General features: G+C 40.9%; 3 protein-coding genes across 9 annotated transcripts; 1 reads left to right on the forward strand and 2 right to left on the reverse strand.

Annotated features, from left to right (window-relative positions):
- Nucleotides 1-44,088: 44,088 nt before the first annotated feature.
- Nucleotides 44,089-72,779, reverse strand: LOC144726000 (PTB domain-containing engulfment adapter protein 1-like). 5 transcript variants are annotated; one of them, XM_078604682.1, is made up of 11 exons: nucleotides 72,414-72,779; nucleotides 64,591-64,689; nucleotides 63,437-63,498; nucleotides 62,184-62,255; nucleotides 57,575-57,673; nucleotides 55,529-55,666; nucleotides 55,208-55,324; nucleotides 54,843-54,941; nucleotides 51,867-51,993; nucleotides 50,433-50,525; nucleotides 44,089-46,025 (listed from the first exon to the last, which is right to left on the reverse strand). In XM_078604682.1, exons 2-11 carry the CDS (start codon nucleotides 64,616-64,618, stop codon nucleotides 46,006-46,008), a joined length of 855 nt encoding a protein of 284 aa, XP_078460808.1. In that variant the 5' UTR covers nucleotides 64,619-64,689; nucleotides 72,414-72,779; the 3' UTR covers nucleotides 44,089-46,005. The 5 variants fall into 5 exon arrangements, with proteins under 5 accessions (XP_078460808.1, XP_078460809.1, XP_078460810.1 ...); XM_078604683.1 differs by lacking the exon at nucleotides 72,414-72,779 and adding an exon at nucleotides 72,158-72,259; XM_078604684.1 differs by lacking the exon at nucleotides 72,414-72,779 and adding an exon at nucleotides 69,685-70,109.
- A 4,099-nt stretch (nucleotides 72,780-76,878) lies between these two features.
- Nucleotides 76,879-80,747, reverse strand: LOC144726056 (guanine nucleotide-binding protein G(I)/G(S)/G(O) subunit gamma-T2-like). Of its 2 annotated transcripts, XM_078604689.1 has the most exons (3): nucleotides 78,561-80,747; nucleotides 78,292-78,410; nucleotides 76,879-78,194 (listed from the first exon to the last, which is right to left on the reverse strand). In XM_078604689.1, exons 2-3 carry the CDS (start codon nucleotides 78,370-78,372, stop codon nucleotides 78,069-78,071), a joined length of 207 nt encoding a protein of 68 aa, XP_078460815.1. In that variant the 5' UTR covers nucleotides 78,373-78,410; nucleotides 78,561-80,747; the 3' UTR covers nucleotides 76,879-78,068. The 2 variants fall into 2 exon arrangements, with proteins under 2 accessions (XP_078460815.1, XP_078460814.1); XM_078604688.1 differs by having other exon boundaries at nucleotides 78,292-80,747.
- Nucleotides 80,748-83,057: 2,310 nt separating this feature from the next.
- On the forward strand, nucleotides 83,058-108,669 carry LOC144726082 (electrogenic aspartate/glutamate antiporter SLC25A12, mitochondrial-like). Of its 2 annotated transcripts, none has more exons than XM_078604691.1 (18): nucleotides 83,058-85,030; nucleotides 85,807-85,860; nucleotides 86,743-86,885; nucleotides 89,351-89,466; nucleotides 91,148-91,287; nucleotides 91,673-91,819; nucleotides 93,429-93,567; nucleotides 94,951-95,044; nucleotides 95,623-95,707; nucleotides 96,797-96,881; nucleotides 98,137-98,289; nucleotides 98,967-99,019; nucleotides 99,247-99,327; nucleotides 99,749-99,889; nucleotides 101,754-101,892; nucleotides 102,978-103,136; nucleotides 105,166-105,256; nucleotides 105,618-108,669. In XM_078604691.1, the coding sequence occupies exons 1-18, from the start codon at nucleotides 84,962-84,964 to the stop codon at nucleotides 105,808-105,810; spliced, it is 2,082 nt and encodes a 693-aa protein (XP_078460817.1). In that variant the 5' UTR covers nucleotides 83,058-84,961; the 3' UTR covers nucleotides 105,811-108,669. The 2 variants fall into 2 exon arrangements, with proteins under 2 accessions (XP_078460817.1, XP_078460816.1); XM_078604690.1 differs by having other exon boundaries at nucleotides 83,059-83,571.
- Nucleotides 108,670-109,023: the final 354 nt, after the last annotated feature.

A 109,023-nucleotide genomic window follows, 5' to 3' on the forward strand; every position in this document is an offset into this window, starting at 1 on the left:
CCGAGCCAATGGTGAACATTCATATGATGGGGGTGAGTCTGTCCATAGGACTACCACTGTTATGGATGACTACAATGTTGACACTTGGAACATTTTCATTGTAATGGTAAAGAATGTAAATTGTATATAAATAGACAAATTAATTCTGAGATGCCCAAATGTGCACATGCGTGCTTTGATTTGGAAGCAGAGTAAGGGGTTATTAAGATTAGTCTGGTTGTTGTCATATTTTAAGTCATCTCGAACAATACCAGACAAAACCCTAGCAATACTTTCCCTCAGAAGTTGCATCAAAGTTCAACCCACAGAACAGAGGCATGTCACATTGAAATCCAGATGCTATGCGGTTAAATTACTACAATGGACATTTTTACACGATTTAATCGCAAACAAATTTGCAATTTACTTCCAATTGCAATTACAATTATTTTTTTTATGTTTACTGGCATATATACCATAACGTGGAAAAGTAATGTGCGCATCACCAGTATTAAAAAAGCAAGCCATCATTTATTATGTTTAAATTAGCGCACATTTTGTGGCTAAAATCTAATGGGCTGAACAAATGCTTGGCATGAAATCTTTCCTGTTGGCTCTGCCAAGCCATTCATCACGAGTGAACCACCATAAGGGAGAGTAGTTCTCATGTGCAAGACTCTCCATGTTGAATGCATTAGTATCATCCCTTGTAGAGGCCTCTGCAACGCAGACGTATTCGAAATATATGTCCTTGAGCATTTTAGGTGTAAAATCAAGTTGTCTTTGTGCTCGATTGGGTTAATGGGGCAGTACTGGTTTTGGTGGCCCAACAATGAAGCCCCCATTGCTATCCTTCACTGGTGGATCTGACCCAGCAGTACAAATTCCACAACCCATTGGTGGGGACAGTCTCTCCATAGGACAAGCGCTGCCGACTTCCATTGACGTGATACAGTACTTATACCATGGACTCTGTAAGGATGATCCCCCATATCAACCCAAGATCGGGATTTAATCTTGCAACCTTTTGATTGTGAGTCTATTGCTTTAACTGCAACTCCATTCAGAGAGATTTATTTGAGGTGTTATATGTGAATAAATTAATTATTTAATGGAATTTTTTTTAAAGGAATGAGTGTAATTACCCACCATCTCCAGGATATTATATTAAACTAAACACTATTAGACTATTTTCATGTTACCAGGTAAGGCCCATTAGGCTATTTAGCTCTTTTTCAGAAGTGACCTGGCCACAAATAATATCTCAATAAAGTGGCTTATCATGTGGAAATGTATAGCAGCCAAATACTCTAAACATTACACTTTCCTAGTCCATGCATTATAAGCACACTCTCAGTGCCTTATGTTGTGCTTTATAACACACATTATTGTATCTTATGAAGGATGTTCAAATGTTGGGTTTCATCATACTTCCCTACGTTTTCCTTTGCTGTGGTTGTGGAAAAGATAACTGTATGATCACCAGAACGCTAAAAAATCCACACCTATGTTTGGATAAAAAAAGAACAAACGCTTGATCAGTTGATATGATTGACATGGAATGGTAACTACATATCCTTCAGTGTTACAAGGTTACTTTCACTAAAAAATATGTGCGTTTTTGAAGGAATGTAGCAATTCCACGGGCCGCCACTGCCTCTGGGTTTAGAGCAATGACTATAATACAATTTAAATGGCACGCCTAACGCATAGCAATCGTATTATGAGCAATGTAAGATAAATATGATGCCATAAATGTAATAAGTATGCTCACATATGCATTCTCGTTTAAGTAAAAAACACACGCAAAAATAAGCACATGCAATTATTAATCAATTACAATTTTAAGTAGTTGTGGGGAATGCATATATGTCAACTGTTACGCCGACTAGTTACATATAGAAGCAGGTGCAGTCATGTGTATGACACGGACTTGATGTTTGCAGTCCAAAATTCTAACCTCAATCTCGTTTTCATTTTTCCACAGATAACACGAGCCCGTGGTATCCTAGAGCATGCACACACATGCCCCACCTTGGTAAAAGCCCTGCTGACAGTCAAAGCAGAAATATCTGCAGTTCTGCCCAGGGCCCTCGTCCAAATGTCAGCCGGGCGTGGTAGCACATGCCTGCAATCTAGGGACTTGGGAGGTGCGCTTGGTGGATTATGGAGAGATACCTACCCACCCTGCACTGACAATGAGTGAAATGTATAAACGTCACGGACGAACAACGCCATGTTCTAACAATGTAGAAAATGATGATTACCGATTATAAACAACACATAAGTGGACAATATGTCTCCTTCACATATGTCTCTCAACGTAAAATATAGAAACAAATGTACACATCCCATCAGCAACACGGCATTTTTTGGGGTGCATGATTTCAGTAACTTTGGTTCAATACAAGCAAACTCTCGACTGGTTTCGACATTTTGAGTCTCATCAGTAGTCAGGCTTACTTGAAACAATGCCGTCTCTTTTAGATGTCGGCACTAGTTCAATGAAAAACTATATTATAACCCAAATTATCATTTGCGTCATTGTATATAGAATGTGACAAAATAAATTAGCAAAGAATATGCCTCCTTCACATATCTGACCCTCCCCGCAATGTTTAAAGGTAGCTTTAGTGGAGTTTAATGGAAGTATTTTTGGGACGGAAAGTCTGGCTGTGTTTCATAGTCTGTAACAGATGGAAAATATACTCTGCTTCTCATGGGATTTTTAAAATGACTCACAAAGGAATGCTGACTCGGAGCAAGTTTCCAAAGAAAATAAAACGAGCTGCTGCCGGTGGTGAGACCTCGAACTGACCATCTTGCAACCACAATATGAACATCACCTCGAGCATACAGGGAGTGCGCACACACACACACTTTCACACCCGTCAGATGCACATGCACGCACGCATTCTAGACGCCACAGCTTGAACCCAAGCGGCCGGCTTGACTAAAGGCACCAACTCAGAAAGGTCACCAAAATTCGCCATCGTACCGCGGCGAAAGGAGCATGCACGTAGCCACTGGATGTGCGGCGGCGATTCGTCCTCACGGCGCGAACAAATAAATCGCGCCCCAATCTGGGGGCCAGAAACACAAAATCCCTCGACGCCTGTGGTACGGTTGCCCACGGTCGGCATAAAACATCCCCAGAACTGCAAAGTTATTTTTCAACTAGCCATCGTCCGCACAAACAGCACCACTTGCATCCAACCAACAACGCAACCGCACGCACAGAGCTGCGAATAATACAACCACTGGATCACCCCAACATGTATTTGGCACCGCGGTTTTTAACGCGTTACATTTTGTGTTTCTCCACAGCAAAATAGAAATGTCGATTTTTGTTCACTCTTCTTGCTTAGGGCAATATGTCCAGGAGTCACATTCCAATGTCGAGGCCTGCACGCCACGAGAGGGCTTCAGACAGGGGGTTCGTGAAGTTTTACTATTCCCCTCCATAGCAATTTGGAATGAACGATGCCCGCGGAGGCTTGGGTGTGCGTTAGGTTCATCCGGTTGTCCTGGGGGGTACTGCCTCGGCTAGAAGATGCCCTGTGCAGCGATGGTTGTTGCTCACATATGGTACAGTTTAAGACAAGGACTCCAGGCACTGTACCGATGGGGGAAGGGCCGAGTGGGGAGAGGGTTGAATAACAGGGGGCACGCAAGGGGGCACCACTCCGTTTAGGGGTGGCCTCAGCATATTTCTCCTGAAACACCATCTTCGGCACCACCCCCTGGCCTGTCTTGTGTGTGTGTGACACAAAGGAGCGTGGCACAATGCATGGCACTGAGAAGGCATCTCACTGCACACACAGTAATACAGATCTCAATGGCTTGCATTTACATCTTTTCGAGGCATACACACCAGAATGTGCATTTGACATTTGTTTTTTTATATCAAAACTCCAAGCAGATTTATGATTATATCAGTGCCCACACTTCATTTTTGAGTCATTTTATAGAGATATTTTCCGTGCGCTAAGTCCCAACAGTAAGATATAATTACGAGTTATTAATATTATTTGAAAATAATTCTTATAAAATAGATGGGTTTCATAAATATACATTTCTCAACACAGCTGAACTGGATTTAAAAGCAAAACTACACTGGTAACAAAAATGTATGACTACCGCAAAAAATGGCAAAACAGTAAGAGAAAGCGTCAAATGTGTTTCAGACGCGTTTGTTTTACCGTTGGGTCTCACAAATAAGAGACGATGAGGCTGGATGCAGATGAGGCAAGCAATCGGAAGACCTCAGTCATACCAACCTACAGACGATATCTGGGAGACATTCCATCCCACCAGTCACCACAACCATCCACAGTAACACATATGATATGAGCAACACTGGCAGCTAAGCTAAAATACTGCATACAAATACAAACTCAAGAAAATTTAGTTGTGCCCCACAATCCTCGATTACCTTGAGAAAGCATTTGGCTTGGTCATGAGATGTTTATGGATGGCTATGAAGAGCAACAATCCTCTAGCAGCAATAGCACATTTTCTTGGTTCTTTTGGTAAAGTCACGTAGAAGGGAAATAATAAAATAATAAAAATAAACATAATAAAAAAATTCTCACGACGTTTCGGCCACAACGCAAGCAGCCGTCCTCAGGTGAAGAACAGGTTTGTCGGGAAGACAGCGTCTGAATGAAACACCCCAGGCTGGGAGCGTATATTTAAGCTCGGTTGGAGGGGGAAGAGCGCCTTGACAAAATAATTTGCATATCAATAGGAATTTAGCATATTTATGGGAAATGCAGATATGGGATTAGTACTACTTGTGAAATGCGTAGGAGGTAGGCGGGGGGTTTCAAAGTCATATTATGCCCGTGCATTATGCAGGATTAGCAGCATCAAAGGGAGGGGATAGGTGTAGCATTAATAAAGGGAAGGAATGTTAATAGTATGTAGCTACAGTAACTAAACTAGCACATTTTGCAAGCAATTAGGCAGTCATGAATTATGGCTCACTGGCTGTTCACTTTAACAATGTATTTACCAATGAAGGAGTGACCATACTAAATGTTAAACAACATGCTTCCAAAACATCAACTGGAACTGTACATACAGCACCACTCTTTTTGTGATTATACCACAAGAATATATCTAAAATCTCACAAGTACGGTAGTTATATAGTTGCAAGTGCATGAAAAACCAATAAAACCATGACATTTTCCAATTATGATATGATTACGGGACATCCTTGAGAGAGTAATTTAGGTGAAGGAAGTAATTATGGGCATTAGGTGTAATTTGTCCAGAAATCTGGACTGCAACAGTGAAGTATCTTTCCATTTACAGTTGCAGGCCTTTGGATGGGGCTTTAATCTCAGCCCTGACTTTATTTTGCTCCAGTTTCACATGTAAAGTCTAACATTGCTTTAATCCAGTGCTACTGAAACTTCAAAACCATAAGCAAGAGGAGCTTTTTATCTACTCTAAAATATATATTTAATCAGGAATTGTCAGTGAATTCCAATTGCTGTTCAGCACATTGTAAATGTAATTTATCACGATCTTTACATCAGGCGACGGTGGCATTTCAGATTGCATTTCGGATTTTTAGAGCATCTACAAACAAACCTATCTTAAGATGCCACACAATACATCGGGAAATAAGTAGCAATCGTGCTGAAGGAGGTACTGGGGTGTTTGGTACAACATGGCCATCTTGGTATTTTCCACAGCACGGGAGGGGAGAGAAGCAAATGCACAACACATAATATGAAATCTCATGGCAACAGGGTGGTGGAGAAGTCATGCTTGTGCCTCACATCAGGAAGGTCCTGGATTAGATCCCTGGCTCGGGCGTCTTTCTGTATGTATGTTGAACTTCTTTCGCACCATACGTAGCCAACCATGTTCTCCTTCTGTTCTACATGGTTTTCTTCTCGGTCCTCCAGTGTTCCCTCATATATAAAAAAAAAGTAACTGGTATTGGCCAAACATCACAATGCAAAAAAAATACCTGCAAATTACTCAATTGGGCTTAGGCATAGCTACATAGTCCCCGACTGTAAAAATCTGGTATGAGCGTCCTGAAAAAAGTCTTGATATTTAGCGAGGCTTTCCTGGGTAAATAAGCATCGTAATAAAAACATACAATACCAATTGGTAGAGTAAAACAAGAAAGGCTCTATTCAGGACGTGAACAAGAGTGAGCTGTATTAACAATTGGAGGGAAGGAATTCCAAATATTGGGAAGCAGAAGAGGAGTAACCTCGCATCAGATGGAGGTTGATAGGAATAATTTAGTGGATGACAGATGTGTGCTTGCTGGAGTGGATAGCAGGGGTAAGAAAGAAGATTAAGACAAAATTGAAAAGGCACAATGGGGGCAAACCTATTGAGTACAATTAAGACAGTGAGAATAATCTTGAAATTTAAGATAAGATGACGGATCTGATTTTTTTTAAATATGCTCACGGAAGGGGTGAGAATCATGAGAGTAGCATTCTGGAGCGTCTGCAGTTTGGCGCTGAAAAATATTGGGAGGCCCTGGAAAATGGAATTGTGGCAGTGACAGTAAAAAAGTAATGGAATCAATGCCATTGGTTGTTCTACATCATACAAAGCCTTGCTATAAACTCCTACCCTCAGCATATTGAGGTAACAGAACTCTAGGTTTTGAGCACATAGACCAGCTTATCATAGTCACTTTGGCATACATACGGAAATATCGGAGCTGTTACAATGAGTATCTTTAGTCATATAAAATAAATGTTTGATGGTGTTTTTGGCCTTTATCACAATAATATTCCATTTGTGCTATGGACACCATGTAAAGGAAATTTGTCATTTATAGTCACAACTTTGCAGCGAGTGGTTCATCAACTTGTGGCAGAGAATGGCCGCAGAAGATGACATCGCAGGAACTACTTCTGAAGAAGTCCTTATCAGTAGACATTTCAATCCACACAAGGCACACATATGTAACTTCCTGTAAAACTGTTTATTACATCAAACCAAACATTTTTAATCTCAGTGTGTAATAATAAGCCCAATTAAGTGAAGGAAAAAAACTAATTTATAGTGATGGATTTTTTTTTTGGTCCAGTCATCAGTGACCAGGCTGAGACCATGAACTCACTCCACTGGAGAAGCTGCTTTAATCATTGGCCGTAGCCTGGACTTCATCACAGGAAGAAAGCAATGATAACTTAGTATGGCTGACTCCCTGAGCCACCTGACCAGCTGTGAAATAAATGTCAAAAGATGTACATATGTAATGTTTATTTAAACGAACTCCATACAGAATTCTAAAGTTTTATATCTATACATATGGCATATGCCACGTTTTTCCTAAATTCGCGTGTAAAGGACTCAAAGAAACATGGAGAGGTACTTGTTTGGAGAACAAAACGAGGAAACATTAGTCAGGGAACAAACTCAACTTTTTTTATTTTACCAGGTAAGACCCACTGAACTATGTAGTTCTTTTTCAGAAGCGATCTGGCCACAAATAATATCTCAGTGATCACGTGGAAATGTATAGCAGCCAAATAATCTAAACGCATGTTTCTATCATGTGGAGGGCCCGGATAAAAATCCACACGACCACGTGGAGAACATGCAAATTTCAAATATAGTGACGTCAGGGATCGGATTGAATCCACAACCTCCTGTATACCAGGCGAGGTAGTTAACATCTCGCCACCGTGGCACCCCAAACACAAATTAGAGACATCATATTGACTTTTCGAATTAAAGCTTTCGTGACTGCAGGGATTCATCTTCTTGGTTCTTTCGGTAAAGTCACGTAGAAGGGAAGTAATAAAATAATAAAAATAAAACATAATAAAATAAAATAATTCTCACGACGTTTCGGCTACAACGCAAGCAGCCGTCTTCAACGCAAGCAGCCGTCTTCAGGTGAAGACGGCTGCTTGCGTTGTAGCCGAAACGTCGTGAGAATTATTTTATTTTATTATGTTTTATTTTTATTATTTTATTGCTTCCCTTCTACGTGACTTTACCGAAAGAACCAAGAAGATCATATTGACTGTTAAGGAAAGTAAATGGGCTGGGGCAGGACGCATAGCGAATGGACGAGACTGGTAAACACACCCAAAGGGACAACCTATTGTGAAGGTGGAGTGATCAGATCAGCTCACATGCTGGAGTGAGATGGATTGTGTGGCATCGTGGGACTGTTTTCAAGAGTGGCCCTGTGGGGAGACCTGATGATGACGATGATCACACACATATAGATTGCAAAACCATAAAACGTGCATTTATGATACAGAATTATCTTGGTGTTGATAAGTTTAACTTACATTTACAACACTTACTATTTTTTAGGTATGTGAAATGACGGCCAATTAAAGCAGTGCTGCATTCAACCGAAGGTGGTGACTCAATGAATGTGGTGGTTTGTCAGACAGTATGATCACCAGAGGTGTGGACTCGAGTCATGTGACTTGGACTCGAGTCAGACTCGAGTCATGAATTTGATGACTTGCGACTCGACTTGGACTTGCATAACAATGACTTTGTCCCACCTATGAGATGTGGACTCGAGTCATGTGACTTGGACTCGAGTCAGACTCGAGTCATGAATTTGATGACTTGCGACTCGACTTGGACTTGCATAACAATGACTTTGTCCCACCTCTGATGATCACTAACTTTGGCAAATATTCTCTTACAAAACGCATTTGTAGGTGTTTGGCTCACTGCAGACTCTGTGGGCACAAAGCGTACTTACCACTCACATTAGCACTGTTTGGAACCATCCATCAGACAATCAAAATTATTCTAGAAATAATAATCATTAACACATTTCCCCTTGACCAATACTACTTGGTCAGTTGATAGATTTTTATGGATGATATGCAATGGCGTATTTACTTTTACACTGAATATGAGTCATGGGTATACTACAACACTGAAAACAGACAGCTATTTCTATTGTGCCATATATAATCAGAACAAAGTGATACATTTGCCTTGAATTCATTGAATATATGTCAGCACAAGTTATATTCTAGTGTCCATAAACATTAAATATATATATTAATGCCATAACTGCGCGTAATTAATAGTTCTTCACATTTGTATTTTGTGGCTATGTTGGGGGATAACTGAAGTAAATAATTGTTATTCTTTGGGTCTTTCGGTAAAGCCACGTAGATAGAACAAATAAGAAAATTAATAACAATATCATGACGTTTCGATCGCAACACAAGCAATCGTCATCAGGTGAACAATATAGCGGGAGAGCTGCTGAGAATTAATTCCATGCAGTCACGAAAGCTTTAAGTCATAAATAATTATTGTGAAACATTGTGTATAAAATGTTGATTATATCCATATTTTTTTGTGATCATCAGTATCGTGGCTATTGTAAATTGTTACGTGTATGCCATACAGAAATGCCAAAGGATCATGCCTGTTTAGATAACCACCAGCAACCTAGGAACTGGGCCATTAAGTAAAGCAGCTTTAGTGGCTATAGCTTCCCTAGAGTGCCGACATTTCCGGACTTGCCCTGTGTATATCACATGATCAGTAATCAGTTAAACAGGAACATCTACAGTATTTGTTACTATTAGCATGGCCTCCATTTTAGCAGTCCTTTCGAAAAACCGTTTCTAATTTCTGATTTTAAAAAATCGTAACGTTCAAAAGTCACCGTTCAACGTAAAAATGTATGTCTGCAATTTGGGTTTCACTGAAAATTGACTTTGCTCGAACAAAACACATTTCGGGGGGGGAAAAAACAGTAGCAACAACAAGAACTTTGGACTGTGATGGCAAAGGAAGTGGGAATGTATCTTCAAGAGGAAATCGCCTTTCCTTGCCTCCAGTTTATCAGAAAAAGTGGCCTTTTGAATTAAAACAAAACAGAGGTCGTTTGAAAATAATATTGGTGCATCAATTATTACCACTTTTTAGAACAAACATTATATATTTTTTGCGTATCATTAAAGCTCTCTTAATTACCAACCTTTTGCTTATTAATGTATTTCCAGCTGTGTTTGTTGTTACGTCTTTGAATAAACCTCTTGCCTGGTCCCCAAGTGCATACAATTAGTGGGGCACTAAACAAGCTTTTGGATAAACAAACCAACTCCCTGGAGGTAAATATCAGGGAACAGGAAGAGACTGCAGTGGCATTTCTGGAACAACTACTCGAGAATACATTCACATTTGAGTCACAATGCACATTACAACTCTCCGTATTAAAATATTGCACGATTATGAAAGGCATCAACATAGAAAGTATGCATTGTATTCACATAGAATTTATACAATTTTCAGACGATAACATTGTCGAAAATATTAAGATCACGAACATAAACCAATTTCAAAGTCAATGATAAGACACACTTGTAAGATTATAGATGCATTAGCCTCATATCACATGCACATACATTGTTTTTAAAGATAATTGGCAACCACCAGACACATGAGCAAGATGGGTTTAGAAATGTTTCTCTACCATCCACATATCATGAAATTCTGGAAAACATTCATTCATACCATTATGCCTAGTCTTTATAGGCTATGAACATGCATGTGCATCAGTGGTAATTAACGTGGTTAGCCAGGGCATAAATAACATAAACGTAGAAAAAAGAATTGCATTTACAAGGATGGACAGCGACACTGAGATTGCATGAAGTACCAAAATGTATATCAAATGAGAAGAGTCGATCAAAGAGATACACTTTTACCAAGGTTAATGACAACTATTTCCGAATATATTATTCAAAAATGTGATTGGAGAAATAAATGCACAAGCATAGATGGAGAAAGGATTTATCATCTGAGATTTTGCTGACATAAAATCAATGTGAAATGAATTACAGACCATTGGAACCTCCTTTGCCAGTAGCAAAATATGATAATTGTTTTTTTACCCTTTTATCTAGCAACAAAACTGACACTTTTACAAGGAGTCATGTTTGCATTGACCACAATACCTGCGGTCGGAATGCAAAAAAAACACAACTCTGATCATGTATGCACTGTCCTTGAAATTGATTGGTCCACACCCGAGACAGCTTTTCTTATAGCCTAGTCTCACATGGTGTTGGACCAGATGACGCCATCTGATCCAACACCATGTGAGGACAGTGCATACATTATCAGAGTTGTGTTTTTTGTTTGCATTCCGACCGCAGGTATTGTGGTCAATGCAAACATGACTCCTTGTAAAAAAGGTGTCAGTTTTGTTGCCAGAAAAAAGGGTAAAAAAACTATTATCATGAATTACAGAGCTTAATGAAACGAAAGGTTGCAACGTGGACTCAAGATAAATATGAGCAAAACATATCAGAGTTTCATATACCAAGGGCAATTATTTAAGTTGGAGTGCTTTGGAAGACTGAACTTAATAATCAAAAGCAACATACCGTTGTGTCTAAGTAAGAAAGTTGTATGCAGTGCATTGTAGATGTTTGGATTTACTCTCCAACATACCGGTGGGCTGAAAGTAGTAACTAATTGGCACGTTTTGTTTAGGTGACAAACATTATTGGCATTGTCGGATGGTGGAGGGTTATGACACATTTATACTTACACGATCTAACCCAAAACACTTTATTATGAATAATATTGTTCGCGAAAGCCGACGTGTTAAATTGCAACGACGTATAGGTCAGAAACATAGACATTGGCAAGATGTTGATAGAAGAGATCATGTCCGGTGATGAAGACTAATGAAGGAGTGACAACCAAAAGAGTGACAACCTTGACTGCTGTTTAAACAAAGATCTATTTGAACTACATATACACATATATAATAGCCCAGATCTGCCCTTCTGTGACTGTGATTAACGCCCCCGGATTGGTTGAAGTGCATCACGTGACCGCGAGCTGCCCACTTCGTGTTGTGGTGTGCCCTGCACCTCGGAGGCCCAAGATGCAGCAACATCACGGCCACAGCGCCAGAGACGCAGCCATGGAAAGCTGACGGTCGATCCAGTCACACACGGCTCACTCATACACACAGCTCACTCACTCGCACACAATCGCATGCAGCTCAGAGGAGACGGGTGAGTCAGAGTGAGGCAGAGCCGTGCTCCGTCCACTGCTGCCCTGAGGGACCCCCGTGCTCTCCACTGTTGGCTTGAGGGAGAGCCGCGCTCTCTCCACTGCTGCCCTGGGCAGAGCCGTGCTTGCTCCGCTGCTGCCCTGAGGGAGAGCCGTGCTCCGTCCACTGCTGCCTTGAGGGAGAGCAGCGCTCTCTCCACTGATGCCCTGAGGGAGAGCCGTGCTCTGTCCATGGCTGCCCTGAGGGACAGCCGTGCTCTCCACTGCTGGCTTGAGGGAGAGCCGTGCTCTGTCCATTACATTAGTACTCGAGTTTGGTGCTTAAATCCACTGCTGGATGAAGGCCCACCACACGCTGTGCGATTGGATCGTAATGATTTACTTGACCAGTCTGTTGTGGGCCGCCGCAGGTTGTGGTTGTTGGGGGGTGCCGCAGGTTGTGGTTGTTGGGGGGTGCCGCAGGTTGTGGTTGTTGGGGGGTGCCGCAGGTTGTGGTTGTTCGGGGCCGCTGCAGGCTGTGGTTGTTCGGGGGCACCATAGGCGCCATAGGCGCTCCCGCACAACCTAGTTTTAAATATTGTGCGATGAGACCAGTGCCGGATTATCCTCGTAGCAAAAGTAGCTACATATGCTATGGATCCGCACTTCAAGGACCCCGTGCTAAATGCTTTCAAGCTATCAATTCTAGTTCAGTAATTCTGCACTTGCTTTATTACTATAGTAATATACTGCCTTCAACTTTTATGAACGACTGGGTGTTTAAGGTTAGCGATTTTTCGTATTATCTGGCTGTATAGCTAAATTTTTAAATACAATTACTTTACTATGCAAGTTACAAAAAATTGTGTTTTAATATTAGTGTTTTTTTATTTATTTATGGCCCCTTTCTAACATATGCTACAGGCCCCGCACTAGCTTCATCCGACACTGGATGAGACACGGTTTTAAAAACAAACTGAAAATGCCAGGTCGATTTAAAAAAATCTGTAAAATACGGCCGGCTGTCTCGAGTGGAACAAGCATCAATTACTCTTTGCAATGAGTAATGGTTAGCCTGGAGTCCGAGGCCACACTTTACAACATGTATATCCAAAAGGCACGTTTACTATACAGTGCTCATATCGAGATGCCAGAATTCTCAACGTGCTTATAATTCATACAAAAACTTGACCGACTCTACGTGATATGGACACATTGATGCATAACAACAGTGTGGGTTTTCAGGATCAATAATATCGTTACATATGCTCGACTGGATAAATGTTGATAATGAGCTATAATATACCTGAGTGATAGCACGGAATGGGATGTAAAGGCAGAAGGCAAGTGGAGAGGAAGACGATGCAATAACTTTTGTTGTGGTAACTCAACAGTATCTAAACAGACCAGTAAAAACCAGTAACAATTACATGTTTTAGATTACATTTTTACGAGTTGCTTCTTTAACCTTTCATATTACTTAATACATAGTTTATAAGCACAAAAACACGTTTCCCCATACAGTATATTGCATGACATTTGTAGTACGTACAGGTATCTCGTCCAGAAGGTGTAGCTCATTGCACTGAAAACTTCAAGTCTATTTTTTTCATTGGTTACCTGAGTGTCAAAAAAGCGGATACAAGAATAAGTGTACACAACAATACAAGTGTCATAGATAAATCACTTATGATTAAAGCAAATCATAGCAATGAAGGCTGGAGTGGATAAAAAATAAAAAACCAGATCATAAATAAGTTGTTTGGTGATGATACTGCATTGCCAGTGTTGGACAAAGTACAGATGTCTTGTGACCCCTCAATTAATTGACCCCTAAAAAAATATTCCCTTTGCATATTCATTTCCGTTTCAAATAAACCTTACTTTAAACATATGAAGTTTTAGATAATTAAATGGGGGGGGGCGGGTCACAGGACATCTGGACCAGCCTGGAGGGTGACTGTCTCTCTGGCCTACGTGCCGTGTTGAAGGGCCATTGCCCGAAACGTCACCTATTGTTTAATTGGTTTGTTTTTTAAGGTGACGTCATGAGCTTTGTTTCGTTTCAGGACTTAATGCTGTCGACCGCCTTAAGGGATAGATGTGCTGAACAAAATATTATTTCTGTAATAGCACATTACCTCTAACAACTATGACACAATTGCATGCCTGTTACAGATGGATGCATGCATACATTACTCACGTACAATCCTGTGCTCTAGTCATTAGTAGAAGTGCCGGTAAATTGTAGACGTTGCCTGTGACATTCCAATGAGTGAGAGCAATTTAACTCCGAAACAATTTGCATAATGTGGCCATGTGTTAAAGATAAACATTGCACTCCGTGATACGTCCTCCACACGCAATCTGTTTCCAGCATGTACGTTTTTGCAGGATACATTCAGCATGACCACTCAACACTTGAGACGTTTACTTGGCATGTATATTCCAAAGCGCAAAAGCTTCATATCTAAATCATGCGACAGTCAAACGACAGTGTCACTGTTTCAAAGCATTAGGTCCTATTGCAACTGGTATGCTACTCATAGCGGTGGTGAGACGTTAACTACATCGCCTGGTATACAGGAGGTTGTGGATTCAACCCCGATCCTTGACGCCAAAATATTTGTAATTTACACATTCTCCCCGTGTTCGCGTGAATTTTTCTCCGGGTACTCCAGATTTTCCCGTCCACATTTAGAAACATGGATTTAGAGTATTCGGCTGCTACAGAGTTCCACGCGATAAGCCGCTTCGTTGAGCTATCATTTGTGGCCAGGTCGCTTCGAAAAAAAAGCGCTGTATAGCTCAGTGGCAGAGGTCGCAACCGGGTACCCGATACCCGTACCCTACCCGATACCCGGCTACCCGTACCCGGCCAGGTACGGGTACGGGTAGCCGTTTGCGACCCTGGTGCGGCCGGGTACGGGTACAGGTAGGCCGTGAGTCACTGGTGAGTCACCGTTTGTCACTCATTTCGGGTAGGGTACGGGTACGGGTAGAGAACGGGTACCCGTACCCGGCCCATTTGCGACCCTGGTACGACCGGGTACGGGTAAGGAATCAAAACTCGTTTGCGACCTCTGCTCAGTGGGCTTTACCTGGTAAAATAAAATAAAATAGTTTTAGTTTACTTTTGCAAACACATAAGTGAGGTTTCGAAAACGAAGCGTCGCTGCCACATCGTGCACATGCATGCTGGGAGGAATGCGAGTAAAACTGGGGAAATGAACGAAGACTCCGGGGGAAATCTAAACTGCTCTCTTGAGCGTACCACGTCTTTGAAGCAAGTTCTGCCAAACTGCTGGGGCTCCTCGGCGGCCATGCGCATCTCATACCGGAAAGGATCAAATGAGGATGGTTTTTTTCGTCTCTTATTTACTGCTCAAATCGTATCGTACTATCTTAGAAGAAAAACAAGTTTCGCCGCCTGGCTGGCTGGCTGGCATGCGGGCAAGTCCACGACAAACGCGCACCTCTACGTGCAGACGTCACGCATCACGCCCACCCACCTATTAAGGTTAATGAGAATAATACTAAATAAGCAAGAAAATGTCATACTATATGAAACAAGTTTTGCTGGCTGGCATGACGTGATGTCTGGAGGCATAATGAGAGACGTGACATTCTTTATCCATTGTATTAGAAAATGTGCAATGGACGTAATGTTAATGGAGTAGGCAAGCAACTTTAGATTAGCGCAGACTCTGTGTAATGGAAATATGGGTACCCATTAAATGTTTGAAATGTTTTGTTCATGGAACTCAGACTTGAACCAAATGTGTATTTTCCTATAGTGCTAAATATTTTTTGGGGAAATAACTTCCAGATTTGTGTTAATACTTAGTCCAAAGCAGCCTCTTACACAGACATTCACAAGCTCCACTGTACAAAGTAAATTCACATCCCCTTAATATGGGGTGCTGGTAGAGACCAAGCTCAATTCCATGTTAAATTCATGCAAATAATCCGGTCTGCCTAGCTTTAAGGTCAAATATACACCGTATATACCAAATCGTTGAAATATCTAATCCTCTATATCGTGGTTCATGGGTGTGGTCGTGTACATCTACATTGCAGTGACTTGGAGATGTTCTAAGATATTTAAAATAAACGTCTGACCCTATGAAAACCTCACCCACAGCCTTCAAGAAACATGTGTTCACAATCATGAAATGCTTATATGTAGACAACTTGGCTGGGTGGAAAAGATCTTCTAATATCTTCTTGGTTCTTTCGGTAAAGTCACGTAGAAGGGAAGTAATAAAATAATACTTCCCTTCTACGTGACTTTACCGAAAGAACCAAGAAGATGAATCCCTGCAGTCACGAAAGCTTTAAATCGAAATCTTCTAATGTGTCCATGTCGTGTGCCTCATTGGCTTTTAGAAGATGGCGAATAGAGAATAAAATTCAATAATCCACGATCCAATAATCCGCTAACCCTTATAAACTCACGGATTATTGGTGGTTTGTCACTGCACCCATAATCCGCGGTACACCGTCACGGACGGGAAGTGCTGCGCGTACCCCAAACGGCGATCCACAGAAATGGGTGCGACTACTGAGAGAGCATTTTGTAAATTAAAAGACACCGTACATATTCTTGGTTCTTTCGGTAAAGTCACGTAGAAGGGAAATAATAAACAATTAAATTTAATTCTCACGAAGTTGTCTTTCCGACAGCTCTGTTTCTTCACCTGAGGACGGCTGCTTGCGTTGTGGCCGAAACGTCGTGAGAATTTTATTTTATTATGTTTTTATTTGATTTTATTATTTCCCTTCTATGTGACTTAACCGAAAGAACCAAGAATATGAATTCCTGCAGTCACGAAAGCTTTAAATCGAAATTTACACCGTACATACTTTTTGGGGGGTTTAAGTAACCCAAACTAGGAGTACTAAAGTGATTTGTTTAGTCTATAAATATACTTTTGCAACTTTCGCTTGCATATAAAGTCCCAAAAACCGCAAAAAAAATTTTACATGGACGCTTTTGACAGATTTTTGGGGGGAAATGTTTTAGCCGTAAGTCACGTGCCACGTTTCCTCTTTAATCTGCAGATTTTTTTTGCAGTTGAATGGAACCGCACGAATAATTCCTCCCATAATCCGCAGCACATTGCATTGTCGCAAATATTTTTCATGGATTATATATCTAACCTCTGCGGTGCGTGACGGATTACAGGATTGCCGCACGAGCTTCAACCGAGTAAAACTAGCAATTCTTTTTTTTTCCGCCTCAGAAGGTGAAGGATGACATATTTCCCTTTAAGCCATTGGTCTGTGTTCTTGGCATGTCTAAACTACATACCTCACCCCCCCCCTCATTTGCAGGTAACACGATTAAATAAAGAATTGAGCGCTGGCTAAGCTTGATTTTGGCAATGTTCCGGCGAGAGCAATCCACTGGCAAAAAAAAACGTTATATGAGTGAGCGCGATGAGCTGTGGGGTGGGTGCATGTCGCAGGAACTTTGTTCAGAGCAGCTGGCAATGCAATCATGTTCTTTCCTGTACACGAGCACCCACCCCCACCACATAGTGTTGGAAGTACAGTGCTACTGGCAGCACAAAAGCCGTCTCTGTGCATGAGCTGCGCTTCCTAAATGCAGCAGCGGCAGCAGCACACCGCAGGCAACAGGGATGTCAAAGCGAGCACAAAGGAGGGACAATGTTCAGTCTGTTTTTCCTCCATCTTATCATTGAATCCTCTTTTCCGTGCAGGTGGAATGCAATTACATTTCGTACAAACTTTCTTCGTACATATGAACACTTTCTTGTGGGAATAGGACAATTAGTTAGTGGTGGTTCAGCATGGTAGCAGAATTTCAACGGCAGTTTTACAGGGTTTTGTGGGTCTTTGTCAGAGGTGGGACAAAGTCATTGTTATGCAAGTCCAAGTCGAGTCGCAAGTCATCAAATTCATGACTCGAGTCTGACTCGAGTCCAAGTCACATGACTCGAGTCCACATCTCATAGGTGGGACAAAGTCATTGTTATGCAAGTCCAAGTCGAGTCGCAAGTCATCAAATTCATGACTCGAGTCTGACTCGAGTCCAAGTCACATGACTCGAGTCCACACCTCTGGTCTTTGTAAACCCTCTTGCTTTCTATACTGTGCTACATTATGTTTCCAGACATGAATAACGCAAAAAATGTTTTCCCCCATCAGCATAATGGCTTTCCAGACCCAAGATTGTCAAGCACCGTTCGTTTAAGGAAGCAACCCCTGGATTGGTTTCAGCCTTCAGGGTCTCACCAACAGAGTCAATATTGTTAAACAAATGCCGCTAGTTCTTCTTGGTTCTTTAGGTAAAGTCACGTAGAAGGGAAGTAATAAAATAATAAAAATAAAACATAACAAAATAATTCTCACGACGTTTCGGCCACAACGCAAGCAGCCGTCATCAGGTGAAAACCAGGTCTGTCGAGGCGACAGCGTCTTGACAGCGCTTCGACAGACCTGGTTTTCACCTGAGGACGGCTGCTTGCGTTGTGGCCGAAACGTCGTGAGAATTATTTTGTTATGTTTTATTTTTATTATTGTATTACTTCCCTTCTACGCGACTTTACCGAAAGAACCAAGAAGATGAATCCCTGCAGTCACGAAAGCTTTAAATCGAAAAAAAATGCCGCTAGATTACCAGATGTCATCAGCAAGAGTACTTCATTCAAATTATGGGGCCCTGTTTTACGCAAAATTAAAGACCATACACTAAACTCGTTGCGCGTTGCTGTGGAGCATTATGGGTAAAAGCCATAGAGAGTATGAAGCAGAGCTCCATTTTCCTCTTGGCCATATTTCACCACACTGGTCAGTGCGGATATGTGATGTTGCTGTACAACCCTCTGCCACCTAGCATAGATCTCTGCAACCCTATGGCAACCTATTCATGCCTAGAGGTCAATGCAAACACCTATCCAGGGTCAATTTTGCTTAACTTTTGGTAGGATCAGGGTTATTCTGTGTCATTTTGGTAATAGGCATACAGTATCTGGTTGACTTAGCATATTTTGTCCTTTTATACACATCTTTTCAAAAACGTAGCCATCAATTGTTATCAATAAAAATCCATATTTTAAATAAAACCTAGATTTGTTCCAGTTGTACATTATGTTATGCCGAATTTAAAGAGCTAGAAATTATATATGACCCTGAATCGAGCTATCAATTTTCCAAGGACAATTCAGTCCTATAGTTTTCAGAGTCTTGCGTGCTAACCACTGGTTAGTTAAGAGCACTTTGATCTGAGCAACCAGAGTTCAAATCCTAACCATGTCCAACAGCAGTAGCAAGTGATGTAGGAACTGTTGCTGAGCTTTCGATTTAAAGCTTTCGTGACTGCAGGAATTCATCTTCTTGGTTCTTTCGGTAAAGTCACGTAGAAGGGAAATAATAAAATAATACAAATAAAACAATTAAATAAAAACATTCTCACGACGTTTCGGCCACAATACAAGCAGCCGTCCTCAGGTGAAGAAACAGAGCTGTCGGCAAGACAGCATCCCAAACAGTTCTGTTTCTTCACCTGATGACGGCTGCTTGTGTTGTGGCCGAAACGTCGTGAGAATTTGTATTTTATGGTGTTTTTTTTTAATTATTTTATTATTTCCCTTCTACGTGACTTTACCGAAAAAACCAAGAAGATGTTGCTGAGTTCCTCTTCATAGACCTGCACTGACCATCATGAAGTGGCGGTCAAATAACCCCCTTAGCACATTCTTTGATTTACATTAGAAAAGTTATCGTATAGCCAACATTTTCGCAATTTATGTGGTGATCTTTTTCAAGAAATATTTGCATATATAGTTTTTTTTTATCTCGAAATATACTCACCAGTAGGCTTTAAGATCCACCATTCACATGCATACGTGTAACCTCTTGGCTGTGAGCCTATCAACCAACGTGGCACACTTTTTACTGATGCTTGGCTAAAGTATAGCAGTATATTAAACATTAAAATAGTGTATATATTTGTTTCTCTCATGAGAGTGTGATACACCAAACTTATGCACCGAAGTCCTCAATGCAAAAACACCAACTCCCTGTATTTTGCTTGTAGTCTCTTGCTGTGTGTGGCGATGTATTCCAGTGACTCTGAGAATGTAGAAAATACCGATATGGAGCCATGGTCCACTTGTGATACCCACCGACTTTGCAATGATGTACCCACAGATGACAGTACAGTAAGTCAGTTATGACATATCAGTGCGGCGTGTGAGTATGCTCTCCCTATTCGTATGCATCTTCTCCAAGCTGTGGAGGTTTTTTTTTCACGTGTGCAAAGTTACTAAAAGCGAATGGAAAAGTTTAAGCGGAGCACCTCTTGAAAACAAACTTTTTATAGAGTCAGTGGGAGTTTCTTGGGTACAGGCTCAGGGACGATGGATGTACCTGTGCTCATGTGACCTGTCATCTTATGACAAATATGATGACTACAGCGAATCAAAGTGTTGAATATAATTTATTTTTTAAAATGTCATCCAAAATAAATAAATATCTTTACAATACATCATGAAACTATATCCCAGTACATAATTTCAAACCTAAAATTTGTTTAGCCGGAGACTGCCCAGTAATGTACAAGTGCCTGCCAATACAGCTGAACAGTATTTACTTTTGAATTTTTTCCAACTTTGGTTGTCGACGCGGCAGTTTGCTTCTAACCATCTCTAGTTCTATAGTTTAACCGTGGCCCAGTTTTTTTTTTAAATCCTTTATTAAGAATTTTACTATAAAGAAGGTCATAGGTCAAATAATGCTTCGTGAAGCGATTTGGTACAGATCACTTTGATCTCTTACCTTCCCATTGAGTGAAAATTCGATACAGAGAATCCATCTGAGGGGCTCGGCAGAGGGACCCTGCCCTGTGGGGCACACGTGGCATGCAGGCTGCAATAAACCTGGCTCGCTGTTTGGCCTGGCTTGATTAATGTCTTTGTTACACGTTGAAATCATTTGGATAGCTTAAGGTTGAAATGGTCTGCAAGCCCTCAGTGTCTCATCAAAGATGGGCCAAATGATCTACCTTAAAAGTCAAACCAGATGACGAAACAGAATGCGAGGTTGCTTATCCTTATCTCTTACATTGTTTTTGTGTGACGGAAGACTATGCTTGATCTAGTTTGCCCATATAAACCAGCCATGGTGTGGGTATGAACATGAACGATCCTCTTCCGCCACGTTTTAAGTTAACCCAGGGTAAATGGTCGGGCTAGAGTAGGCCAACGCTTTCAAGAAATTCAAGATCTATGTTTCCGCAAAGTGAAAGTGGGAGCTTCGCGAGCGGGGATTGAGTGCTCTGTGGCATGGTTGTGGTAGTGGGGGCATGCAGGGCCTTTCCTGTGAAGTTTCTTACGAGCTATTTCACCACATACATTATACAGGGGGTGTTTTTATGTTTTCAATACCTGAAAACTACTGTGACTCAAAGCTATATACAAATATATACAGTATGCTTCTGAACCATCTATATTTTATGTGTTGTCAAAATGTGTAGGAATACAAATGTTATATTCACACGGAAGTGATCTAAAAATGAAAACATCCTACTTTTCAATCAATTGGGCAATGCTCACTGTTAGTGACTGAGCTGGAGGTGGAGATTCCACATTACCATGGCAGTAACAAGTATGTATAGGTTAGATGAACATCGTTGACTTGACCAAAATGGTACCCATTTGGCAATTATTTCATGGCCTTCAGAGGAAAGATTCACTTCGTATTGATGTCGTATTACCTACACACATGCATGCACACACCAAGTACCCTATATTTCACACCGACACTGAACGTATCTTAAGAGAGACCAGGGTAATAAAACATTATAGCATACGAATGAAATATATTTTTTGATGAAACTGCGTTGGCAGTGGTACACAAGTACAAAGAACAGGAAACTGAACACATTTGCCAATGACAGTGTGGCATTAAATTGTTAAATGTATAATCAGCGACGTTTTTGACAATGTGGCATAAAGAATGGCCAAATGTTGCCGATGATATATCTTTCATTTCGATGCAGTGTTTATTGACAAATGTGTTGTGTTTTTGGCTGAACGAAATGAAAGGCCTAACTAATGAAATAAAATATTAGATCACAATGCTGCATTGTCAATCAAATATTGCGAGATCTTAATCGAGGTAACAAACTAAGATTTAAGTATATTTGAAAATGATGTCCTGTATAGCTCAAAAACACTTGTATTCATATTGACAAAGCAGTGAATGTAGTAGTCAACAAGAAATTGGGAATGAATGTTAAGACAAGTTGCAACATTATTCTATATGTGGGGAGCATCATAGTTGAAAACACATTCCTGCGGAGTGAGCTGGTAGGAACGTTGGGTTGCTCGGTCAATGGCCAGGGTCAACGGCAGCGTGTTGTATTCCGCAAATATGCCCGACTGTGAGGGCGGGCACAAGCCGGCGTGAGTAGGTTAAACGTTGAGTTTTATAAGGGCACCACGGGGTGACCAGCCCCTCCCCACCCAGCCCCACTCCTCCCACCCCCCACTCAGCCCCACCCTCCCCACCCAGCCCCTCCCCACCTTCCCCACCCAGCCCCTCCCCACCCTCCCCACCCAGCCCCTCCCCACCCTCCCCACCCAGCCCCTCCCTCCCCGCCCAGCCCCTCCCTCCCCGCCCAGCCCCTCCCTGCACGACGGACGGACGGACACAATAATCCCGTGGGCTGGTGTAACCAGGAGGTTCCTACCAGTATAAACATTGTCATACTTCGTATTTTTTTAAACAATGTCACGTCTTAGGTTGCAGGGTTTTGCTTATACGGTTAATAGATACTCTTCACAGCAATTTATATGTAAATGCTTTAAAGATAAACTTAGATTAATTCAGACTTCCCATTATTGACAAGGGAAGGCAACCAGTCTTATTATCGAGAGATCGCATTGATGGCCAAAGTAATTTTCATGCAGGATTAAATCTTCATTCCGTATGGAACAATCAGAGGCCAGACTATATAGGCCTCTGATTTGTGCCAACATTTGACACATCACAGTTACTGATAATTGGCAGTAAAGTTAAGGTGTAACTCGGTAAGGTGTTGTTGAAACGCAAAACATCACTTCCGTATAAGAATGCAGACATAATTCGTTGCCAGTGCACACATGCAAACGCGTGCGAGAGTATTGTGGTTAATGCAGACATGATTCCTCGTAAAATGTTTTAGTTTGGTGTTTTAACATCTTAACACCTGTTTTGTTGCCAGAAAAAAGGGGAAAACTATTCTCATATTTTGGGTACTGGCAAAGGAGGACCCACGATGTAGCTGCTCACCCCGAGCTCTCATTACTCTGACAGTGCCATTGTCTTTGTGCTGTACGCCTTTTGGCGTCCTCTGGTCTAACACCGTTTGAGACGAGGCTCGAAAGAAAGCTGTCTCTGGTGTGGACCAATCAGCTTCAAGGACAATGCACATACTGTCAGAGCATGTTTTTTGTTTGCATTCTGACCACAAGCATGGTGGTTAATGCAGACATGATTCCTCGTTAAAGGTTTCAGTTTGGTGTTTTAACATCTCAACACCTGTTTTGTTGCCAGAAAAAAGGGGAAAACCTATTATCAACATAATTTTTGTCTATGTGTTTGTGTTTCTCCTTTGTGATGGGACTTTGTAGGATGAACGTTGGGATTTATAATGGCCACGGGGTGACCAATAAGATCTGAATTGGTCTGCAGTAAGGTAGGAACTGATAAAGGGTTAACAGGTATGACATGATACTACCAGATGATAAGGAACATACCTATTCTTTGGGTCTTTCGGTAAAGTCACGTAGATAGGTTCAAATTAATAAAAATAAACAAAAAAACTACGACAAGCGATCGTTAAGAAACATACCTTTTTTTAAACAAGCATATGAACGTTGTTTGAATATATACAAGCCGCCACAGTATTACGATCAATGCGTGTCAATTTTTTTCTGGGGATGAACATGAGCACGCTTTACTGTCTGCTCCAGAGTATAAGCGCATGAAAAGGAGGTAAGCACACAAACCACTTTCACACAAAGGGTTACTCATTACCCAGCGCGCGTGAATGACTGGAATTCCAACATCTTAGCAACTGAGACACGCATCTGGTTTGGATCCAGAAGCAGCTTTTGACTCGTGGGCCGTTAATTAAAACGACAACAGCTTCTCATCTATAATAGTTTTTCACTTATCAATTATTTTTGAAAGATAATTAACATCAATATGAGACACAATGTGCCTGACCAGTTTCAGCCTTGTGTTTTAGGAAATGACAGTTGCTATTAAACCCACTAAATACCGAACTATTCCAAAGGTTAGCTTAACTTTTGTGAGGTTTTATATGTTGATTTGAAGCTTTCGTGACTGCAGGAATCCATACTCTTTGGTTCGTTCGGTAAAGTCACAGTCTGCATCAGCAGCAGGCTATGCTAAATGACGGACGCTTGTGTTGCGCCCGAAACGTCGTGATTAATTTTATTTTATCTTTATACCTACGTGACTTTACCGAAAGAACCAAAGAGTATAGGTTTTATATGACACAATATGATTCTGGAGCTCCCGTTGCTTCAATACACCACCTTGGCTGATGGCAACTGTGGGCATGGCTCCAATTGACCATACATAACAAACACATTTGAAAATGAATAAAAACAGATTGTAATTAGCAGTACCATTAATGTTTAAACTAACATATATTTGAAATTGTCTACTTTCGTAAAAGTTTCACTCGAGAACTTCATTGTCTTGAGAAGCAGCAATGTCTGCTGTTTTCGCTCTGCCGCAGGCAGCCAAATGCATGAAGGAGCCAAAGCCGTAAAACCGCCATGACAATTTTTTTTTTAGCAGTCAAAGACAAAGTCTGGACGAAATGCTTTGCCAACATTACCTCAGAATGTTTTCCTAAGGGTGAGTCAAGATGGGAAGGATATTGAAGATTTGAGGGAAAATGACCAGCACCAGACCACAGTTTGGGTTCTGTGGCTGTTAAACAGTTTATATAAAAAATGCTTTGCATAGCCGTGCTAATTGTCCTGTATATAAAAAGAGTTTGGCGCTTTCAACAACATTTCTGGTGCATGTGCTTCACATGTGTTGTAACAAAGGACAAAGAATCGTGTGGAATCTATTTTACTGGTCCAAAATGCTGGAGAAGCAATACATTGTCATTTTATATTAGACAATACAACAGAGGATAACTAACGTTTAAATAGACACCTCTAAGTTGTTGATGTAACGGTTATTTTAGATGCTTACAGTAGCTATACATTGATGCAATTATCATCAGCCATGGTCAATCCACTGCTGGATGAAGGCCTCCGAAAGCAACTGCAATGTAATAATCCACCCAACACATCCACACGGGTTGATTTCATCACTCCATCTCCTTAGTATACGATCTTTCAGACACATTCCATCCCCTCACTGCCGCTTTATTATGATTCTTTATCGTTGGCCATCATCCCCTCTGAAGATGTGTCCTGCCCAAGCCGACTTACTTTTCTGAACAGTTTGAATTATGTCTTTAACATACGTATGTTCTCTAATCCATGTTTGCCGCTGTCTGTTTGTTAAGGTAAATGCAAGCATGTAACTCCTCATGCTTCTTTGGTCACTTTTTAGTTTTTGCTTAAAAAAAGACTTGGTTAATGACGATGATCTTGAACCATATATAAAAGCAGGTTGTACACGCCGATTAAAATATTCTTCTTTGGGAACATACATGTGTTACTTTTAAATACCAAGTTACAATTTCCAAAAGCACTCCAACCTGATCTCATCCACCTTTTCATTTAACCACTGATTCCAGTTCACCTTCAAAATCTGCCCTAGGTATACCTATTCTGCTGTGTTTTCCAGTTGCGTCCATATGACATACATCTCCAATGGTTGAGCGAACTTGTTATACATGACCTTGTTTTGCTCGTATTATTCCTGAGTGTAACATTGCAGCCTTTGTTATTTATTTATTAAATCATTCTAACATTCCCTGCCGTTCAATCCCACTGCATGTTATAATTCATGCATTGTTTTCTATTTTGTATTTTATTGCTACCAAACGAACAATATATTCATTATATAAATGTTACCTTTATCATCACTACATGATAAAATGTCCCTTGATACAATGCAAAGTAGCATAATGCATTTGCTGAAAACAATCCCGAACGTAATAATGAGAAACCCTTTGTCAATCCTCTGCTTGATGAAGGCCTCTCCATACCTTGTGGGTCATAGGGTTTTTTTCAAACATATTTCACCACTTTGGTCAATGTGGCTGGCGAACAGAATAGAACAGTGGACATCCCAAATAAAGACCTCATACGGCACCCAAACATCGCACCTCCTGGTTTCGACATCCCTTGAAGACGCACTGGTGTACCATCGACCACATCAGAACTTCAACAGGCCAATGCACACATCTCCTCCATTCATGACAATTTTAAGACAAGCCACAGTGTGACTGTGGCCATGAAACCCAAATGATGGGCCACATAGTAAACCAATGTAGTCTGCTACACAAACTCTCTCCTGATACCCTTTCATAAGCGAGCATCCCTCGACATTGGCATTGAGCTCCTGAATCTGTGGCCATATGCAAGAATATTGTGGCTTGGTGAAGGGGGAGGCCAGGACTGATTCAGATATTGCTCGCCACTCATTTAATCCATTGCCAGGAATTTCACTCAGATTTTGGGGTTATCAGCTCAGTCTATTAACCACTGCTGACTACACTCCACACCAATCTTTAACACGCCAGCCCTTAAACATGGTATTTTTGGACACTTTACAACACTTAAGAATTGGCCTAGCATCGTGTTCTTAGTACTCATCCACAAGCCAGAGTCTGTCACACAAGTGCCACGTGGCTAACGCAAATAAGTCAACACAATTGCCAAGGAGCACACTTAGAAGCACAAAGGAGCATGCGCTTTGAAAAATCTACACTGCTTGTGACCCGATTTCTTCTAGATGAATGCAATTGCATATTATACAGAGTGTACAGCAAAGCTAGGGGACAACGTGCCTTTGATATAACATATTGTGGGGAAGGAAGTGTATTGAAGTGTGCACAGCGTAGAACGACTATCAAACACTTTAGATACAGTATTGTGCTTCACTAATAATCGAGAATCCGATGTTTGCATAGTCAAGAACAGAAACACACACAGGCGATATCTATGGAGAGATTTGGAAAGACAACTGTACAACGGTACGATTACTGAACAGTATTGTACTTGTAAAGACAAACGCACGGACACAACTATCCGGCGACTTAACCATAACAAATCACTTCCGCTTGCTTCCTGCCATGAATTTTGACAACCATCACATGCACATACTCTTTACCGATGAATAAAAATGAGTTAATAACAAAAAAGTGATGTAGAATGTTCTCCAGAATTAATGTCTCTTCCACTATCATCATACACACACACTCTGTTGGTTTATCTTGACGTTGCTTTAAGAATAATACTGCAGTAATACTGCAATTATATGGCATTACTTAAATGCCTCAGCAACTAAAAGCGCCTTGCGTCACATCCCATCTCAAACATGTTCACAGCAAAACCCAGTGGCAGCTGTCCCTGTGTGGCACAAGGTGTCTCAGCACTGGTTTGCAAGTGAGGCATTAGTCTGCGAGTAGGGGGCGAAATTACTCTGTGTAATCCAAATTGAGCAATTTGCAGCTATTGTTCAAATTCGTCAAATTTGGACCGTGACGTCTGGCACACATCGGCCTACTCATTCTGAATGACATTCCGGGATCTTTAACATCCACTGTGAAGCAGACGGCATATAGCCCTGGTTAATACACCCGCAGTGTTAACCAGGGCGACCTGCCGGATACGAACCTCCAAACCTCTGCAACAAGCGGCCATGTCACCAAGCCCGCTTACTTTCAATGTTTCGTTGGATAATAGTAGATATCCACGGCTCTTTGTCGATACACGACTAGAGGCGTTCCTACATTGTGCCGTTCACAGGGGTGATCCGTAATGTTTACTCCATGCACATGGAATTAAAATGAAAGTTGTTATCTGGAATGTATGAAATATTATTTCTCTTTTTCTTACATCTACCTACATCTTGTTTTTCCAGAGTCAAAATCCTAATTTTAAAAAAAACATATACAATCTGAAAAAGTTAACATTATCAGTCGACACACTGATCACAATTACTTAGTAAATGCGCAGTGCTTACGCTGTATATTGTGAAACCAGAAAGCTGTGTATTAGTTGGGGTTTTCCTCTCGTCTCCGTGAAATGGCCTTGTTAATCCATGCCACAAGCTCCATGTTGGACGAGAGCAGCAACGAAAGGCGAGGCACGTTTGTGGTCAGCCCCTTCCCCCCCCACATGCATTCAATTTCCAGCTGTATTCCCCTGCGTTGCGTCTGGCTCCGGGCACGGCTACAACATCATTTACAGAGTCCAGGATCCACAAGACAGCGACCGTCAGAGTTTCCATGCCGGGTGTCCGCCAGAGAGCCCGGCATGTGCCCCCCTCCCCACCACCACCACCATCACCCTACCAGTTGGCTTCCACAGCAACATGATTTGCAAGCTGATTGGAAAGATTGGTTACCATAAGTTGGAATTCAATCTGCCTCTTTGTTTCCCCCCTTCGAGCCCCAAAATATTTTTTTTATGAAGCACTGATTCGCCCCCATTACAGGCCCCCTAACAGTTCAGTACAGTACCACTGCAAAACAAATGCACGAATGTCTTCGGCAGAAGCTGACCACTTAAACACGTGGGTTTGGTTCAGCATGGATGGTAGGTCGCCTCCGGTTGATTGCTGTACGGAGTTGCCATCCAGCGATTACTGCTCAATATTGGCATGAACATTGCAAGCAGCATGTATCTTTCCAGATGATTGACTTTTTTTCAATAAATTGCTGGGCGAGAATACCTGTAACGTACTGTGATGTTACACGGTAATGCTGATGGTTTTTTCCCCGCTTCATCCAATTTTAGGCTTTACAAATGATTAAATGTGTCCATGCCTTGTAGATCCTGCGACAAATGCCTGCATTCATGTCGTGTAAACTGCATACTGTCCGCATCCATGATGTCTGAAAGACAAAGTTAAATAAATAAACATTATTCTAACCGTGCTCCGTGAGCCTATTTTTCAATTTCCATGGAAATGCTGTATGTGAGCTTTCTGGAAAAATATGGAAAAGCACCCACTGTACAGTACGTTAAGCATTACCATCCGCTCTCACACTTGCATAAACAACGCACAAAACTAGAAATGTAAGGCATTTCCATGCACATTTCTTAAAACAAATGCCCTACAGTGCGCATACTGTACGTTGCTTAAATTTTAGTCAGTTTTCCACAGCGTAGTCCAATTGCAAATGTGAAATGAATTGAGGATACTATATGAACAGTATGGTAGCATAATGCATTATTGGGGTGCCGTACCCATTAAAATACAGACGCAACACTTGGAGAAGCAATCAGTGTGCAGGAAAGGAGTGGGTGTTGCCCAAGAGTTGGTGAACTCTAAAACGTGTGACCCCATGCTGTAAAACACTTGGGCCCCCTCTCCTTCCAACCCAAATAATGTATGTGTATGTATGTTGAACTTCTTTCGCACCGTAAGTAGCCGGCCATGCTCATCAGCCCTTTGCAAAATGCTCTTCAAACAGTTGTCCACCCAGAGCTATTGTTGTATTTCAGGTATACAGCTTCGAAATTAAAGGTAAAAAGCAAAGTGCAATATGTACATTAAAATGTTCTAAATTATGCTCAATTTTATTCATACGATTTACAACGGGAACGGCTCCCCTTATCTACTCACCATCTCCCTTCTTACATTTATACTGACGGCACAGTTTATTTGAAGGTATGTTTTTGTGTTCGTTTGCATCTTTCTCCAGCTGTGCCCTTGGAGTGTGTTATGCATTTGTATGTTTAATGAAATATTGCTTTGCAATTATTTTGGTAAAAAGAATAATGGAAATTTCTATAATGTTGGGAACAGGAGACCTTTATGCAGCAGAAGTGAAAGCACTTGATACTATCATCTCCTTTAGATTCCAAGACGACACAAAGAAGATGTTCTTTGCTTAGACATATCTGACATCGGTAAAACATGCAAACACAAGATAAAACGCTTTCATCGTCATCAGCTATGGTCAATCCACAGTTAGATGAAGGCCTCTCTAAGTTACCACAATTTCTCACAATCCAGCGACGTAACACTGCTTTGTGCATCTGCACATGAACGCATCTCGTCGCTCAGTCTCCTCGGTGGATGTCCTCTCGGACGCATTCCATTCCTTGGCTGCCACTCCGTTATTAATTCTTGACCGTCTTCCATCATCCCTTCTGGGAGACGCGTCCTGCCCATCAAGCCCACTTACTTTTCTCAAATAGTTTGGATGATGTCATTATAACCTGCGTATTTTCTCTAATGCATGCGTTCCTCTTTCTGTTTCTCAGTGCAATTCCAAACATGCATCTCTCCATGCTTCTTTGAGCAACGTGCATGCAAAAGCACATTTAAAACACTGCTTTATGAAATGGAGTTTTCCTAGTAAATTAGATCACTCTTCAGGCAAATTATGTTCATCAAAGCAAAGGGAACAACGAGAAGACAATAAACTGAACGAAGAAAATGGTTTCAAAAGATTCACTGCACTGTATTTCAGTATCCTTACCTTAATTAAGTTTAAAAACTAAATAATAAAATTCAAGTACAGTTGTAGTGTACCTTAATTTGAATATGAGTGCATTCTGGGAAAAACAAAGGTGGATTTACAATGGGGGCAACGCCTGTGTGGGAGTGCGGCTGTCCGCTGGCGTTAAGATTGCCCCACTATTAACAGCAGTGTCATTCCTCTGTACTTTTGAGCTGTGGTAGTAAACCATTTTTTTTCTGTATTCCAGTGTTGGTAGATATTTTGAGCAATCCACTGTGGTGGTGTAAAGTATAAACTAAATTTCCAACACATGGGAATACCTTTAAGGGAAATAAATACAAATTGACCTTGCTCTTTCACCGAGACACCACGCACATATCTGTAGTCATTCGTCGGCAGTCCCTCGGGGTTCGAGGATGACGGGCATCAGGTTTAGTGGTGGTTTTTGAGGTGGCTGAGGAGTCCAATTCTGGATCCGCAGATGTTTGGGCATTGAGGGCACGTGGTCCCAGATGGAATTGGAATCCATAGCGGCGGTAAAGTAGTCATTACTGCCACTGTGACATATCCACAATGCAAGCGATGCAAAGAAATGTTTGCAAAAAACATCAAATGCATAAACATTAATTTAACTCGGAAACATTTTCTCTGAATTTACTTTTAACTTGGATCCGTATATGCCAAGAGGAAAACATAAGTCACCTATTGGTGCTTCTTATTCACATTTGGAATCCATTATAGCCGCCGATAAATATGTTCCAAGACTAAACCTCCTGCTGTCTTTTCGGTAATTTCAACAGCAATGGCATTCTTCCAGCCAATACTGTTGTTTTTGGAACATAAGAGATTACAAGTAATAGAATGCTACGTGTAGTGTTCTACATGTGCTGAAACTTCAGTGCAGAACGGCCATTTTCCAATATGCTGGTTTGAAAAATGTAAAAAAAAACTTTGTGCAGTAAATACTGTACGTTTTTAGACAAGATAGTTTTATTGTTGAAAGTCAAAACTGTCAGCTAATGCTCTGAAGGTGCTGACAAATTACAGCCGAGGAGGAGAATCGGGCAAATGGTTGCTGTTGTTTGCCAAAGTCAATGGGAAAAGCAGACTCTGCCACTAGACTTGCAGGAGTCAGCAGAATGTACAAGCCAAAATGTTCAACCGATCTCAAAATGGTGAACTTTTCTTGCTGAAACAAGCAGACATGATAAGTTAAGCATTTTGCATGCGTATAAAAAAAATGGATTGTGATAATTCAAGTGCTTGTGCACAACAGCTGTTTTCAACCAACGGGCATTTTACAAAATAATTTCTAACTGCCGAGTTTCAAATGAAACTTGGTCTGCTGATCACTGAAGATGTGGCATGAAAACACTTTATAGAAGGTAGGCAGAAGAGGAAAATATTGAGTCTAAACCTGAAGAGACAAAGGGTAGTATACTTGGCCAGTCATGGGAAGTGCCGTGGGGGGAAACCAAAGGCGCATTTGCAGAGAAGGAGCAACCTCCCATTGAGTGGAGATTAGCTGGAGGTTTTCACAGGAGGCCGTGTTTACTGGGGTGGAGAGCACATGGAGGGGAGTAGAGTGCGATGAGAGAAAAGAGGTATGTGGAACCAAGTTCACAGTGAATCTTGAAGACGGTAAGGCCAATTTTGTAATTGATCCAGAATTGGATTAGGAGCTAATGGTGGGGTATGAGTATGATAGCAATGTGGTATCCTTTATAGGTGTTGGTGAGACGTTTTCAAGTGGAATTCTGGATAATCTGGAGTTTGAAGGTGAAAGATTTGGGAGACTGTAGAGGACATAACTGCCAGTAGTCCAGGTTGATGGATATCTCAATGTTCCCATTGCCTTTCTCTATCGACAGATTCTTCATCAATAACCATGTTCTTAGGTTTTTTCGGTAAAGTCACGTAGGTAAAACATCAAAATTAATAAAAATAAAATAAAAAATCACGACGTTTCGTCATCAGGTGGGACCGTCACAGCCGGATTAGCTGCAGCTAATCCGGCTGTGACGGTCCCACCTGATGACGGAGACTTGTGTTGCCTCCGAAACGTCGTGATTTTTTATTTTATTTTTATTAATTTTGATGTTTTACCTACGTGACTTTACCGAAAAAACCTAATAATATGATTCCTTGCAGTCACGAAAGCTTCAAAACTAGAAATAACCATGTTTTATCCACGACTGGATGAAGTCCTCCCTTCATCATCACCACCCCCGTGGACCTCTGATGCTACAATCTGTCTCACTCCAGCACATGAGCTGATCTCATTAATCCACCTCCATAGAGGTCCTCCTTTCAGGTGAGTTCCTACTTTAGCTAACATTGTCACCAGCTTTATCCATCTTCTATTATCCCTGCAAGTGATATTCCCTGTTCAAACCCACTTACTTTATATATATTAAAATAAACATCTAGCCGTGTAATTCCCAGCATGCATCTCTCCATGTATTTTTTTCAGATTCTGTTCCATGTTGTATGCGAGAGTCCAGGTGTCTGATGCGCATGTCATGGCAGGTAATTATGCATTGATTAAAAAGTTCTCCTTTAGGAAACTGGTATGTTGATTTTCATTAGATTTTACTAAAGAGCTCCATCCTACCCTCGCTCACCTCTTCAGTTCACCATTTTGATCTAGATCCACCTTCAATAATTTCCCTATATCCACGAACTCTGTTGTCTTTTCCAGTTGTTACTCCAATAATGACATTATTTTGTTGATCAAACTTGTTGCATGCGACTTTTATTTTAATGGTTTTTTTATATTTAACTCTATATTGTAGCCTTATTTGATAAGTTATTCAAGTAATTCATGGAGTTCATTTCGTTTGGTTAATATGACTATATCATCAGCAAATTAAAATGGTTAAAACGTTATTCAATTCACTACTGCTCCAATTTTATTTCAGAAAACATTTTCTAATATCTCTTCGAATAACTTTGGTGGTAAATATCTCTGTGCCTGACTGCTTGACAGACCTACACTTTTGTCTCCGTCCTGAGTGAATTCAACCCGAAAATGAACACAGACTGGTGCGATGCAATTTGCACTTCAACATAGCCAAAGAGAAGACAAAGCTAATTACGAGCAAGGACAATGCAATAAACATGAATAATCTATATTCTTGGTTCTTTCGGTAAAGTCACGTAGAAGGGAAATAATAAAAATATAAAACAAAAAACATTCTCACGACGTTTCGACTGCAACACAAGCAATCATCATCAAGTGTGAAATCCACAGCAAGAAAATTTGGACGTGACTTTACCGAAAGAACCAAAAATATGAATCCCTGCAGTCATAAAATGAATAATCTAGTGGAGTTGGTATTTGAGTTTCGATTGATCGAATGCAACAAATTAAAATCTACAGAGTCACAATTCTGAAATTAATGTCACCAATTTTTCACGTGTGAAAGAGAAATTTCCGGTATGTCACACATGAAGAGGTATGTCACACATGAAGAGGTATGTCACACATGAAGAGGTATGTCACACATGAAGAGGTATGTCACACATGAAGAGGTGACCACTGGCCTTCTCAACATTAAAAATGGAAAGATCCCAGGCCAGACAACTGTGGACAATCATCAAAGAAGCCTGAACAGCGTTCAATGAAAATGATCACACCTATTTACTAAATAGTTACACGATGAAATACCTCCATTGTGAAATACTCAATTTTTACTCTATCAAAAAAGGGACACAAACTGACTGTAAGAATTACAGACCCCATGAGTTGTATATGCGCTTGTGGTGGAGGTAAATTCTGGGCCCTCCCACATCATAGAAATATACGCATGCTTAAAGCCTAAAAACGAATCCAAAATCTTTTCCATATTCCAAGCTTTTCTCTTTTAGATGACTGACAAAATATTTTCATTTCAATGCATCCTGCTCAAGACCCAGACTTTTCCTCCAGCACACGTCCATAGTATTCTTTCTACTGCTCAGCAAACCTGGTAAATACCTTCCCTGGAAGGTTGAGTGAAGTTTTCCTTTAGATTTTTTTATTTTTGGTTCTTTCGGTAAAGTCACGTAGAAGGGAAATATATATATATATTTTTCTTTTTTATTTCCCTTCTACGTGACTTTACCGAAAGAACCAAGAATATGAATCCCTGCAGTCACGAAAGCTTTAAATCGAAATTTTCCCTCTAGAGTTACTAAACTATGTAATATCCTCCTTTTGTGGTTATATTACAGTAGACATTTCAAAAGTATGATTGAAGCTGAAGCCTCACTGAAAACCTACCCTAAGGTAGGAGAGCACATATCAGTTGTTTATAAGAGTGACCAATGAGCAAATGAACTCCAAGTTGCCAATATGGAATAATTTAAATGATCTTGGTTTAAATATGGCGAAAATAAAAACTCTAAAGTATAAAATCGGCGACGTTTCGGGCAATGGCATATCAATTAACATTTGAGAAATGCGAAGGATTGTAGCATGAGAGCAAATGGAAGCCAACGACACATGTGTGATGCTGTGCCCGGGGGAGTTGGGGTTTGCTTTGACACATTGTGTGCATGTGTTTGTGGCCAGTCCTAAGAGTCTGAGTTGGCCTCTGTTCTGGGTATCTGCCTGGATGGTATAATCTAATGCCAATGCCTTCACTGTGACCACAGAACATGTTACATTGTAAGGCTAATGGCCCCTTCTGCTCAGCAGATTTGCGTGTCGTCCTAAAACTAATAGCTTTGGCATAGAGACACTGAACTTGTGAGGTTAGCCACTGTAAAGTCATGTCAGATGTGACCACAACAAGTATATTCAGCAGCAACAAATCAATACAATTTGTATCGGCCATGAAATATAACAGAAACCATATTGGCAACACCGAATCTACCATTATAGTGTGCTCTAAGTTTAACAACCATCATGGAATAGTGACAGAGGTTCAACATATGTTGCATGAGGGGGGTTTCATTTGCAAAACGCATGCAACTTAGTACATACTTAAAATGCAAACTTAACTTTAACGCTGACTTTCTTGCCGTACACAGTCACTGAGCTTCAACGTGATTTTATTCACATTCCACTCCCTTCCAGATTCCTCTGAGTAAATATACAAATACATGTAGGCAAGGTTCACTCCCACAAGAGAACAGTGAACTTGTGGTCACGTTACCGAATTTTAATGGGAGCAATGTTAATGTCCAGAAAACAAAGAGATATTTAATCATTAAAAAAGTAGGTGGAAACTTTCATAACTCGCAGCTTAGATAATATTGGGGGAACGTAAGCCGCTAGAATTTCCAGATTCACTCAGGGTATTTCGATGCCGAATGAAGTCCTTACAGTGGACTTGTATAATGTATTGCACCAGTGTGGGCTGTTTTTACAAGAGCCTTCCCTTCCAGTTCGAAGCCAGGCGCAGCTGAAATACTTGTGCAGCGATTCAAATTTAATGCATTTGACCACAATTCTATCCGCGTGCTGCTCTATGGTATGCATCCATGTAATACTTCAGCAAATATGTTTTAAAAAATGAATTACTTACATTCATTAAACAATTGGTTTACTGACATTATTTTAAACACTACTTCTCTGAACAATGTTCAGAACCAACCTACAATATACACACCTAAAAAACTAGCATTCTGCAATCTGATTATCTTGACGGTAAACATTTCACTCGAAGTTTTACGATACATTGATCATCTTTATATGTGATGAATGCACTGAAGAAATGTAAAGTTTGTCTTTCTGGCTTGCATGTATAAACTATACTCAATGCCGACATTTCCATGAAGTTCATGGGAGTGGTTTATAACGTATTGTGGCCCCACTAACAAAGTCTAATGCTGTTTGTTGCTGGTCGCTTGGCGTTTTGGGCCTGCGCTCAGCAATCACGATGAAGGGGAACAAAACACCTACGGCAGCGTATCCGCCAACATCAGATGGCAGCCAGTGTACACGTGTTAGTCACTTCATGGGAAGAGCCAACCGGGAAGCACACCTGTGATAATCTCCAATATGTTTGCATTATGACTGCAGGTATTGTGGTCTATGCAAACATGACTCCTTGTCAAAAAAAAGGTGTCAGTTTTGTTGCCAGATAGAAGGGTAAAAAAAATGTATCCTATTTTTTTACTGACAAATAAGGTTCCAATGGTGTAAAGGCTTACCCCGAACTCTCATACTCTGATGGTGCATTGTCTTTGAGTTGTGCGCCTTTTGGCGTCATCTGGTCCAACACCATGTGAGACTAGGCTCTAAGAAAAGCTGTCTCGGGTGTGGACCAATCAACTTCAAGGACAGTGCATAACATTATCAGAGTTATGTTTTTGTTTGCATTATGACTGCAGGTATTGTGGTCTATGCAAACATGACTCCTTGTAAAAAAAAGGTGTCAGTTTTGTTGCCAGATAGAAGGGTAAAAAAACAATTATCATATTTTTTACTGGCAAATGAGGTTCCAATGGTGTAAATGCTTACCCCGAGCTCTCATACTCTGATGGTGCATTGTCTTTAAGTTGTGCGCCTTTTGGCGTCATCTTGTCCAACACCATGTGAGACTAGGCTCTAAGGAAAGCTGTCTCGGGTGTGGACCAATCAACTTCAAGAACAGTGCATACATTATCAGAGTTATGTTTTTTGTTTGCATTATGACTGCAGGTATTGTGGTCTATGCGAACATGACTCCACGTAAACAAAGGTGTCAGTTTTGTTGTCAGATAGAAGGGTAAAAAAAACAATTATCATGCGCGCGTGAGTTGCAGATATTGAGTACAACTTTAGTTTTAACAAAAAATCACGTTTGGTGATTACAAGCTAAATGGAAAAAACAGGAGGCATGGCCATGTATGCCCGTGCTCAGAGAACAACCAGCAGCAGCAGCAGCATAGCGTGCTCGCTGGAGTCTTGCCACAGCCATTCTGGCCAAGCTCCCCGCACGTCCAGAGACTTAACTGCCAGGTGGGGTGGTGGGGGCAGCTCATAATCACTAGCACATGTTATCATGACCATGGCACTCACCAACAAGGGCGGTTGGGAAGTCTTGAGAGAGAGAGAGAGGTAGAACTATGTTCTTCTGCACATTTTAAACACGACGCTATCTGTAACACAAAAGATTCATACTTATTCACGTTGCGAACGCAATTCTTTCAGTTTTCCCAAATATGTTCTAGTATGTTTTTCTACAAGCATGTAAAAACATTCTGGTCGGACTACTTTCCACGCTGACTGCGTTATTTCCCCTTCAAAAAATGAGACACGACTGTTTTGTCCAAATGTGTGCAAAATAATTATTGATTTACGTGAACACAGGCTAACTTGCAATGCGCCTTTTTGGAAATGAATAAATTTGCAAACGTGTGCGTGTGTGCCTTTCAGTTTATGCGCATTTGCGTACAATGCAGTGAAATTAGACTCTTGTCCACGTTTGAGCCCAGTTGTTGGAAGATGGCAGCAAATCCAGCCCCTCTTTCAGGCTCTTCGCCTGGGGCCCCGAACACGGCACGGATGAGAAGCCGAAGCGTCACCCCCACCACCACCCCCACCACCACCCCCACCACCACCACCACCCCCACCACCACCGCCGCAGCCGCAGCAGCAGCAGCAGCCACTCTACCCGCCCAGTGAATCCCAGCTGAGCCATTGCGCTCATATGCTGCTCTTTCTCTGCACTACCACGTGCACCGGAGCATCCCAACCCTCCCAGAAAGCCAGCCGGTCCTGGGGGATGCACAAGTCCACCACATCAGCGCATTTTTGTTGTTGTTTCAGTACAGTTTGAATCTTGGCAGAAGGGTGAATTTAAATCCAAAATAAATAAATCACTAACGACTTCCATGTAGGTGGGAGGAGTTAGCACGGTTAACATTGTGTCTACACGTCGAATAGGTTTTGATTGTTGAGTATAATAGGAGTGAACCTGACATGCCCGTAACAGTTACAGGACAGCACAAGTAAAACACTAACGTCTTTGCCTTAAGTACGTTTGGAGTGCGTCATGGGTCCTACATTTATTGCGCACGTTAACTAAATAACTTTACACTATATGTCTGTGTACTTGAAAGTACAAGGGAGATGATATTCAATTACCGAAAAAACCTAAGAATATGAATATTCAATTACCTGGCTGGGTTACTCTGAAATGTTTCTGCCAACGCATTCATAGCGACTACCCACATCCGTTCACATCGACGAAACTACGGCGAACTATGATGATGATATGCCTTGGTTTTATGGTTGTCTGTCAAATGTTTCATCCTATTGAGTCGTGGCAATTTTAATTTAACTTCTATAATACATACACTGTACAGTACATGTGAAATGATTAAAGCTATTCAATAGTGAATATTGTTAAATCACTGATAATTTCCATTTGTAAAAATGGGAAACAAGGAGTCCACACAAATACAATGTATCAAAGTACTTTATCGCATTTAATACTGTAATTTTGGTCCACTCACTTTTTAATTGCGCAAGATTCTAGAAGAACATGGAAGACCACCAGATGTTTCATATAGAATTCGGTCCATTGTTTTTGGAAAAAACATCGCCTGCACGAGCCAAATGCACCCGGTACGAATGCAATTTCCAGACACTGAAAAATTCCCCAACGCTTACCCAGAGTTTCCAAGATCACATATCATATACACCGGCTAGACAAGCAGTTTCTGCAGTTTTTAGTCAAACGCGGCACATTTCATGTAACGAACAAGACACACCGTTTGGCAATATGCTATATTTGGGATGTTCTACATACTGTAGAGGAAGATTTTAGAATGTAAATATTTCCTTCAAGTTTATGTACCACGTTCACAAAATTATATTTGTCTTGACATTGGTCTATTTTTTGGCAATTTAAAGCAACTTTTTATTTTATTTTTTAACAACACCCACTCAATACAGTCTATCTCTTTCCATAAAAATCGGTGTAGTATGAAATTTAAGGTACCACTAATATTTGCTATAGTCGTGTATTGCAAGTGGTGAATCTTTGAAACTGGATTTGAGATACTGAATAGGCTCACAATAACGATCACTTGAATTTCCATTCAGTATTGGACTTTATTTTAAAATGATAATCACTCCTGCTGGCAATATGGAGATGTATGCACCAGTCTGCTGATGTTTTTAAAGAATTTACAAAAGAAAGTTAAAGTTTTCATAAGACTCATCATCACCATTATCACCATCCGCAAAGAATCAACTGCTCTTTCAAGGGCTCGCCAAAGCCGTCGCAATCTCTCACAATCCTACAATGTATCAATCCATCTCGTAGCTGCACACAAATTGACCTCATCGCTCCTTTGCTTCAGTCGACAAGCTTTTAAAAGGGTGTGTTCCCTCCTTTGGCTTCCACACCGTCATTAGTCTCGACCATCGGCCATCATCCCTCCTCGTGACACGTCTTGTCCAAGCCCAATACATACTCTTAAAATTCAAATGCCTCGAATTTGCATGTACACGTAAAGTATTCTGTAATAGATGCTTTTCTTTCTGTATCTCAGTATAATTACGAGCATGTACTTCTCAATGCTTCTTTGCACACTCTTCAGCTTTTATTCAGTCTTCTTTGTCATTGTCCATGTTTCTGAACCATGATTAAAAACGTAACATTTTTTAAAGCACATCGGCATTTTGCTTTTCATTAGGTTCAGTTTTCCAAAATCACTCTAACCTGCACTCGTCTGCCGATTTATTCCATCATCTTGATCCTGGCCCACTTTGAATAACTGTGTTCGGCACACATTCTATTGTGTCTTCCAGCTGTCTCTCCAACAAATATCCACAATTGTTGAGCAAGCTTGTTATACTTGACTGTTGTCTTGCTCATACATCACTTTGCAGCCTTCCTTATACAGTTATTCATTAATTGCCTCTCGTTAATCCCTACTGGCTGTTATAACTATGGTAACGGCTAATCTTTGATGGGTAATGTTTTCTCCATTAAATGTAATTATTTCTCCAAATTTGTCCATAAACATATTTTAGTGTACTAGTAGATGCATTATTTAGAATGGTGACATATCTTATGGGTGAAATCAGTTTATCTGGTTTATTCATTGCACATTTAAATGCCCGAAAATAAAGACAAGCCTCAATATTTATACGTGATGTTTCAAAAGTATATACTACATTTGTAAATTGTTGACTTAAAGCTTTCGTGACTGCAGGAATTAATATTTTGGGGTCTTTCGGTAAAGCCACGTAGATATAAAAAATAATACAAAAATAATAACAATGTTATTATTGTGTTATTATTTGTATAATTTTTATTGTGTGATAACAATGTTATTATTTTTTCTATCTACGTGGCTTTACCGAAAGACCCAAAGAATGTTGTAAATTGTTCTTTCTAATATGATACTCCTTATAAATGGAACAATATTTTATCTCTCTTGCATTTAAAAAGCATGTCCTCCAAATCAATATTCAATTAAAATTGTTCCTATTAATTTGAATGTGTTAATCCAAAACTCATATCTCATCTAAAAGTTGTATTTCTTAAATCTAATTTATGCTTTACATGTTATACTACTGGATAGTTTTGTTTAATGCTTTGTATTACTTACGTTTTTTTGCACCTTTAATGCTATTTATTTCTATATTTCATATTGTTTTTATGCAATTTTATGTTGTTCCGTTTGAGTTGGAGAACAACTACACGAGTGAGTGGACAACACTCAATAGTACACACGAATGGGTTCATCAACTCACATATTAACAACAGATCATTGATTAAGCCAAATGTAAATCCCACTTGGGATGTTTAGTCCGTAACTGTTTAGGTATTTTTTTTATTGTCGGAATCTGGAGAAAATCCACACCGATAAGAGAATAACACGGAAAACCCACAGGGACAAGTCCAGCAGTCGAATTGCCGCTCTGCCTATTCTTAGCACCTCTTATCCCAGAATTTGTCTTTGCCTTACGCACAATAATCTCTCCAAGATCCGCCAACCCTGCTTCCAAAGCACGGCATTACAGTCCGCAGTATATTGTACTTCCACCTTCGCAGTGCTACGTCATGCAATATTAAAAAAAAACGGGCCCAAATTTCTTCGACTGACATAACAACTGTCTCGACCTGCCCGTGCATTTTCAAACCGACCACGCCATGTCCACAACTCTGAGCTCAGAAATATGGGATTGGTGGCCGTTGTTTTGTCAAAAGAAACTCTGCGTAACATCAAGGTAGTGGCGTATGACGATGTGTGTGTGGCTATTGGCGTTTTTTGTGTGGTAAATAAGTATTTGGAAGGGCAGCAATATATAAAAAAGACAATTTGGCCAGTCCATTAAGTGAAGATGCACCGAGTACTCTGAAACTAAATTGATCCAAAAGTCAATTGACATTGGTTATTATTGTAATAATATTATTAAGTTAAACTAAATTAATAAAAATGCGACGACGCCTTGGTTATTGTAGATATTATTTGTGCATCAAGCTGTGTTACATTGAGTAAAGAAATGTTTAGATAAAAACAAAATGTGTGCAGTCTCGTTTTGCATAGACAGGCACCCACACAGGAAAATGAACTTAGACCGCGTTACAGCCAAGAAGTTACTTTGAGTGCTACATTTTAAGATGAGCTTAAACATAAAAAAAAATCCTACTCGAACGTTGCTCAACACAGAAATGTCTTCATTTTTGCCATTACTTACTTTATTTTGTACTTAAACATTGAGATCGTTTATTTACTACTTTAAGTGTATGCTGATGATGGTATAACTTATACAAATCCTTTACAAGATTAATGCTAACTATAAAATGCCGTAAGAAAAAGATGTTTCCAACCTACAAAGTTATCTTGCGTACAAAAATCTATTGGGTTTAAAGCGAGTCATCGGTAAGAACTCGGTACGCTGTAAAACAGTGGGCAATGTGTAGGGTCCTTGAAGTAACGGGTGCGACAGAAACACAATACACATCTGGAACACGTTAGAGGTGTCTCGAACGGAGGCTGGTGGTTTTGTCATGCCAGAAATACCTACATCACCACCCTCTGCCAATGGCAACAACCAAATGTTTTGCAAATGATGAAAGCAATAAAACCCCCCACTTTCTCTCCTCATGTGTGTATAGTAAAATATAAAAGAAAAATTCCGTTGCATTGAAAATACACGTTCAACCGCACATTCTCGCAAGCAAATGATGAGCAATTTTTTTTTTTTATTCGGATATCTTAAGTTACCACAGTCACCGAAATGATGTGGCTCATAGGCCAGTTTTGGATGTTTCTTGATACCCATATTCTTTAACGGACTGCCTTAAGTGTGGCTCATCACATCTTTGGCATTTCCACTCAAATCTTGAACACGAGATGTCTCAGGTTGGCTCAGGCTGCTCACGGCAGCCCGTGGCTCACGCGATAAGGAACACTATTTCTTAGTTTTACAAGGATATTGACTCTTCGTGTAATATGTCACAGTATGCACATGTTGCGTGTGAATTTGGGCGCATCACGTGTTTCACTAGTTTGTCTTCTGAACAAAACACGCTGAATACATTTTGAATCTATTTCTCAAAAGCTATAACATGCTTCTTCAATTATATTCCGACTCATACATCAGCATCACGTTACCAGAACATACATTTCCATTTTGGAAAGCTAACGGCTAGCAGTGTGGACCCCGTGTCAAAAAAATGACCCCCAGAAGAGGTAGTTTCAGAACTATTTCTGAAGTTACATCAAGGGGCATCTTTATCCACACAGGGGGCACACGTTCAATTTATCCTGCAAAGCATTTTAATCACGCCACTGAAGCCATACATGTTGAGATTCTCCAAGCCTGAATGAGCTCAATCATAAGCCGAACATAACTTGGTTTAGGAGTGCTTAACCAGAATAAGACGAGTAACAACTCGCTTCACTTGAGAACCCGGTTTCAACCAAAGGTTGATGGGCTCACATTCTTACCCAAGATCTCAGCAGTGTCGATCTGACAGAGCGCTCGGCCCTAGAGCCAACTGGCCACCTTCAGAAATTCCACTTTCAGATGTCATTTTGTACTACATTTACAATTTGAAGTTTTCGTGACTGCAAGGATTCATATTCTTAGGTGTTTTCGGTAAAGTCACGTAGGTAAAAAATTTAAATTAATAAAAGTAAATAAAATAAAAATCACGACGTTTCGGAGGCAACACAAGCCTCCGTCTTCAGGTGGAACCGTCACAGCACGATAGCTTACCTACGTGACTTTACCGAAAAAACCTAAGAACATTAAATTACCCTCATCTTCAACACTGGTGAATGTAAACTTAGTGATTGCTGTCACTTAAAGGATATACAAATGCTCATGCTGAGAAGCAGGTAAACGAGCCGAGACAGCTTAAAAAACATAACATATTTTTTCGGTATTTTCTCGTAAATATCTGGTTCAAAAATGCTTAAAACTATTCATTTTGTGATAGATATTTGGTAATCGTATAGCACGTATGCTTAGTAATCACAGGGAACACATTTGGTAAACACACAATACAAAAAAAACTCGGGTAATCATTTTTTTTATTATGTGAGAAATACATTTTAACAGCGCAATAAGAAAATGATGCTAAGACTGGGTTCAGAGGTCAAACCACTATTGGGAGCAATAGTCCACCGAGGCACATACTGCACCTACAAGGGGACTCGCCATGCTGCGTCATTGTGAAAGTCGTGGCCCGGAAGCTAATCAACCACGTTGTGCCACTGCTGCTGATTGGGGTACACCAAAACACATTTCCAAAAACACATTCTGCAGGTAAACATATGGAAAACATATGGCCCAGCATGCTCTAACCCCTCTTTTCTGATTTTCTCAAAGTGTAACGTTTTATATATATATTTTAAAAAAAGTTACGATTGTCAAATGTAATTTGTTTAACTGCATACTTTGGTAATAATGTCGAATCTTTCGTAAAATATGACAGCTATACATTTAAAAGTAATGGAACTCAGCACATCTTTGAGGCAGCCCTCCACCAAGTGCGAGCACACAAGAGAAACACTCATCAACATGCTGCGTACTTTCACAAAATTGTAAGTTTTTGGTAAACATGTGAGCAAAAGCATTTGGTGTATATAAAATATCATGTTAATGAACATATCACAAATGCTTAAAATGTGTATAAAATACAGGAAATGACACCCTGATGAGTATACAAACATTTCTAAGGTGGTAAAGCACCACAGTAAAGCTTTTTATGTTTTGGTCAAATGCATGCAAACTTGATGCTCAAATCATAAGACATCATCTCCAATAGATTCATGGTCCGAGTGCTTATTCCACTCTCACGTTTATGTTACTGGCAGTGATCATCAAATTGCCCAGGCTAAAAAGGTATGTTTTAGTCTAAAAAAGAGCCTTTTCTTTAATGCACACTTATCACAGCACTGCCCACATTATATCCTGCCAACTTACAAATACCCACAGAATGCACTACAATCACAGAGCTACTCAGTAGTGGTACAATGATTTCTGTGTTCCTTGCAGCCAGAAATACTTTCCATTGCTTTAGGTGGCGATTAGGTTCACCCTGGAAGGCCGTCATACATGGTAGGCATTGAATGCTCGTGCGATGCTTTTCTCAAATATTATCAGGTTGACGTAAAACGTGGACTTACATTGTTTCCATATCCTATATTATAATAGCACTGTTAATTTCTAAAACATGTATCTATGATATACCCTTGGAAGCGTAATAAAATCAAAGGAAGCCATTAATGTATTGTTTTTGTGTTATCTTAAATTATCACTCAATTTCACCATGCAATACTCTCAAGGTGATATACAAATTTGAGTCAACCTTTTTTCTCTAAAAACAATTACATGTATATTAATATTCAGTTCTGCTTTATATCAGTAGATGTTACAGTTTGTGCAATATTTTATATTAATAAATGGCATTGGTTTACATGCGACTAAAATTGCTATTGAAATGTAATACATGGAAAGGTATAAAAATATATCCATTTGAAGGCTAACATTTTAAGCAGTGATTTTTTTTATATACAGTGTGTTTATGATTGTCGAAATGTATGTTGCTAATGAAATAAAATACTTGCTGAAAATGGGAAAATCGTGATTATTTTGGCTGTATATTCTCCGTTATTTAAGGAACACGACTTTTACCCTTGTGCGACCACGAGGCAATTTGGTGGCTGTCATAACGACGGTGTGTTCATTGGCGTGGCCAAACGTATAACCGTTGTGTGCACATTGTTGTGTGGTGGTGGTACTTATGCTACCAATAATATATCATGGCTGTCATGATGCTGCTACATGTTATGTCCGAGGTGGTTGATCGTGGATGCCAACAGGAATCTCCGTAGAAGAGGATGCATTCAATATCCAGTGATGATCAAGCACAGGCACCAGTCCTATGGAAGGATCAAAAAGACAGCGATGTCCTCCATGGTCAAGGTCCTATGATCCTGGAGGCGCGCCTATGGGACAGGGAAAGATATAGTTCGCTTGTCAAATCAACCCAAGGCACGTATGTGTTAGAACACAGCTGCCGTTAGATTATTTATTTACCAGGGAAAAAGTCCACTGAGGAGCAATAACTTTTTTTGTTGCAACAATAGCCTGTGTGTGTATTACAAATAAACAACCATGGAATTAACAAGAATATGAGGAATGGATTAACAGATTTTTTTTTATCCACAAGGTTTTGGGGTTAAATCGCGTAAATATAAATTTGCCGTTAAATCTGCCACCACCCGACACAGCCAATTGGTGAGGTTTGCCACGTAAACAAAACATGCCATTTCGTTACTGGTTCAGCACACCGGTGTGTTGGAGAGTGAACCCAGAACATTTACAATTCGAGTACGACGTTTCGCCGGTAATTACAACCAGCCTCATCAGGCGGCCAGTCAGATTTGTCGAGAAATCCTCCTGTTTCGGTATTATTTTAATGAGATAGAATGCAAGTCACAATACTCTATGTAGAATAAAAGTAATAAAAGAGGCATGGAACAATATGGTGAACTTTACAACAAGGCTGGCTCGTTTCTCAACAGATTAAATGGCACCAAACAACCGCAGCACAATTAGGATTGCTATAGTACTATATAATTACAGAACAGCTCATTATCATGCCAATGCTGAATTAAGGCGTCTCCACACTTTGTTGGTCACGGGTGCCGTTTGACTTATACTTTATGAAATTCGGCAGTGCAGGTTCAGTGAAGGAGCCCATACACAGTTAAGATGTCATTAAATCCTTAATATTAAGTTCACTTGTTTGCTTGCGCGCTTACGACCGTGCAAATCTTTCGGTCGTTTTTTTAACCCACTTCCCGTGATCCGATCGAGCTGACATTTTGCACACAGACTCGTTGTGCGTGACTATTTTCGTGAACATTTTTTTCCAAAATTTTACACTTTTTAGGAAAAAAAAAATTATTATATTTAATTACCAATTGCTTAATGGTGGCAGGCAATCATCTGACCCATAGGTGGCAGCCATCTCAAGCCAGAGGACGAGAGGACTCTAGCCGCCACGCATATAAAGGATTTATAGTGAAAAACTTTGTTTTTAGGGGTTAATTTTTTTTCCACTGGTGTTAGCCACGGTCAGGAACTCAACTCGGGTTACCGAGGTCACATCATCACAGCCCCACCGTTAAGATTGTAAATATGAGCAGTTCTCAATGCGATTCGTCCAACTGAGCATCACACTCTCACAAGCGTATTGTACACACAAGCAGCAGGTGACTTAAAGATCATGCAACATTGCCTTCATGGCTACGAGATCAAAGTTAAGACCGGATTAGTTCTGCTTTTGAACATCAAAGCCACATGTGTTTAGGGTGAGGAGAAACATGTGAGAATGCACAAAATGCAGGCACTCTATCGAGTACATCTTCCTTGAGTGAAGTAAAGTTAACCTCATTACATTACAACGTTGTCCACATTTCTCCACAAAATTCCAATGCTTATTGTATTGGAAAACCACCCCATCCATTGAGGAAATACTTTCAAAGTACATTTACACAGAAATAATGCAATTGTACGAACAAGTAATACATGATGATGATGATGATAATTATAATGGGAATACATTTCAATAACAATAACACGAGTGGCCTAGGGAATTACACAATTCATATATTGCTAACCTCGTTTTTGTTATATATATATAACATTTTCAGATGTTGTTCAACCTTTTTTTTTTACGACAATCTCAACTAAGAACGAAAGGGGGGGGGGGACGGAATACACACAACGGCTTTATGGCAAAATGTAGGCTTCTTAAATACCTGTTAAAAACTAAATAAATCCCTGCAGGTAGGGAAAAATTACTTCTTGGGAAGTCCACTGATTGAATGGCCTATACCTCCAAAAATATGGTCATACAGACATTAAATGATTAATAAACTATTCCCACTAATCTCTTTGTGTTCCCCACCTCTGACTTGATAAGGAGAGCTAAGGCATCATCTCTATTAATGCCCACACAGAGCAACGCGTGGTTGCATTGAATAACACAACAGCAAAGCTTACAATCTTTAGCTGACAGCACATCATAGAAACTAGAGCAGATATTAGATGTTAGGATTTATTGCGATATGTGACATTGTTACTGCATGATAATCCAACCCTCCACACAATGTACAATTGGAAGTATACAGGGTGTCCGTACACATGCGGTTGGAAGGCCGAGCAAAAAAAAACTACGCTCCTCAGCGTAAAACAATCGGGGCTTTGTTTTGAGCCAACTGCTTTGGAAAGGGAAAAAATATCCCGAGCCCCATCTGCAAGGTGGAATCGTTACGAATGTTAACAGAGCACAGCACATACGTATTTCAAATTGGTGACCAGCACTGTATGCAATGAGGGCCAACGTTTCAGCATCGGACCCATCGTCCCTACCCAAATTTTGGTTCAACACATTCCACAATTAAGGCCACTGAAACAAACAAAACATGGACGTGTTTTATCTCGAGGTGCACGTCAAAGTTCGGTGTCTGTGCAACATGCAGTTTAGCAGTGGGCGTAGTGGAAAATAACTGTTCTCATAGATACAAATGCTAAAATGGAAATGAAAAAAATGTACTCTGCACGACAGAGGCTGCCAAGTGGACTGTGGTGCATCATTATTCATGTCGGTTTCGGGAATGTGATATCATTGGTGTTCACTGTTCAGGTACATGTAAGTTTCCATGCACTGTACATAGGTATGTGTGCACTTCTGCATAGGGGTGGGGTTGTGGTGAGAGACGACATTGGGGGGTTGGGGGAGATGGAGGCAGCACCCACGGGTCTGGAGAACAGTGCGATTGACGACGCATATTCCAGAGGACATCAAGCCAAGACAGCCAAACACCGTGCTCCACATATTTGACATGAACCCTGCTTCAGAGTAGATAGCCCGAAGCTGCATTACTTTTCGACATTGCTTAAGTATATTTTATCAATACGTTATAAAAAAAGGTGAAATATTTTATGTTCTTAAGCAACATACTGTACAAACACATATAGTCCTACAATTGTGCTAACTATTTTGAACCTTTTCAAAATAATGTTTCATCCCAACGTAGATGTGTTTGTTCCTGACAATGTTAGTTTGTGCAAATTATTCCAAGTTTGACCGTCCATGTTGACTATGCACAAGTATTGTTGTCGTTGCTATTCACCATATGCACGGGTTGTGCATGTTCGTGTTGATGTCTGCAATGCTTTTTTTGAACGCTCCATTAACCATCTCGGATTTGCTGGCGAAATAATCATTGTAGCAACCAATAGAAATGCACTCTGGGAAATGATGGAAAAACGTAATAAATAAGGCTTCAAAAGTGTGGCTCCAAGGTAACACATGAACAAGACTAAGGTCATGCACATCAAGTTATTTGAACAAACGGAGACATGTCAGAAGAACGAAACTGGAATAGACATGAGAGTACTTACACCAAGGGCAGTTAGTGAATGCGTTTCGGGATCAAAATTATAGAGGCAGGCAAGACTAGGTATGAGTGTTTTTAGAAAAACTGAACTTAATCATGAAAAGCAACATTCCGATGTGCATAAACAAAAAATGTTTGCAATCAGTGCATAATACCCGCTATGACACATGGATCGGAAACGTGGACATTGACAAAGAACATGGAACAACAAGGGTTGATAAGTGGACAAAGAAGGACCGAGAGGTGCATGCTAGGAATTGCACGAAGCGACAGGAAGAACACAGATTAGAGAACAGACACAAGATCGGGGAAATAATATTGGCTGTAAATAATTATTTTGGGCATGGTAAAGGACACGTCATTGATGATAGCTGGTGGTTGAGACTAACAATGGAGAGGCAGCCATAGGAGGAAGCATGCCGAAGAGGACATACCGCAGAGCGGAGGGATGAAATCAGCTCATTAAAAGATGCTCAGTGGATGTTTGCATCGCGAGCCCATGGGAGATGGCAACGGCTTGGGGAGTTGTTCATCCAAAAGTTGGTAGATCATGGTTGATGATAATGCATTTCTTCATATAATGCCAGTAAAGCTCTTTCATCCTCAAGATCAGTTCTGACAATTGGTCTTGGTTTTGTAAGAGCTTGGATGACTGCATCAGTTTCTACTGAATGCCATGCTTTTTCAGCATGATGGTACTTGATATTAATCTTTATTTCCTCGAATCTTATAATATATGTGGTCATTAGTTGATTGGCCTCTAAATTTCCCATTATTAAGTTGCATATGATCTTTATGAATGGTTTATATACGTGTAATTCCAGACCCATTGCAATCAAATGCAAATAAATGCATTTCCTAATAAAATGCCCCAATGGATGTCATTGCATAAATAACCTAAGAATAAAACGTCGTTTTATTTGATGGCATTGTAATTCTTACCTGGAAAATCTGCCAGGCTGGCACTTGCAATGGGTGGCCCAGCTCCTCGGTTAGTAATGGGGTCAAAAGGTTCTGCTCCAAATATGTCCTTAGCTGCATTCCAAAATAATACACAATTACTCTCAGGTCAAAGGGTTAACTTGTAGTAGAGGAAAATAATACTACTAATAATAAATCCTTAATCACCTGTGAAATTATAAATTTAAAAAAATAGCACTTTATAAACAAATTATGAAGGAAAATTAATCCATTTAGTAAATCACATACAATACAAAGCACTCAGGCTTGTGTGCTGTTCTTTTATATACAAACTACCATCACCAATGTCGTGATTTTGATATATTATTGGCAAAAAGAACATGCTCAACCTTAGATTCATCTGACATTAAAACTCGTTTCCTTTTCTCTCCACCCCCAGAATATTTTAAAGAAATCCCAGCGGAGGACCACACACAGAGACACACAGCACATACACCATAAGAGGTTCCAGTTGAGGAGTATATCCACAGAAACACATACACAAGGTACACACACACACAGACACATACAAACATGCAGACACACACACACACGGGTTCTAGTGAAAGAGCACACAGACCCACAAACAGATATAGAGGGGGCCAAGTAAACACGTACACAAAGACAAATATCCCCCAATATACACTTTAGCAGACTGTTTGGTCAAGTGGTGTGAGCGAGAAGTTATGAAGGCTGGCATGGGACATGAGGGTGTGGTATTGCTAGCACTATGCCTGGTCGTTTTTGTTTTCCCAGTGCACAGCACACTAGGTATTTATTTAAGGCCGAGTCTAGCCATGGGAAGGCCCACGATAAATGCTGATATAACGCGACACTGATGTTAGCCAGGGCTCGGAATCCACGGTAGGTTTTACAGGGTTCATAGTGCAGTGCACAAACCACTGTGCCCACTGGTCCCCACACACTGTGTCTTTAACACAAAGACACACACACACGCATCTCTGATTAGCATGGTTGGCTAAATACGGTGCAAGATAAATTCAACATACATACATACATAAAGATCCCCTATGCAGCCTGTAACAGACCGTTGGGGCAAATGCTGTTAAGCGAGTAGCACCTATGAAGGCCGGCACGGCACACGAGGGGGTAGGTGACCAGCACCACGCCAGACTGCCTTCGACTCCCTAGTGGCGATGTTTACACATCGCACCAGGTACTCATTTGAGGCCGAGTCGGCCTAGGGGAGGCCCAGGACCAGTTCAGATCTTTTTCACTGGTGGTGGCCGTGAGCGGGAATCGAACTCGGGTCGCCGGGTTCGTAGCGCAACGTGCAAACCGCTACACAACCGCATCTGTGTACATACATACGCAGATGCGCACACACACACGCACACAAGGGTTTCGGTTGAGGCGCGCGCACACACAAGGCTTTTCCCAACATGCTGGTGGCACCTCTCTCGGCAGCTCGACTAGGAATTGGTGGCGGAGCAGTCGGGGAGGTGGCAGGGGATGCTGGGGAAAAGGGCACCATGTCGAAGAGGTCAGCCGATGCCACTCCGTCGAACACCCCATTGAGTCCCTGCGTGAACAAGCAGCCACAAAGACAGGACGATATCGACATTCAGCTCGCGAACAAAGTACCCAACCCCAAGTGGTTTGATCGAATGCACGCTACGGAGTTTAACAAAATAATACCTCAAAAGGCGACTAAATGATAATCTACTGCTGTGTACCGCTGTACGTGGAAATAACGGAGTTCTCATCTGTATCATCAAATGCCTTCTGGAAAATGTAGGAAGTGTATTTGCTTTATACTGCCATTAAAAACACTTTGCAATTGACCAAATTCATCTATTGGATACGACACCTGAGTGCAAACTTACCAAGTTATGAAAACAAAATGCACAGAGAGAAAAAAAGAAACCTCTCAGTAATTGTGCAAGTTTGTCACATAATACATAGTACTCATCAAATGGATCCAGAAAATTCATAGGAAAAAGTAAAGAAAGGCAAAAGCTTTGAATATGGGAGTGCAGATATATAAGTACATCCCTGACATTCTACGCTGTCTTGGAAGTGCTAGCTTTTGAACGATTAAATTCTGGATCTTAGGAGAGGAAAGCTCTCCATGAATATCTACATTACACTTTACAATGTCCAAATGCTTCTGTGTCCCTCATTGTAAATGTTATTTGTATACATGTGCATTGTACGCTGTAGTCGTAATATGTTCGATGAACATGGATCCTTGCCTCAAAACAGAGGCCTTACAAGGGTTGAGGGTTCCAGTGATTTTACAACAGCATTCATAGTGGGGGCTGTTGTGCGGTGTGCTGTAGAGCAGATCATAGATTTCCAGGCAGCAGCAGGAGCTCACAGGCAGGAGGGCCAAAGAGTAGTTGGGTAAGGATCTCACATCTGGCAAGGCTGACTGATCCAGGCAACCACACAGAGCACAAGGCCCTGTGAGTGCTGCAGCAAAATGAGAAGCAACAACAACAAAAAACGACGAGACATCCTGAAGAGGGAGCATCATGCTGGTGGAACAGGAACAGGCCCATACGCTGAACGTTGCACACCTGGCATCTCTAGAACTTTCAATTATAAATTCCCCGCTTCAGTGAACACACTACAAAAAGGGAAATATATTCACGGACTGTAAATAACAATGATATTCGAGCCAAGAAGACTTCATTCTCAGCATTTTCCACTGGCCACTGTTCAACACAACAGATATGACCAATTTCATGCTGTTAGCACTCATAAGCAAGCAACTATGTGGTTTTTAGATTTGCAAAAAGGTATGCCTATTTGTTAAATGAAGGCCATCTTAAAAACACTGGATCCCACTTAAAAGAAAACAAAAGCTCAAATTATGGATTTAAAGCTATTTAACATACATTGTTGTTCAAGATAAATACATCTAGTAAAATAATTTCTGAAACAAGATAATGTTTTACTGATAGGATATATTCTCCACGTTATTATTTTATAGTCTTTCATTAAAAGTAAAATGTATGGTCTCAACATAATTACTGTAATTTATATAAACCATAGTAGCATTGCATCTTGTACATGCGGTACATCCTCAACTTAAGCAGCTCACTATGCACTACACTAGCATTTAACATCAACAGGTTTTTGCTGCCCTCCTGTGTTAGAATATAGTTGGACGTACATTGCAAATATGGAACAAAGCCAATTTGCGTTTGACGTTGTTACGATAAAAATACTGTATTTAAAATCCAAATCAAAATGTCATATTCATTTTTTTTTTACATAAAGAGTATTACATGTTTGTATCACAAACGAGACGTGATTTGGGTATAAGACTAATACATTTAAATTAGCTCCATTACAATATTATAGCACAATGTAGTTTATATGGCAATAAAAATACTTGTGACATTAAGCAAATTCTCTTTCATGTGCATCTTAAGATTAGACAGGTGACACGGTTGCTTTTTACATGCAGAGAACTGGTGCCATTCAGTTAACGCACAAACACGGATTGGCATTGGGTAGCGATGAGATTCCACACAACAGCAATATCTATTTGACTTGTGCCATTTCTGTTGCACTTGCACCCATTTTATCGTTTACCCGTGTACGTGTATCCGACACACACTTGCAATGGAAACATCTATTTAGGAAGAGGGGCAGGAAAGCAAACACTGTGCAATAAACGCTAATTGACAGACAACTAAATGTGTTGTTATTACGCTTGTTTACCCAGGAAAGCCTATTTTTCAGGAGGGTCCTCGCAAGTTTTTGCTGTAGGGGGCGATGCTGCTACGTGCAATTCCAAGTGCGTAATTTGAAATAAAAAATGTTTTGCATTGTAATGTTTGGCCAATACCAGTTACATTCTACATATATTAATTTTGCCCATGGAAGGAAACTGGAGAACCTGGAAGAAAGCCAGTAAGAATGGGGTGAGAACTTACTAATGCTACACAGAGGCACCTGAATTTGAAATCGAACTCAAGGCCTTTTTGCTGTGAGGCAAAAAGGGCTACTACTGTGCCATCCTCCCGCTCAATGTACCACCACCCAATGTAAATACAGGTACGTTATTTATCTCTCAAACTTAAACATTATACAGAAATTCAGAGGGATGGAACTTAAAGGTAGATGTAAAAGTATATTGGAATTCGTTTTCTCAGAGGCAGTGTAAGAGATAGGGTTTTTATATTTGTAATCTGGCTGAAAGAGTGAAGAAAAGTAAAGAAATATATACAGGTGTTTGTCAGTCTATTTAAGTGATCCCTTCAGTATTATCACTGGTAGCTTCATTTCATGATTTAACATGTAATTAATGGAATGTTTCAATGATCATACTTGTTTTTTTATTCCTAATAAATCTGAGTATGATTGCTACATGCATCGATCAAATACAGTGGAATCCCAACAGTGTGCACGTCTCACCTCCTCTGTGTGAACAACCACGTGTGTGCTTTTGAGCCTTTCCTCTAGTTTTTCAATTTTCTTCTGGAGTTCACCATTCTCTGTTTCAAGTTCAGTAACCTAGAATGCGTAACGGTGCATGTAATGACATTCACATCCGAGTAGCATTTTAGAATTCCGATAATCTTGTCGAACAATGCATTTTGTATTCATGTGCAAGTTAAATAACGTGGCTTTAATGTGTATCTCCTGGCACGTTGTTCTTGACTATGCCACACCTGGTATGCGTCTTAACAGATGTCGTAAAACGATGATATATATACACATATTTTTTAAACATGTATATAAATAATAGAATACTGTGCTTTAAAATATATCCATCTTACCCTTTTCTGCAAAGCAATCACTTGTTTCTTTGACTCCACGTCTTTGCCACCAGATTCAAGAAACTTTCTGTAGGCCAAATCAAAAGCCTGTCCAATGCTCAACGTAATTTCTTCAGCCTAAAATTATAAAAACAGATACTGTAATTGCAACATTTGATAAAGTGTATTATTATGACTTGTATCTTGTATACAACATAACCAATAGTTCGGTTAAAGTGTGTTCCTTACAATGATGGCATTCACATTCCATGGCAAACAAACATCAGTTCTGCGCATAATGCAGTGGAGACTTTCATGTCATCAAATAAATAATAAACCCACCGATTTCTCGCTGTCAAATGCAAAGCAAAAATGCTGGTCAGTTTCAGCATCTTTGCAAATGAAAGCAAGGATGCGCTTATCCGTCTTGTCATCAGCACAGAAAGATATTCGGTGGAGTGGACAGTTATGTTGACTTTCCTGTGAAAATGGGAGACACAAAACAACGGCTGAAATAAAAATAACAACAGGGTTTTGTAGTCACTGAGAAGAAAGGAAGATCCCAGCCACACAGCTCATTGGCCTTCTTCAGGAAGGTTGCACAGCACCAGCTTCAAGGCGGGTCAAAACACAGGTCACATGCACTCTATGGGGGTCCCCCTTTCACAAAGCATTTAATTGCACCGTCACATTCACCCACTGCAGGAGCAAAACCGCATCATTTATAGCCGGAGCATTCTGGCTGGGCAAAGTGGCACAGGTGTTAAAAGCTGTAAGCTCTAAGGTTTAAAGACTCTAACCTATTCCTGATTTCGCAATGCAACACTGTATCATTAGGCTGCGGATAACATGGGTGTTATAAAGGGACCTGCAATCAATTTCAGCCTACTCTGCAAGTTGGCAGGGAGTAAGTATCCTGACAATGCTTAAGGCATTCTCTTTGTTTTTTTCGGTAAAGTCACGTAGGTAAAAAACTAAAATAAATTAAATCACGACGTTTCGGGCACAACACAAGCGTCCTTCTTAAGCGGTGTACTTTCGCCAAGTTGTCCCCACCTAAAGAAGGACGCTTGTGTTGCGCCCGAAACGTCGCGATTTAATTTATTTAAATGTTTCACCTACGTGACTTTACCGAAAAAACCAAAGAGTATGAATCCTTGCAGTCACGAAAACTTCAAATCTAGCTTAAGGCATTGTTAAGAATAGAGTAGTACCGCCACCTGCAGCTCCGACATGGAACTGTAAAAGGTAAACCTTTAGTCTTACACGAAACCTGCTTGTTGGACCACATGCGCCACAAGGGGCATGGTTTGACACGCACGGTGCATGTGTTGCTCATGGGATTTCTTTTCGTTGTCATTGTTCTGCATCTTGTCGTTATGAAGTGGCGTGTGGGGTATTGACATTCCGTGTTTTGCCTTCTGTGCACATTATCCACGTATAACCGTTTGTGATGCAAATAAAAATAATTTTAAGGGGACCTTTCTAAAAATATACAGAAATATTTTTTTGATTTTGCTAGTTTGCTCTACGTACTCGCATTTGGTGTTTTATTAGTAGTTTTTAGGCATAATTTTTTTGTGCCTGAACTTGCATTTTTTCTGCCCATGTCATGTTCTGGAAAAGTGACCAATTTACAAACAAAAGGTCAGGTGTGTCAGGAGACCACTGAGCTCACATTCCTGCTGGAGTCAATCAAATGGGTGCCACGATGTCAAAGGTGACCAGCGGTCATCCAGCATACTGGTCCCCACCAAAGATATATTGAATTTACACCAATGACTCAGTACCACAGATGGACGTAATTTAATGTGACATTTCTGTACGAAGATATTTTACTAAACAGGTTTCCCGATCTTTTCTTCGGGTTCGGTTTGTGCGATTTTGCATATACACATGTAACCTATTTATACCCAAAATGCATTATATGCAGTTTGAACTCACTCATATGCAGCTACAGTATATGGTCGGATGTGGGACAGCACTGTGTGTACTGTAGAATAAAGGGGCCTAGTAAAATATTTGTGTGATGTCATCTTCTATGACCATGCTGTAACACAGTGGATGCACTGCTCACTGCAGAGTACCGAAGTGAAATGTGACTCGTGAGATGATAACAAAAGCCCAATTGAAATATAATCCCCCCCCCTCATTTCTTTATCATTGGAAACTTCACAGATGCATTGTATCAATTTTTTCCGCGAGAATTATTATGTTTGTGTTCCACCTTTGACCAGTTGTAAAAAGATAACAGCTTGCATTAAAGTTATATAGTAGTAAGGTAATATTGAAATTAATAACCATTAAAGCAAGATGCCATATATGGTATAATACACAATATGTTGCCAATGTGTTTTCTTAATTTGTCATCATCTTTGTAACCGTTACCTTTGATTTGGGATCCAAGATTTCCACACCTCGTATAGACACCTGAAGTTCAACTTTTGGAAGTTTTTGACCTTCGGATTTTTTCAGGTGGCACGCAAACTGTGTGACAAAAGAGTTTCGAAAACAAGTTTACGTACACTCTTATAGATTAAATTATTATACATACATACACACATGTTAACAAAACCACTGTAAATACAATTTTGTTTGATATAGTGTCAACGTAACCCATGACCACGTCACCGGGAAAGATGCCAATTTCGCCAAATCTCAGAAAGCTAAGCAGTGGTTGAGCCCTGGATAACGCTTGGATGGGTGACCACTGTGCACACGCAAGTTGTCACAGGGCTTGACAGGCTAATGTGGTGGGCAGTGGACATTTTTTGTTGTTGTACTGCACTCATATTCTCTCATATCTATGCTCCTCCACTTTCACCAACCCACAATGACCGGCTTGTTGAAAGTATGGTCAAGAAAACTCGATGACCTGCGCGGCATGGGGAGGCTCACATTCAGCAGTGGATTGGCAATTGGGCTGTAGATAATCAACGCACGTTGGAGGATATCATTCATGGAATGCGTTGACTTTGCTTGTTTCATAAAGACTGCACTGGGCTGTGAGGCTGCATCGAGTCCAGGCTGTTGGGCTTGTGAGGACTCCAATCAAAGCTACAGCTCCCCTGGTATTCTTCCCATTGGTGATCGACCTGTGATCTAGTAGGCTTCGAGAGCGATCTGTCTCAATGAAATCTAAAGTTAGTTATAAAATATGCATTTATAATGAAACAACACATGTCGTTGTGTTGTCAACCACCAGAGAAAAGAATACTGCTCCCTCTGTCCCCGACCTTCTGCAACAAAAGTGATTGCGATGAAATGTACCAATAACATACAACACAACATCACACTTCACAATTACGTATCAAAGCATGTCTGGAAATGCTGTTCTGTCCCTTATGCCTAATACGGCATGACTTAATGAACAAAATCTATTTGGGTGGCAGGGTGGCGCAGTGGTAACAGTTAACGCCCGACAGCAAAAAGGGCCTGGGATTGATTCACGAATTGGATGTCTTTCTGTGTGGCGTTTGTATGTTCTCCCCATTTTCCCCATGGCTTTCCTCCAAGTTCTCCAGTTTCCTCACATAGACAGCTAAAACAAACGTGCAATTTAACTGGTATTGGCCGAATATCATAATGTTGCAAAAGTATCTGTGAAAAATCATCATTTTAGGATTAAACATAAGAGCATCGTCCCCGACTGCAAAAAAACACTTGGCTGGACCCTCCTGAAAAGTATTGAGACTCATGGTGAGGCTTTCCTGGGTAAACAAGCGTAATTATCAATCTTGATTTGAAGCTTTCGTGACTGCAGAAATCCATACTCTTTGGTTATTTTGGTAAAGTCACATAGGTATAAAAATAATAAAATAAAATAAAACACAAATAATGTATCACGACGTTTCGATCGCAACACAAACGGTCGTCCTCAGGTGGAAAATATAATCCAGCAGTGGAACTGCTGAACCAGCGAGAGAGCTGTTACAACAAGAGGTTATTGACGTGGCGATGGGCAAGCAAGCGGGGTCTGAGCTGGAAAGGAATTCCATCCCCGACACAAGCACGTCAGTTGTGTTAATGGGGGAGATTAGGGAGAGAGATTAGGGAGGGAAATTAGCATGAAATGAGCTTCCATCGCCGCATAAGAGTATCGCCCCCGCATATGCGCACAACAGCAGTGTTAATGGGAAATTAGCACTATGTTGATGGGAGAGATTAGGCAGGAAGATTAGGGGGATTCGCAAGTTAATGTCATGTCTATGTGTAACACAAGCTGCGGCGCTGCCAACTGCGCTGTGAGGCAAGCGCGTCCACGCAAGAGAACCACCGCAACGGTGGTCGCGCCAGTGAGACACACAGCCCATCACACAGCCAGAACCATCGATACATCGAGGCTAAGGGAACAGAAGTGGCCGTGTTAGTGAGATCCCAGCCCGTTAATGCAGAGGCACCCAACAGGGCAATGCAACTCAGAGTCGGAGATAACAGCCAAACGGCAGGGAAGAATGGAAGCACCACAGCAAGTGACGACTTAGCTTGGTTAATAACGTCCTTCCAATGATTGCTCAGCTTATACCGATCTTCTCGGTTGAAATTGTCTCTGTGTTGATATGTCTGGATGGCTTCATGGATAAATAATTGATGGTAGCCCGAAGGTTTGCAGAGTACCTTGGTCTCGGAAAAAACAATATCGTGCGAGCCCACTCCATTATAACAATGCAGAGATATTGGTTCTGCCGCGTTTCAAATCTGCCTTGTGTTCGCGAACACGGTCCAAGACATTTCGTTTCATTTCCCCAATGTAATTGCTGCCGCAGACACAACTTAGTTTGTAGACACCAGGGTATTGCATGTAAGGAATGACATCCTTCACAGATGGGATCAAATCACGGATTTTGTGCACTGTATTGAATTGGACCTGGATCTTGTGTTTTTTTAAGATTTTGGAAATATATTTGGTAACACCTGCTATGTATGGCAAAGTGATGGTTTTGATTGGGTCCTCTCCCCATGGTTGGGGATACAGCTTTGCGGATTGTGCGGTCTGAGTATCCATTCAACTTGAGGGCTTGGTGTACGTGCTCCAATTCACTGGCTAGGAGGCGCTGGTCAGAGATGCAGCGGGCCCTATCATGTAGTGTTTTGATGAGGGAGTTCTTCTGGGCCGGATGGTGGTGGAGTCAGGCTTTAGATAGGAATCCGTGTGGGTGGCTTTCCTGTAAACGGAATATTCCAATGAGTCATCAGGTCTCTTTTCGATCAAAACATACAGGAATGGGAGCTTGTCATCATTTTCCACTTCCATGGTGAATTTGATGGATGGGTGTATGGAATTGATGTGGTTGAAAAACTGGTTCAGTGCTGGCTGGCCATGTGGCCAGATGACGAAAGTATCATCTACGTATCGCTTCCACAGGGAAGGACGTAGGGTGGATGTCAGGATGGCATCTGTTTCAAATTTCTCCATGAAAACATTCGCTACCACTCGTGATAAGGGAGAACCCATAGGGGTACCTTCATTTTGTTTTCTAGAATGTACCATTCCAGATGAAGTACGTCTTGGTAAGGCAGTGCCTCACCAAAGTTGGTACATCAGGATTCAGTCCCTGTTGGACCAAGACTTCAATGACTGCTTTGGTGTCAGGTACAGGTACCTTGGTGAACAGAGAGACTACATCGAAGCTGACAAGCAAATCATCTGGAGACAGTGAAATGTCCCTGAGGACGACCGCTTGTGTTGCGATCGAAATGTTTTGTTTTATTTTATTATTTTTCTACCTACGTGACTTTACCGAAAGAACCAAAGAGTAAGCGTGATTATAATAATTCATGTTGATGCTTGCCAAGGTATTTGAAACGCATGGGAAAATGTGTTTCATTAAATGTGATTTTCAATACAACTCTTGCAATCTCCTTATCTATATACACATCGTGGTGGAGACTTCACAGGGTGAAAGGAGGGGCAACCCCAGCGGTCACATAATAGGTGTTTAATGGGACAGCATCTTCTATCCCATAGCTGAGGCAGAACCCAACACATCAGGCAAAGTGTGATACATGCGCTACCAAATGACTGCAGTAGCAAGCTCCAGAGTAAAGATTTCACCACTTTACCTCGTTTGTCAGGGCAGCGATTAAGTGAGTGAGCCACCATGGTGACTCATAGAAAAAACGAAATCGTCACCAGTTTTTATTTTGTTTGTTTTAACCCTTTCCCATTTGGAGATGTCTGCAAGTTGCAGGGTGAAGTCCTGTTCACCGCTCTCGGAATGCGCAAGCAGTTCGCGCAAATTTTATTTAGAGGCATAGCGCCATTGTTTTTAAAGACATTGTATTCACTGCAGAGAATTGTAGCGACACCACCGCACTCGATGGTAGCTGGCGCCAAACTGTGGCACGCGCCTTCGAGCCTGGCCTTGTGGGAGCCTCGGTACTGATGAAGTAATTTTATTTCGGTTTTTCTTCATCGGAATAGTATCGGATGTACAAATACGTCAAAGGGTTAATATGGCAATTAATGATTTAATATGGCCAATGAAAAGCAACTATTAAAAATTTAGTTTTAAGTGAATTAGCCATGGATACACACTGCCTTAAAATTTATATTTGGGGCAGTGTGAAGGTCTATTGGTCCTAGGTTTGGTGTTCGTAGCCACCATACCTCGCCTCACTACTCTCGCCTTGCATTGAAGCTCATGGTAGAACTCTACGCAGCGTTATCTCAAAATCTCTCTCAGACACCAAGGTCTCGAACTGTCACAGCCTCATGTCGATTCTCTGCTATCGCCCCCTCGGTGTGGAACTCTATCCCTTTGCACATCCACAATATCAAATGCACTCTGACTTTTAAGAAACATCTAAAGGCCTCTGTCTGTCTGGGTCAGGCTTTTGAGCAGCCCTGAGCTTGGCTCCACGCCTGAGTTGCTAACTTGTCTGCGAAATCTGGCGCGTTAAAAAAGTCATTATTATGAAATATGGCGATTTCAACATGCAAAGGGTCAATAGCAGTATACTTCAATATCTATTTCAATTATAGACGAAAACTTACCTTGAGTTTTCTCACGGCATCTTTTACAACTTCAGAACCTTTGGGCTGAGATACCTCACAACTACCTAGGTACTGAAATGCACACACATAACATAACAACAACAACAAACGCCATTAGCCACTAAGTGGCGGTGACGTCACCATGACGCTTGTACCAGGCCATGTGCACCTTGAGGCCACGTGAAGTGTCGAACGCCCGCTGGCAGGAGGTCACGGATGGGACTTTGCCCACACACACAATCACATTGTCACATCAAATATAGAGGTTTAAAAAAATCATTGTGTTTGCAGATATGGGTGTTAAATCACCAGAAGAAATTTACCGATTCCAAGTTTAGGATAAAGTATATCGTTAAACGAATGTGATTGTGCATATTACCACTAGGGAGCGTTTCACGCAAAATTTTCATATTCCACTTCATAGCATTGTGTTTACAGTACACATGATATTTACAAAGTATAGCACAGGAATCATATTCTTAGGTTTTTTCGGTAAAGTCACGTAGGTAAAACATCAAAACTAATGAAAATAAAATAAAATAAAAACAAAAACAAAAATCACGACGTTTCGGAGGCAACACAAGTCTCCGTCATCAGGTGGGACCTAAGAATATGATTCCTTGCAGTCACGAAAGCTTCAAATCTAGAATTATAGCACAGGAGTGAATTCTTTTCACGTTTTTCTGTACTTAACAGCACATGTTGCAGAGGGATTCAGATGGAGATTATAAATGAAGAGGCCTGTACAGATATATTTTTCCATTTGGACCATTTCTAAGCTCTGAGTAACGATACACATTAATAAAAGATTTCCAAACTCTTGGAATAGAATTGGCCTCTTATCACAGCCTCTTTGTTTTCCATTCGGGAAATACTAATTTTCTTTATATGAAGCGAAGAATAACTAAAACACTGCACATTGTTGCATACAGTATGTCCTTTTAGTAAAAATGCAAATAGAGCTGTATGTTTATATATCTACTAAAATATCATTTATAACTTAATGGCTATTGAAATAGACAACATTAACGCTCAAATTCCAATCCTACTGCGTGTAATTAGAAGACAGCAGCAATAACAATACTACATGCAGGGCGCGTTTACACACATTTTTTTATATTATGTAGTTAAGGCAATAAAGTTACAAATATGTAGTTGCAAGCCATATTGCCTATCTGTCCATTAAATCTTAGTATTGACATTCAGACGATTACATCTTGGAATGGAATCATGAATGATTTAGTTTCCTGTACCTTGACACTGTATGACACGCAACTCTTCGTGAGCATCTCAGGGGTATGAATCCACGATTTATCTGTTGTGAAATAAAGATGCACAATTGGACATTGCGTTATGTTCACACACACACTGTGTAACTTCAATCAGACAGAAAAAAATGGATCAAGAGTGTCAAAGGCCCCAGGTCTAGAGTTGGGTTACCGAGGATTCGCCGAGCCATGCTGTTGTGACAAGTATCGTGTAAGAGTGTTTAATGTGATGTGTGTGCATAGTCATAGTTTTAATTCACTATGGTTTATTTATAAAGCATAATACCACATTCATACATTGACCGTAAGTTATACTCAAATATAGGATTTTCGGTTGTAAATATGGAAAAAGTGTCGACTTGGAAATTATTGCAAATGTTGTTGTGAACTCCCTTTCTATCAACAAATGAATGAGGCCTATGTCCTGCAAAGGAATCTGTTCTCAACAAAAACACGACATTTCTTTATAAACATATACAATATTGATTGATTTAATGTTATTCTTTAAATTGTAAACTGTATTTCCAATATGATACATCGTCAAGGTTATTGACTTGAAGCTTTCGTGACTGCAGGAATTCATATTCTTGGGTCTTTCGGTAAAGTCGCGTAGATAGGTTCAAATATAGTAACACAAACTACGACGTTTCGATCGCAACACAAGCGGTCGTCATCAGGAACCGCTTGTGTTGCGATCAAAACGACGTAGTTTTTTGTTATCATCTTTCAACCTATCTACGTGACTTTACCGAAAGACCCAAGCATATGTGAAGGTATTGTAACAAATCTAAACTTAAGAATTTCTTGTCATACAGACGTATATCCTGTGAAATATATATTTTACTGGATGAGTGTTGTAATAAGACAATCTCAAAATAAATATTTATTTCAATAAATGTCCTACTTGGCTCTATTTAAGCATAACACCAATACCCGCCATTTGCCACTAAGTGGCGGTGATGTCACCATGACGCCTGTGCCTGGCCAGGTGCACTTTGAGGCCACGTGAAGTGTCGAAGGCTCGCTGACAGGAGGTCTTGGGACAGACCCAGGTGCCATAGTTCGACTGACTGAGATGACCGGTAGATGCATCAGCTGTGTCCCCTAATGCGCCATGTGACACAGACTGACAGGCCCACCTTTCTTGCGGGTGAAGGGGCGGTGCATGGCTGCCCGTTTGGTTTTGAATTTCCACCACCAGGCAGCAGCTCAAATGTCACACCCAGAAGTGAGCACACCTGGGCCAGATAACACCACATAAACCCTTTTGTTAAATTTCGATTTAAAGCTTTCGTGACTGCAGGGATTCATCTTCTTGGTTCTTTCGGTAAAGTCACGTAGAAGGGAAGTAATAAAATAATAAAAATAAAACATAATAAAACAATTCTCACGACGTTTCGGCCACAACGCAAGCAGCCAAGCAGCCATCCTCAGGCGAAGAATGAAACACCCCAAGCTTTGTTAAGTAAATAAAAGCCACTTTACACCAAACAAAGAGAATGGACTCCAAGTTGGAGACCAATTTGAATGTGTAGTTTGACATGGAAATAGTCTGTTCTCCTATAACGCCTGTTTTCATAATGCGAATTGGAAATAACGCTCGGGTCGAGCAGTTATATCCATTGGATCTTTTTGCATGTGTTGCCACAAGTATGTGTGGTTAATGCGAACTTGATGCCTTGCAAATAGGTATCTATTTGGTGTTTGAACATCTTAACACCTTTTAATTGCCAGAAAGGGTAAAACCTATTCTTATTTTTCGTAATTTTGTATATAACGCGATGAATGTATTAGGGAACACATTTTTTTAAAACGCGGATGCTAAATTAATATAACGCAATCGAGTGAATTGAACTACGTCGCGCGAGAAGGAATAAGCGGTTGTACGGCTGCCTCGGCGTAGCATCAGACAAGGCGGGATGCTTCTAGATGCTTCTAGATGCTTCCCTTGCGCCTCAGTCTTTGTTCAGCCTCTATAAACATCTCACGTGGTATCGCAGACTGTGCTTTACGTTATATTATTTATTAGAAAGCGATTTTTCCATAGTGCAGTGTTCTTCAGGAACGCAACTACCGCGTTAAAGGAGAACAAATGAGTGACACTTTCATCATCATAACCTGCCACCAGTCGATGAAGGCAAGTCATTGCTAACTCTCATGGTCACTCGACGCAGCAATCCGTATAGTTCCTGCAAGGGACGATTTCATGGCTCCATCTCCATGGTAAACGTGTTTTCAGACGTTCCCTCCATTGGCTGCTCCGCCATCAATAGTCTCGGCTACTGGTCACGATCTCTTCTCATGATTGTGTCCTGCCTAAGTCAAAATTAGGTTCTTACCTTGTGGATGTTTAACACGTAGCAGGCTTTCGCGACCAATATTATTCATAATCAACGTTGTTGGGTTTAGATCGCGTTATTTATAAATGTGTCGTAACCCTCCACCACCCGACACGGCCAATCAGTAAAAAAGTGTCACGTTGACAAAAGACAATTAGTTCACTGCTTTAGCCCACCGGTGTGTTGAAGCGTGAAACCACTCAAATTGTAAATTGTTGTGGTTTCACGCTTCAACACACCGGTGGGCTAAAGCAGTGAACTATTTGTCTTTTGTCAACGTGACACTTTTTTACTGATTGGCCGTGTCGGGTGGTGGAGGGTTACGACACATTTATAAATAACGCGATCTAAACCCAAAAACGTTGATTATGAATACCTTGTGTATGTTGTCGAATGGGTGTTCCTGCCTCTCGGTGTAATTCCAAAACATTCACCTCTCCAACCTTCATGTACAATTTTCAGCTACTCTTACATTTTCTTTGTCAATTTCCATGTTTCTAATCCATTTGTTATATCGCGGGTAATGCACACCAATGAAACACCTCCCTCTCTAGACACATCGGTATGTTACTTTAAATGTTTCAGTACATTTTTCCACAAGCACTCCAAACCCACTCCCATACACCTCTGTATTTCATAATTTTGATGGAACATCACACAAAGTACAAACTGTATTACAGTATGGCATGTATTGAGTCTCCGTGTTACCATGAGCAGAGGCAGAATTCATACGTTGGCAGCCCTGAATGAGTGTTGGAAATGCTATGTTTCCATGGAAGGGTGCGGTCTTCTCTAGAAGACATCCACTGTTGACTTTCCCCAATTATCAAAAGCAGATCTTAATATAGAGCAGCTACAATGAGAACACACAATGGTAGAGTAGGAACAAAATACAATTCAGTAGACGAGTCAAGCAAGGATTTACACTTTCACAATGGCTATTCATGGCGACTTTAGAATGTTTTTTTTTCAAAAAACTAGGTTTTAAAAATAAAGGCATAAACGTAAATGAAGAAATTATTAACCATCTCAGATTTGCTGACATAATACTGCAGTGGCTATGAAAACCAACCCGGGATGAATTACAGGAAATGATTTAAGAACTTAACAAATATGGCTGCAAGTTTTCATCTAGATAACTAAAAACAAAACAAAAGTTGCGCATGACAAGTGAACATTATTGTTGGAGAGACTCAACTGGAAAATAGCAGAATGTTAACCAAGGGCAATAAATGCAGGAGGATCACCATCTAAAGGATTATTAAGTAAAGTGAAGAAGCCTTTGGAAAAAGCAACATACCAATGTGAACTTAATCGTGAAAATCAGGATACCATTGTGCCTAAATAAGAACACTTTGAATCAGTGCCATAGCATATGGATATGTCAAATGACAAACAAAATCAGTTTAACATGTAGGCTTTCGCGACCAATATTATCCAGGGTTTTTTGGCGGTTAGATCGCGTAAATATAAAATGTTTCGTTAAACCCACCAACACCCGACACAGCCAATTGGTAAGGTCTGTCACGTAAACAAAACATGCCAATTCGTTACAAAACGTAACAAACGCTCTCAGCTACACAAATAAGCAATGACATGCATGCACGTGATTACACGTACACACAGACACAGGGACACAGGGATCAAGGAATAAACCTAAATTAGAGTCTATCATATGCAAAGTGGCTCGGATAATATGCATCGCAAGATGGGATGGTGGCTGATGAACAAGGCCAGTCACAGAATGTCAGCCAAAGGAGAAAATGTGCCCGAGAGGACGAGCATCAATGGAGCTAGAGCGATGAGACCAGTAGCCTTTGTGCAGAAGTGATCCGGATTGTGGCACCGTGGGGACAATCGGGGCCTGTGAAGGAGTGAAAAGCCTTCATCCAGCAGCGGATCGATCATGACTAATGACTGATCAGGACTACCGACGATGCCGAGATAGCCAATAAGCCCCTTATTCTGCATATACAATACAAATTCTACTTTCACAGATAAAAAAACAAACCTGCCAAACGCAGGAGCATCATTTCTAATCGTTTTCCTTCGTCGTTAATTTTCCTTGCACTGTACAGATTTTCCCAAAGGATTGGCTGCAACAAGATGGCTGTGCCACTGTTGACTTAGACGAGGTCCATAACCATGGCCAGAGGGGAGCAATGCCGTTCCAAACAACCCACCCCTTCGATTAAACATCAGAACCCTCCTCCAACGCCACATTGTTTATCCATAATATCACTGTTCTCAGCTTTCATTCCAAGTAATGTCCCCCCCCCCACCGGTTTGTAGATGTTTGTAGATGTTTGGTGTGCCACTCGTCTGAGTTATGGCCCTCCCACGAGGTAGTTGATGAGATTGTGTTCCACCCTCTCAGTAGCAGCAGCTGTTGCTAGGTATGGCAGCAGCTGTTGCTGCTGCCATACCTGAGATGTGGACCGTTGCTTGAGGACGAGTTCGTGTGTGAGCAGAGACGACCCCAGTTCGATTCCCGGTTCTGGGTCTCCCCTAGGTCGACTCAGCCTCCAATGAGTACCTTGTGCAGTGTGTAAAACCATCGCCATTAGGGAGACAAAGGCGGCCGGGCGTGTTGCTGGCCACCCATCCCCTCGTGTGTCGTGCCGGCCTTCATAGGTGCTACTCACTAACAGCACTTGCCCCAAAAAAGTATGTTAAGGCTACACACGGGGGATCTTTGTCTTGTATGAGCATCTTCCCTGCAAAACTGTACTGGATTCCTCACACAATGACATGCAAAGACACGTCCTAAATGTCAGCCAGCCCCAACAACAAGAGTGCCCGATCAACAAATCATATTTCACACATTTTTAATCAAAAAAAGCTTTCCCAAAAGTTAAAACTATCCAATAACGTGTCACCTGAAAAATGCTATAAGCATTTCCCATATACTGTAAAACTGTTTTATATATATAATACACGTACTACATTTATGATGTACAAGCCCTTTGTTCCATTGAGTAATGGATGAAATGTATCCCAACAAGATTTGTTGAATATCTAGAATGAATTTACTCACATTTTACATTGACATTTATTTTTTTTGCATATCTAGCGCTCTAACTTTGACAGTCACGTGTGAAAACATTCGCTAAATAAATATATAGAAATCAGTTTCCATTACGAATTCAAACTTGCTTAGCTATATCATAATTTTCCTCTCTCTTGATCTGTACTATTGGGAGTGGTCAAGAGAAGTTGGCCATGCGTTGTGCGAGTTGAGTGTACCCTTGACAGGTCCCACCACAGTTGCTGTTGAGAACAACACATTCCTGCGGAGGGAGCTGGTAGGAACGTTGGGTTGCTCGGTCAATGGCCAGGGTCAACGGCGGCGTGGTGTATTCCGCAAATATGCCCGACTGTGAGGGCGGGCACAAGCCGGCGTGAGTAGGTTAAACGTTGAGTTTTATAAGGGCAACACGGGGTGACCAGCCCCTCCCCACCCAGCCCCACCCCTCCCACCCCCCACCCAGCCCCACCCCTCCCACCCCCCACCCAGCCCCTCCCCACCCAGCCCCTCCCCATCCATTTTTGGATGCACGACGGACGGACACAATAATCCCCTGTGGGCTGGTGTAACCAGGAGGTTCCTACCAGTATTATCCATGCATGTTCTACATCTCAAAGTCTCAATATAGCACGGCAGTCAAATAGCCTTAATTAATGATAAACAAGGTCACCTAATTGTATGTCTACAGTATTATAAACAAAACCCGAGCACAAATATGCCGAGCAGTCCCACGCACGCAAACAACAGCATACATAACGCACGGCTTGACAAGGTTATGTCTCTGCATCAATTCATAGTAATGTGTATTTCACAAATGAGCTTAACAGCAGGTGAAATACAATTGGATGGTGGTGGGCAGTGCTTACCTTAAAAAAGTGAACCGACCAAAAAAAACAAGTGGATTTTGTGTAGCAGTGAGGGTGGGATGCAATGAGACAGTTTGTCTAATTCTACTTGCTTATTTTATACAGTGATTTTTTTAAAGTGTTATCCATTAACCCATAAAAGCCCACTACACGGCCGGCTCCAGGGGACAGTGCATCAGATCGGCTGGCACTGACGGGGCAAATGCTTGTGTGAGTACACAACATTGACTCCCCTTTTAGCCTACTCCACCCCTTCACTGCCCGAGACACAATGTACAAAGTGACAGCATCAATCAGCAAACGCTTAACGCGAGCAAGCAGGCAACAAATGTAGAGATCGCTTGAAAGAAAGTGGATACCTAGAATGTTAAACACATCTGGAGAGTCTGAATAATTCCCGTGAGTTACGGAATGAAATTGATTCGTGAATATTTGGACACAATGTACCAGTAAAGACCAAGCAATGCAACCCCATCCCCACACAACTCCCAACCCCCAACCCTCCGTCCTGCCGCACATTGAATCAGCTCAGATAGACACAAAACTACATTCCCTCCACACTTCCACCTTGATGCGCCAGCCCCAAACAGCTTGTTTATAGATTGCAATTTAAATTAAGCTATAAAACAGGGGGGGGGGGGGGGGGGTTACCGTTTTCCAGAAATAAAGTTACGTGAAAACAGCACCCGAAGATCATGCATTATTAACTGAAATATGGCCAGGTAATATTTGCAGTAGCTCAAAACAACACTTTTCATTCATAAATCCTTGGACACATCTAACAGAACGAGCTCACTATTTTCCCACACAGCAGCAGCATTGACCTTCAAAATCCCATCAAACCCATGTGGTCTCATTGCATCCATTGAGGGAGCTGTCAAATCCATCTGACCTCATTCTACTCAATTGGATATGATAGATTCAAACTGACAAAAAACTATTAGATGCAGTATTGTATAATGACTGCAAAGCATAACAAATGTGATGTTTAGTAATTACTGTACATGTGAAAATATTTTAAAATCGCCATTCATTCTGTATCATCATCAGCCATGGTCCATCCAGTGCTGGATGAAGGCCCTTCCCAAGGCCACTGCCACCTCTAACGATCCTGCAATGTGATAGTCCACCTCGCAACTCATTCCAAATCTCCATGTAAATGTTTTTTTTTTAAGCCAAGAGACTAAAAGTTAATCTATGTATTTAATTAACAAGAATTGTTACACGACATCGCTCGGTCAGAATTGTACACGTTATTTTGTTGTACTGTGGAAAGAGAGCACTTACTAATAATATCTACTAAAGAGGTCCATGGAGGTGAAATTGGTCCACTGTCCATGTTTAAACACATGCTGATGGTTAACATGTCTGGAAGACGAAAAGGTTGATAGACGAGACATATGGTGTATTTTATTTTTCACGATGAACCATCAAAAGGAAGGTGATCCCATTTATATACGGACACAAATTATAATCTATAACCGCTGCTCCTTATCTGGCTTGACCACTTGAATGTAAAGTTGTAGTTGTTGCTCTGCATCTACATCAACCATATACTAAATTAAAAAATGATTTTGTAACCATTATTAAAATGGAAACATTAATTCATGACCAAAGTTAATGTATATTTTAAAATTTAAGGTTTATATTCACATACCACGATACCCATTGGAATTTTCACGCTTTCACGCAAGATAATATGAAGCCGACGCAATTTATTTAGCCTCATCACTTGCAATTGACAGCCTTGAAGTCCGGGCGAGTGAACAACTGTTGCTTTATGCCCATTCAGAAAAAGATATGGGAAGTATTTCTAATTACATTTGAGAAATACCCTGTATCATTCAGTTAACCTTAAGAAGTTTAAACAAGTTACCATAATAAGCTGACAATCTAAAAGTTAGAATTTTGTTTTAAAAATAAACACGTTTCATCCACATTAAATGTTCTACCAGTGAACCACGTACGTGAGTCATCATGACAATAAGCATCAGTCCATCGCCTAAAATGTAATGATAGTGCCATGAAACAAACACTTGAATCGTTGTCAATCCACTTTCACAAAGTCACCCAGGAATGTGCCTCATCTCGGACACTAAGCAGCGTAGTTCGTGCCCTTGGATGAGTGACATAAAATAGGTGTTTGTAAGCTACTACTGCTGCTATACACTCTTAGCAGAGAATAGTGCAGCAAAATCCATTGTTGTACAGTTCCGCACTATGCTCCTATGTATGCGCTGCCCGCCGTCAACCCGACGGTGAAGTATGGTCAAAAAACCATCCACTGTCACCCACAAAGCGCTTGGAGGACCTCCCTCAACCAGCAGTGCTGGCTTGATAAAAGAACCGGTACGTACACCGCCACTCAACGTTATTTAAACATTGATACGGCAAAACCAATTTCCGAAGCGAGAGAAGAAGAAAAACAATCAATGAATTCCCCCCATGAAGGATCCAGAGAGAAAGAACGAACCAAAGGTTCTTCCCCTGCCGTCTCCCTCCATGATCGCAGAAGCGTTGGCTTGGAAGGAATGCAGAACACATGTGAAACAGACCTCTCTCTCCCGGGGGTTAACGCTCCTCGCTTAAATAACATCCAACTGCAGCTGCAACATTCCACCACGCAAGTATTAAAACATTAATCTCGACACACACAAGTCCATTCGAAAAAATACAACCGCTTTTATTACGGTGTTTTTTGTTGTGATGTAAAAAAATAAGTCGCTTACCTTAATCGCGGACTTGGGAGAGTGGAGTGTGGCCGAGAGCTTTAAAATGTAAGAATCTTCCTGAAACAGTGTGTGGGTGCAGAGTGGCCAAGAGAACAACTCCTGGCCGATGTAACTGCCCTCGCTTCCAGCCAATGCCTACTCCAGCATTTAATGTAATTTGATTGGTTCCTTTCACTGTGATGTCACAACCACAGAATTCCATTTAAAAATGCCACATGCAGTGGTGGAAATAAGTCTAAAGTTAACAATAATGAAAGGGATAATTTCAGGCCATTACGATTACAATTAAGCCCTACTCACGCCGCACCCGTGCGCATATCAGCTGTTTGCTGTGCGGCATGTTTCAGCAGAAAATGTTCTGGACAAGTAAAACCCGATGAAAAACATTTTATGACTTAAGCCACTACACGTGAAAGGCATTTTCATTCCTAGTACTGCACTGTGGAATAAAGCTACCCGTGTCTGCCAGCAACATTCCATCGTAAAAATGCCATAAAAACTGTATAAAAACGCAGGACTGTTTGTATCATAAATTGAAACAAATTATATGGTGATATTCAGTAAATAAATGTTAATTACACAAGTTAGTATTCTGAATAGTCAATTCGTTACATAGTACGGTATTGTAATTTGTTAAAAATGTATTTTCTTTATCAGTGTTCCATCCTCCTAAAGAAATAAATAAGCAAGCTTTGTGGATTTTTTTGGTAACTGAGCAATAAAAAAAGTGATTACATAAAATGAAAATGTAATCATGCACACGTATTTTAATGCGTCGTTTTTCCTCTAAACTTAAAATAGCGATAAGGACTGAGTGTGGTGCATACTGCCCAAAGCTAATCCCATCCCAGAGCAAACTTACCAAGCAGTCTCTATGTAAATCATAACATAGCACTTCCACATCGGCTATAGAAACAAATATTGTTGTTTGAAAATACTAATCAGGACTCCTTTCTGTTGCAGGACACCACAGTGGTAAGAACGCCAGGGCTCCTACCACTGTGCAATCATGTGACTTGGCAGCTTCCTTCCCTCCACATCTCCCTCCCCTCCATGAGGCCAGGCTCAGGGCAACAAAACACACAACTGGTTAAATTATGAATACTAAGTGCTTACACGGGGACGATAGGGATTAAAAATAGATTACAATAATGCGTTTATAATTGAAAATGCTTTTTATATTTTGGACGTTTCCTTTTTAATTTAACCAGCATAACCAGAAAATGTATATCACAAATATGCAATAAAATGCGTATCATGCTTAATGATATCAGAGTATGAAAAAAACATAAGTCAGTATAATTATGAGGCCTGTTGGTATTATGTCAGAATGGTGAAAGTCACGTTAAACTAAGCAAGTAAATCTTGATTTGAAGCTTTCGTGACTGCAGGAATCCATACACTAAGCAAGTAGATCTCGTCCCAGTTGTAGTATATGATATACATCGTCTCAAAGAGGCCTTTTGTAATTGTGATCGGCCATTTACATGTGAGGTGGCCGCGTGACTTAGGGCCCGTCCATAAATGACGTCACGCGATTTTGGACGATTTTTGACCCCCCCCCCCCTTGTCACACGGCGTCACAAAAGGTCAGACCCCCCTCAAATATGAAGTCACAAAGCTTTGCCCCCCCCCCCGCCAAAAAAGAAAACATGCTTCAAATCGCTTTAAACTATTGTCATTGTAGTGCGTATTTAATGTGGCGCTGCACTCTAATGTTGTAGGAGAAAACATTTGTTTAAAAGTATATTTAGTTAAGTAGAACGTGTTGTCTATATTTATTTAAAGTTGCGCATTTTGATGTGACGTCACATTTCTCACCCCCCCCCCTCGTCACACATCGTCACAAATGTCTGACCCCCCCTAGGTGCGTGACGTCATTTATGGACGGCCCCTTAGTGGTCAAAGCACTGGACTGGCATTGCCGGGCTTCTGGGCTTGAATTCAGGCAGCCACATAGAGTTGATGGTCTCATCCAGGTCACCAATCACTGCACACAAAAAATAATCATGGTTCGGCACTTAATTTCGCTAATTCCAGCTTTGAGAATGAAACATTTGTTTGACTGGCATGCGAGGAAATTTACTGTCAGTGGCAGAGTGAGTGGGAAAGTACTGCCCCCTACTTTGTTGACCAAAAGGTTCCTGGACGGATATCTGAGGTGTTTAAGTGGTACCTGTTTATGCGGGATATTCTCTAACCATTAAGTATTGCGCATGTTTGAGATTGAAATAAAGGGTGACATTGGCTAATGTATGAGTCAAATCAACAAGATGTACAAAATACCATACAGGATTTCCATACATTTGATTGCAGTTATGAATGACGGAGCCTATTGCTTAAACTAAAAAAATGGTGGGAGAAACGGGAGTTCAACTTATATTTGCTTATTCTGTACTCAATTTTGACTTGAAGCTTTCGTGACTGCAGAAATCCATACTCTTTGGTTCTTTCGGTAAAGTCACGTAGTTATTTTATTTCTAACTACGTGACTTTACTGTACTCAATTATTTATAAATAAAATCACCCATAATACAGGTTTGTTTTTTGGGTTAGATCGCGTGAATATATAAATGTGTCGTTGAACCCGCCACCACCCAACACAGCCAATTATTAAGGTTTGTCATGTAAACAGAACATGCCAATTCGTTACCGGTACAGCACACCGGTGTGTTGGAGAGCAAAGCCACACCATTTACAAATTGGCATGTTCTGTTTAGGGGCCGTCCATAGATGACGTCACACACCTAGGCGGGGGGGGGGGGTCAGACATTTGCGACGATGTGTGACGAGGGGGGGGAGGTTTGAGAAATGTGACGTCACATCAAAATGCGCAACTTTAAATAGATATAAATATTCTCCTACAACATCAGAGTGCAGCGCCACATTAAATACGCACTACAATGACAATAGTTTAAAGCGATTTGAAGTATTTTTTTTGGGGGGGGGGGCAGAGCTTTGTGACGTCATATTTGAGGGGGGTCTGCCTTTTTCTGACGCCGTGTGACGAAGGGGGGGGGGGTCAAAAATCATCCAAAATCGCGTGACGTCATTTATGGACGGCCCCTTACATGACAAACCCTACTAATTGACCGTGTTGGGTGGTGGCGGGTTCAACAACACATTTATATATTTACACGATTTAACCCCCCAAAAAAAACCTGTGTTATGGGTGATATTGGTCGCGAAAGCCTACGTGTTAAACCAAATAAAATCACACTATTTGTAAATATTGCATCATTGCTAAAACGTCAATATTCACATCTAGAAATACAAGCAAACACCTTTGCTGTTAATTTCATGATCAAACAAATGCAATTATTTGAATGCAATAGCTTTGCGTGGCCTCTCATGTGACCAGCGCAGCATAAAACCTATGTAAAACAAATCCCTTGCATAGGTTGTTTTTTGTGTACGTTTTATGTTTGGGAATGTAGGAATATATTTTGCAACTTATTATTTTAGTTTGCCTCTGACAATTTCCAAAATACTAAAAAGTACGTATTCTTACATGTACACATACTTCACTTGGTAAGATGTAATAGAAGCACATGTTTCCATATGAAAAATCGCAATGCAAGGGGGAGTTTTTGTAAAATTAACAAAATAACCATAGCTTGTTGTGGAAACTAACATGAAAGATTACACAATGTTTTTCTTCTGATATTTTTAGGATACCAATTTTTTTAAACAGAACACTGGACACGAGCACTTTACAGAGACCACCACGAAGTATACTAAAGATCACGTGGGTTCACTGTACAGAGCAGTTGCAATGCACATGAACAGCAGCTACACCATCCATTGATATTGCATAATATGTAAACATAAACAGTATATCTATACATTAATGGAATCGCATGGCGAATTCCTCCCATAACCCGCTGTATACCACGTTGGTGATAATAATGAATGCCTGCTGATTTATTTGGTCTAATATGCTATGCCGCAGATGATAGGTTCTGCTATCCCCCCATAAGGTCCCCCCATATCACCGCAAATTATTGGATTTCTGCTGTATTCAATAGTTGCTCGTACATAGTGGCTTTAATTATTTACCAAACTGCCATTATAGCGATTACATGTAAGTGATTGCTTTGCTTTGCCTCAGCACAAGGAAATACACAAACTGAATCCGTGAAAACACATGGGTTGATAGAAAAGCACCATGTCTCAACGTACATACAATGTTTTTCAGTGCAGTCGTATGATTTTAACTGACATAAGAAGTGCCACAATTTAAAAAAACAGACACCATTACTGACAGGTTTGTCAGAGTTCAGATTCTTTATTGGCAATTTTAAGTGTCAAAATACAGCATTGTGCACCTTTGTATGCCATAATTATGTTACTAAAGAATTTAAATAACTTTTTCTAAGCAACCTAAAACATATCCTCTCCGCATTACGGGGCAATGTGGCCAGCACCACTCTTGGCCACGTTTGTCTCCTTATTTGTGATGTTAACACACCACATGAGATACTCACTTTAGGCTGAGTAAACCTATTGGAAGCCCAAGACAGTTAGATATACAGTTTTAACATCACTGGCGTTCAATAATTAAATTCAGATTGCTGAAATCACAACACAGTGTGCTATCATAGCACTGCCTACTAATTTAAAGCTATTTCATATGTATAAAGACAACGAATAATGTAATTTTAAAATATACATTTTAATCTACTGGAAAGATAGTCATATATTTTGGCGAACAGGATTAACTTTTATAATTCTATTATGATAGGACCATGGTCAGTTGCATAAAACACCTCTTTGTCATTTACAGTGGTATTGAGAAAACATCAAATGAATTGTATTCAGTTGGTCTTTTACATTTATGAATGCTCTATAAGTCTGCAATAGTGCTGGTGCTCTTCAAGGTTGGCCATCTCCACCATTAGCTTTCTATAAAACTACAGGAATGGGGAAATGGCTGTGGGCTGAAACATTGATTAATTCCTGATATCTTGATCCATTTTTTTAGTTCCGTTTTAATTTACCGGAAATTTCCATCAGATGGATGATAAATACTGTTTAGATATGACGAGATATTCGAGATCTTTAACCCCTGATTAAATGTTGTCCAAAGTGCCTCTGCTCAAATGAGCAATGAGGCATTAGTCATCTCTGTCGGTGGCTCTGCGTCAGTGATGGAAATATAACGTTATCAAGGTGGGGTTCAGTCTCCTCGATAAGATTAATCACATGCAGACTTTCCACAAAGTGAAACTAATCTGAATGACCGCAGACATGGGTTGATTTGAAGTTGTGACCGTTCTGAGAATTGTGTACTCTAACTACAGCATCAACGATTTATTCATTGTTTCATTAATATTACAACCTAGTCCTCCTTTGCTACTTTTTTTTTATCACCAGCACAGGTGCTACTCAAAAATATAAATAAGAAAAATGTTTAAGGTGATAAACCATTTAATAACTGATAATTTCATGCAAATAATGTCCAGATTGAAGAACACAGCTTCTAGTCATTTATGGATTTCATAATAAAAATGCGACGAAAGATTTACAATAAAGGTTTTTGGGTTAGATCGCGTAAGTATAAATGTGTCGTAACCCTCCACCACCTGACACAGCCAGTAAGGTTTATCACGTAAACAATGCGCCAATTAGATATTGACTTAAAACGTTACGCTAAGAGATAATACAACCACCCTTTTCTTTAAATGGATTCTTGTCTTCAGGGACACCTTTAATAAGAGGGTCTTCTGCAGCATTTGATTCCACATATTCCTTTATATCTCCAGCTGCTTTGGACACCTATGTTGAAAATAAGCAATACGGGCATGTTAGCGTTATTTCATTGCTAAGCAGAGCCTTTTCATTAGACAAATGAAAGGTAGCAGACGTTTATTACCTGGAGACGCTCAAGCTTCATCTCAATGTTAAGCTGTTCCACCTCCATTTGTGCAATATCTTTGTCTGTTCTTTCTTCCATGATAAATGTATTGTTCCAGAAGATATTTGTGAACTAATCTGAGAGAAAACAAGCGTGAAAATTGTCCACAATTAATATTCATGTACACAATAGTTTTGTATAAGTTTCATGTAAAACATAGATCATTTTCTCAATTACAAACTGTGACTTAATGAACACAGTTTACAAAAATGAAAAACCTTACATACCTCGTGATCACCTGTTCATGAAGAGTAATTCTTTACCATCCCGCACCCAGCAGTTCAGTGCAGGCTTTGAGCATGGCTCATCTTAGAGAATGCCCTCTCCCTGCTTCCGTGACTATTTGAAGGAGATAACTGTAATCCCCTTGATCTCTATCAATCCACTCATCAATTACCTAATTAGATGGAATAATTAATGGGTTGCAACAAAAGTACAAATTATAAACTCCATTAAATATTTTCTAAAGAAAATGTAGCCCTGTTGTTGTCTACGTGTGTTTTTGTTTTCATAGTTTAGCTTCAGCATCTGCGCTAATACATTGAATGCGTGGTGAATCTTCAAAGTTTGGTCGATATTTACAAATATTCTGACTACCATTGTCAAATCTCATTTTGCTCTCTGAAACAACGTTGGAGACATTTTGCTTGATGACAAATATGACCTACTAAAAGTGCGCTTTAACATTGCTCCTACGATGTTTCTGGGTTGTTCTAAGGACCCGAGAGATTACGGTAAGCCACTTTACCTCTTTGGATTGACAAAAGCTGATTCTTGTTTCCGTCAGAAGTTAATACATATTGGTGGTTAAACTGAGCCGTCAAAAATAGCCCAACAAGCCCTCTGCATTGCACCACGATGTCTCCAAATACTGTATACATCGAAGGTATGTAGCTAAATAATATAATTGAACGACATGTCAAGAGCACAGCAAGCAAACCATTGTGGCCTTCTAACCTACGAAGTTGTCTTAAAACGTACTATTCTAATTGACGTAATAATTGATATGTTGATGAATTTTTTTTCCACTAATACCGTAACTTAAATATTCAGTTCTCATGAATGCAGAGGATGTAAGAATACGTCTTTAAACCCACTTCTATTCGATGTATGTTTAAGATTATCGCTGCCTGAACTGTCCACTGTAACATTTTATAAGGGAGAACGTGAGATGCTCCAACCAGTTCCTGGACATGAAGCGAAACGTCAGACATCATGCCGAACAACATGCGGTACAACCTGAAAACACATCGTAGAGCTGTACAACATAACTGATAAAAAAAAAAGTTACGTATAGTACTAGTAGTATGTTCCATATTTACAGAAGACTTTGATGGTCATACGTTTACCTCACACTGAATCATTTCTCAAGATGCCACAAAACAGGGAAAGAAGATTTGGGAATATATTCTATACTTATTTTAAAAGCATTTATCAAATTGAAGGCATTCAATAAAGTATGCTTAATTGATGTTGGCATGGATTTTCTGATGTGTGGTAAAATACATGTAAGTGAAATGTCTATGATTAATGTCACAGTTCTAAAGTTGTTACAATAATGTAATCAGTCATACTTAACACCTCATTCTTGATTTGAAGCTTTCGTGACTGCAGGAATCCATACTCTTTGGTTCTTTTGGTAAAGTCACGTGGGTAGAAAAAATAATAGATCAAGACGATTGCTTGTGGCGATCGAAACGTCCTGATCTATTATTTTTTCTACCTACGTGACTTTACCGAAAGAACCAAAGAGTATTAACTCCTCATTCATACGGATAAGATCGTACAGTATTTTTCCAAGATTGGTCTAGATTCCAATCTCGTAGGACTGGGAATGATTGTAATCTACCCAACCAAAACTGTTAACACAAATGTGCAAAAACTGTATCACAAATATACATCTGAAATGGAAGTCCTTCCAATCCTCCTTGGCAATCCAGACCCAGCCCCTCACATCTGCTCTGCCAAATCTGCCCTGTGTTAAATCTATCCAGGTCTATTGTCCAATCACAGGACCGAAATGTAAAAACAAATCCTGTTACTTTAGAGCATGGATTAAGGACATCTATCATTGAATCACGATGCAGGCTCTGCACAGCATCTTGTTCTGCCAGTTTGATATGTTTCCTCATCCAGATTATCTTCCAACTGTTGTTTTAATTGACTTTCTATTTTACTAGTTGTATTAGTTTTGTTGTAATAACAATTCCTCTCACCCACCGGGCAATTATATGAATTGTCACAATTCAGGGTCAAGATTTTGTTCAAGAATCAGTCATATTTTTGCACCATTGAATGTAGAGAACATCCCTGATATGAAAAGCTATTTCCGGAATTTCAAGTGGACTTTTTACCCTCTCAAAAGTATCTATCTCACAAGCGCCACGGTACCATTGTCCCGTTAGTCAAATGAACATTATTACGTTCTCAGAGCCAGAGTTTAGCCAAATTAGGTTCAAAACCAAATGTGATGTTTGTCTTTTTGTGCAGTCATTGGTGACTGGGCTAAAACCATCAACTTGCTCCACGTGATAACATGACTTTCATCATGAGTAACTTGTCAGTACTACCTGAGGGTGGCATAACTTTAGTGGTTCCAATTTCCTGTTGTGGCCAACAACGGTAAATTACGTGATAACCAATTTGGTGGACAATCAAATCACTATTAGCCGTATATATAATCGATACTACTAAGCATGTACCTTCGGTGGTACCAATTTCTGCCTATGAACCATTGGTCACCTCATCACGAGTGGTTATGTCGACGTCGGCCGCGTCGACTCTTTTTTCTACATAATTGCTGCTCACGTGAACACGTGTCCACTACTGGCAGTGTCTGGCTATCAGAGAGTTTTCCATTGCTCAGTGACCCAGTGGTCACAGCGAGAAGAGTCCACAGCGCTGCCAGGTCCGCGAGAACAAAGCTTAAGCTGCATGGAACGAGACAGCAGCTCTCGTGAGCCCGGCGCCGGCCCTGAGCCCGGCCGTGAGCCCGGCCGTGAGCCCGGCCGTGAGCCCGGCCGTGAGCCCGGCCGTGAGCCCGGCCGTGAGCCCGGCCGTGAGCCCGGCCGTGAGCCCGGCCGTGAGCCCGGCCGTGAGCCCGGCCGTGAGCCCGGCCGTGAGCCCGGCCGTGAGCCCGGCCGTGAGCCCGGCCGTGAGCCCGGCGCCGGCCCTGAGCCCGGCCGTGAGCCCGGCCCCAGCCGTGAGCCCGGCCGTGAGCCCGGCGCCGGCCCTGGGCTCGACGCCGGCCCTGGGCTCGACACGGGCTGGGAGCTCAATACGGGCTGCGAGTTCCACGTGTGCTCCACCCGGCTGTGAACTCTACGCCGACCGTGAGCTCCACCCGGCTGTGAGCTCCACGCCGACCGTGAGCTCCACCCGGCTGTGAGCTCCACGCCAAGTGAGAGCTCCATGCCGGCTGTGAGCTTCACACAGGCTGGGAGCTAAACACGGCCTGTGAGTTCCACGTGTACTCCACCCGGCTGTGTGCCCCACGTGTGCTCCACACGGGCTGAGCTCCACATCAGCTGTGAGTTCTACACTCCACCCGGCCGTGTGCTCCACATCAGCTGTGTGCTCCACATCGGCCGTGTGCTCCACATCGGCTGTGAGCTCCACGTGGGCCGTGAGCTCCACATCAGCCGTGAGCTCCACATCAGCCGTGAGCTCCACATCAGCCGTGAGCTCCACATCAGCCGTGAGCTCCACGCGGGCCGTGAGCTCCACATCAGCTGTGAGCTCCAGGCCCCACATCAGCTGTGAGCTCCAGGCTCCACATCAGCTGTGAGCTCCACATCAGCTGTGAGCTCCACATCAGCTGTGAGCTCCACGCTCCACCTCAGCTGTGAGCTCCACATCAGCTGTGAGCTCCACCTCAGCTGTGAGCTCCACGCTCCACCTCAGCTGTGAGCTCCACATCAGCTGTGAGCTCCACGCTCCACCTCAGCTGTGAGCTCCACATCAGCTGTGAGCTCCACATCAGCCGTGAGCTCCACATCAGCTGTGAGCTCCACATCAGCTGTGAGCTCATCGCTCAGCATCAGCTGAGAGCTCCACATCAGCTGTGAGCTCCACATCAGCCGTGAGCTCCACATCAGCTGTGAGCTCCACGCTCCACATCAGCCGTGAGCTCCACATCAGCTGTGAGCTCCACGCTCCACATCAGCCGTGAGCTCCACATCAGCTGTGAGCTCCACATCAGCCGTGAGCTCCACATCAGCCGTGAGCTCCACATCAGCTGTGAGCTCCACGCTCCACATCAGCCGTGAGCTCCACATCAGCTGTGAGCTCCACATCAGCCGTGAGCTCCACATCAGCTGTGAGCTCCACATCAGCTGTGAGCTCCACATCAGCTGTGAGCTCCACGCTCCACCTCAGCCGTGAGCTCCACATCAGCCGTGAGCTCCACATCAGCTGTGAGCTCCACATCAGCTGTGAGCTCCACATCAGCTGTGAGCTCCACGCTCCACATCAGCCGTGAGCTCCACATCAGCTGTGAGCTCCAGGCTCCACATCAGCTGTGAGCTCCAGGCTCCACCTCAGCCGTGAGCTCCACATCAGCCGTGAGCTCCACGTCAGCCGTGAGCTCCACGTCAGCCGTGAGCTCCACGTCAGCCGTGAGCTCCACGTCAGCCGTGAGCTCCACATCAGCCGTGAGCTCCACATCAGCCGCGAGCGCGCCACGCGTGCTCCACGTGCGCTCCGCATCAGCTGTTGAGCCGCCACGTGACTCCGCGTCAGCCAACCGCGTCGCGCCTGCTCAAGGTCACGCCCGCGACGTGGACGCGACTTCGTTCCGGCGGAGACATCGCGGCGCCTGGGCCTCTTCCTCCTCCTCCTCCTGCTCCCCAGCCTGCGACCCACAGTCATCGCCACCCACGCCGGGCCTTCCCGGTCTATCGCTCTCGCTCTTCTCTATCCCGCCCGTGCTGCGAAGGCGCTCCACGGCCGTCTCCGTGAAACGCCGATCTGCGTCTCTGCCCGGCTCAACTCGCGGCTGCTTTAGATCCATCCTCATCATCCTCGTCTCGCGCAGTTTGCTCCGCGTTCTGCTCCGTTTCTGCTCCCCCCCCCTCCCTGCCCGCTCCCATCTCTTGCTCGACGAGTCTCTCTATTCTCTTCCTCGAGTCTCGATTCTCTTGCCCTGGACTCTGTTCTCGTGTCTAGCCTCCGCTCTCGTCTCTCGTCTGACCAGCGCCTCGGCCCCGTGTGTCCGTGTCGTTCGTCCTCGTCGTCATGGTACGAGGCCGTGGACGGGCCCTCGGGTGCATGAGACTGCTTGCTTCTACTGCTCCTACTGCTGCTGTGCTTGCTCCTGTTCTCCTCTAACGGGCGGTGGTGGTGGCACTTTCATCAAGCGCAGCCCTGAAGAGTTTAACCTCACAGCTGTGAAGCGTAAACGCCACACGGCTGTGCAAAGGGAGGGTTCCCCCCCCTCCACCCCGTGAAGCCTCTTTTGTTTAACCTGGCTGTCGCTATGCGTTGTCGTTGTTGTTGAGTGTGCGGTTTGTGGCTGGTTTTGTTTTCCCCTACCCCACACGCACACAGAGCGCCGCGTGGTTGACGTTCAACACTAACGCACGGTGGTGTGACGCGCGAGCGTGATTGATGGCTGAGCATCGCGAAATAAAAAGAATTAACACCAAACAAACATCCTGTTGCTGTCCTATGCTTGTGACAGGTGAATTCGTGCCCGAGTTCGCATGGGGTGTGTGTGTGTGTTGTATGAGCGAGCCGCGGTGGCCCTGGGATTTCATCCTCGTCGCATGCGAATTTCGTGAACGCTGGCAACTTTACACACTTCGACTTCACCATATATATGCTGGCACTGTGCACTCCACGTTCAGATGATAATCGTTGAGACGGCGATGACTTTTGATCGCATAAAGTCACCATCGTTTGCGTACAGAAAGTAAGTGACTGACCTTTACAGAGCTCCAGTATTCCCACATGGTTACTTCTGATGTCCTTCCAAATGCAAAACTACTCAAATTGGCCGTACGTCCCAAGTTCGGGTCCGTATGTACAGTCATGAAGAGTGAGGCTTTTGTGTGGCAAAGACTTGGAACCATTTAAAAAGACTGAGATGCCCAGGTCATTAAGTTCACGCGAAGCAGGTATGAGATATTGGCAAGGCTTGAAAGCTTACTGAACCTACTAATTTAAATATAAGTATTTGCTGACAATAAAATGTGTATATTTCGTGCGTCTTGCTTTGTCTTAAAACCGTTACATTCCTATAACACTACACATAAGCTGTTATTTTCGCGGAAGTAATGTTCATTGACAAGAAATCCTCTGATCTCATTCCAGCATATCACGCAGTGACCACCATTTTTAAAATTAACGTTGAATGAAGACTCAAATTTTAAACATAAGTCCATATGACTTTAGAGATCGTTGCTAAAAAGTTGCAATGGTTGAAGCCCGTTAAGTGTCTTGAAGCTTGCATGTTAATGCCAATGCGCATGTTGTGTTATGTAATGCATTATGTAGAATGTAATAGCATAAGTAGTGTAATGTTTGCAATAAAAAATTGTAACAGTATGTTAAAGTGGAGATAAAACCAGCATTGTATCGTTTTACATCTGGCACTGGGTTTTGAGTTAAATGACTTACAGAGTATGCCATGGGAGCATGGCCCCTCACCTCTCATGGTGGTGACTACGCATGTTATGCAGTGCCCTGTGGATTTCTGGTGAGTGTCGGATCACAGCATCTATGTGATGGTCATGACATCAGGGTTCATCATTTTGATACCACTGCAAATGTGTCCACATGCCATTAAAACCAGCCATGTTCGAATTGTATTGCAAGTGTGGCATTTAAATGAAAGTATAATTGGACGCAGTATTTTCTATCGGAATGTGGGACATTAAACAAACAATTGGCGGATTAACACCACCATTGAACAAATGTACGCCTGATTGTCTTCTTGTTTAAAAAATATATATCAACTGTTTCTTTTATAAAGGCGACCGTGACATTTCATGAAAGGACACTATACTTTGGCCAATGAGCACAGGCTGTAAGCTCACGAATAGGAAGTTATTTTTATGAAAAGGGAAAAAATAAGTCCTGACTGAAAACAAACAATACACGTGAAATCAGGAAGCCAGAGGAGAAATTATACCCTTTCATGCTGTCTAAGAGGTAATTATGTACATGGAACGTCTAAAATAACGCGGGCACAACTTGTGACCAGAGGGTAACGAGGCAATCCTGTGCTAATTAACTTTTAACCAGTGAATTAGTACGTGTCTACATAGCGGTCTGAGTTCACTACACTACATACTTAAAGCGCATGCCATGCTGCAGTGCCCACAACACATTTGTTCACAAATCTGATTGCAAGATATTAAAAATATTAAATAAGAGGGTTCACGTTTCCACACTGTAACGATACAAAGTTGTCAATTTGAAGTCAATAACGCGTGTACTATCCAGTTCCTGTGTTGTCTGTTAATTGTGCAGGTGCAAATTACAAAACGGGCTGACCCTGCGGAGCTAAAGGATGTGTTTTTAAAGGTAAGTTCATTCTTAATAGATTATAAAGAAACACATTTGGGTTTATATCCCATATGGCTTAATCAAATGCATGTATTAAGTCAAGTGATGACAAAGCAATACAACAGTCTTAAACGATTGTATGGCTTTTCCGTCGAACCATGGTTTGGAAATTCCATGTCTATATAGTTGTGTATATATCGTAGTTTCCATAATGTTTTTTAATGGGTAGTTTTTAAGGCTACATTAACTTGAACAAGACTATATTGTACATTATACAGCATATGTATAAAACTAAATCACCTGAAATGCATATGATCCCAGCGGGCCTCAATAGCTAAGCAGCATTGTGCCTGGATAGTGCTTGGTTGGGTGACCACCATGCTTAAAATAGGTGTGGGCAGTAGATGGCAATGCAGAAAAATGTATCTTTCAGTATTCAACGATAGGGAGCAAAGTTTTTGAACATCAATTTATCCTAAATACTATTGGTGTAATTTTCACATTTTAAAGGTGGTGTAAGCATAAATAATCCACACTTTTTCAGTAATATGACAATTAAGTTATATCAAATGTTCATGCTGGTACATGTTATAACAGTACAGGACTATCCGTTATTCAATTGAAAGTATTTGAATCCCCAATAATTCTAAGTCACAGTCGTTTCATTACTATTGCCAAATAAAGAAAGTTATTGGATTTTTTTGGGCAATATTGTTTTACTTTGAATAGGTTACAAGGTAATACTGTATATGAAAATGTATGACCTTTCAATAGATATTTTCCATCTCCAATGTAGCATTCACTGTGTATTCTTTATCTTAAAAGTGTACTCTTCATTATCCGAAAATGTATTGTCATGTATACATTTTACATGTTATATGTTTACATTGTCGCGTGTAGTTTGCAAGCCAGAATAGGAATGGGGAATATTACATGAGCCCAGCGGACTTTGTGCAGAGATTTCTGAGCATGAGCACAGAGCCAACTGCCAATCCTTCTTGGATCAAGTTTTTGGCTGGTGTAGCAGACCATAACAAGGATGGGTAAGTGCTCTTCTTAAAATGATGTGGTTCCTGTATGGAGGCTTTTGTAACTGGATGTCAAATTGTGGATGTCAAATTGTGTATAACCGGAAAGGCTCTCCACTCATTTCGTCCAGCTTCGAGAGTGTTTTCCGTCAGAGTCTTAGGGGTCATCCATTTAGTAGGTACGCAAAAATCTGTCCAAACTTGACCCCTCCCCTCCTCCCTGTACGCACGTGGACTTTTTACACCCCCCCCCACCTACGTACGCCTGACGCACCCCCCCCCCCCCCGAAACATATAGAACGGCCGATATTTAATCCACGTAGAAACGATCAAGAATCAATAATATCAACGTGTTTAAGCAAGCAGATCGTCCACCGCCAGACTATCTAACTCATTTGAAGGCCAATGTAGACACATTATTATCGAGGCTTCACCCCCCCCCCCCGCCGTTTCCTATGCGTACGTAACGTGTCAGTAGATCCCCCAGACGCAAGCGTACGCATTTGGATTAACCCCCCTCCCCCCTCCATACGTACGTACTAAATGGATAGACCCTTATTAACTAACTTAATTCCTTTAAAAATGTATTTATCTTGCCATCAGAACACTGTTGCTGAGAGCTGCATCTGGTGCTCCTTTAATGAACAAAAAAAATGTGATAAATGTAATATCAAGCACGCACAATTAGGGTGAGGTGCACGTGATGAAAAGGGGCGCCCTATGAATTTACGTTAGGTATCTAACCTATAAAATGCAAAGATGGTGAGCAGCCAAAGTCGTCGCAGGTGTTCATTCTGGTCCCCATGCTCCCAGACTATATCTCATATTATCGTCCATAGCAAAGGTTGCCCTTTAGCACTTTGTCTACAGCATGCAATTTAGGCAGTAGGCGGTGCACCACCCATCTAAAATAATTGAAAATGATAACTCCACAGGTCAAACCTCCTCTGTGCATTGGTAAAGCTCTTGATAGTACATCTAAAACATTTGTGTAAATGAGAGGATGGATTATAACACAGGGAGACCTTGCTATGTTCCAGATTCAATTGGCCAGAGTGCTTGTAGGTTCAAACAATAATGAACTGCTAAGCAAAACGAGGCAACGGATGTAACAGCTATGAAAAACAATAGCGGGGGTTATGTGTGCTACTCTAAAGCATGAGATATATGTATTTGGTATTTCTAGAATTTTACGCATTTTTGTTTGGTTCTGAAGTGTCCTGCACAAACAGCACACTGTGCATGATAAATTAACGATACATTTCTGCTTGCGTAAGCATTCTATCTGGATGTTTCATCCCTATTCCCAGCCAGTGTTCCAACAATTATTTAGTAACAGAGACACTCTATAGCAGTGAAGCCAGTGTCACTTGTATTTCTCCGAACGATAACGACGCTGTACAACTTTTTTTATGTTGAGACCCTTGCCACGATTTTCATCACAATCTGCCTCATTGTATCTTAACTCCATTCTGATAATGCATCTTAGCCTATTTTACAGCTTTGACTACATGTGCAGACGCTCTCTCCCAGTACACAACTTGCAAAGCCCCTAAGCTGTATCTGCCCCGATACTGTCCCTCACTGATTGTCAGCTTGCTTCTCATAACAAAAACCTCGCGTGAAGTCAATGGTACTCAAAGGAAAATGCAAACTTCTCACTCATATTTGTATCCCCTTTGTGCGATCTTCTCTGTTTTATTAATGTTATTATTTCCATTGTCATCTCTCACGTGACTATCCTCTTTTCTTTAGAAATCAGTCGTATTTCTGTTGGTATTAATATTTGCATACCAGATATTTGAGGGTCTGTTCCTTTGATAATAATCCAGTGGCATATCTAGAACAATTCGGCTTAAATGTGTATATAGACTAGAAACCTCCTGATGCAATGCTAGGTTTACTAATCCTTCTACAAATGTGTAATCCACTTATCATTATGTGAAGAAAAAACAGGGAGACATTGTCTAATCTAGATCTTAGGTTTTTTCGGTACAGTCACGTAGGTAAAAAAAATTAACTAATAAAAAAACCTAAGAATATGAATCCTTGCAGTCACGAAAGCTTCAAATCTAGAATTAATCTAGATCTCATTAAGAGGTCGAATAATCCAGGATGGCTTACTAGACTTAGTATTTGCTTATATTATAGGACAGTATATCTATGGGGTTGTCAATAATGATCTACGATGATTGGAGTGTTTTGCCTCAGCTGTGCTTAATATCTAAATATTAGAAATAAGAAAAGATCTTGGCAAAAAATACTTCATCAACCTTAATCATTTCATTACCAGACGTTTCGACGCCAGCAACCAATCTTGAAACCTTTAATTCCTCCCACAATGAATATAATCAGCTGAGGTATTTCATTCCTAAGAATGTCTATTATGTTGAACATATGAATATCATTACGGAGAAAGTGATTGGAATCTAGTTTATGATTAGAGTAAACAATTGACATGTCTCAATCGTTTCTTCCAGGTTGATCTCCTTCCAAGAATTTGTGGCATTTGAGTCGGTGCTTTGTGCACCAGACGCAATGTTCATTGTAGCCTTCCAGTTGTTCGATAAGTCTGGACATGGACAAGTTACATTTGGTGAGATTTACAGGGTCTACGCGCACTCTAGCAACTGAATGTGACGTCTTGGGCCTGCGTCTTGCGATGGATGTGCTCTTCAATTACTATAAATAAGAACAATAAATTATTAGAATTTCTATATATATAGTAATGTTTTATTATATTGGTGATTGCTCGTATGGCCAGTGTGTTCGATATTGAAGTAAATTACATATTTGAATTGAGGGGCAATGAAATACAATTTTGGATATATCTCTAGCATCTAAATGTGACCGGATCTCAAGACACTGCACAGTAACAGTTGAATAAGTATTTGATTGAGGGAGATAGGCAGTCATAGGCAGAGGGAAAAAATGAAGGCCCTGAGCCTGAACTAAACAGGGACAAGGAGTGACAGCACTGATAGGTGGGGGAATGGAGTTCCAGACTGTCGAGGCTGCAGAGGAGTTAAGGCATGGAGGGGAATCAAGTAGAATAAGAGGGGAGAGATAGGCAATTTTCCTTACGTCTGTGAACAATCGGTCCTGCTTATTTTATGATGTCCGCAGTTATACCACGTGGTCCGTGAGTTTTCCCCTCTTTCATTCTGCGAAGGGCATAGTTTACTTATTCAAGTGCGACATGTGTGATATCTGCATAACATTCCTCCACTTATTTTTATTCTCTATCATGAGTTATGGTCCCATCTTTCTCCCAAAGGGCTACTATTTGTGAATTGCTAACCGTCAACCACCTTTTTTTGCTGTTTTCATGCTCCCATTTCATTCCATGAGATCTGCATTCCAAACGATGAAATCAAGACACAGATGAGAATGGGTTGGAGTGATTATGGAATCTGAACTTGATCTTCCGAAGCAAAATGCCTTTGTGTCTAAAGCAGAAAGTCTATAATCGATTACAGGATATGGTTGAGAAAAATGTACACTGAGGGAGAATATATAATAAAAGCTGTAGCATGGAGAAATACATGCTTGCAATTAGACTGAGAGAGAAAGAGGGACACATCTATTGGAGAACATTTAGAGGCTTAAGACGTAACTTTGACTGTCAAGTTGGCTTGGGCAGGGCACGTCGCGAGACGGGATGATGATAGCCTGATAGCCAGTGGATGACACTCACGATGGAATGGCAGCTAAAGAAGGGAACCTGTCTGAAGAGACATCTGCTGCAGAGATGGAGTGGTTAAAATTAGATCGTTTTGCTGGAGCTAGGTGGATTGTTGCATGGTGGCATCGTGAGAACTGTTTTTGTGTTTAGTTTGTTGTCCTTCCCCCGAACCTGCGATTAACACGGTTGGCTACGTACGGTGTGAAAGAAGTTCAACATACATACATACATAGATGGATTACAGTAGTGGATTGATTACGGCTGATGATGCTGTATGTATGTTGAACTTCTTTCACACCATATGTAGCCAACCATGCTAATTGGAGGTGTGGATGTTGAGGAGCGAGAGGAAGAGAGGGCTAAACTACAGTGTATCTTGGGGATAACGAGTTACAGTGTATACGTTAGGTTTACCATTGTGTTTTGATAGTAACTATAACATTACTATTGGGTTACCAAAGTTTGGTAACTATAGATGCAAATGCATTTTTTTAAATATACAAATGTGTTTATTTAAAAGCATGTTTTTGATTGCTGAAACGTCTGCAATCACGTATGCTAAAATGTAGTGTTTGTGTGGGTTTTTGAGCAGAAAATATCAAGGAAATCTTTAGCCAGACCACCATCCACCAGCATATCCCATTTAATTGGGAATGTGAATTTATCCAGCTGCACTTTGGCAGCAGCCACAAGAAAAGCATGAATTACGATGAGTTCACACAATTTTTACAGGTATGTCTCCTTTAATTATTTATTTTAGAATAATATGATCTCATTGAGTGTTTTGCCCATTACATTTTGACGAAACAGTATTAATAAAAAACGTGTATTTCTATTCGTATCCATTATAAAAATTTAGTTATATTAAAAAATCTGATGTTGGTAGACAATTTGATATGAAACATTCTAATGTTTGAATAATTTTCATAAATTGCAATAATTACACATTACGTGAAATATTTCATTCGCATGCCGTTGACAAAAGTACACTTGCCAAATTGTTCATTTTAGTTCCAATATTTTGAAAATACTTTTACTGGCAACACAAGATTCAGGCCTTTGATGTGTCATGCTCGTATTATGTTACTCGCGGCTGTGCCATGTTGCGCCTTGGCAGGAGCTGCAGCTGGAGCATGCACGCCAGGCCTTTGCTGTCAAGGACACCGACAAATCAGGCACCATCGCTGCTCTGGACTTCCGGGATATCATGGTCACCATTCGGCCGCACATGCTCACATCCTTCGTGGAGGAAAATCTCGTTGCTGTCAGTTCTCTCGCATGTGTCCACTTAGCATAGCACCCTTTGGACATACACAGTGTCTACCACCACATATACAACATTATCAGTTCACAGGCTGTACGTATCTTCTTGGTTCTTTCGGTAAAGTCACGTAGAAGGGAAACAATAAAATAATAAAAATAAAACATAATAAAATAAGTGAGAATGATATTATTATGTTTTATTTTTATTATTTTATTATTTCCCTTCTACGTGACTTTACCGAAAGAACCAAGAAGATGAATCCCTGCAGTCACGGAAGCTTTAAATCGAAGCCTGTACGTAATTAGTTTTGTCGGATGATTAACATTTATTGTCCCTTCCCACGCACCTCCGATTAGCACGGTTGGCTACGTACGGTGTGAAAGACGTTAAATACACACATACGCTTCTATTTTCAATTTAAATCACTTCTTGATCGATACACAAAATCCCACCGAATGCTGCCCCCCCACTACCCCAGAGAGAAATGTTTACATTGAAAGCGTATTTGTCAATCCATTGCTTGAGCAGGGCCTCCCCACACCGTGTGGCTAATGGGGTGTGTTTGGCCATACTTCAGGGAACATCCGAGAAGGTGTTGGGCAATGCTGGCCTCACTAAACCAATGACTGGACATTTTATATCCACGGTTCACAGCCTCTGTGGCAGGAGCACACGTGGCTCTGTTATGTGACTTCGACGACTCCTTCTGTCGCGAGCAGGCAGAGGCAAGGCATGTCGAGAGGCCTGGCTCGTATTAAAGCTCGGAACCAAAACGCATCTTACCCTTAAAGCAAGACTTGACCTCTGCTAACCACCTGCGTAGTTTATGTCTTTACATATACGTGCAGGTTTTGTGTGAAGTCCTAGGCTATGCATTTGTGTATGATACAGGCATGCTGTGGGTGACACATGTGGGATATGTATTGTTTAATGACCCATGTATGTGTTCACAAATTTGGTAAGACAACAAACAAAAAACTCCAGCAGTCAGCATTCTACACAGCATCATTAAACATGAAAGAAAGTAGGACATTGTGTGCAGTCCTTTGTTCTTAAAAAGGCATTGTCACATTCACAGTGCTATGCAGTACAACAGGTTTAATAAATCACATTTTGCCAAATTATCCAAACCACAAAAAAATCTCATTACACTGCAGTCGTAAAATCTGCATATTAACATCTAGAATGCATTAAAAAGATAATTAAATGCTGATCATACCTTGCACCCGAATTAATTAATCTTCCAACAGTACCCACCACCACACTTCACTATCAGGATGGAGATTATCTGTAAAGCTCAATATTTCCTGAAGAAGGCCAGTCTGCCAAAATGATGAGATCTTCATTTCCGCTCGGTGGCAATATATAATAGCCCGTTATTAAATACCGTGACAGAATAACTGACAAATAAAGTTGTCTACATCATTTAGATATTAACACGTTAAAGTAGTGGTTTCAGCAAAAGGAATTTAACAATTTCTCTACCCACTCAGGAATTTCAATGGAGATGAGTACCACACAATGATCATTTGACTGAGGACACTTGAATTTTTATCTAATGTAGATACATTAATTGAGTGTATGTATGTACTTTGCTGCCTTCTGCCAGGCTGTTGGAGGCTTAAAAGCTCACAGAGTGAGCTTTGCTTTCTTCAACGCCTTCAATTCCCTACTCAACAACATGGAGCTGGTTCAGAAGATATACAGTACCTTGGCAGGCTCTAGCATTGACATGGAGGTTACAAAAGGTTTGCTTACGGCACGGGGAGGGGGTGTGGATTTATCAGTGGAAGGAATGTGGGTTCATATGGATGTGTGATAGTGAAATCCACAGTTCTTATTTACTACTATAATGAGCCAAGAATGTCTGTGTCTCCCGTGCGTGACGCCACTCCCTGTCGGCCAGCCCCCCCCCCATTAATAATCATGAGCAGGTGACGTCACTCCACATCGAACAGCCCCCCTCATTAATAATCATTATAAGGTGACGTCCTCCAAATGGACACCCCCCCCCCCCTCATTAATAATCATGAGCAGGTGACGTCACTCCACATTGAACAGCCCCCCTCATTAATAATCATTATAAGGTGACGTCCTCCAAATGGACACCCCCCCCCCCATTCATAATAATTAGCGGGTGACGTCACTCCACATGGGGGGCCGAGGAGCCTCCTCCCCCCTCCTCGGTGTCAACTGACAACCCTCACTACAAAGGCAGAACCCTCACGTCACGCGATCTCCGTAACGCTATAGAGACATCAAAGTAAAAAGGACGTCATGATGAACAAGGGATTATAACTTAAAATGCAATAGGTCTGTGTCACCGCGGCCTTACAAATTGCACACGAATTGATGCAATGAATATCACGTCGCGGTCTGCTTTTCGCTTGCAAGTTTCAGATTTACTGCAATACACCCGTCCTTGGACGGGCAAAAGGCAAGTTAACTATAATGATGTCCAAGTACGGTTTCCCAAGTTGGGCTGTGCACTGATTTTGCCACACACTATTGTAAGCATCTTAAATTTCTTAATTCCTGAGGATGCCTGCAGTAGTGCGTGGTATAAGCTTGAGAAAAGACATTCTGAACAAGAAGATGATCTCAGAAATCCGCATTTTGGTTTAAAATGTCATACTGTATACATATATCCAAGTTTAGAAGTAGTAGAATAATCTTTTTTAAAATGCTGTGCATCCCATTAGAAAGTTTAACGTGTTGTATTTGTATAGTTGTGAATGTTTACACAATTATAGAGTTTAGCGTGTTGTATTTGCATAGTTGTGAATGTTTACAACCAGATAACATCATACCAAAACATGTGGGAGGATGGCATGCAGAAAGGAATTGCTGTTGCGCGGATCTTCCACAACACTTTTCTTTAGTGAACCTCTCACCGAATTGTCAAACCAGCCCAATAAGGATGACTAAATGGCTCATGGTGCTAAAGGAAACCATATAAACATTCACAAATAAAATGCATCGTGAATTTATGTCATAAATGAGGCTTCATGAGAACATTTTAAAGCCCTAAATTCTGACAATTTGTTTTTATACACCAAAGATTTGGCAACTCGAACGAGTAACCAAATGAGCTTATGTACTATAATGTATTGTTTATGTCCCCATTTCAGAGGAGTTCATGCTTGCAGCACAGCGGTTTGGGCAGATTACACCGATTGAAGTGGACATTTTGTTCCATCTTGCTGATTTGCATGAGCACAGAGGGTGAGTTTATATTTTCAATATTCACAGTTGTGCAAATACGGCTTTTTTTCTTTGCAGTTTGTTCATGCAAGATTTGTACATACTGTATAAGCATGCTGTTTTATTTTAGGCAAAACATGTTAATGTTTCGGTAAGCATTGAATCAAAAATTCCAAGTACTCCATTTTCATACCCTGAATTAGGAATTCCAGGATGTGTTCAAGAGAAATGCTCACTGATAAAAGAAGTGTATTCCACCGTGTCTTGTTGACTTTAACCAAGTAGTATGCCCTGCAGGCAGGAATACACAATTTGACATCCAGTTATAACGTGTTAACCGTGAACAAATACCACACATTTATAACTGATCGCTTGTGGCCAGTGTGCCACTCCTGTAAATATTACATAGCGCATAGATCATGATGTGAATTAGTTTTTAAGGATCTGGAAGAGATGTTTAATTAAAAAAAATAGCTATAGTGGTATTATTATGAATAGTTTATCTTTTAAAACCAATCACAATTTTTTTTCCAAGTAGAGTATTGCAACGTGTCATGGCTGCATGTTGTCGTGTTCGACTTGTCCCTTTCCGCGTGCAGGCGATTGTCTCTGATCGATATTGAACGGATTGCCCCTCTCGAGGAGGGAGCGCTGCCCTACAACCTTGCTGAGAAACAACGGCAGGTGTGGCGTCACGTGCACCCGATCATGAGGCTATTCTTATTCTTGCGTGTGGCCAATGGCCAGGCCTGCCTGCCACAAGATGGCTTCAGGAGAGGGTTTGTGTTGCTAGTTCTTCTCCGTTGAAGGAGCATAGACTACAGTCATTTACTCCATGCTCCAGATATTGGGTTGCATGGCCACAAAAAAAATGCCTACAATCTTGTGGTTTGTCTTTAATTTTCCATCTTTGAAGGAGATGTGCACATTAGCCCGTTGATGTTTTTTTTAACGGTTGATGGTACACTGGTAATGAGGCTATTGAATTACACAATCGCATTTACCCCAACGCAGCAAGGTCAAAACTTGCTCAAATAATTTCAAAGGAAAATATTACCAACACTGAGTCATTTTTTTCGTATTTTCTTCGGAAAATATTTCAAATCATCATAAGCCTTAGACCAGGTTTTGTCTTTGCCATGCATTTGTTTACAGGAACTGAATAGCCCTCTTTGAAATTAAACGTACTTATTAGGGTTGAACTTTTTGGTTGAATTTACATTAAAATCCAAACTTAGGTGTAATCCGCGCATGTGTTTGAGGTAATTTAATTACTGCAATAACTACTTTTCATCAAATAGTTTTTTTAGATTTTTAGATATAAAATATTTTTGTGGATAAACTCGATTGCATATTTAAATACACTTAACATTAATATAAATGTGTTATTATATACGAGCAGCACATATATATATAAACAATTACAATACAGCAGGGTTTTCCCAAATCCATTCCTGGCGCCACCACAATTATGAGCATTATTTTCACTTTAATCAACATCTACTTAAATGCAAAGTGAGTTCATATATCGGTGATGTGCTATGTTGTGAGTGGTAAACATGGAAACCAACATAGTGGCGGCATGAGAAAGACATTTAAAACATTCAGTGCGAAGTTAGTCATGTTTTTCCTCAAAACTTTACCACCCTTCAGGATATGCTGACAATGTGAAAATTTTAACTTTTAAAAAATGTGCTTAAGATGTGCAATATCTACGTGGCATATTGGAGAAGTAATCACTTTAGTTGACCCATCTAAACCTTATATTGCCAGCAACTTGGTGGGGACTTGAGCCGGCCCATTCTCTTGCAAGTCGGAGAATCGGCCTACAGGTTCATGCTGGGCGCAGCTGCAGGAGGTAATTCAAAGTACTTTAAGACAAAACTTATCCACAATTACACAATAGCACTGTACATTACACATAGTGCTATTAACAGTGCTTCAGATTTAGTCAAAACAAACATCAGAGTGCAACGCTACAAATTACGAGACAGCGCATTACGATGCATACAGTGAAACACATGTACGTTTTCCAGTCAAGGCGAATCTCTTCCGACATTGGTACATTTCGACAAGTGAGAGAAACATAACAATAAAAAACGTATTAACACTTTTTGGTTGTGTATTTATTGTGTAAGTATATGTGCAAACAATAGTCGTATAACCAAAAATGTTGGTCTTAAAAGCCAACAATCACAATTGGCCTAATTTGACTTGTGATCAATCTCTATACATGACTATACACAAAAACACCAATTAGAAAGTGTGATAACAAAAATCCTCGTAAGTTTTGTTTTATAATTGTAATGTTCCAATCTAGTTGCGTGCATAACAACATAATCTTTTAGACGTGTGTGAGTGTGATGCCATCATTGCTAATCAACAGCAGGCAGATGACACTGCTCTAGAGTTGGTGCTGCCTGCTATAGAGTATAAGTGACACCACACAAATGTCAGCTGACATCCCTCCCCACCCTTACGTCACCCCTTGTTTGGTCGAGCTAAAATAAAAACCGCAGAGACTGTGGCACACAAAGCATCACAGACAATATTGCAACATGATCACGATGTACGTCTCAGTGGGAAAAATGTGTGGGTAGTGATAAAACAGATAAATATATCAATGTCTCTTGGGTATCTTAATTGACTCACACTTGATCATAATGGGTGGGCGCAATTGTGGTTAAAGTGCTTAGGCATCTAAAGAAAATGTATGGGATGGGTTCCCTATACTCCTCAAGCTAATGGGTAATTTCGATTTGAAGCTTTCGTGACTGCAGGGATTCATCTTCTTGGTTCTTTCGGTAAAGTCACGTAGAAGGGAAATAATAAAATAAAACATATTAAAATAATTCTCACGACGTTTCGGCCACAACGCAAGCAGCCGTCCTCAGGTGAAGAACAGGTCTGTTGGAAAGACAGTGTTCTTCACCTGAGGACTGCTGCTTGCGTTGTGGCCGAAACGTCGTGTGAATTATTTTATTATGTGTTATGTGTTATTATTTTATCATTTCCCTTCTACGTGACTTTACCGAAAGAACCAAGAAGATAATGGGTAATTACCGATAGATTCGTGAGTGATATTCCTTTGCTCTGTCTCTAAATGTTTTCAGCACTGGGTGCCACGGCAGTGTACCCCATCGATCTGGTAAAGACGCGCATGCAAAACCAACGCTCGTCGCTCATCGGTGAGCTGATGTACAAAAACAGCTTCGACTGCTTCAAGAAGGTGGTGCGCTACGAGGGGATAATCGGTCTCTACAGAGGTGAGCACTCCGCGGGACAAGTTCAGATGCAACCCACAAGGCGAAAGAACATGATAAACAACTTCACATTTGGTCACTTTTGATCTCTGAAGGTAGTGGCGTCCCCTTGCTTAAGTTAAGGGGTGTGTTTTTTCTATATGCAGTTTAACCTTCAAATGAAATAACACAAACTGTCAGCATTTGACATTTTAGTTTTACTGAACTGAGAAGGTGTGAAGTGAATACGAATGAGTATTGTACGTAGTTTTACTGTTGTTGTTGATGTAACTTTCTGACCCGCCCCGACTGGAAATCTGTGAAAAAGAACTTCATAGCTCATTGGATTTCTCCAGGATAAATAAAGATCCTGATTCTGTCTGGTAACGTGGCAGAGACTCTCATCACTTAGGAATAAAAAAAAATCATAAAGATTAACATTATTTTCAGAAACTATACTTTTTCCTCAAAACACCAGTGGAGCTGATTTTTAAAGGAATATATGTCTTTGTTTCAAACTATAGCCAACCAAAGATATTGCCATTTCAGTAACAGGCACTTAAATGTTATGCATTGAACTTTCTCATGACAGCAGCATAAGAGATCACGATGGTCAAATGATCAAAACGCTTGTGCTCACACACTGATGATGTTCTTATACCAATAGGTTATCTGCTTATTTCCTACCGTTTTCTATACAGGACTTCTCCCTCAGCTTATCGGTGTGGCTCCAGAAAAAGCCATAAAACTCACTGTATGTACATCATTTAACAACTATGAATCTACTCACCACTCATGCTGTTTTACTTATTTCATTGTTATACATTTAAAAAATATAATGCTTGCTACCAGTTCACAGAAATCTAGTAAAATGCTGAAATGCACAGTGAGTGGTGGTTTCCTTTAAAATATATTAATACAATGTGGATACAAATTAAACGAGGATGATCATTGAATAACAAGACCATTATTTTTGTGCAGGTAAATGACTTAGTGCGCGACAAGTTCACCAAGCGTGATGGATCCATTCACGGACTTGCAGAAATATTATCTGGAGCATGTGTAAGTTTGTGCACAGAGATTAACGTAATCACGTCCACTTTGAGAACTACTTTTCGTGTAAAGTCTGTTGTCCTTCCCCCGCACCTTGCGATGAGCACGGTTGGCTACGCACGGCGCTCAAGAAGTTCAACATACACACATACAGATGCAATTGTGCCCAAACCACTAGACAGCCCAAGCAAGAGTACACAGTTGGTTTTCTGCATGACATAAACACATCGGCCTAAAAAAAAGATATCGAAAAATCACCCAAACTGGCAGCGCTGCCTGCTAGTTGGTGGCCCACACAAGTTGAACATTACACAGACTTTACTGAAAGAACCAAAGAGTATGGATTCCTGCAGTCACGAAAGCTTCAAATCAAGATTACACAGACTGGCGATGTAATGCTCATGTAATATTTCCTGTGATGATCCTGCAGGCTGGGGGCTCTCAGGTCATATTCACCAACCCCCTGGAGATTGTCAAGATCCGACTACAGGTGGCGGGAGAGATCACTACTGGTGCCCGAGTCAGCGCACTCACTGTGATGCGAGACCTTGGATTCCTAGGCCTCTATAAGGTCAGGAACCGCCTCCACCTACACTGTACTGGCATGTCCCTGAATCATTAACCCCTAATCTGTGTATTTTTTTTTAAATAGTTGTGCTCGGTACATATGTTCATTTGTCGAATAAACATCGCAGACATCTCTAGTGTATGCTTCTATGGGTGACCATACTAAGAAACATTTTCGTCACTGTTCTACGTAGGGTTAACGGCAGTCTTCTCTCTTGAGCCAATGGATCACTGCCACTCCGAGTTATGCTATACCTTTCTGTTATTTTTGACACCAAAGATCATTCCATCTCCCTTTAAAATCTATGTAGCTATGAGCCATCTCCAGCACAATTCCCTCATGGTTCTACTCCTACCTCTCGGACTGTGTATTCTGCACTCCCATATGAGGTCTGTTTTCTACCACAAGGCTCTCTCCTTGGCTCCCTGGTTTTTTTTTCAACGTAACTTCTCTCTGGCAAAATCATCTTTGATTAAAATGCTGATAATTATTTTTATATTGATGGCACCCACCTCTGCATTGCCATTTCCATTGTGAACCCAACCTCGCTGTCCACTTCACATCCTGGCTTAACATTTGTCACCGTGGATTGGCTTCCTAAACATCTAAATGTTGATGTTGCCAAAACAGAAGTACTGTACTCATTAGTCTTCCTTACTTTCAGCAAATACTCCACATTGAGTGAGTGCCTCCTAAACATTTGCATTGCACGAGCGAAGAGTGTGCAACGGCTTGGAGTTGTCACTGATCTAACTGTTCCCACATATTTAAATGCTGCGCAGCATCTACCGCATTCACCATCTCCTTACCCCTGCTGATGCGGAAATTGTCATCCGTGACTTCATTACATCCTGATGAGGCTATTGCAATTATCTCCTCTACAGCCTCCCCAATTCCCTCATCTCCAAAATACGAATAACCCAAACTGCCTCTGCCAGACGTCTCCCTCACCTGTAATCGTTACAAGATCACACAAATGCTCCGATCCATCCATTATCTCCTAATCCATTCCATGATCAAATTCAATATCACACTCATCAGAATTCTCCATGGATTTGCTCTTGCCTACTTGTCTCCTCTTATCTCACTCTACTCCCCTCTGCACATTCTCCACTCCAGCAACCAAGGTTTTCTATTGAAGCCCCTAGTTAACCTTTGCTCAGTGGGAGGTCACTCATTCTCCTCTGCTGGCCCCATTGTCTGCAACTCCCTTCCCTGAGCGATCCATACTATCGACTTCCTGCACAAGCTGATGATTCAGTGTTTATATAATATAAATGTCCATTTTCTGTACAGCACCTGAAAATATGGTCACATTTATACGCTATGAAAATATAAATTGTATTTTAACTGTATTGTATTGAACACTATATATATACACACACGAGTCATGATAAATACGATGAACAAATTATAATTTTAAGATTATTGCCCTGAATGGATTCTTACCTGCACAATCAATAATGTATTAATATAACTAACATATGTTTTCCATATTCAAAGCACAGTAATATAACAAACTAAAAAATCACGTGAATAAATTGCTCACAACAGCATCTTTTACATCGATTGGCGAGGTGACGCCTCTTGTCCATAATTTTTCATCATTGCTAGGAAACCCATTGATCCATCATCCTGCTCTATGATGTTAAAATTGCAATGTTTGTGCCACTTAGGCAATACCTTGTTTTAATCCAATGCTATTTAAAACAAATTTGGAGAGTGCTGTGTTCGTTTGTTCACTTAAAAATCTGAGCTTCTACACGGGTAAACAAAATACATTTATTCATGACACACCAGTCAAAATGTCCAGTATTTGGTGGATCCTGTGTAAACGTTGCTCTTTTGTGTAATCCCTCACTCGCAGGGTGCCAAAGCCTGCTTCTTACGAGACATCCCATTCTCAGCCATCTACTTCCCCACTTATGCACACACCAAAATGTTGCTGGCTGACAAGGACGGGCGAGTTGGCCCTCTCCAGCTCCTTACTGCCGGAGCCATTGCAGGTGCTTCCACAGCAGATACTATTAGAGTAAAAAAATAACCCGTAAAAAAAAGTTTTTCACTATAAATCCTTTATATGCGTGGCGGCTAGAGTCCTCTCGTCCTCTGGCTTGAGATGGCTGCTACCTATGGGTCAGATGATTGCCTGCCACCATTAAGCAATTGGTAATTAAATATAAAAAAAAATTCCTAAAAAGTGTAAAGTTATGGAAAAAAATGTTCACGAAAATAAATTGTCACGCACAACGAGTCTGTGTGCAAAATGTCAGCTCGATTGGATCACGGGAAGTGGGTTAAAAAACGACTGAAAGATTTGCACAGTCGTAAGCGCGCAAGCAAGCAAGTGAACTTAATATAAAGGATTTAAAAATAATGATAATCATAATAAAATTAACAAAACAGGAATTTCTGAAAAAGATAAGTTGATATCCACATAATGCAGTGAACACATGGAATGTGGGAGTTTAATGTCAATCATATTTACCACTTAAACAATCCAATCGAGCTTTGACACAGGGTTTTCTTATAGATTTCAAATGTTTGTTTTCTTAGCATGGGGTGGTAAGGCGAATTTAAAATTTCACTGAGATAAATATCTCGACGGTTCGGCAGACTGGCCTTCTTTAGACTATATGGAGCATCATACATATTATTAGTCGCTGAGGTTGCTTAGTAGGTGCTGTAGGATCAATAATGCATAATCGATAATAATGCATTATTCATCTCTGCAGACTTTCATGTTTCCCGAAAGCTAGTCAGCCAAAACGTTGAGATCTTCCCTTTCTCTCAATAACAGTATGGGAAAAAAACGTAATTATTTTAAAATTACCTGTTATTTTATGTATGAGGGCATGAAACCTTTATTCAAAATGAACAATACAAATGAATATCAGTTTACTTTAATTATATCGGGAAAGATGACGCAGTAACAGATTATAAATTAAGGCAAACAGTATTCACTTAGTGGTCAGTTTAAACGTGAGTAGTTCTAGAATAAGTGTTCTTGGCTGTGAACAGATAACACAAAACATCGGTGAAGCTTAACGCCGGGTCCCCAGTTTTGGCATGGTTGTACTTTGGAATGTAGGAATGCCAGCGGCATCCTTAGTCACTCCAGCCGACGTGATCAAGACACGGCTACAAGTGGCGGCACGGGCTGGACAGACATCCTACAGTGGCGTCTACGACTGCTTCCGTAAGATCTTGCACGAGGAGGGCTGGCGCGCATTCTGGAAGGGAGCTGGAGGTAATCCTACCATGCATCAATTAGTCACCATTGTAATCATCACTACCGCGAGCTTTTTCACTTATTACCGTACGCTTCATTGTATGAGTATGTATTTATATTCTTAGGTTTTTTCGGTAAAGTCACGTAGGTAAAACATCAAAATTAATGAAAATAAAATAAAATAAAAACAAAAATCACGACGTTTCGGAGGCAACACAACGTCGTGATTTTTGTTTTTATTTTATTTTATTTTCATTAATTTTGATGTTTTACCTACGTGACTTTACCGAAAAAACTTAAGAATATGATTCCTTGCAGTCACGAAAGCTTCAAATCTAGAAGTATGTTTTTACTTTTCGTCAATCTTATGCTTTTAGCAATATGCCAAAGAAATCGGATGGATGATATTAAGGATACTACTCTCCTAAAACAGTAGTGTGTCTATAATGTACTGATGTCTTTGTATAATTAACCTAATGAAATAGTCTAAGCAAAAACAAGTTTGCAGCTCTTTATTCAGAAAAACTAATATTTGTTTTCAATATATACTCGAAAGCGTTGTATTATCTCAAAGTAAAATACCAGGCATTAGATTCTGGAAAATACCAATGACGATCAATAACCATTGTGCCTAGCCTTTGCAGATTGTAAAAAAAGCATTTAACTCAGTAGAAATTGATGTCGTCATCCAAGATCGAACAAGCCAAGGCCTAAACGATAAGTTAGGCCTTGCTCTAACAAGCCAAGGCCTAACAAGCCAAGGGATAGAAAATATATATTTTTAAAAAGCACAAAAACTTAAGAAAAATGGAACAGCCACACAAAGAATGACTTGGAGTACCAACAGAGATTTCAGAAGGGGAGTCAGACAAGGGGACGCACTTTCACTAAAGAAATTCACAGCGACATGCGAACATATTTTCCAAAAAGTGAATTGCAGAAACAAAACCTTAAATATTAACGTAGAAAATAACAACCATCTCAGATTTTCCAAGAACATTCATTATAATATCCAACGGAAGTAAACTGCAGGAAATGTTCAAACTTTATAAAGAAGGCTACAATGTTGGGATTATGATAACGACGAGCAAAACGATGCTGATGCCAAACAAATTCGCTAAACAACTGGAGATGTTTGTGAGAGAGACATAACTGGCAAACACATGCATACCTAGGACAGAGATTGAAGGCAGACTGAAGTCAAACTGATGAAACCAGAGGCAGCCAAGAGAAGGTTGGAACACTTTTCGGAAGAAGAACTTGACAATGATAAGTAACAAAACAATTTGCCTCATGAGTAAACTGTTTTAATTCGTTCATATTACCTTCTATGACATACAGTTTATAAAGATGGTCATAAAAAATGGACAAAAAATTAAGAGTGCGAAAAAAGCATGGAGAGTTGCTTGGAATTTTAATGAGATATAAAGACGAAAACATGGATAAGAGAACATACGTGGCTTAAATACAACATTGAAACTTGTTAAGAAAACGAAGTCTGATTGGGCAGAACACTTCATTATAAAGGTTGATGGCCAATGATCAAGTATAATGACAGTATGCAGCCAAAGATGGAGCAAATAAATCAGCTCATGGGCAGGTGCTAATTGCAATTGTAGCCAGTGTCGTCGCTAACCTGTGAAGAATTGCAAAATCATAAATTGGCAAATGCTTGGGGTGGCCTTCATCCAGCAGTGGATTGATCTCATTGTTGAAAATGATGATGAGCATTTAAACATCTGACCGGATCACCTTTTGGTTAGAATACACGATTCAAATATTGGCAGTAGCTTAATTCATATCATTGGCAAGGATTGACTTAGCCCATGATTCATTTGGGATATATAAAATATGTATACTACTTTGTGGGAAGTTGATAGTGATTGTTCTATCGGAGGGACTGATACCATGCATATGACTCTTGCAGTACCACTCCTGCCTCAAAGCTACCAACAGAGAGAAGCACTGCCCTGCATTTCTTTGAAAATTTGATACTTTAACGATGAAAAATATTTATATTAACCAAGTGTGTTTCCCTCCTGCTTAGCACGTGTGTTACGATCATCACCTCAATTTGGTGTCACCCTCGTTTCATATGAGCTGCTGCAGAGATGGTTGTACGTTGATTTTGGAGGAATGTAAGTAACGATATGTAATTCACGACATTACGGTTTACTAAGTTTATACATACACGCATGTTGTGTGTCCTTGAGGTTTATTTTTTTTTAATAATCCCCCAAAACAGTTACGCTTAAGTCAATGCCACAATTTTTTGGTTGCCATGCGCTGTAATTGCATTTTCATCATGAGAATATTGGTAGCCAATCATTGTATTCACGAGGCGCGTTTTTAATGATTGTGATGACAGAATAATGCTTTGAATGGACCCACAATTACAATCACACACTCGAGACCAACTAAACACTTCGTTGATTTACATGCACCCTCCATACAGCGTTCGCTTAATGACTTTTGACGTGCCACTTTCCCCATTTGCAGCAAGCCAACGGGCTCTGAACCCACACCCAAGTCACGGATTTCGAACCTTCCTCCACCTGATACAAATCACATTGGCGGGTATCGGTTGGCTAACGTCACCTTCGCTGGCATTGAAAGCAAGTTTGGCCTCTACTTGCCCAAGTTTCAAGCAAACACCCCAACGCTGTCTGCTGCTCACACACTTAAGCAGTAGATCTTTTTCAGGTATGAAATACAGTAATACAATGGTGCCACATTTACAATTATTGCGATTTGCTTTCAGATGTATAGTTCTCGCAGTGCTGGTTCACACTCGGCTAATTCCTACAATACGTAACAACGTAGCGAGAACGAGTTTTGTTTAAACTGCATTTTTGTTTGTGGGGGTGGGGGAAAAAATCTGAATGCCCACAAGAAAAATCCACGCATAGGTGACCAAAATTCAAAGTCTGCACAGATACGTTGGAATCCTACTTGCTGTACCGCCTCTTACAGGCAACTCAGTGTTCTTGCTTTGGGCACGCCATACAAATGTTCTCGGTACAATCACCACACTCGGCCTAACATACAGAGGGATCGGGCCACGTGTTTCGTTGGGATGTGACTTGACCGTGCTTGGTAGGGGTTCTGGTTTGGTTCAGGTCCCAAAATATCTTCAACTGGAAACATCCGGTTGTTTAATGTTGATTATAAAAACGTATTAAATTGCTATATGTGATAAGTCCTCATAGCTCTTAAAATGCAGACTCTAAAATGCATTTCGAAATGGTGGTATTGTTCATGGTGTTGTATTGTTATTCAAGATTAATGTATATAGAATAATGCAGCAGTCGAACTCCAAAAATCCTCGATGAAAACTCACATATTTTATGATTGTCTCCCCCGTGAATTACAGGAGCTCCTGTGAACTGCAGAGGCGCTGTGATGTTTAGGTTTTGTGGTTAATTGGAAGACACATTTTTGGAGTTCTACTGGAACTTAATCCATCATTCTATTAACGTGATAACTATATTATCTATAGTATCCAGAGAATGTTCAAATAATTTTGGCATTAAAATACTTAATTGCAACTGTGGTTTGTGGTATTACAGCCACGCAGAGGGATGTGTTGTTCACTGTCCCTTTGTTGCCTGCTACTGTTTAGCAGCTCTAGAGTGCTGTCTGTGCTGCATCACAAGTGGCATGCAGTTCAAATAAACAACGGAAACAACAACGAAAACTCCATATTCATAAATAACACTGTGGCATTTAAAGAAAATAATAGGCGATGTTTTGGGTAATGGCCCTTCTTCATTGCATATGAATGATAGGTAACAACAGGTATGTTGGGCTAGAATGTGGAATATGGCTCTTATAGATTTTGTGCGAGCTTCGTAAATGTTCTATCAACAAAATACATGTGACCATATCTTAATATAACATTGTGAAAGAGTTCTGCCGCATTTAAAATTATTTTTTATTCTAGAACTTCATGTAAGAACTATTTAACGAAAGCTTGGAAGTACATTTATGAAGACGAGTGCGCAATACATTACTCATGTATGTGGAACTTCTTTGGCATCGTACATAGCCAACCGTGCTAATCGGACACCAAACTAAACACAAAAAGAAGTTCTATACAAATTCGTTTTCAATCAAGATTTAAAAATGCATAGCTCCAGTGGCTTCCGAATATCGGAGGAAAGACCGTTCCAGAGGCCCGCAAAAGCACGTCTTTGTTCGATGGCTAGCCAAAAGCAACTGCGAAGATGACTGGAGTTTGCGTGATAAATATTGGATATGTCTTCTCTTTAAGCCCCCCTAATTGCCATTTCTTGTTCAAAGAATCACTCTCTTCCTTTACCTGATCCCCAGTACACTGTATTCAAATCACGATCCTTCTATTTACAATAGCAGTGACGCGTTCGTTGATTGTTGCATATCTTTGCAGTTACCGTGGGTAAAATATGTTCCGTCTGAGTTACAGTGGATGTTAAAGTTCCCGTGACGTCAATCGAACAAGAATTGGTTCATTGTTTGCTGGCGTCGTGGGCCATCTTTTAAACATGTTTAAAATTACTCGTAAAATTACTTCACGGGGAAATGCATAGCAATTGTCGCCTCCTAGTGCAAAAACGTTGCAAGACCCTCCTGACGAGTCGAGACTCAGTGAGGCTTTCCTGGGAAAACATGCGTAATACCAAAATAAAACGTACAATATAAAGACCACGTCATATTTACCCAGTAAACATGGAATGTTGGAAAAACATTGGACCACTGTTGATCCAACGGTTTGAACCACATGCCAACGTTGGCCCAACTTTGAATGTTTACTGGGTCGTAGCTTCATAGATCCAAATTATCCCGTAATTGTAATCACATGATCATGCTATAATGGTTAATTTAGCATTTTAGGTGCACATAGAAAGATGAATAACATTACTCTCTTTTATAAGACTACAATGGGTACGTTGTATGATCAAGGATGATTGTGACAATATTTTAACATCATTATTCAACTTAAACCTGACATTCAATGTAATGAGAAAGTGTTTTCAAAGTAACTTCGTCTTAAAATCAGACAATATGGGTAAAAAAAATATCCTGTCGTATCCAGTTATAGAAGGATCACTTATTTATTAGTATTGAAATGTATGGCATTATATAATTATCAGAGTAAAACAGCTAATTATGAAGGACAGGTTACATGACTAGTTTTACCTACATCTGTAGTCTTCTAAAATTCTGCATGCTCAGCATTGTGTGTTTTGCTGTGGATATTCGTATGGCCATGAAGTATATTTGTTGCAGTGGTTAAAAATACAATTAAATATGAAAGGTTATTGGGCCTCTATAAATTCAAGGGGCATCATTCATTGCGCTCTGTTGTGTGTGTGCACTTTCAAAGGGTGTTGAATAACAAGTCGGTTTCCAAAGTGCTGTGTGTGCATCAGCTGATGTGCTTTGTTTTAATGCACCTGCTTCTCTTATCCACATATACGTCACTACTTATATTATGTTGTGACAATACAAATACAAAATAAGATCGCACACAAAAAACACAACGCAAAATAAACTCATCATTTGACACCAACTAAGCCTTTTTTCAGATTTTCAAAATATTGTTTAATTGCCCACGTGTGTATGTTGTACATGTTGACAGCAAATTGCCTTAACTGTTAAGTTTGGGGCTGGGTGGGCAGGGGCTGGTCACCCCGTGGTGCCCTTATAAAACTCAACGTTTAACCTACTCACGCCGGCTTGTGCCCGCCCTCACAGTCGGGCATATTTGCGGAATACACCACGCCGCCGTTGACCCTGGCCATTGACCGAGCAACCCAACGTTCCTACCAATTCCCTCCACAGAAATGTGTTATATATATATCGCTGCCACAATTATGCGCGAAAGTCATTGGTGCTTAAACAGCCTTTCACTCCAAAAGTGTGT

This window comes from Lampetra planeri, chromosome 2 (genome assembly GCF_965212315.1).
Source record: "Lampetra planeri chromosome 2, kcLamPlan1.2.h2, whole genome shotgun sequence".
In the NCBI taxonomy this organism is placed as follows: domain Eukaryota; kingdom Metazoa; phylum Chordata; class Hyperoartia; order Petromyzontiformes; family Petromyzontidae; genus Lampetra; species Lampetra planeri.

Coding starts and splice junctions, on each gene's coding strand:
- LOC144726000 (XM_078604682.1), bottom strand. CDS start 64,618: ATGCACCGCCCCTTCACCCGCAAGAAAG. Junction 63,499..64,590: donor CCCCTTCACCCGCAAGAAAG/GTGGGCCTGTCA, acceptor ATTTCACAACAG/ATAAATCGTGGATTCATACC. Junction 51,994..54,842: donor TGGTTGTTCACACAGAGGAG/GTGAGACGTGCA, acceptor TTGTTCACGCAG/GGACTCAATGGGGTGTTCGA.
- LOC144726056 (XM_078604689.1), bottom strand. CDS start 78,372: ATGGAAGAAAGAACAGACAAAGATATTGCACAAATGGAGGTGGAACAG. Junction 78,195..78,291: donor TGAAGCTTGAGCGTCTCCAG/GTAATAAACGTC, acceptor TTTTCAACATAG/GTGTCCAAAGCAGCTGGAGA.
- LOC144726082 (XM_078604691.1), top strand. CDS start 84,962: ATGGGAGCATGGCCCCTCACCTCTCATGGTGGTGACTACGCATGTTAT. Junction 93,568..94,950: donor TGACATGGAGGTTACAAAAG/GTTTGCTTACGG, acceptor TCCCCATTTCAG/AGGAGTTCATGCTTGCAGCA. Junction 105,257..105,617: donor TACGTTGATTTTGGAGGAAT/GTAAGTAACGAT, acceptor CCCCATTTGCAG/CAAGCCAACGGGCTCTGAAC.